The following is a 118,923-nucleotide window of genomic DNA, read 5'->3' as shown; positions in this document are numbered from 1 at the left end:
GCTCCTGACGGGCACCAGCCCCGCAGCAGCCCCACAGACACCACAGAGAGGCCCCGTTTCAGAAACAGGGCTTTATGAACAATTTTCAACATGTTTTTTTTTTTTTTTTTTAAAGTGAGCTGCAAATGACTGCCTTCGTCCGTCTTCTTCTCTACAAGCTGCTGGAGGTGCATGGGGTCTCCTGTCCCATTCTTGCCCCGTCGCCCCATTGCGTGTACTCCTCAGGGTTCAGTCTCCGATGTGTGCCAGGGACACCGCCACACCTCCCAGGCATCTGTCGTGGACGGCATGAGTGGAAACCAAAGGGAAAGCCCGGCTGAAACTCCAGTGAGACACCGCAGTTCCCACATTTGGCACACTGCAGACAGGAGTTCATCACTCAACACCCCCCTCCCAGACCACGGAAACCCCACCAACACATGGGAAACATTCATGTGGGTGAGCCCAAAGGACGTTTTTTCCTGATAAAGCTGACACCAAAGCTCGCTGTTGACCAGAGGATTTTGTCTCCCACTGCTCACGACTATCCCTTTGAGGTGGCCACCACTGTGAGCACAACCAGACCACGCGGGCAATGTAACAGCATCCGCCTTCCCTCACTGCCGCACAGACCAGCCACACAGCAGGGAGGAACTTCTCGGGGCTGGTGTAGCCTTCACCAGGAGAACCTGAGCTCTGGGACAGCCCTGTGCTCCCCACCACAGATCTGTGGCATGACGTGGGGGTTGAGCGTGAAGCCAAGCCGTTTCCCAGCAGCAACAGCCACCTCACCCTCCATACGGCCTGCCCACGGCTGATGACGGTGCCATCCCACCGACACGATGGAGGAAGTCCCCCACCCTGTAGGAAACCCTTGCTGGGGCCAGCTCCATGTCTGCTACCTGTCTGAGGCAACGCAGCGTGATGAAAACAGGAAGGCAAAAGCGGACATTTTCAGAAATAAACAAATGCCGAATTTGGCACGTACGTCAGGCCCTCCCTTTCTCCAAAAGTAACCTGGGAGTGACCCCTCCCTCCCGTCCACGGAGAAAAGGAGGAGTCAGTGCTCAGCAGGGGACTCTGCTGCTAAGGGTAACTCCACCAGGCAGCTTCTGGACACTTGCTGTACTTTGAAAGTGCACGAGTTATCTTTGGGTTGCCGTGACTCTACAGGCGTATCGGTGTGAGTTAGCACACGGAGGTTAAGTGGCTGCTCATCCTCCAGGGAAATCAACACAGGAATTGCTTCTGCTTTGAAGTCACAGCTGCCCCGGCCTGCTCCCCTTTCATTGTGTCATCTCTGCCTTACAGATGAATGCAATCCCTGTACAGAGAGCTGTCTTTCATCCCAAATGACTCCTTGTTTCCCAAATGTCTTCTCAAATTTGGGGATGATGAGGTATTTCATCCCAAAATTAGCCAGCTGTAGTAACCACCACCAGTTTTTGCACTCTTGTTTGCCTTTGGCTGAAAAACGGTCAGGAACAGCAGATTAAGTGCCCTTTCTATCTCTATCACATCTACCACCCTCACATCTCCTATCAAAGGCTTTAGCCCAGCAAAAGGATACACGATGTCCTGATGTTTTGCACAGGTGCTCCTCTGTCCCGAAAGGTGCTCCAGCAAGGTCCGAATGGTCCCTGCCTCCACTGCCTCCATCTGGCAGTGACTGCTCTGAACCTGTGCAGTCGGAAGCAGGAATGATTTCCAGACCAACAGCAAATTATTGTCCTTGTTCTTTCATCCCTCCCAACAGAGCAACCTTCAAACTTCAAACTTTGATCAAGTGGCCCACGACAACGCTGATGACACAGCTTAGGCAGCTGCTGGCATCGCTCACTTCCCCATCTCACTACTCATCTCTCAAGGCAGCAGGCCAAGCTAGCAGCTGCAGGTTTCCTCATCATCTTACTATCACCTCCTCAAAGGAAGCTTATGGCTCCCCATCAAAGGCTGAAGCAATCCCTTAGGGAACTCCCTTCTCATCTTCCTAAACAGCCATTGCTTTCTTACCTGACGAAGGAAGAGGTGAAGTGCCCGTGATGTGGCCTCCGGCAGCTCTGGCAAGTTGGCTTCTGCTGCTTCCCGAAGAATCAGGCTAATTTCTTTTTGAGAAATAACATTGCTGCTCTGGTACCTCACAAACTTGAACAAAGGGAACGAGAGAGGCATTAGTGAGCAACCCATAGGCTCCAACAATGACACGTCACCTGGGAAGACCTCTTCCATGCAAAGGGATGTTGCAGCACCCTAACCACAGGCCTGATTTTTTATACTACTTCTGACAGAACCAGTGCAAATATCCACGTTGGTGGTGGTCTAGCTAGACTTAGTTTAGGTCAAGAAGAAATTGAAATAATCCAGGTAACCTTTTAAAAGTGAAATAAGAATAACGAAGATTCACAGACCCATCATGTATTCGGGGGTGGAAGGTTCACATTAATAACCCCTTTCTCTTATCTACTGCCATGAGGACTTCAGTATCCTCAGTGTTGCTGCTGGGTAGGAGCACACTTTCTCTCTTGCTCATAGGCCCCACATGCAGCAGGGTCACGGACTGGTAATTCCCTGACCTGAAAATTTACGTTTATAAGGACAAAGACTGGGAGAGAAGCTGTGATGCCAAGCAGAGCTCTGCTCTCCAATGAGCCACAGCATGCTCCCAGACTGCCAACGGCAGCCGCACGTTCTCTGTAGGCTTTCCCTCTCCTCCCCAGGGGCTCTAGGTGATCTAAAACAATGCTACAAAAACACCAAAAGCACAGGATGCGCTCAGTTAGAGCAGTTGGTTTCTGCACAGCGTGGAAGGGAAGTTCACTTGAAAGTACAATTATTACAGGACACAAATATAGTGACGGACAAAACCACAGTAGTATCTGAGACCGTGTATGTACAGGAGGCAAGTTGCAGTAAACAACCCAGATGCACTGTACCAACATAGAGGAACAAAACAGAGCACAGCCCACCCCTCCCCTGCTCACCAAAGTCACGAGTCTGAGAATTTCTGGCTGCAGAACGGATTGCTGGCCCCCATTGAGCAGTGTCAAGAGTAGGAATCGGTGCCAGGGCTGTGAAGCAACGTGCAGTGCTGGGAGAGAAGGAGAAGCCACAGACTGCTTTAAAAAATCTGCCAAGTGACAGGCTGGGCCTGCAAAAGGAGTCTTCCAGTTCTGAACCCATGTTTTCTCTTCTAGACCCCAAGCTGTGAAACACCAAGGGGGCATTTTGCTCTGTTCTTACTCGCTTTTAAATCTGTCACTCTTTGGGCAAGAGTTTAGTCATGAGGACAAAAGCTTAATAGTTTTTTTTAAACAGAATACATTTTGTCCAACATTGTGCTTGTGTGGGATGAGAAACCTTCTCCTGGGGTGCATGTCATAAAATACTGAGGGGATATCTTTAGCCCAAGGATTTAAAAATATACCCTCTGGTTTCAATATGAGGACAAGTTTCCTGACCAGAGGTTTTATTTAGCTGCCGAATACTCTTCAGGGAATGAAGAAAGCCCTATAACATAAGCTGCATGAACTGAGCCTGGGTCTGCATCAGAGAGCGTACTACAGGGACCAGCCAGGCTGATGGCAGCAGTGCAAACAACCAGCAGAGAAAATGTTCTTAATTAAAAGCGTGTAAGATAAGCAGAGGTAAGGCTCAAGGTCACTGGCTGTGACAGTGTGAAATCTCTCACGAAAATTAACTTGCACTACCTTGTATTTACTGCTGTTTGAGAACAGGGGATGGACAACTACAACAGGTCAGCAGATAAAACCTGTTACAGCTTGGCCACCAGGTTTGAACCCTTTCAGAAAGGTCCCTTTTCCACTGGCACCTGCATAACCTCCCTATTGCCTCTACAACAATCTTTTCTGTGGTAAAGCAACACCAAAAAAATCATGTAAAGTGTTGGAAGGGGGGGGGGGATGGGATCTTTTCCCTGGAGGAAATGAGAAAGTACCAGTGCTGTGCACTGAGTGTGCTCTGCTCATCTGCAAGAATCTCTGGACCAAGAGAGGGTTTTAGAAAGCCTCAAAGGAGGAAGCTTCTACAGGCAGAGACCAGGCCACAGCCTTTGCAATGTTCTTGCTTCTTTCAGCCAAACATACTAAAAACCCTCATTCCACCTGGGAGACTTGTTAGCACTGCTGTGAGCTTCTGCACCACTGCAAGAATTTGGACAGCCAAAGTGAAGGGTTCAGCTGCTACTGAAACATTTTGTTACCATAATCCCAGATCAGTGGAAGGTCCCCATAACATGCCTTTTAACAGACTCCCTTCAGCTACTGGCTGTCATTCATCGGCAGTATTACATTTTTATTCAACAGCTTCCCCTCTCCCAACAATGTCCCTTTTGTCTGGTGTTCATTCACTCCGTTCCCTTCTCGCTCAGTGTTTACGTGACTGATTTGAACAGGTCAGGGTACAGAAAACTAATTTTCTGTTCTAAGATCAGAGACAACATCTCTACTTTGTAGGCTGACAATGAGCAGAAGGGTCTACGCTTCCCCTGACTGTACGATGCTGTCATATTTTGTTATACAGCTAGCGTGGTATACATTCAGTCTGACACGGACTCCTGAAAGCAAGGTCTGCATTTGCCCCTGGAAGTCTAGAATTTCCAGCTTCCATTTCCTAAGGCTATTTACTACCCTCTTCTCCCTTCCTATCCCTAAGGGCCAAATGTCTCTGTGTGGAAGACAAATCATATTCATAGCTTTCCTCCCTCCCTTCCTACCCCTTCTATCTTTATGATCCAAAGGTTTGCTAAATTGGGGTGGAATTGACAGACTATTCCTATATTACATCGGTCCCTAAATCCTTCATTTTTACCACATTAGGGTGTGGGGTGGTTGTGACCTTTTTTTCTTTTGGAAAACATCTTGATGCTCAGAGCCAAAGTGAAGGCTCACTCCTAAAGGGGAGCAAAGCACCATGATTTCATCCCACAAAGCACGTAAGATTACCCTTGAGCATACGAATAAATTTTCTTATTGGGCATAAGCTCATTAAACATCTGCTCCAGGGCATTATTGGATGGAGATCAAAGAGCCCAAAATCACTGCAGGAGGGAAACCCAGGAGAAGGAAGGGCAGGAAGACTTTACCAACATCCTGGTTCTTCACATACAGGTATTCCAGTAAGGTTTCCAGGCAGGCAACCACAGCTTGAGAAAGCAGCAAGTCTTTCTGGAATCCCAAGGATGGGGGGGGGAGGAACAACAAAGAAGAAAATACAAACAGTCAAAAGCTATTGCAAGAGGAAAATTCATGAAGTGGCAGGCTCTGAAGAACATGCAGCACTGGAAAATAACAGCTTTCATCTCCTTCACAGGATGCAACGCGCTGAAAATTAGCTGTCATGTCAAGGAGCCAGACAAAGGCAGAAGTACTTACTCAGAGATGAAAAAAATTAAGTAACAATCTCCAAAGAATAAAGGCAGGAGCGCAACATTGCTCAAGGGTGTTAAATGTAAACCGATGTACTGTCCCCTGGAGCCCAACATCACTTGTGTGAGTAAATGCAAACTAAGGTACTTTACCCCCAAAGCACCTCGCCAGCTCTGTACGAAATGGGCTGGGATTTGATACATTTTTCCCACCTCACAGTCCCAATGACTGCAGGGTCCCTGCAGAGCAGGAGATAGGGTACAGAGACTGTCATCAGCACATAGAGTTTAAGCTGTCTAGTTCAGCAGCAGGAAGCACCACGTAGCTTGATTTACCTTCTTTCGCACTGCACCATGCTGCACAAACTGCAGCAAGAGCATTTTCCCTCCTCCTCATCACAGGTCTGCAAGGGGTGGAAAATGCAGGCAGAAGCAAAGAAAAGGCAGACCCGTTTCCTTCTGCACCAGGGTGATTTCTCTTCAGGTTAGTTTATGGGCGTTGTCCCAAAGCTGGTGTTTTATATACCTGCAGGTAGACATGCACCAAAAGGTTCTGCAGGCTGACGAGAAGCGAGAAGACCTGCTGCATGGCAAGGGGGTGCAGGGCAGCATCCTCCAGCGGTGATGGCTGCGGCTGTGTAGCACCCTGGGCTGTGTTCTGGATGACAATCACCAGCAGGGAGGAGGAGAAGTTCTGCCGCAGGACAGCTCTCAGGAACTGCATGATGCTCACTAGACAGGGAGCCTCTCGTTAGTATCAGTGTTTTTCTCTCCCCTGCCCTGCGTGTTGGTGCCTGTGCAAACAAAATGCACTCCCAAAGCTTCCAGGTTACCAGCAGCACCTGCACCGCCCCATCCCATAGTCACCAGTTCTCTCTTGCTGCCCGTAACATGGTATTAACCACCACTTCCACTCAAATCCCCACAACATACCTAACAGCAGGACTGGCTTCTTCTTCCTGAAGATGATTGCATTCAGGACTTCTGTTAGGTCCAGAGTGAGTGTCTGGTGAACCTGGAGGAGAATAAAATACAAGAAAAAATGGTTCGACCAGGTAAAAAGCTTCCTTTTGTATTTTCAGTCCTTAGACATTACTCCATGATAACCATTGAAAAAAGGGGAACAGCAACAGGGTTTCAGGAGTCTGATCCAGAAAGGAAAGGCACATCATTGTGACGTCCAAACTGCCTTTCTGAAGAGAGGAACGTTCAATAGGAACGCTAGGAGGACCTTCTGTAACGGGGTGGCACTGGTTGCATGTCTAAGTACTGGCAAGCCAAAGGCTTCAGTAGCCTTCCACCCATGAGCCGTGTTTATCCAATGGCTTCTGCTAAAGCCACCAGCAGGAACGCTAACAGCTATGCCACAAGGCTGGGTGGGCCAGTCAAGCCCTCATTATTAACACCCACCTGAGCTGAATGTGGGTGATTCACGTTTTCCAGAGCCATTGTTGCCCTGTATAAAACTGCAAGCTCAGGGAGACAGCCTGGCATCGCCCCACAGTCACAGAGGCCAAAGGCTCCCTGCTAGGGCCTCCAGGATGCTTTGTGCAGCTTTAGCAGTACTGAGCAGCAGAAAACAGCAGAAGTGACTCTTCCTCCTATCCTCTCTCCTTTCTTCCAGCAGAAGATTAGAAATACTGCAGCTTAGAAATGTTGGAGATTAGAAGGACTGAAGCATCCTTCAACCACTTCCATTTGCCATCTGTATCTGCAATTTCTTTCCACATCTCTGGTGCAAGAAGGATTTTGGATTGCACACCATAGCACATCAAGCCAGTAAGGTACTGATGAGGCCAAATAACAGGTTTATAAGCCACTAAATGATTGCACTTCAAGGATCCATATGAGCTGAGAGAATGGCTTCCAAAAGATGAAACTCGACATCAGCCACTTGAAGCAAGTCCCTTTTGGGACTGGCACAACACTGACCACTCAGACACAGCCCTGAGTTGAAAATTAAGAAGAAAAATTATGCACAGCAGTTAACAGAGCAGGGGCAGGCAGGTTTTCCCATGCATTCACACAGCTGACAGCCCATGCAAGTCCAATGCTGCAAGACTTAACCAGAGGCAGCACATCCATGAAGTAACAGGTACAGACTTGTTCTGGTTTGGTCTCTTGGAAGAAATCTTCCCTCAGTATAGAAAACCAATTTTTGCCTATCTGTGCAGGTGCACCCATGTGCTTGAAGTGGCTTTATCATCCACGAGTAGGTGCACCAAAGAACACACTCTGCTGGGCGTAACTGCAGAAGCAGAGCTCAAAACTCATGGCATGCTGTTTACCTCCATGTTAAGAGAGGGGAGACAGGCCTGGGTAGTTACTTCAAAAGGCAACGTTTTCCCTTGGGTTGGCTTTAGGAAGTGCTCCATTCCCTCTAACCTGTCATTCTAATAGCAGCTGCCAGCTCCAGCTCAGCTCTGTCGTTGGACTGCAAAGCATCAAATACAATGACAGCTGCCCACATCCATACAAGCTTGCTAATATTAAGAATTTATTTGCCAGTAATAGGTTTGGATAGTGACTATTCTACTATTGATTGTTTTAGTACCAAATAAGCAGTTTATAACATGGGAGCTGTGCATCACACCCCCAGGTTTCCCTGAAGATAAGCTGTAAAGTTTATTTTGCGCTGTCTGGAAGAGTAAAGTGATTTGGACCAGGAGAGTTGGGTATGCATTTTTCCCCTCAAGATTTCTGCCCATCTATAACTCTGAAATGATTTGTGTCTCATCCTCCAGCAACATGCTAGCTTCCAGTCCTGCTGGAGAGGTGCAGAAAGGAATAATGTGTAACAGTAAAACAGCCAAGACAAACAGATTCCAGGCCAAAGAAAACCACTTTCCCTGCTAATTAAGTATTTGTGTGGTGGTTTTTTTGTTTTTTTTTTGTTTTTTTAAGGTTTAGCCAGTCCCTGGATCTGAACACTAGAATGGATCTAACCTCAGCGTTGTAACGATGCTGATAAATTAGGAGGGAAGCAGCCAAGAGCCATCCGGAGCACAGCAAGGCATCCTCAGGTGACAGGTAGGCAGGTTCAGAGGGAAAGGACCTCATCCAGGTGCACTCCAACACCTTCTGGAGGAGCTCTAGCAAGGACACGTTGGAGAGCAGCACAGCCACTGCTGTGTAGGAGAGACATCATCAGAGAGGTTGGTGGGATGGCACAGGTTAAGCCAGCCTGACAAGCAGAAGAGAAGTGCAGAGCACACCCCTGCTGCGGTGAGGCAGCCTCAGCTGCCACGGCTCATCAACCTAAGGCTGTCCTGCTACACCCGTATTCATCTCCTGCAGCATGAGCGACCGCTTGGCCAGCTAATAAAATGACCAGCCTTCAGCTGACACAGCTAGGAGGTTGGTTATAGCTGTCTCTATTATTGTTTAATTTTTTGAACCACGGCAATACCAGGATACGTCAGCCAGGCACCGAAGCCCCACCGCTGAGTTTTCTGAATCAGAAAAATACGGCGGTTCTGTCTCCCAGCAGCCGATTCCTGAATTATCAGAAGGCAGCAAAAACAAAACAAAGCCCTCGCCCTGAAAATAAATAAATAAATGGTCCCAAACACAAAGTGCTGTTTGTTAACTGCGATGCTAAAGTGGAAAAATCCACCTCACCTGCTGAGGCAGTTAGTGTACAATCTCTCATGCCCAAGCTACAGCCTCGCAGAGATTCACTTGGCAATCAATACAGTCTTGCCTCACCTCTCTGTTGACTACAAGGTGTTGTCTGATGAAGGCTCCAGTACAGAAAATTCAAGGATGGCTGCAGGAGGTCGGTGTCTCTCGGCCTGCATTTCCCGCAGAGGTTGCTGACTGGAAACAAAAGAAGATGTGTAACACGGGCACCAACACAACACAGCACCTCAGCACAAGAAAGGAGCTGCCAGTGGGGAGGGAATTCATACAAGAGCAACACAATGTGAAACAAAATTAAACAGAGCAGGGTACAGACAAAGCAGAGTGTCTGTTTTAGACCAAGACGATGCAGTGGAGGGTGATAATGGGGAGGGGAGGAAACAACAACAACGAAAGACAACAAAAAGGAGTATATTAAAAGGCTTATACATTGGGCAGTAGTGAATCCAAGTGCTACAGACTCTTAGATATGGTACCTGTTTCCACAGGACCAGTTTGATCCTAATACTGGGTGGACCATAAACAGCCACGTGCCCATTTCACATGGAGACAGACAGCCCGAGCAGGGGATGGCAGGGAGAGCTGTGCTCCTCCACGCTCACAGCCACTGCTCACTCAAGTAATGAATGCACCACGCTTGTTGTAAGCACCAGGCATTTAGGAACAGTGTTTAGCAAGAGTCTGGGAGGGAAATCCAGGACTGCAGGGCTCAGCAGAACTGTCATAGGAGATCTTTTGAAGAGCTCACACTCTGAATAAGTAATTCTCAAAAAACACACATCAGTGTGTCTCCCTACAACCTTCCATCTACGAGCTGGTTTGCAGGCTGCATCAGAGAAGAGTGCCCTCCCCGCACAAACATAGCCTGGGGAGGAAAGCAGGGAATGAAGGGGGTGCTGGGGCAGAGACAGAGTTGTGTTGGGAAAAAAAAAAAAAAAAAAAAAAAAAAAAAAAAGAGCAGAAAGCAAGAGAAAAGGGAGCTTGTGACTTCTGGGAGCAGCTAAGCTGTGCTCTGAAGTCACAGAGGCTAAGAAGGGCTGCTATAAAGATGACATGCTTCTTCCACACCCCCAGTTCCCTCCGCTAATGAGTGTCTGAGAAACGCTGCTTCTTTACAAGGGCAGCACAGACAGCCCTGCAACATGGAACATTTCAAATTGAAAGGGATAGTCCTTCAAAGTCTGCTGTACAAATCAATTTGACAGAGCAGAAAGAGATGAGAGGAAAGAGATGAGAGGACGGATCAGCTGAGTACCCCTCTAGTATCTATTCTTCATTCATGGCCTGCCTTAATCTCCAGTCGCCAAGTAAGAAGGGAGAAGTCATCAGCTAAGGATCAGCAGATGAGCAGGCCAGAGCATGTGCAGTAAACAAACATACCCCTCACTTCTGTGTCTCTGGGGAGGAGTGGGCAAGTCCTGCAGCTGGTTGGGACCAATACAGTCTGGATTCATGCTGCAGGGAAAGTCTGGGTTCCCTGGGCTGCCGGTCCCTGCCGGCTGGTTCACAGGACACCTCTGGGGGCTGAACCCCTCAGTCCTGTGTTAGCAGGTGAGGGCAGGGAAGGGTGATTCAGGAAGCACATCAGCAATGCCATCGTATGCCGAGCCAGAACCACTCACAGACTCTGACATCATGTCATGGCCATGAGAACGCTTTGGCCACCTTGTGGGGTTTTCAAACAACAAATGCGCTGCAAAAGCAAGAAGCAGAAAAAGTGTTTTATTGCCTAAACTGGTAGCCAGGGCTCTTTGCATCACTCTGGCTATGAACATATCTCAAAACAATGGTAAGTGTGATGCAAGGCACAGCTTCTTTCAAAAGATGAAGAGCCAGCCCCTAATCATCTTACGGAACAACCAACCAAGGTCAAATCCTGCTGGAAGAAGAGGGATGCACAGACTCACCTTGGTGAAGCAGCTTGAAGTCTGTGCTGTCCAGCTCCCTCATGCCCTTGCTCCGCAGCTGCACCAGGAATAGCAGGCTCAGCAAAATGGGCAGGTTCCTGTTAGCTAAGAAGGGTACTGGAAGGTTAGCTTGTCAGTGAACTCCAAACTGTTCTACCTTACAGTGTGCCAACAATTGCAGCTTAGGAATGAGGGTGAGTTAGGAGAGGAAGCATTCCCCCTTTCCACACAGACACACAGCTATACCCTCCTGACCTCATTCTCATCTCTACAGCCCCTTTGGACCAGGCAGGTCTGTATGCAAGAAACCTCCTGGAGTTCTTTGCCCCAGACCTCGCAGAGAACTGCCCGTGTGCTAGGAATAAGTCTTGTTGCCAGGGTGCATCTGGTGTTTGGCTCTCTGGAGGATGCTGCCAATACCCTCACTAATGAGTTCAAGATGCGGTATCAAGTGGAGCTGTGAATATCAGATGCAGCAGAAGGGCTCTAATCTTGAAAAGAAAAAAAAGAAAAAAAAAAAAAAAAACTCTAGCCCAGTGTCCTGTCTCCATCACAAGTGGTTTGGAGGAAGAGGTCTGATTCCTGCAGCAGGATATGGACAATCTGTCTCCCCCCAGACCTTGGCACTCCTAGATTAGCAACAAAGGGACACCACAACTCCAGATGTGCACAATTCCAAACACGACAGATCTAGCAGATGACAGCATTGCCTTCTTTATCCATAAACTTGTTTATCTCATGCTCTATCACACTCCTGCCTTCAACAACTCTCTTCTCCAGCCTACCTGACTTTGCTGGAGAGAAGGCAAAACCACTGTCCCTCTCATGCTTCCATCCCAGCTGCTGGCCAGACAAACTTCCAAACAGAGCAAGGCAGAGCAAGAAGCATCAGCGTCCCCCTCAAGAGCTAGCAAAAGCTGTGGCGGACCCCTATCCCAAGGGAGCCAAGGACATCCTAGCACTGCTTCCCCCTTTCAGTTCAGCCTCACGGGCTGCTTTGCACAGCACCTTTTGCGACTGGGTAACAGTCCCCACTCTAGAGCCAGGGTCAGGAAGGAAAAGAGAGATTTCCCCCAGTCACAACCCTGCTATATGTTTGAGATTTAACAGAATTATGAAATCTGGTAATATCAGAGATCCCATGTGGGGATCTATGTCATGAATGATTCAGATGATGTCTGCTCCCAGCCTCTGTGCCCTGGGAACCATCTGCACTCAGGCTCACCCAGCTGTCCAGCACAGAGAGAGGCAAAAGGGATACTTCATCCCAGACTACATAGCTTCAGCCATCTACCCTGCTAGTTGATTGCATAGCAAGACCCAAGTCCAAGAGGGGAGTCACCTTGTAAGGAAGCTGAGCTACTCTCTACCAGTAGCTGCTGCAGAATCTGCAGGAACCGGCTCCGGAGGAGGTCACACACAAGGGCGTCCTCACTTCTTTCCAGGAAGGTCCTCAGAGTCACCAACACCTTCTGAGCCACCTCCACAGGGCTTGAGCAGACCAGGTCCTGGGAGGGAAGCAACACACAGGTTACCATTCTGCCCTGATTAGGCAGAAGTCACTGCTATTTAATACCACTATGCTCATCTGGAGTCATGGGAAACATCCGAATAAAGCGTTGTGCAGACTAAGTACGTCCTGATTAAACGGAGCACTGATAAAGCAGACAGACACTCTTCTGATAGGCATCTCTGAATAATACCCTGTTAAAGAATGCAGTTGGCTATGTAACCCCCATCCAGCACACAGGGATGGGGGAAAGGTATGTTTAAGGTCAAGGCTTTACAAAAACGAGTGCATAAAGCCAGGGCCCTGTTTCCAAGAATGTGGAGCCTCTGGCACTGCCACTGTCCTTGTTGTTTTGAAAAATCAGGCTGCATATTAACATGCTTACTTCAAATCAAGCTTTGAGTCAGTCCATAATTACTCATTTTCAGGAGTCTCAGGCTGGCAGCCTACTATCTGCAGTAGCAACATAACAGCTAAACTGTATGAAACGTACATAAACCAGACAAGCAATCACTCAGTCCCTGAAAATGGAAGAGCATCCAGCCCACAAGCCTTCCTCTGGAATACAGAGCTCTGTCTGGAGTCTCTGAGCTAAATCCCACAGCCAGTAGCCTAAATTTGGGCATACTTTGTTGCTAAGGTGTTTAACAGTAAATTCACCTGCACAGCATGTATAGATGCAGCTCCATAAAGGCAAGGCATGAAACGGCCTGCAGTGCTGACATACTGTGATAGCCTCAACATAAATTACATCAGCGCTACCGTTCCTCTCTTCTCCCAGTAGTCCTGACTACTGCATTGCAAACAGCACAGCAGAAAGAGGTAAACAGGAAAGAAAACTGATCTGAGCAATGTTACCAAGCCCACAGCCTGCCCGGAGCCTCTTCCAGCTCCCTTCCCCTGTCACACGGTAGTCATGCATCCAGGCCAGGATGATGGAGAGGAAAGGGCTTTGGGTCCCTCTGCCTAAGGAAAGCAGTTAAGGTAAGAACAGGCTCTGTGCCAGAAAAAAAAAGAAAAGCAAACAAAAAACCTACACCTCTCCAGCTCTGAACTTAATTCCTGCCTAATTCATGCGTAATCTCATGTCATTCAGCCTGCCTCCATTCCCCGAGAGATCAGCTGAGATATGGAGCATGAAGACAAGTGGGCCAATGTGTGATCACTACCACATTCATTCCCAGGTAAACATACACAGCACCAAACAGTGCTAACCAAGGCCCACAGCCTTCCCAGTCCTGCTATACACATCACTGTGCTGACATTTTCCTTCCTACTCAGGAGCTCAAGGTCTGAGATGAAGCCACCAACCATCTGTTCCATCTAATCCAGGCATTTATTAAAAGCAGATAAGCAAATATATCATCCTTGGAAGGACATTAATTTTTGTTTCACTCCACCATGCAGAGGCTTTTCCATTTTACTAGTGGATTCTCAGGCTGAGGTTGTTCACCTCGTAAGTTTTGTTTATATCTGACAGTATATTTATTTCAGGATATTGCACTGGTTTATTAGGCCATCTAAATTCAGATTGATTATGCCCTTCCCCAGCTGAGAGGTAAACTGTCAAAGCCTGTGATTTATTACGACTCACTTTAAAGAGTAGGACAGAGCTAGATTAATTTATTTCTGCAAGAGTAGGTGGCAGGACAGAAAAGGGGACAGTAGGAATGCTGTACCATTGAGAGGAGGAGTCACCGTTTCCCTTTTGTGCAGTGACAGACCTGCGACCTGTACACTTGCTTTAGGTTGTGGAGTGATAGCTCCAGAACTATTGCCAAAGGTAATAGGGCAGAGGCATTTCCTGGGGCACTTCTGAATTCGTTTGCACTCTGTCAACGCGTCGATCACCTTTACTACTGCTCTGGCAATGGCATCAAACACTTGGATACTGGCAGCTGCTCTGCAATATCGCCCTGACTGTTCAAGAACTGTCCTACACAACGGCCCTCCTGGCAATCAGTTCCATAACCCAGGATATGAAAATGTACTTCATAGCGTCTTAGATCAGAACAAACACCTGCCAGTCTGAAATGCCTCACAGGTGCCCACTCGGCATCAAACCTGGCTTCTTCACTGTTTGCTGATATGGGTTTCTGTTCTCCATGATATGCAGAAACGTGTACAGAAACTACCAAGGTCCTAGTGTAACAGGCTGCAGAAGAAACATCACAGCTGTTAGCTTTTCCCTTAAAGGTAAATATAATGTTCTCGTGTGGAAATACTAACAAGTATTTGCTTATCAGACTGGCTAAAAAATCGTGGGACAAGTGGCCACCGATGGGGAAGGGTGACAGGGCAGGTGGGAGAGGGGGAAGTGAGAGAAGACCTTGAGCAGCCATTGGCACCCAAATTCTCTCATGACTGTATAGATCGACAGAGCTCATTACACAAGCTAATGGCAAAAAACCTGTTCTACCACTGCAAGGCCTCTTTCTCCCCTATACTCATTAATTCTCCCCATTCTAGGTTTTGTATTTTATCTTTTAAGAGCAATACAATGTGCTATTTGCAGTCCTAAAAACTCAGAGTACTGCAAAACAATCTGGCAAGACTCTCCAGTTAAAAACAAAATAAAAAAAGCAAACAGAAACCCATGCCCTTGAGACCTGCTCTCTTCCTGCTTCTTTTTGAAAGCTCTCTGTTCCTCATATCCTTCTCATCTACTAGTAGTACACCGTTGCTCCCAAATTAGCAAAGCAGTTTCTTGAAAGGCTACCACAGAAGGCTCTAGACTCTCCATCTGTGTATCGGGATAGAGAAAGGAAAAAGCCCATGATTTTATTTCATGGAATACATCAGCAGCACCCTTCAGGCTCCTTCCTAGCCAGCTCCCAGAAGTTCCCTTTCCATCACAGTAGATGGATAACCAAAAGAGCTTACACATGTTCACGATCCCATTTTCCATATCGGGCTTGTCTGTGAGTTGGAGGCCTGGGTATGCAGACATGGGCCTCAGAACAGCACTAAGTGCTTTATTAACCAAAAGCCCTACATGCTACCCTAAAATTAAAGCCAGGATGACAGTCTGTCCTTGTGAAAGTCGCATACCAGTAAAATGAGCAAAATGCTGGAATTGCTCTTCAGAATGGGAAGTAAAGGGTTAGCACTGTTCAGCTGATCAGACGTGCCAAAACCAGCTCCTTCAGTCTTGGTTTGATTGCAGTCTTCCCAGGAAAACCAGAGCTGTAGAACCTGGTGTCCAAATCTCCCCATAAGTTCAGGGTAGCGCAGGAAGAATTCAAGCAGGAGAGGACAGTGAACGTAGACCAAGCCCAGATCTGGGAGATTATCCAGAATCCTCCTTATGGTACACAAGGACCTCTGTTAAGCATGTGGGAGGGAAAGGGAGAGGGGGAGAGAGAACAAAATAACCACTGGGTAGTGAATATCCAAAAGCTGAAGCGATGAGAGTTTATTGTTAAAAGCAGTCACACAGCCCTTTTAGTAGACAATCAAATATATCAGTTAAACATCATTTTGTGAAGCCCATTTGCATCACAAAGGCTAAGAAACTTGTAGGCTTTATACAGTGCTCAAAGCTGCGCAGCAGCAAAGAGCCATATGGGAACACTAGAAAGGCTGCTGCAGAGGCTGTGGATGTGTTCAGGAGAGCCGAGCTATGAAATTTGTAATATTCTGTATGTGAATTTACAGCCTATCCAACACATTTACACTTCCCACACAGCCACGAGTTTATTCAATCAAATCCCTATCCCCTAGTGGCTTTTCACAGTTAACTTTCCAGAGTGTAAATGCGTTGCACACTCTCCACTCATTCATTACTCACCACACATACCAAAATACTTTCTGCAGGAGGACTGACAGGAGCAGGGGGGAACCTCAGTTTCAGTAAAATGGGTCCAACAGGTAGGAATGAAATCTTTTACCGAGTCCAGGCCTTTTCCTTTGTCCTGACAAACGGCAAGGAGGTAAAGCACAGCTCTGAGTATGTATGGAGGGGGACAGTCTCCACGGTCCTGTGCTGACAGGAGGAAATTTCTTATGGCTAGAAACAGTTCTGCTTCTGGGACAAACCTGCAGGCAAGGAGATTGGAATGGAAACAATTAAATCAGACATGTTTTACCTATTGATACATAGTCTGTAATGGCCACATAACTACTTGCCTTGCATGCTCGTGGCTCACCTGTCCCCAAGGGTGTAGGCAAAGTACGAGAGGAGTATGAAGCAGTGTTGGTGGCTGCAAAGGGACTGATCCAAGGAGAAAGCCTCTGGGTTTTCAGCCAGGAGGAGAAGGCTTTCAGCAACTGTGTAGTTTAATTGAGGCAAAGCCTTCTGCAGGAGCTCAGACATCTCTTGCTCTAAACATAAAACTAATATGAACAGGCAGGCAATGATGGGGAACGTAATAGCAGAGAGGCATAAGCAGAGAGGAATGGGGCGGGAGGGGGGGGGAAAGGAGCGAGAATCGAAGCACCTGTCTGCCTTTAACTCAATCATATTAAACTGGTGAAGCTCCTGATGTAAGAATTATCAAAGGCAGCTTACTACCCCAGTCTGCATACAGTGCATGAAGCAGCAAGAGCACGTCCATGATTTGGAATGAATGGAGGTGTGAGACCTGATCTAACAGAGCTGGCTTTGAGGATAAAAAGAGACTTCTGTTTGAGGTTCCCAGCTCTTTGCTGATGCTGCCACTACAGTGACCAACCACTGCTAGGGGAAAAAGTGGCTTTTGTGATGTGGAAAATTTCATCTTATTTATTTGGGACTTACCTAACATGGAGAGTTGCAGTATAGGCAGGAAAAATAGAGTACAACAGAGGAAACAAAAGGACCCTTATCACCAGATAAGGGTGACTCTGACAACTAATATCATTGTAATGAAGCCATGCACAGTTGTGCTAATAAATGTCACCATGTAAACCAAAGACACATGAAACACTCATTCAAGTAGAGCCAAACTCTTCAAAAGGCATTCTCTTGCCAGTTATCTCCTCGGTAGACCAGCTTTAAAAAAAGCTAGAAAAATATCTTTAAATAGAGCTTATATGTGCCCCCCCCCTCCTCCTCCTTTCTTTGCCCCCCTTTGCCTAAATAGAGGCTGGCAGGGCCTCAACCTAAATGAAGCAACATGTCTCCTTCGGTGCACTTGCCTTCCTGAGCAGAAATTCTCTCCTTCTCTGTGGCAGAGTAAAGGCTCAGGCACAAGTTGCAGAGGAATCTGGAACAGGCCTGATTCAAGGCAGGATTACTGTGAAGAGCAGAAAGATACAGCAAAGAAGGCTAGAAACATCCTCTTCACGCTTCCACTATCACACACTGCCTGCCAAAACTTCATTTTACTGGCTGGTTATGTTCAAGCACCTGCTGTCATAGCAGGACTCCAGGAACCAACCCAGGCTTCCAGGAGAATCAAGAGCTCCCAAAGAACAGTCAGCTCACAGATGTGGCAGATGCAGCAGTGGTGACAACAGTGAGCAATTCCAGACGCCTTGGGATGATGTGAATACAGTGGGGTACTCTCACAATCATCATATCATGTATTCGCATGAAGTCCTGCAAGGGCAGGACCCTTAACTTTGCAGAAAATGCTGTATGAGGGTGGCTCCCAATATCTAATTTCACTGACAAACACTGGTAAGGAGTTTGCCGGTGTGAAAGATTTTGGCACCATGGTGTTTCCAGGGATGAACCATGAAGAATGTCAATAGAATATCGCCTAAAAGGGTGAGAACAGCTCTATTTCTAACTACTCTCTCCAATTATTTCGTTGCAGAATAGGACATAAACATCTTCGTGCTGTACCATAGCATCCTTGATGCCTCACACTACTGTATTTAGAGACCGAGGTCACTCCCCACACACCACCCACAGGCACAGACATCCCCACTTTAATTTTCACGGTGTTAAGCTGGATGAGGGTGCAGTGTATTTTGTTTACTCTTTTAATGAGATACAGTCACAGGGAAGAGGAGGTAAAACATCTCTGCAGAGCAGAAGGGAGACTCCCCCAGTGTTACTCAACCTAGAAATCGTAGTCTCTGCTACAGAAGACCCTTTGCAAGGCCTCCTGTTGAAGTCTTCCTCCTCCCTCCCACATCTTACGCATTATCACACCCCAGGGAACAAAGGTAGTGGTGATATGTGCCTTGGAAGCCAGAGCTCAGATGGAGCTGATGCTACTGTTACTCCTTTACAAAGCACCCACCAACTCCACTCTTCAAAACTCAGACTGCTTCATCTCTGCACAGCTCACAGTGGAGCACAGACTTCTCGCAGAGCTGTGAAAATTCCCCCTCCCCCTAGCTAACTGCTTCTCCCTTCTCACAGACCCAGCTTTTCCAAAGGCAGTGTTTACAATTTGCTGTAGGATACAACCACTCCTGAGTCTCTTAACCTCCCTTCTTGCTTAAATCGGGTGCATTAGATAAGGCCTGATCTGCTTTGCCCTCCGGAAATTTTTGCCTCACTCACAATTCACATAGCACAATACCTTTGTACAGAGCAAAATCTGGCCTTCAGCTCCAGCGTCAGGCGGATGAAGGAGGAGGATGCTAGACAGAAAGCAAGGCAGAAATGTCAAAGGAGCACAGAATATGTACGATAAAGAAAAATAGTAGCCTGGTGCCATAATTATCTCCATGCAAGCCTGGTGAACAAGGCAGGCCATACCAGTAAGAATACACGTGTTAGGCTGTCTCCCCCACAATAAACTATTCCAAGTTCGGTTTGTAGGAAAGTATCTGAGGGGTTTTTTTGTCTGCTCAGAAGGAAAAGGGAAGATTTGACAGCTCTACGTGTTTAGAAGAGAGGAACTGAATTCTGTGTGTCACTGCTCTGGTGTGCAAAGAGCAAGGAATACAGAGTACATAGGAGGTAGAATCAGCACAGAGAACATGATCCCACGCTACCACCATACCCAGCTTTTTGGAGAACTTAATCCGCATGTTTGGCACCACGGTAAAGAGGGTATTCAGTGCTGAGATGAAAACCTCCATCACTGACGAGCTGACAGCCCTTTCCAGGTAGTTCTGTGGAAGAAATAAAGGTTCAGAGGCACGATATCCAATACACACTGAAAGCAGCAGCTTTCTTCCTGCCTCCTGCCCTCTCAGGAAGTTTCCTAAATCCAAACAGATAGCTTAATATTTCTACCAAAATGCCTGGTGGCACTTTGAAAGCAACTAACATTCCCCTCAGCTGATGTTATGAGCTACGCTGCTAACACTGCAAGGCATTACAGCAAACATGAAACATTTTCCTGGTTCCAGCTGGCAACCAGTCAGGCCCCATTACTGCCCACATTACCCTGCTCTTGCAGGTCCGATGGCCAGTTCTGCAGCACGGCATACACCACGGGACATATACTTAAGTGCAGCTGACTTCAGCAACACTTAATGTAGAGTTTTATTGAGCAGTGGCGAACAGGCATTTGAGTTCTCCACAGAGTCCAGCACTAAAACATTTGGAATAGAACGACTCAGCTCACTCCTGCAGAAGGTCACTGGACAATTTTACCACAGTTCATTAATTTTTACCCGAATCCAATGAGCAAGAAGCAGCACTCTGTCTCCAGCTTTGCCAAACTGGACACGCACTGCACCTTCCCTTTAGGGCTGACAACAGCAGTGCCCCTGCAGCTGCCTACCAGCAGACTGGTTATAAAACCAAAACATCTCCAAGCCCCCACAGCAACTGCAAGGATCCATACCTGAACCTGTGGCAAAGCACTAGTAAAATTTACTCCATGTTTGCAACAGGGCTGCCATGGATTAGATAACATGGCAGGCATGCTATGGGGATTGCACGGTCTGAGGAAAGACACTGCCATCTACATGGAAACTTTAAGAATTTCTCCACCCCCTGAGACTAAATACTCCCATTTTGCACGAACTATGTAATACCACATTTTGCTCTGGAGAGGTGGCAAACGTCACAGCTATTCTGGGTTTACTCTACATGATCTCTTCCCCGTAAGACCTGTACCACCTACTGGTGGTGCTTGAGGGCACCTTTCATAAGGAATAGACCAAGTTTAAAGGAATAGATCAAGTCCAAAAGAGGCCTTACCATGACCATGGGGATGCAGAGACTGTCACAGATCCTCAGCAGGAACTCAGAGAAGTTGCTCAGCGTCTCTTTGCTCTCCGAGCCAGGGGCAGTGAAAGCATTCTCCTGGGCCATGGGGTCAGTCTGGAATTCCACTGCTAACCTACAAACACACAGCGGGTACCAGAGGAGAGAGAAATCCTCCTCACTCTGTAAAGGAAGCCAGGAGACACTGCATTTCCACCAAAACTTTCACCACGAAGGACCCCACAGACACTTGATGGGCAATAACACGGAGCTACCTCTTGAGTGAAGCTATTAAAAGTCAGCAGTGTTGCACAAGATGGCCACACTTTGGGAAAGGAAGACTTAGCTTCTCTGAATAAAATATCTGCTGTGGGAGGCCCTATTACCACAAGAGTGAAGTTATGCAGCCAGGCCGCAGTGCCTAGAGCACAATGCAGCAAGCCTTGTGAAAATCAGACCGAGGGCAACTCAGCTCATCCAAAAACCATGACAACCTTCAGCACCATCCCAAGAGACTGGGTCACCACAGACAGGGACATCTTCTGACTGAATTCTCTCAGCCAAGCCAAACATTAGTGATGCAAGGCAAAATAACCATGGTGACCAGACTTGTCTAACAGCAGATCTGGTTTCATACCCAAACTCATCTATCACCTTTTCCTGTGCAGGTAGGGGTTGAGAGAGAGCTCTCACACAGCAAAACGGGAAAAGTCGGTGACTATAAACCCACTTGCAGTAACAGGCTACAGACATGAGCAAATAACAAGGTCATCATCTGGGGCAGATGATGGCACAGGATTAAGCTGCACACATACCTTCCCACAGTTCTTACATCACCACCAGTTTGGGCTGATTTCCAAGCAGTTCTTTGCTGCCCAAAATATGAAGCTGCTAGGTCTGAGTGAAATTTCTTAGCAGACACATACAGGTGTCACAAAATGTTCACTGTTACTACATATCCCTCCTTCTGTTGTTTCACTGACAAGTGCCATGAATTGAACCCACCTGTGGTATTTCAGTGGTAGGTTTGGTAAAAGAACTCGGTCACACGGACAGATGGACAGACACACATACTACCCACCCGCATTCCTCCCTTGTCCTCACCTGCAAGCACTTCTGAAACTTTCCAGGGTGTTGAGCAAGAGCTGGCCCTGTCTCTGAGAAACTCTGCTAAGGCTCTGAGACACTGGGAACAGGAGATCACCCTGTTAAAGGACAGAATTCTTCAAAATCTTGTGTTCGCTGTCAGACAAAATGGCTTTCTTCCCTGGTACCAGCAGGAGGAGAAGAACGTTTTTCATTTCAATCACTTCTTTTACATAGATGTTTCTTTACTATTGTGATTTCCCTAGGGAGGGCAGAGTTAAGAGATTTACTGTGCTCTTCCAAGGGAAGGCAGAATTACAGGGCTACTAATTCTGCACTACCTCGTCCCTTGGGCAGTATAGCCTGTATTGCCATGGTTTGGTTTAATCTGAGTTTTAAACAGCTCAGCTTCAAATTCTTCTGGGAATACTTGGGTGGTTGTTTTTTTTTTTTTTATTGCATTTCTTCCAATTACTATTGACTCAGTGCTGAGCAGTTTCTCTCCCTCTTCAGAAGTCTTGTAAGTTCTCCACTCTGGCTCAGATTTGTAAGCAACTATGCATGTATTGGCCCTTATTTCCACACAGCATCCGACTGAGTCTAGCCAGAAGCCACCTGCAGGGTCAGAGTTTATCATCTGCCCAAACTGGGAACCATTTGGAGCTCAAAATTTACCTTTACACCATAACCTGTTGCGGTGGTCTGCTCTGAATACTGACAGGGTATGACTTGGCAATGCCTTGGGTCTGGCAGTTCAGAACTCCTTGTCTTTCCTCAATTGATCCTGCAACACCTTATTACAGCTACAAGCATTTCTCCTTTTCCCCCATTAAAGACAGCCTGGATGTCTTTACTATCTGCCTGATTTCCTTCCTGTAAAGCTTTTTATCCTGACACAAAGCTGTGTGTGCAAACAGACTGACCAACACCTACCTATGGGGCAGAAAACTTTTCTGTTTTCTCCAGGCAGATAAGGCAGACATTTGGTACCAAACAACTTGGGCCTAAAGATAGCTCAGCAGCCATTTGGGGTTCTGGCACCCCCACAAGATGCTCTTGCCACGAAAATGCAATCTAAACCTACATGACCCTGAGCCTAGAGCAAGAAGGCTCATCCCTTGCCTTGTCACTAGTCATCAGTGATGGGAGCTCCCCTCACAGGTGCACAGGTCCCAGCAGCACACCACATTAACTGCATATTCCAGGAACATATTCCAGTAACATATTCCAGGAACATATTCCAGGAACAGGAAGGGATTGGCAGTTCAAATAGCGGCTAACAGCTCCCTTGCTAAGGGATCACTGTGCATACAACGTGACTCTCTTGGTCTGAAGGCACAGCGAGAGACATTCATTGCCAAAAAAATAGATTGCGTGATGCAGCCTACAGGCGGGGGCCCAAAGAAGGGGAGGTTCAAATGAACCTAGCAGCACTGAATATATAACGAGAGCAGCACGCTCTCGTCACTTGGTGCCCCACCAATTTTCAGTGATTTAAAAAGAGCACTCACCAGCATCCATCTTCAGCTCCTTCAGAGACAAAGATTGTTAGCTTGTCAAGGCATGAGGATCAAAAAACCACCAGAGACCCCAAAAACCACAGGTAAGGGTATGGAATATATAAACAACATCCCCATGCTGCGCTAGGATGATCATCCCTACCCTGCCTGGTCCTAGCAACAAGCACAACTCTTGACTTACTGCATGCTTCTTGCTGCTCTGTGGTGGGGAAAGGTCAGCACATCTCTTCAGCACCACCTCCAGCAGTTGCTGCAGCTTTTCATACGGGACTGGAGGAGAGCTCAGGTGGTCCTTCCTGAACAAGAAGAAAGACAGACAGCATGCGCGTTCCCTGCTGGGGACACTCCACGTGGGAAGGCGACACCAGCAGAAATAACACCCCTCCAGACAACAGTGTGCTGCTGCCATTTCTCTCCAGCACAGCATATTAAGGTCACAAGGTCTGAATAGTGCCTTCGTGAAGATGTGAGCCCAAACACACCCTCGCTGCATTTAGTGTCTGCTCCCACTACAACCAGGAAGCACACCTGTACGCGGTCTGATCTGTTTGGATAGGCCAGAGCACGACACAGCCACAGCAGCTGCAGTTACAGGCCTGCCTGGGATGCCAGGTCCTTGGTGCAGCATCCTGCTGCCTACCACAGTTCCACTGCCCCAGCAGGTGGGTGGGAAGCTAGCTCTGCTACACCCATCCTGCCTCAGCCAGAATTCCCCCTGCAGCACACGCTCACCCACACAGACACAAGGGAGCCACAGAGACCAACACTTCTTCAGAGCTATCCGAAGAAAAGCCTGCAAATGCTTTCCTGCCTACCTCAGAAAAGCTGCCACAGCTTTCACAGCCTCCACTACCACCTCCAGCACTGGGCAGTCCACTGTCTTCATCAAAACATCAATGGCATCTAGACATACACCTCGGTTTGTGAATAACGTGATTTCCACTGGTTGCCTGCGAAGAGGAAACAGAGTAAGCAAGAAGAATATTGTTGGAGTAAGCAACAGTATCACCCTCTCCTTATTTGACCAAATGGACAGCTGAGCCGTGTGGTTCCAAGCATCCTTTTCAGTGTTCAGAGCCAGCTGCTCCCAAGGATGTAGCCTCAAATATGAGCAGGTTGAGGGTTTGCTACACAGAGTGAACAGGAGGTCTGGAGCCCTACTATGATGAAAAAAACCTGCAGCCTGGATAACTCTGTGAGTGTGGCAGCAAACAGTGACATGAAAAGCACATGAAAAACAGGCTCTGCAAAACACAGAAATCTCTCTACCTAGGACTTAATTCCGAGACCATCTGCTCTGGCATTTGCAGGTTAATCTGGCAATGCATATTTCTGAGTAAACAAGTAAACACTACCGTCCTATGGTCCTAGAACAAGGACAAGGCCATGAGAATAGCTTCCCTAACAGTCCTACAGCAATTCTAATGGCAGATGCTGCCAGCAGGGCTGGAACTTTCAAGAACATAAAAACTAAACAGGATAAAAGAAAAACATAATCCAACAGTTTTGACTTTTTTTCTTGATAGTGATCATTGTGGTCATCTGATCACCTTGTGGCCCAACACCTTTGAGCATTCAACACAAGAGCAGGGAGGGATGGCAAGTCATTAATCCCATTACTGGGCAGAGATGTGCAAAGGGCAGACTGTGCTCATGTGGCTCCTGGCAAGTCAGGTACAATCATGAAAGAAGGGAGAAGACAGGCAGCTACATGTGGAAGAGAGGCACTAATGGCCTGCCAGGGGGCCTCTCCAAAGCAAGGCAAGAAAAGAAGGACAGCATGACAGCATCCAGCCTTGGAAGCCAGAGTATTCCCTGATACTCAGTTTTCACAGACATGCCAGACTAAGGCAAGCCAGGAGCACAAGCTCCCATGCAGAAATGTACGAGAAAAGTAAACTTCAGTAGAAATTAAATTTGCAGCTCAGCTTCAGGGCAAAAAGTGAGCAGAGGCAGAACCACTCTTTAGTTACTCAACGGGATCAAATCCGGTTTGACAGTCACCTCACGTTCTGCTGTGAGAAAAGGCTGAGAGGTGGGCAAGGCAGGGAAAAGGCTGGGGAGCTCAGGCGCCAGGATCAGCCTCTGGCCCGAGCCATTAGTAATGTGCTGAACTTGAAGTTGTTTCTACTTACACTGTAATTCTATTAATCCCTTCTATTTCCTTCCTTTGATCACTGACCCTCTGAAGTAAAACACATCGGGAAAAAAGTCCTCGCTGACTCAGGCAGGGAGGAAGGGATGGAGGAGTGCTGCTGACTCACTCAAGAGGCACAAACCCACTTGCAATATGGTGCGCTAGGATGTCTGCAGGGCCTGGGAAAAATGCATTAAGGACAGCACTCCTGCACCATCCTGCAGCCTCTTGTCTCCAGGCCCCTAACAGTGCCTGCCACTCTGTGCTGGGAGAGGCAAGGAGCACTCCAGGGAGAGCTGCCCCCTATTCCTGACACTTCTAACAGCGCCAACAGAGGCAGCACATCCTGTCTGGGCAACACCAGAGAGTGGTGGTTACTTACAGAGCAAGAGAATCCAGCTGCAAGGCAAAACAAGAAGAGAGGTTCCAGGATGAGACCCTTCTCTCCATACGATATAGTTTTAAATAAAGTGACATTTCAAATGTAAACCTCAGAGAAACAGAATGTGTGCGCTAGAAAATTGGAGTAATTGCACAGAGCGTTCCCTTTGTTTTACAAGCATAAATGCTGTAATTAGTGTTTCCCACATTCTGGTTTCTCTTTCTGACAGATCCCACACTGGCATCCTCACGCTGTTCTAGTGCAGCTGCTTTTTCTTCTCCTTTTTAACCTACCACTTGCTATAAAATTGACTGACATTTCCAAAATTCAGCTCCAGGGCTCTCCTGGGGGAACTAAGTGGCAAAAACAAGACTCTGTCACTACCATGACAGAACAGGAACAAGATCACACAGGCAGGAACAGGAAACACAGAAGATAAACAAGCCAGGGTATGTTATTCCTTAGCAGAAAACAAGGGAAAAACTGACAGAACACATTAATATTTCAGCCTGGAATTTGTTTTTGCTATTTGAATTTAGCTCAGCTGATGACAGAGGACTAGAAGCCATGGAATTTACATGCTCTGTTTTGTCACTCTTAGCAGGAGCCAGCCTGCTCAAATACACCTGGACCTTCCTAGTCTTCCCCTCCTGTTCTGCCTACAGCTGAAAGGAGAATTCACCTCCCAGGTTGCCAAGGAAGCAGGGAGATGCAGATACACTGGTGGTTGTATGCACAAAGAGGACAACATGCTTCAAACACAAAAGCTCTAGCAGTGTAGGTATCTGTCCTTGGACAAAAACCTTAAAAAGCAAAAGCACAACAGCTTCCATTTTGGAGCACCAAATGCTGTCTGTGCAAGCCAGGTAGAGGGCACTTCCTCACCGTTTCAGTATTTCAGTGAAGAGCAGGAGTCCTTGCTTTTGTAACTCCACGTTGTTCAGCTGCAGGACATCTTGGAGACTCCTCACCAGAGATTCAATACCTGCAATGTTCAAGAGAAGGCAGAGGAGGGTTTTTAATACCCCGAATTCCAGGATGGAAGCAAAATGAACTTTTGAAATGAAGGAAGATTTAAACAATCCTTTTTCTGAGCCCTGGCAGAAACAACTGTCTAAAACGCTGTATTCATTCAGCTCACTGATAACAGGCCTTAATCTCCACTGCTGGAGGAAAGTTCAGAAGAATGGGAGGAATTTGGCCTTCCTAAATCCACCCTTGGCATCTCCACAGCAACACCTAGTAGTAGCTCCTGATAACTGGTTACTAGTAACAGTCAGGTTATACTAACAGTCATCATAACTGGTTATTATAACGTATGCATGCTCATCAGAAACTCGTTAGGACAGTGGCACTGTAAATTCAAGCGGCGGCAGACATCACAAATATATCTGGTGAGTACTCATTTTCAGTGCTTTATAAATCCTGACTGGAAGCTGTGATTGTGTGTGAAGTGCTGAAATGCAGCTCGAGGCACAAGCAATGCTGGCAGCATCACTCGCGGTCGCTCTGTCAGAAAGGCTGATGACTCACCATAGACTGTGTGACACTTGGAGAAGAAAAGGCGCTCTTCAGTTAGCAGAAGCAGACAGCAGTACACTGACCAGATGAGAATCTCGCTGTTGCACAAGAGACACTCAAACAGGAATTCTGTGAGCACAAATAAGGGCACCCTGGTAAAAGGCAGTCTGTTCACAGTGTGCACAGCTGCTCCTAGAATGGAGCAGAGGAAGGAGGAGGATAACAGGAGGCATAGCAACAGCCATAGGGAGAACTGTTGTATAATGAAATGGCAGGAACGGAGGATGGAGTGAATTCTTGGAGGTATGCTAGTCTTCAATAGAGAGCAGAGACACACAGGCAGGCCTCTTCCCAGCACAAACTTATCCAGCAGGAGCTGAATTGTGGCTCTAACCCTTGGCACAAATGAAGAGCCACAAAGCAAGCTATAACAGATGAAGTGATCTTTTTTTCCTCAGAACTTTTGTATCTCACAAAGAACTTGCAAAAACAGAGTATTTCTGTGTTTTGGGAGTAGAGTGAACCAATGAACCATCTCTCCCACAGCTGGATTCTAAAGCTAGACCTCCTGGACCAAATTCTGTACACACTTACAATACTTTGTGGGATAAGATGGGAACCCAGCCTATTTAGGCTTTGTATCTATACTGCATGATGGACCTTGACCTCAAGGAATGTCCAAATTCTTGCAGGGGAAACTCCATTCTGCCTGTTGACAGCTGCTGCTATACTTTCAACTGAAAACTCCTTCTTCACTTCTGTTTCTAAAATCACGTTAGACATTTTTACTGATACAAAAAGGTCACTGCATAGATTATGCCATCATGGAGCCAGGCTGATTCCTAAAACAAGCAGACAGAGAGACAAACAATGCAATGTTATCGCACTTCTTTACCTGGGACATCTGCATGGATAAAGGCAGAAGCATATCTGCTGGGAGAGTGAACCAGCACTGCAGCCACACAGTGAGAACTCGCTGCCTGTAACATCTCATCTCTGGTCAACAAGAGCTGATGGGAAGCAAAAGCCAGAAAGAAAATAGGAAGTCAACTGCGCAGATATGAGTAGTGAACAGTTCCCTCTAAATTTTAAAATTTAAAATAACTAAATAAAATCTCTCTCTTTTGGCATGTATTCTGCTGATTAAACTTCGTATGGTAAGACAAAATACTAGGCTAAATGCACTAAAAAATGCAACACAAGAACCACAATAGAGAATACAAGAATATATATATATATATATATATATATATATATATATATATATATATATATATATATATATATATATATATACACTTAGAGAAGTAAGAATAGTTCTGCCCTGGTGCTTAGTCTTACTGGCACTACAAGAGTTTCAAGTGATGGTGAGTAAAGCCAGCTGAGGCCACAATGAAAACTTCTCCCCTGCATGATTCACGAATGAACAATGAGGAGATCCATGGGGGTGTCCCCATTTTCCACTGTGGTCTCTACTGCTAGTCAGCATCGGCAACGCCATTCAAGTTAATCAACTAAAGATTCGAAAAAGGCTAATATATTTTTACTTCAACCAACAATTCATCTCAGAACAAGGGATAATCTGTTAGAAAGTCATAGGCTGCATGCTGTAAGACTACTTCAGCAATCACCTTTTTGAGAACAAGTGGAAGTGGATTTTCCCCTTCTAAGAAGTCAGAGTTTTCAGATTCCTCCTCTGTCCTTGAATTATTCATAAAAATGGATACAAAATGGTCAGACTTCAGTAGCTCCTTTAGCAAACCTGAAAAAGTGGGAGCAAGAGTGAGCATCATACTGCACATGGGAAAGGCTCTTACAGAAATATCTGCATTTAGTTAAAGAACATCCACACATATATAAAAAAGCACCCCCGGTATAAAATTATGGAGCACTGTTACAGGTATTGATGCAAATCATCAGTACACCTCAGTACAAATTCACAAGGGTAATGCCTGAGCTCAGCTTTCAAAAGAATCATCATCCTTTTCTAGTGGCTGAGCAGATGATCTAAGGAGCAATTCAATTCTTACTCACCTCCTACAAGAAAAAGGAATTCCCTGGATGGTTTGCAAACAAGAAGTGCCAGGAAGGCTGAAATTGTGCTCTCCAGCATGTAAATGCAGTTGGAAGCATAAATGCATGAAAACACCACCTCCAAGTTACCTTTTTAACCTGAAGAACATGATGCTCCATACCTGAAGATGATATTTGTCAGACTCCATCCCACTGCTCTACAAAACCCACCTGTTTGTGCATAGCGTTTGCGTTCAGACACTTCTGGGCATTCACTTATACACAGTGTACATATGCACTTCTCAGCAGCAGGTTTGGGTCATTTGATTGCTGTGTGCTAATAGCAAGGATCAACTGCTTCAAACAGAAAAACAGCTCTTCTAGGGACCAACCCACATCAGGCCATCTAAACCAACCAAGGGATTTCTCCTTAGTTGTAAGCCTTCCCTTGCACCTTGCAGTTTCTCTCAGCAATGCCTTACCCAAACAATTAACCTGAAGCTCCTTTGTCTGAGCATGGCCCAAAGTATTTAAGAAGAGACCACACAGCTTTTCTTCAAAGTGTGCTGAGAGCCTTTCTGTGCCAAGAGAAGAGGAGTACAGCTTGCCATACAAGTAGCAGACAGCAGCCTTTACACCTTCGTTTGGGTACATCAAGCCCAACGGTAGATGATCCACTAAATTACCTAGTGTGAGGAACAGAAATTGCAAGCATTCACACTAATGAACTGACTTTGTTACAGCACCCTTGAAACCTGGTGTTGTGGTTTAAACCCAGTAGGCAGCCAAGCACCACACAGCCGCTCACTGTCCCCTCCCAGTCAAAACGACTTGCAGAAGCCCACCAGACAGACTGGTGTGTGCAGATTACTGAATGTCATGATTAGATGATGCACTGCCTCACCACTATCCCTCCCTCTCACCCAGTCAAACATTTAGGAAATCAGGGAATGCTTCTAAGAGTCTCTGAGCAGAGATACAATTAAAAATAGCCAGAGGAGCTCACTGTTCAACACAGGAAGGTCCACCACCCCCAGCTACTTCCACACACAGCTAAGTATGCTTACCAGACCCCCAAGGGCTGGACCTAGGAAAGAAAAACTAAATGCATATTCCTGCAGGGCATACATACAAAGCCCAGTTCAGAGAGGCTGGTTTTGCCAGGCTGGCTAAGAGCACGACATCAAGCCTGCTATTAAGGTATTGACCAGCAACCCAAGAGGTCTGAACGCCACCCTAACTTCTGGGACAAGATTCTTGTGCAGCCTTCATAAACTCACACATCGGGGATGGGGCAGTGCATGCACACTTATGTGTATTAGGGCTGTGACTACAACCCTTCAGTGGAGCATGACAGGTTACTCACTGTGCTTTACCACCAGTATATCAGCAAAGACTGGGATGGTATCTGCCAGCTTGCCCAAGAGAGTGAATATGGGGAGGCTGCCTCTCATGGTAGTTGCTTTGCTCAGCTGTAGAGGAGACAGAAAGAAGGAAAAAGAAAATGTTTCATGGCTAAGAACACAGCCCAAAGGTAGAAATGCACAGAGCAGTGAGCTTTCTTTGATGTATCGTGCTCCAGAACAGGATCATTCCTAAAGTGGGTCCTTTTTACCATTTAGGATAGATCAGAGGAAAACTCTGAACTCACCTATTAAGTCTTCAAAACGCTGCAGTGGTCTTTTAATTAATCCAAGAAATCTCTTGCTTATTGTCCCTTTTCCTCCCTTTCCTCTCCAGCTTCTTTACGAGCAGATGAACCAGCTGAACTTCTCCCCACTTTTGCTATTTCCCAATTTTTTGTATCCCATAGAGCTACCACAAATTTAGGAATAAAGACAGCAAAAGCACAGGCTGGGAAAGCTCTTCATACCACTGTCATGGTAAGGGCGGAAAAAGAAGAATCAGAGGAAGGCACACAGCTTCATGAGAACAGCATGAAGCCGTACAGCTGCAGTGTGCCATGGGGACAATAGAAAACTCCAGAGTAGACACCAACAATGCCAAAATCACAGCAGGGGAGCTGGCAGTAGGATGTCATGCTACAGCAGAAGCTGTATCTGAGTGCAGTACCTGAGTCCTGGGGGGCCTCTCATTCCCCCATCTCTTCAACCCCTGAAAGACTGAAGGGAAGGGCAGGGAATTCACCTTCACTGACCTCTTTTTGGCTTTCATCCAAAATGCAGTGCAAGTACTGCTCGGACTTCAGCTCCGCTACCAGCTGCACCAGAACTAGGCAGAAGAAACAGGATCAGTAACTCACATGGAAGAGCGCTCACAATCCATCCTCCACAGGGCTTTAGCAGGCCAGTGAGCAAAGAGCTTAGACATTAAATGGGCGCGGGGGTGCTGAGAGAGCAGGGGAACACCAGCAGTCCCAGCTCTATTACTCCTGATAGCCCAGCCGGGGCTCTCCGCAGCAATATTACAGCAATCCTGCTCTAGCAGCACCACAAACCATGCGTGGAAATGAGCTGCAAGCGACAAACAGAGCATCAGGACACCAAGTAAACATAAGGAACCAGGAAGGGAAGGAAACAAAGCCCTAGTCAGAAACTATTAAAAAAAAAAAATGGTAATTGAATAGAACAGGCTTCCTGCTGTATGAAAACTGGCCTTTGAAAACATCCTTCCAGAGAAGGCATCGGAGCTGTGACTGTCCTTGGAAGCAGTCTGAGAGCTCCTCCTCCAGCTTCTCCTGCCCCTGAGGCCTACCAGCCATTTGTACCGACTGCAGGTATCCGATGCACCTCTCCAGAAAGCAAGGCCCGGCTCATCTTTGTTCCCCTTAACTGAGACACTGTGCCCAACGTCTCTCCATATGACTTGATCAAGCTGGTTTGTACGTATCTTCTTGTCGTGGCATGACTCACTTGAAGCAGAGCACACTCTACAGTAACACATTCTTTTCATTTGTATTCTAAGAAAGCATCGTACAAAAAATACCAGAGACTTCTAGGTTCACTGTCTCTGGGATTTATCCAGGGCAACACTGCAGGGTTATCTAGGAGACCTACTTTAGCTAAAGAGTTACACCTCTCAGCAGAGGCATATCTTGAGGCAGGTGATATATAGATGGTTTAATGGTCCTTTCTTGCGCAGAACTCTCATAATTCCTAAGAATTTTAAAGAATTAGGTGTCATGAAGTTAAAATTCCTCTGTTTGAGAGCATCTATCTCTCAGCAAAACCATATCATGGCAGAGTGACCTCTCACCTTCATAACACCCTTTCAACCACATGCCTGAAAAGTTATACCCCTCTGAAAGGAGCTGGTCACATCTCCTTTCATCTCTCGTGGCTGGACAGTAGGAAATTGTTGCTCTGCAAATATCACCAGACTCAGCAGAGATACCCAAGGTTAACTGGGCTGCAGAGATCCCTTCTCAGACCTGCAGGCTCTCCCTTTGGATCGGAAATGAAGGACTCCTCACAAAGAGGAATCTGGAGCCTGCACAGCTAAATCCCAAATACTCTTTGTCCTGAGGAGAAAGCAGTAGATCTGAAAGCTCACTGAAGCCAACGGGAAGATTTCCATTTGCTTTAATGAGACTTCAGTCAGGCCCAGAGATGGAGCTTTGTTTACCACTGTTACCAAACTGATGCTAAATTCAAGGTGCATACAGAGCCTGTCAGAGAAATGCTAATATTTAAATCTGCACGCACCTCTTCCCTACCTTCACCCTCCCCCCCAAAATATTGGCACAGCCTGCTTGTCCCTCTTGCAGCTGAAAGAAAACAGATGCTCTCCCCAATTCCAACTGTGCAGAGGCTGAACATCTCACTCACACTGTCAGACAAGACAGATCCTTCTTCACAAACTGCCAGTGGCTGAGACATGACACCTGCCTCTCACCTTCTATGAATTGGTCCTGGGCATCGTTGTCTTCCACAGAATGGCACATCCCTAAAAGATAAATCACAGTCCACTGTGGAACTCGTTCCTGCTTGTGATAAACAATGCTGAAAATGCTTTTTGTAAAAAGAGCTGTAAATTCTTTCAGTACTGTTTTGTTTTCCCCCTGTTTCACATGAGACCAAGCTGACTTTGTCAGAGGAGGGTGGATACTCTCAAGGAGTTCTTTGTAAAAGGGCTCCCTTAACCAGGACAAAGGGACTGTGAGGCACTCAGTTCTCCTGTAATTTTTTACAAGATTGTTTTTCCTCTTGCACTTTATAGTTGAAGTCAGTGGCTCCACCTATGTAGGTAAATATGAAACTGCAAACATTACCACATCTCCCTGCATGTATCCGGCAGTACACATCTGAATTACAACACTTTGGAACGACACAAGTTAGAGCCCAGCTGTGAGATGTCCCTTCCTTCTTCCATTCACACCCATCACTGAGAGCAGTATTCTCGCTCCACGGTACTGAAAATGCTGAGACTACATTTGAACACTAAGTTTAAGGCATGTGAAAACGATTCCAACACTAAATTGAAGCTGTTACTAGACACTGTTTTCCAAGTTATTTGCACAATTAGGCAACAAATGAGTATTCTCTCTCCTGCTTCCTCCACAGCATTGCTTAAACCTTTGGGGTCCCTCTTATACTCTTGCACCAAATGTATCCTTGGTTCATTTAGGTTCAATCCATAATGTACATATTATTCTTTGTACCCCAAGCCTAGACTGGGATTCCAACTTTTCCAGGAGTTACACCAAGTACAGCAAAATCCCACAGCTGTCCCCCCCCCCCCCCCGAAATTTAATTGTATTATCAGAGAGACTGATTATTTAAAATCAGAGAACACTGAAATTCAAGTACAGCTCCCTGTCTCCTGGTGTATTTAGTGTCAGGATTGTGCAGTGTAGGACTGAATTGGCATAAGCACTGCTCCCTCCACATCTGCACAGGACTGTGTGTGCAGACAATAAAAATGTGTGCAACTCGGAAAACTAAACCTGCACAAAGTTCTGTTTGTAATGAAGCTGTTTCCAACATGCGCACAGCAGAGCTTGTGCTGGGAAACCAACTGGGAAAACATTGCTTGAATTATTCAGTGTGTCATGGGAGGGGAAGGGCAAAACAAGAAATATCTGTGATGTGCAACTGAGATTGTGGACTTAAAGAAATCCACTATGTTTGCTCTTTAAAGCTACTTGCATTCATACCTTCCACCTTTCTCTTCCTGTTCCCTCATTTACACCATTATTTTTTCTCTGTCAAGATTTAACACATTTCAAAGACCAACACCACTGCTATGCAAAGAGAAACCTGTCAGAGACGTTCAAGATCTGCGAGGCTGCTATTGGAAAGGCCCCTTCTGACATCTGCATTCTGCTGCGAGGCCAACCCCTCAGAAAGCAGCAGGTATCAGACCTACAGCTACTAACGGGATGGTGTGGAAAAAAAAAAAAAAAAAAAAAAAAAAAAAAAAAAAAAAAAAAAAGCACTATATAGATTACTACTTTGCATATTTGATACTAGATCCTGCAGCACCCTTTTAAGCTCACGCTTTCATTTCTGTGTGAACCTTCGCATATTGCCAAGTTCAGCAAGACGAGGAAGCAGTGAGGCATGAAAGCAGGATGAGGGCAGCCTGAGAAGAGCCATAAGCCAGAGCACTCTCTGTTCTCCAGGAAGACTTCAAAGAAATGTCAGGAAAATTGCGGGAGCTTTAGTAATGTGCCGGTTCAGCTCCTTGGGGAGTGGGGAAATTAATTAACCTCTTCCAAGCAGTTGTCCATGGGGAGCAGCTACACCTAACAGTGGTGGTGGTGGAGGCATGGAGTGGGGTAACTCAAGTCTCGTCTCGCTTTTTTTGAAGGTGTTTGAAATGAGAAGAAACCTCGCATTTTCGCACCTACCCCCCCAAAAGGCACCTGCCTCCTCCCTGGCGTGGCACAAGGGCGCTCTTACCGAAGAGGGTTCCTACCAAAGAGGCACAGACCCTCTCGTCCAGGGCCAACAGCTGGATGACGGGCTGCGCCTGCCAGGCCAGGGCATCGCGCAGGCGGGACAGCGCGTGCTTCTTCCGCACCAGCTGCGGGTGGGAGAGGACAAACCCTTTAGTGTGAGGACAAACCCATTTGTGTGAGGACAACCCGTTAGCGTGAGGGCAACCCGTTAGTGTGAGGGCAACCCGTTAATGCTTTGCCCTGGGCTAATGCTCTTCACCACGCTGGGGCTGCCTGCCCCGAGCCCCCTCAGCCCAGGACCTCAAACCCCAGGCTGTGAGGGGGAAATGAGGGGGAATAAGGGGGACACATGGGGAGGCAGTGGGGTGTGCGCTGCCCACCGAGGCGCCCCCATCGCGCAGGGTGCCCAGGGCGCAGGCGATGCAGAGCGGCGGGCGGAGGGGCAGCGCCCAGCCCGCAGCGTGGCGGCCGCACGGCCCCGCCGCCAGCACACGAGATGGCGGCGCCGCCATGGCGGCCGGGACGGGCTCGGCGGAGCCGCCACCACCGGGGCAGCCGAGGCTGACGCGGCGCTGAGGGCGAGGAAGCAGCAGCGAGAGGCGGCCCCGCGCTGCCCGCCCCTTCCCGCTGCCGCCCCCCCAGTTCCGGCGAGGCGAGGTGAGGCGGGCCGGGCCGCTGCGCCGGGGCTCTGCGCCTCCTCCTCCTCCTCGTCCTCCTCCTCCTCGCTCCCTCACGCACCGGGGCCGCCGCCGCCATGGTGAGCGGGACGGGGTGGGCGCCATGCGGGGCTGAGGCCGGGGGATGGGGGGCGCCCGGCCCCGCTTCCCTGCCCGGGGCCCGGCCGGGAGGCGGCGGGCGGGGAGCACGTGGAGGCCGGGCTGCGGGGCGGGCCGGGCCCGGGGGGCTCTGGAGGGGGAAAAAATAAAAAAATATATATTTAATTATAAATTAAGCACTGGAATGTGAGGTGAGCCCGGCAGCCGGTGGATGTGGCGGACCCCGCACCGGCCCCTGGCGTAACGCGCTGCTCTTTCTCCTCTCCCCAGAGCGAGGCAGAGGTGAATCCCAAAGCCTACCCGCTGGCCGATGCCCAGCTCACCAAAACGCTGCTGGACCTCGTGCAGCAGTCCTGCAACTACAAGCAGCTACGCAAGGGAGCCAACGAAGGTGAGACCGCCCTGGTGCACAGCGTGCTAGAAATGCTGTGTTTATAGCAAGGGTTTGCTGAGAAGCTATGGATAGGGACTGTGTGCTCGCCAGTTGTGAGCCAATAATGTTATATAGATCTGGTTATTAGGAGTATCTTTCTCCTCTCTCCTCCTTAGAGCCTGCTTAAGCAATATTCAGGCTCAGAACAAAGCTTTCCAGCACTTACAGTTCTGGTAGAAGCTCAGACTGTAGCACTGGTGCCTGTACTGGGATCATACATGAGCAGCCCTGTGCTGGCCTCACTGGGTTGTGAATCTCTCCTATGCTTGAGGGCAGAGCTGGGCACAGTACCCCAGGTGTGACCCTGTGAATAATCCCTTCCCTAGGATCTGCTATTCGCACTCCAAAGGCCAGCCTCCATCCTTGCATGAGTGCACTGCTGAGCACACTTCTCTTCAACCTGCACTCGAAGCTGCCTTGGTTCTATTACATGGTCCTGTAGCTGCTGGCTTTCTTTGGCCTGTCCTCTTGCTAGATTTCCTTCTTGCTCACGCTAATTCCAGCACCTCCTAATGTTATTTTTCATTAGATGTGCATTACGGAAGGACCTAGGCTTACTCTTCAGTTTCTTTTATAGCCACGAAAACACTGAACCGAGGAATAGCGGAGTTCATTGTGATGGCTGCCGATGCTGAGCCCTTGGAGATCATCCTGCACCTCCCTCTTCTCTGCGAGGACAAGAACGTGCCTTATGTGTTTGTGCGCTCCAAGCAGGCCCTGGGCAGAGCTTGCGGTGTTTCCCGGCCCGTCATCGCCTGTTCAATCACCATCAAGGAGGGATCACAGCTGAAGCCTCAGATCCAGTCTGTCCAGCAAGCTATAGAGAGACTGTTGGTCTAAATGCCTATGATTTCAAGTGTGTGTGGAATGGGTAAAAGATGAAGTCAGGGGGAATTAATGTCTAGCTTTAGTTGGTGATGATAGAGTTTTTATACCAGTGTTCCATTTCAAAACACCACATTTTTGTTTAATAGCGGCTTAATTCTTAAAGTGTCTCTGCCTCCTCTTCCCCCTCTTTTCTCTTATTCCACTCCAACATGGTCCTTCTCGTTGTAATACTTACTGAAAAGTGGTTGTACAATTGTATTTACTGTTGGATGTTCAAAAGAGAAGAAAAAAACCCTCCCTGTATCTCCATGTCTGCCTGCTCAGGGCTTTTTTAACCTACCTGTTAGTTTCCTTTGTGTTTGAGTATTTCTGCTAAGCTTCAGCCTCTAACAGGTGTGAGTATCTTTGTGCTTCAGAAGGGTTTAGGCTACAGAGGACAAGGACTGGTTCCCCAGTACAATGCAGGTGTTGAGGCTGCTGGAGTTGTTTGAAGTGAAGCAGCACAGACCCTGTGTAAGGCAGTGGCTACTGTGTAGCAGCAGGCGGAGCCCAGGTCAGGACACATAGCACAACCCTCTTCTCGAGACCAGACAAAAGGCTCCTGGAAAAGCTGTATGGGGAGCGGAAATCTTACAGCAGTGCACAAGGGGAAATTTCTTAATTTCACTTATTTTTAAATACTGTCTTTCTAAGAAAATAAAATTGCTGACAAAGCTAAACACAGGAATGTCCATAATTGTCATTCCCTTGGGGAAGCGTTTGCCACCAACTGAAGTGTTCCTACTTGTAAAGCTAAATTGCTCAGAGATTGCCTAAAGGCTACTGCAGTGTGGTAGTTCATCCTCCTTCAGTTTTCTTTGCATGGATTGTATCAATGACCTGCAAAGCTTGGGCTTCCTAGGATTTTTAAGTACAAAATGTAGTAGACAGCAACTTGCTGTGACTGACAAGTACCATACCTCTGGCAAATTATAAAGAGGATCCTGTGCTTTGAGGGATGCTACTACATCATGGTCATCTAGCTAAAAATCAATGCTTTGAAGTCATGGCCAGAACAAGAGAGCAAGTAGTTTTTCAGATCAAACTTGTGGCTCAAGAAGAGAATGATGGGTAACCTCATGATCTGGAAAAGCGTGAAGCACCATCAGCGTTTTGGATTAGCAGTGGTTTTAGAGAGTTAGCTGTAGTTAAATACATGTTGTGTAATAAAACCAATTTCTGGTCTGAGCAGAAGAATAGACCTCCGTGTCGGGGCAGATCGTACTGAACACATTTGCAGCATGCCTGGACTTCTAACAGTGGGAAGTTTACCCCCAGGCTTTTGGCTCCTCACGTGGCTACCCAGCTCAGTTGTGCTTCTCACCTTTCCAAAAAGGAAAGGAAAGCTAGAGTGGAAAGACTGAGAGGTACAACAGAAGGGAAAATAAGTTCTATAACGTTTCCACAGAGGCACCAACTGCATACCTCTATTTGGTACATTCCCCACAGATGAAACTATCTCACAAAAAGACTTAAATCACGTTTGTGTATTTTTATAAATGGCTGGTAAATTAATCTCAGCAAGGACATTACTGTTGAGTCAATACAAAGATTTTGGAGTCCTATCATTTGTATGAATTTCAGAAAGGCTGCTGTTCCCTGATTGTTGAGCTAGTTGTGTTTAAAAGCACAACTCTGCAAAGGACTTGCCCTCTCTGTACCATGCCAAAACAGCTGATGTAAAACAAAGCACATAAGGAGCATAAATAAAGGATTCTTGAGCAAGCCAAACTGTCTAATTTTCTGCTCTGAAGCCTTCTACCACCATCCTTGTTAAAGTTCTGTGTAATGTAATAGCCTGCTTTAAGAAAAAAAATGTAATAACCTAGACAAAATGTGCCATAATCATCTAAGGCCTGGAACATATTGCGCTTGGGGGTTAGCAAGCCAAGACAAAGTTAATAAGGGCAGCCAGGAAAGGAAAATTCACAGAATTAAGGACAGGGCAGTCTCACTATTCCACTGCACTCAATTCAAGTCTTGCTAAGACAAGTATTTACAGTAACTTCTTCACCTAAGCGCAAAAGGAATTTATTGCTTAGACAAATCCTTATTTAAAATATCTACTGTAATGCAGGCTGATTGAGAGACCATCTAGTTCCAATATGGCAGAGCTCGATACATGTTAGCTCCTCTTTTGAGCAGCACTGTGCAAGTGGGCAGCGTGCTGGTACAGCTAGGGTGCTCGCAGCGTCACCAGTGTTTGCAGCTGCCTCCTAATAAGTGTGCCACAGTCGCTGCAGTATGGGTATGACTTTAATGTATGACTTAATTCTTCAGCATGTTGCCCAACTGAGCGTGCCACACAAGAATCTTGGCTGAACGCAAAAAAAAAAAACAACAAAAAAAAAACAACACAGACCAAAATGAGCATCTCACGTATTCCATGTTTGCATCAAGTTACAGTTTAGGAACAATTAGCGTTGTTCCCTACAGCAATGAAAATTTAACTCACCTTGCACTGCAAGACAGGTGGGACATCCTGGGGTGAGTCTGAAAACCAAAATTTACACATCCCCAGATGCAGCCTCCAGGAGTATAATTAAAAAAATAGTGGAAGTAACAAACAAGGGCTACCCGCCACAGCGAGCTATTTTTAAAGCACGGATTTTAGCACCGAAGCCTGTTCAATACTCTGACTCATACTCACTACAGAGGTGGAAAAGCTCTGTGCCATCTTAGTAATTTAATTGTCATCAATGCTTGCAGCCCTCCAGGGAACACGACTTTTTCTTTCCTTTTTTAAAACCTGTTTTTGCAATTGCCATTTAAAAATGGAAAACCTGGCTGAGCAGCTTTACCAAGCGTTGGCATTTTGCCCCAACGACTGGGCACTGATCACCAGCAATGATTTTCTCCTTTGTGATCTGCTGGTAATCTTTATAATGCCGATGGTAGAAAAGAACCCAATTTTGATTACTGGTACTAACGCTGGCAGTTTTGGAGAGTAGCGGAGTAACCCACTACATTTACATCCTGTGTTAGCACACAGGCAGATGAATGCATGTGGTGCCACTAACACGGATCATTCTGCTTTCTTACTCACGTTGAAGTGAGTTTTGCTGTCTTTTTGATGAAAAGATGGTATAGCTGGTGTTACAAAGAAGTCCAAAATAACTTTTATTAAGAAACCAGGAAGGCACAACTGTGTTTGCTTTCAGTGGACAACCTGAATTAGCAGGAAATTTAATTCTTCCTTTGGCTACTGTGAACAGAATCTGAGTTTGCAGAGATTTTTTGTAATGACTAGAAGTTTCTCCACTGCTGGATTCAGCAACAGTTGCCTTCTCTTCCAGAGCAGGACTAAATAGACTCAGCATACACTTAAGACAGTCATCTTTAACCAGATGGAAGTCAACCAGGGCTTTCTGTTCCTGCTTAGTGCTTGTTAAAATATTCAGTTAACGCATCTATGAGCTCCTGCTTCTTCCCCCCACTCCTCAGCCCATAAAACCTGCAGGTGTCCTTCAGAGCAGGTACAGTGAGCTTGCCTAGAGTGCCAGCCTGCACATAACTCCTCAGCGAATCTTCCGAGACTTCTATCTTGGGCCTCTTGTCAGCTTGATCATCATAGGCTAGAAAGACAAATTTTATACCGCCAAGATTAAAAAAGAAAATTAAATAGAAAGACATCAGCATTTTTTAGACACACCACAGTTAGCGGCCATTAGCATGACACCTTAATGGCTATCTACACACTCATTCTACATTTCTTTCTAAAAGTGCCACTCACTACATAAACGATGCAGCATTTCATTGATAGGAGCTCAAACGCAAGAACAAAACTTTGTGTTCACACAGGGAATTCAGCTGGCACTCCTTCTTTATGCAGAGTTTCACAGGTTCCCAAACTATGTATGTACTTGGGCATTACGTAGACACCTAGTCCTAAAGACGCCCATCTTGAGCTTGCAAAACTGTTCCATGAGTAAAAATCTGTTTCCTCACCCAAAACACAGACTAAAAGCATTAACAATTTTACTTCTCTGTTGTAAAACTCAAAGTTATAAAAAAATATGGATATATTATAACAATTTACCCACATTCCTTCTTACACCACTCGGTTTTCACTATGCAGTTTCTCATTACAGCAGCTATCTAGCTGGATACCAAAATATCCTGTGCTAAGAATCACTGAAAACACAGAAGCCTCAACTAAAGAAAAGAAAACAGACACCATGCTGTGTGTCTGCACTGTCATTACTTGCCTTGTTTCCGCTTTGCAGCCTTCCCATCAGGGTTGTAGTCAGGAGGATAAACCAGCTGCTTGAACTCCTCCACCAGGTTGCCCAGCCTGCGGCTCATCTCTTCAGACTTTGGCACTAGGAAAAGAAAAAGATTTGCCCTTTTAAAAACAGAGCAAATACAGGAGTCTAAACAAGCACAACACAAGACACCATCTTGCTTCTGTAAAAACTAGCATGGAAACATCTTGCAAGCATGCAAAGAGCTATGTTATGAAAATCACAAGTGGGAAATTCACAGCTCTTGCTAATATCAAAGATTTGTATTATACATGTGCAGTAGTGTCAGACATATCCCTGAACAGTAAATATAGACACAGAACAAAGTTTACATGTTAGAAGTGATACAGATCTCCTAGCTGGTGCCACCTTTACCTAGGTCTAACCTTGGACAATTACAGCAGTTTACTACCTAAGGTTACAAGCAGTTGGTTGCAGAACAGGTTGTTTCTGTCATATATTTGTACAGTACCTAGCACAGGGACCTAGATTATTTGCTAGGTATCACTTCAGAAGAAACAAATAGCTGCTCTAACACTATTCCTAGCGTACAACATAATTTAAAACAACAAAAGAAACTAACAAAAAAAACATCCCCTTCAAAAGTAGGTTTCTACCCTTTGAGATATTCTTATATATAAATCGTCACAGCCACAAGGTGGCATCACTGCCTCCTAGCAGAATAATTTGGTAAGAAATGCTGCCAATTTATCAGGCCAAGATATTAATTAGATTCTTGAAGACAGAAAGAATTTTTAAAGAAGAATTCTTGAAGACACGTCCAAAACTCTACATCTTGGAACAGCACATGACTAAAACATTCTTCTAGAAGACTTTTGGTTTTGTAGCACCAGATCTCTGACTTCAAAGAGACGACATCAAGAGCCCTTTATCCGACTGCCCATCACATCCATCAGTAATTCTCACTTGTCAAATCCTCAGCTTGCTCTGGTTCCACCATATCCAACGCCAAAGCCTCCAGATTCCTGAAGTGCTGCTGCAAAACCGGGTTCTCAAAGCTGTCGGTCCTGTCAAGAATCCCCCAAAATTTCAGTTCATGCTGCTGAGAAGCCAGATAAGACATGTAAGATCTCCAACCAACCTATTTCAAAGTAAAACCTCCCTCCTTCCTGCACATCAATCCATCTCACTGGAAAAACTGTTCTTCCTCTTCAATTTATCTGCTGAATGACCATCCCTGTCACGTATCCACAATGTTAAAAGCTGTGTGAGAGGAACAGGCAGAAGCATCTTTCATCGACTCCACCTATGCTACTTTCTACAAATAAAAAATTGTCCCCTAAGAGCACTTCATGAATTTTGTCCTAGCTATGATGAAAACGGCCTATTCTCTGACATAAGCTCATCCAGATCTGATTTGTGATAGATTGGCACAACCAGAACAAAATGTGGAACCTCTGCAACCAATTACAACAGCCCAGAGAACCAGAGCAATACTATAAAGAATTCCCAAACATACTACATGCAGCACATAATGCCTGGGCATTTCAGAACGATTAAGAATAAAGTTTGTACAAGGCTTTTGCAAAGGGAAGCAATTTGTTTAGGCAAGTCATCATCTCACTTTTTTTGATGTACACAAGCAAACATTTTACGTTTGGGAAGCAAGGTGCTCCCCAACCCCAAGGTACAGAGTGTGGAATGTTTTACAGCCAGTGTATTTGTAACTACGTCTTTCTAAACTTTTCTAAACTATTTGTAATTATGTCTTTCTAAAACATTTACTGTAGACCTGTTAAAGAATGCCAGAAAGCGCTGGAACAGGCTGCCCAGAGAGGTTGTGGAGTCTCCTTCTCTGGAGATACTCAAAACCCGCCTGGATGCCATCCTGCGCAATGTGCTCTAGGTGATCCTGCTAAGCAGGGGGGGGTTGGAGTCGATGATCTTCAGAGGTCCCTTTTAACCTTGGCGATTCTATGATTTAATTAGTAGGTGTGAAGAAACATCCCAATTATATCTATTTAGTGAACACACGCACCAAAATCTCGTGTGGAAACTGCAGCTGAAAAATACGTACAACAGAGCAAGCGATAGCGTTGTGCGTTCTTCCCTATGTGCACCCCACACACTATTTATCTGCACGTACCTGTATTTGAACCGGAGTTTTTGAATGATTTCTTTCATTTTGTTCACCTGTTCTTGACTGGCTGGCACCTTTTCTGTATAATCAACATTCCTCTTATCATCTGCATACGGTAGGAAAATGACGTGGAAACCTACGCAGAACAAGGACAGTGAGAGAACAATTACGCAGAACAACGTCCTCAAAAACATGCTTTATGGGAAAGACCAAGGTAGTAAATAGGTAGGTCTGATGACTCCCCAGACTTGCTAGCTATTTTGTTTTAAGTAGCAGCAATTCTTCATACCTAATATGACAATCAATCCCAATCTCAATGTAAATACCTATCACCACTATTGGCTTTTTGAGAAAGAATCTCACTAAATGGATAGCTAAAAGCTGAAAAACTCGTGACCTGTTTTTTTAAGTGGAAGATCACAGTAACTTGTCCACCTTCCCCATCTTTCACTAAATATGAGCTTGAAAAAGGCTTGCTTGCAAATTTGGTTAATGACTAGATGTTATTTCTGAAACGCTTTACATCGTACACAAGCAACGTTATTCCCCTGCTTTACATTCTGCCAGTAGAGGATTTTCCAGTTAAAGAAGAGAGAAAATGCAAAAGAGCAAGAATCTGCCTGCGGTCCCTAATCATTCCCCACTCAGCTGATAAGGTGCAAGGTTCTATATGTGAAATATATTAACATTTTACAACATAACCAAGGATGCAATAAAATTCAGGGAAAGACATGTTCATCTAGCTAACAAACAGACAAAAGGGCTTTTATCTTTTAGCTCAGTTACTTAAATCTGCTAAAAAGGGGTAGGAGGCAGGGAAAATACTGTAGCCATGTTACACCCGAGCAAGCAGAGGTGCGACTTAAGCTTTAAAATCAGATGCACCATCAGATGCTTACAATGACAAAACTGAAGAAAAATGATGTCAGAATATTTTCACACAACGCAGGAAGCTATTGTACTGAGTCCATCCCACAGAGTAGGGAAAGAAAGCATCTCTTCCCGTACCTGGAGGAGATATCTGCACTTTCTGTTCATCCAGCTCTTCCTCCTGGGGAAGCAGGGCCACAAAGCGAGGGGGAGTGTTCTGGCGGATGGTGTACCTGCACAGCGCCATCACCTCTCTCTCCAAGCACTTTATCAATAAGGCATTAAACAGAGTTGTACTCCCTGGAAAGCAAAGACTGCATAGGTCAGATTGACAGATTTGCTCCTTTGTTCAGGAACGTAACCCTAGATATTACAGATTGATCATCTGTGACTTCTTTAAAACACCTGCAGTATTTCCAGAGGTAAAAAGCAACTTTTGGAAAGGAGAAACCTCTAAAATGACCTTCATATTGTCCCTCATGAGCAGAGCTGAGAGAGTTCTGAGCAAAGAACTGAAAACACTAACACCCGAGAAATGAAGTAAGGTTGAAAACTGGAAGATGTCTACAAAGCCTACCTCTGGTCAGGTGGGATATAGGAACAGCAGCACATCATAGGACGTTTTGCAGAAGTAACAAATTAAGAATTCACACTGCAATATTCCCCCTCGAGACCTAACCAGGTATGTTTGCTTCGTATTTCACCAGATAAGAGTGGTTACAAAAAAACTGGCATACAAGTAATGTGTTTCATTCGGGAAACTGCTAAGCTGGAGAAGCTACCATAAAGGTTCTTCCTCAGTCAGACAATGCAAGGTTGTAACTCAGCCCTCATTACCCACTGGCACATGGAGGAGCTGGACCTTTTCCTTTACAAATGCAGCTTGGGATGGATTAATTTTGTATTTCTAGATGAATTAACTTCCAAAGATAGATAAATAAAGGAGAAAACACAATCTTAGGCATCCTCTCCTCTCTTCCCAAGCCAATAACGCGTTAATTCAACCACACTTCCCAAGTCTTGTGTTTACACTTGTAGCTGATATGGACTTGAAAACTGCAGTTATCTTCACTTTTTTTGTTTTGCTTTTTTACCACATTTGCCTTCTTGTCATGTCCTAGAATCCTTCACTTCCATGAATGATAAAACCAAGTATTTCGGGGCTATATGTGCTTAGTATAATCAGCTGCTTTGCATGAATGAAACACAAAGCCCAATCAGCTCTTCTGCTACTGAAGAAGAAAATTAACTGCAACTGAGAGAGGCAGTAACAGTTATTTCTATATGGTTCAACATTAACAATTTAAGTTCGATGAAGATTTCACACTCAGTGATCACCACCCAAACAGGCTATGAATCAGCTGATTACCCTAATGCAAGGTGATGGATCTTCTCTTGCCTTCCTTGCTTACCACTTATTAGGGACTCCTCAGGATAGATGAACTGGGCAGGCTTGATATGGTGGTGCTGTTTTAGCATTGAAAGTGGTTTGAAGCCAATGAGAAACAAGCCTGGAGAACCGAATCGTTTTAGTTCTTCTGTTTCCTCTTTCTCCAGCACAATCTGGCGGTTTCCATACACCTAAATTAGAGAGAGCCACAGAAGAACATGTAGAAATGATGACAGCAGAAGAAAACTTGAAGGAGAGAGGTGAAGAAGAAGATGCAATTGCTGTCTTCCACTACTGAAAAGGGGGTTTTAGACAATACAGAGCAAATTCTCCTGATTAGTGCACGCTGAAATGGCATGTCACAGTCCACAACCATTGTCCCAATGGAAATTCAGACTTGTCATTAGCAAAACGCACTTTCCCAAGCCACTGGTTAAAACCTGGACCAGAAAGGCTGTCACATCTCAGCCCTGCAGTTACTCAGAGCAGGCCCAAACAAGCCCAGAATGACCTGATGCAGTTTCCCAAGTTTTGTTCTGGGATGGACCAGACACTTCCAGAGATCCTCTCGGATCCCTGGCTCCAAACTTGCTTCAGCAGATGCACGTCAGCTACCCCTGGCAGAACCAACGTTTTTGAAGCATCATTCATATTCCACGAAAATTAAAATGCATTGTAGTGCACCTGCATAAGGTAGACATGTAAAGGCTTGATGCTTGGCTTTTTGCTTATCTTCTGTATTTTATTTCAAGACATTTGTGTCCAATATAAATAAAACTAATAATTAAACAACTTCATGAGCTTTTGGAATGGAAAGAAACACAAAGTGCACTTGTGACAATTCCCCTAGCAACTGGCTACCCCACTTTGAAGTAAGGCTGTGCCTGAGCAGAACGTGACAATCATTCAGTCCACATCAGCCAAGCTATCAAGCAGGAAGACGAAGCAAAGCACAAATTAATAAATAGATAGATAAACTAAGCTAATATGCTTTTTTTTTTTTTCTTTGGAGGAGAGTTCTAAAAACCCTCTGTGATCCACACTCATATGTTTAATGAAGTAGTCAAAATAAGTTCCTAATGAATCAAACGCTATCACCAGCAGTGACAGCACAAGGCCACGCAAGGTCAGATGCTGCCAACCCAGCTCTGCCTTACAGAAGGAAATGAGCTGTGTTCCCGGGCGCACTGCTAGCAGCAGCTATGCTCTCCCTCGAGAGTCGTGCCAGAGAAACAGCCCACTCTCTCTCTGCATAACTTACAAAGTGACCACACCATCCCCAGGGGCATACAGATGTAAATATTTCTGCATCTCATCTTGAAAGTGAAATACAAAAAAAAGCAGCAAAGGCTTAACATTTTCCCCCACCTCTCCATCCAGCAATCACAGTGACAGGAAGAAGCAGACACGTAATACATTACCTGAGCCCTTTTTGTATCACTAGGCAGAAGCAAGCTGCCTGTTTTTCCATTAAACACCCTCGTTTTTGTTTTAACGGGTTCGTTAGTTTCCCGATACAGCTTCACTGGATATGGCTTGTAAGCTTTTTGAATAAGATTGTAAACACCAACAGAAAGAGACAGATCTTTGTTCAAATAGAGATTTAACCTGTGTAGAAAAGCAGATACAGGCTTGAGACTTCTGAACCATCATTTCTGAAAACAAACAAATAAACAAACACCAGTAATTTCCCAGATAATTTTCCCCGACCTCCTCTCCCCACCCTAAGTCACACGTCTAACTGGAAGCATATTATTACTTTCTCCCTAATTTCACTTGCGTAAAAACATTCTTGCAACGCTGTCACTTCTGGTAATAAAAATTATTTAAACACAGTTCAACTACCAAATTTCTTCCACCTTTTATCACTCGGAAGGGCAGCTACCCTCAGGTAGAGCACAGGACAAGTTCATGGCTGGGCAAATTCACTTGCGCTTAATGCAATATGACCTCTGAATTCACACAACCGTTCAAGCAGAAAGCAAAACTCCCCCAAAGAAATCCATCAAGACAACCAATACCATGATTTAAAATATATATAAAGCTAAGAGAAAAACTCAGAGGGAAAAGTTTAAAATTGAAGGTAATCTTGAAGTTCTAAGCGCAGGACAGTGAATTACTGTGAACATTACTTGCTCTCCTCTCAAAAATATCATTGGTACAGGATTCTTCCTTTTTGGATATTAGAAAACTTGAGTCTCACTCCCAGAAAAGAAAAACAAAGTTGCATGCAGGAGCAAGAATGCTGGTAACAACAGCTCAAGTGGGGATTTTTTTTTTAATATATTTAAAAAAAACATGAGGCTGTAGAGTTCATTCACTTATTGTGCACCCACCCCACATCATTCTGCCATCAATTTACTCAATAAAATCAACTGTTATGAAGGAGGTGGTTCCAAAAATACTTTCCATCTGCTTTGTCAAGTTCCCTTTAGTCTCTTTGTAAGCATCTCTAACCTTTCAGTAGATCAGGAATATCAAGGCTGTGTGAATCCATACCAAGTGCCTAGACACACTGGCCACACGTAACTAATTACTGACCAAAATACCTATCAGTCACATTGAGATTAATTTTTTCTAAGTTAACACGGATAAGCAAAGCCTCATTTCTATCAGATTGCACTATAAACTGAACATTTTAGACCACAAGTTGACGATTTTTGGGTAGGTATCTTACTTAGGCAATGATGTCATTTTTTCAGCATGATACTTTCTGGCCAACCTTAATACAGGAGACATCACTTGGTGGAAAAGAGGAGGCCTAGATTCACTCTTCACTCTTATCCACCAAGGACAAATACCCTTGGAAGCCAAGAAAGAAACACCAATCTCAGGCTTAGGAATTAAGACTGAGGAATCAAAGTAGCGATGCTTTTAGAGACCAATCTTTCCAGAAGAGGTAGGTGAGATGCAGTCTGAAAATAAAATCCAGTTGCTTCCACTGAATGACACACCATAACAAGACACGCACCTGACTAAAGCCCTTTTCCTTGTCTCCTTTGCTCGTACTTTCTTCATGAGATCTTCCAATTTCCCTGACTCGTCAGGCTGGATCCCAAGGTCCTCATCGTCTGCTACGTTTATAATGTCCCTGTAGAACAAAGAGATATCGAACCCTCCTGGCTTCTTCAAGTGCAGCAAGTCCAGGATAATACCTAGAAGGAAAGTAAAAGACAGGAGGATCACTGAAACTGCTTTGCTCTTACACTGGCCTGTTCCACAACTCTCAGATTTCTCTGTCATTGACAGAGAAAGATCCGAATTGCCCCACCTGCACCAGATGTGCAAGTTGCTAGAGAGAAAGGCAAAACACCTTCTTCATCTTCAGTCAAAGCAAGGTCGCACGCAAAAGGTTCCTTCCTTAATTGAGAATTGCATCAACATGGTGCATGGAACAGCTCTGCTAAGCTCCTTTAAAACCTAATCTTCCTTCAGGCATAGAGGGAAGCAATCAGTTCAGAAATTCCCCCTTCCCAGTTATAAGAGCTGATGGATTAAGGTTGCCTCAGAGCTTCTAGATCTAGCATGTATGCTGAACTCCAAAAACAATGCTTATCTGAGCTGCATAGTTGAACTAACGAAGCACCTGCTCTCCAGTCTCTGAGCCCAGGTTGTTTTTCTGCTAATTGAGAATGCAATCATTAATCTTCCTTTTGTGTTGGCTTAGTGCCATTTCTCCCTTGCTAGTGTTATTGTTCCCTTCCTGGAAAAAGAGGCAGAACAATGAAGTAAAATAGTTTGATTTCCATGGCCCTCTCTAATTCTGATTTATGGTATGAGGGTAGATAGAGAGACCCTAGGAAGAAGTGTTTGTTGTCGGATACCAGGTTGGATAATGGATTTTCTAATTTAGATTGGATATCAAACTTTCTAATTTAGAAAGCACCAGAAAGATTCCTTTTTCCATCAGGAACCTGCAATGCATTTAACATCTGCTGCAAGGAGCCATCACGTCACTTTTATCGCCTCAAATTCCAGGCCTACGCCGAAGGGGAGCACACTGACCCGTGTCTCTCAGATCACCAGCTCTGGTCCTGGCCAGCTTGGCTTTGGCACTGTCGTTGGCGTGAGGGTTATCCTCATTGGTGAAAAGCATGATCCGTTTGTGGCTCAGCCGGACTCGGACATCGCTGAACAGATTGGAGCAGGCCCAGAGCGCTTCGCCCAGTGAGTAGTCAGCGTTGTGGCCGAAGGTCTTGCGGAAAAGCGCCTGCCCTTCTTCTCCCCTGTACTGGTCCAGCTCTAGGACACGCTTCGCCCCTAAGGGAAATGAGTGTTTGCATGTATTAGAAATACTGAAACAAGTACCACAAACTCTTCCAAATAAGCGCTGACGGTTCCCTGCAGCTGACACGTGAGTAACGCCCCCAACAGCTCTGTAGTGATGTCCTTCCAACCCCTACCTGAGAAAACTGTTTGAGATAGCCCAACTTTTTCAATAATGTAAGCTGGTTATCAGCTGAAAGAACCTGCAAGAGGAGGCAAAGTGCCCTGGCACCAACGTGGGGCACCTTCTGTTGGGGGAAACACGCAGCGATCAAAGCATTACACACCCTGAACTGAAAGGACAAGTTCTCAGCAGAAAATGCACCAATTGTACCCACTTCAGAGGAACGGCAGACTTCAATGCCACCAGCGAACGGAGAAGAGACTGAAATGCAACCTGTCTCCACAGCACTTTGGGAAGGTTAAGAACGCCTCCTGCTGCTTTGCCCCACATGCCCGATAGCATCAGCCTAGAGGTGAGATTCAGCACGCAGATCACCACATGGAGCAGAGCACCAGTCCAGTCAGGTACCGATGGGCTTTTTAAAGACCTGGGGATTACTCTGGCCCAAGTATGACTCCTTTCTCCAGCCATCTAAAAGAAGTTCCTCTGTCTTCTCCCACAACTCTACAAAGGGAGACAAGCTTCCATTTTCTACCTACTGCATTCTGCAGAGCTTCTTCCTTTGTCCTTCACTCAAATTCCATAGCACTCTTGAAATCTCATCTGAAAACATCCTTTTTTTTCCCCCATTTTCATCCTCAGCTTTCATTTAATTGATACCATAAGTTTTCATAACAACTACATAATAACTAATAATAGCATGTCTTTTCCATGTGGCTCTCCAGTGGCAGTAAATGTACGGTTTTCTCCCTTTTTTAGCAACGTCCACCTTTCATCCGCACTCTTTATCGGCATCATGAAGCTACTGCCCCTAACGAAGGCAAAAAGGGCAAGCAGGGAAGGAGGAGGAAAAAGGATGAGCTTGAATTGTAAGGCACTTTCTTCCAAAGAAAGGAGAAGAACCTTGGGCAGTCCTGTCAGGTCCCACTTGCAATTAATTCTGAAAGTAGGACAAGGCACAGTTCTTACAGGAAAACCCATGCGTTATTAAAGCAGGACAGCAAAAGCACTAAACTGCACCTCCCAGTTAAGAAAATGAAATAAAACCTCCCCGGAGATAATGACAGTTATTAAAAGCTAGTAGACAGAGTTCCCCTACAACACTCTCAGCTGTCTGATAACCTGTAGCCCCAAGCAGGCACTCATCGCACTGCTTCTAGGTTTTCCAATTCAACAACTGGCACTCTTGTTAACAAGTGCATGCAAGGTAATCCGAACAAAACGGAAGCGCTAAAATTGAGAACTGCAAAACTTCCTACGAAAATTAGAGACAACACACCCTAAGCAGGTAACAAATCGGACAACCTGTTCTAGCTGACCCTATCTGAGCAGGCAGACTGGGCAAGATTACCTCCAGAAGTCCCTTCCAGCCTCAGCCATTCTGTGATATTCTCCACCAGCTGTAACTTGCAGCTCCTTATAATGTCCACATATTATTCTGAAGTGTGGCCAGCACATGACGGGCTCTCAAGAGTTCTTTTGAGATCCTCTTAGCTTTAACAGAGGCAAACGAATGACCACAGTAAAATAGAAAAAAAAAAAGACACAGAAAGGAGATCTGAACAAACTAAAACAGAAAAGGCTAAGCTCCCGTTACGTTTCTAAGCTTCCACTAAATTTCTAAATCCACCCTCCCGAAACGCATCTCACTACCAAGAACCTTTCTGTTCACCTGACAGCTCTGTGTTCAGAGAGGCCAGTTACTGACAGTACTACACAAATTTATTTTTTTTAATCTCTGCCCTCTACATGAACGTTCCTATCTCTCTGTTGCCTTTACCTGGATTGTCCAGATCCTGGAGCACGTAGACGTGCTTGAAGTCGGCGGAGTTCTTGTTCGTCTGGGTGCCGTAGAACACGACGCTCAGCAGGTCCCTGTCGCTGCTAATAATTTTGCTGGTGTACACGTTCCGGATGCACTGGAAAGAACGCACAGGGGCCAAAACGTGAACATTTGTCACAGTGTTGGTGGAAATGCTTTTTGTCTTTGGCGGTTAGCAGTTCCTATGAGTTGTGGAGGACAGAAGAACCACAATGAATGCTTTAAGCTACGTTTTGCCAGGAGAAAGAGTTCAAGGTGTTGCTTTTCGACATGTTTTGTGTTTTTTTGGGGGGAAAGCGTTATTATTTTTCATTACCGTTCTCTTTTAACAGGGATATGAAGGAAATACACCTTTTTTTATGCCATATATCGCTCGGAGCCCTCCAAGCGCGGGGCAGCCGCCCGGCCTCACCTGCATGGTCATGTCGAAGGGCGTCGCGGCCTCCTGGTCGTGGCAGGGCTGGAACATGGCCCGGGAGGCATCGACCAGGAAGATGAGGCTGTCCCGGCCCGAGAACCCGGAGCCCCCTGCGGGAAAAGGGGAGGGAAACGCGTGGCAGAAGGGCTCCCCGCCGCCCCCCCGGGGGCAGAGCGAGACCCCGGCCGGCGGGGAGCCTCACCGGGCGGCTCCGGGCCCTCCTCATGGCCGTCGCCTTCCTCCCGCTCCTCGTCGTCGTCGCCGTGCGGCTGTGCGCGGTAGTAGGCCCCCCACTGCGACATGGCGGCCGCGCCCTGAGGAGGGGGCAAGATGGAGGCGGCGCCCGCTCCGCCGGCCCCAGCTGCCACTCACCGCGCCTCCGCCCAATGAGGAGAGAGGATGCCCCTCTACGCCCCGCCCACCCGCCCGCCGGCCGCGCATGCGCACCGCGCAGCGCCCCGCCGCCTGACGAGACCCCGCCGCCGCCGCCGCCGCCGGTTCGCGCCCGGCCCCCCCCCCCGGTCCCGGTCCCGGTCCCGGTCCCGGCCCCGGTCCCGGCCCCATGGCGGAGCCGGCGGCGCTGCACCCGGTGCAGCTCTACGTCTACGACCTGTCCAAGGGCATGGCCCGCCGCCTCAGCCCCGTCATGCTCGGTGAGGCTCCGGGACCGCGGGGGGGGGGGTGTGAGGCCGGCCCGGTCAGCGTGACGGGGCAGCGCGTAACGGTAACGGTAACGGGGACGGTAACGGGGCCTGGTGGGGAGAAACCGCTGCGATGTGGAGAGCGGGGGGCGCGGGGAGACCGCACAGCGGGACAGCTGGGGAGGGACTGGCAGGGGGAGCAGGGGCAGGGCACGGGGAATGGGGTTAAACTGGAGGAGAGTGGGTTTGGGGTAGGGGTGAGGAGGAAATCCTTCGTTATAAGGGCGGGGAGGCCCTGGCACGGGCTGCCCGGAGAGGCTGGGGGTGCCCCATCCCTGGGGGTGCTCGAGGCCAGGCTGGATGGGGCTTTGGGCAGCCTGGGCTGGGGGGAGGTGTCCCTGCCCATGGCACCAGTGATCTGTGAGGTCCCTCCCAGCCCAAACCAGTTTATGACCCTCGGATAACCCAGCCCTCTGTCACACAGGGGTGAGCTCCTCCTCACAGGGCTGGCTGCTGTGAGAGCATCACCGCACCATGCCTTTAGCCATGCTAATAGGATCCAGAGGCATTATGTATTATGTCCGTGCGGCGTTCAAGGATCAGCTTAGCCTGCCTGGTTCGAGATCAGGGCTCTCCGTTGTGGCTGAGTGATGAACCTGAACAGCAGAGCCACGCAGCGTTGTTCCTTCCTTCCAGGTGTTGTGGTGACTTAGTCATGCCCCTTGGGCACATCTTCACCTCTCTTGGCAAGTCTCTTCATTTTTCCCCAGGTGTTTTTGTTCTTGTTACTTTCTGTGAGTTTCCTGTAACTTTTCGGTGAATATTTCTGTTCTAAAGTATAAGCGACCAGACAGTGAAGTTCAGTTGGCTTTGATATCAGGCGTGGCGTGTTTAACATCTGTGTGCTGTTGCTCTACCTTCTCTGCAGGTACTGTCTGCTCTCCCTCATTCAGTCTGTTCAGACTACGTTTGTCTGTCCAGCTACGTGATCTAATAATAATAAATGCTAACCAGAAGGAAATGAGATCTCAGTTTGCACCTGATTCTGTGTAAGGAGGGTAACAGGGAGGATAACAGCACTGTGGGCTGAATTGTTCTGATTTGGAAGATGATACTGAGAGAAATCTTTAAGGAAGATTAAAATCCCATTGCATCGTGGGCTTGAAGAAAAACATCTTGCAGCTCTTTAAGTTCCCCTGTCCTGTAAGTGAGGTTGTTGCCCACGTGACTCGCAGAATGGGCAGGACCTTGGTTTGCTGCAGCAGCCCTGGCTCACTGCGGTCGAGTCGGCCGGCAGCGTGTGTCAGGTGGAACTCTTGAGCAGGGCGTTCAGCTGTAAGCACCTAGCAGCCCAGAAAGAGTTGGAGCAAAAGCTAACTGTCCAAAGAAAGTACCTTCTGCTTTGTTCCTTGCTCCTAGCCCCAGCACACGATGCTGCCTCACCTCCACGCTTTCCAAAAAACATCAAACTGCTCTGCTGTGAGACCCCAGCAGCTTTGCTCCAAAACACTTGCTCGGGATCTTGTGAAAATCAAGTATAATTACCTCCCCCAGTCTTCCCTGCTTGGTCTCTCCAGGCACCACAAGAAGGGAAATGAAGCACCCTCCTCCCTCTCTTAGTCTTTTCCTTCAGTTGAATACCCTGGATATCACGTAGGAGAAAGTGTTTGACTAATTAGGATAATTTTCCATTTTTAAAAGTTGCTCTTGATGAACAACAAGCTCTAAATGGGCTAAACATCTGTCTCCTTACACAATTCCTTCAAGTCTCAGCTCTTCTGCCCTTCAGCCTAATAGTTTGGATTAATATGCAAACTCTGTTTTCACTTGGTACTTAAAACGCACAGGAATAAACGACATCACGTGCGCCACGAGATTAACAAATCGACTCTGCCCGTAAGATAGACTGGCAAGCATCTAATCTGCCTTTTGCTTGGCCTTCCAGATAAACCTCAGCATGGAAGTAATCTGATTTGGTTGTTACTCTAAAATTATTCGGGTTTGTTTTCTTTCAAAATGCCCTCATGCTCGTGATGGCAGTCTCCTGAATCAGCACAACAAACAAATCCATTCTGTTCTCCTTGTTCCTGTAGCTAAGCTGAGGTTCCTGCGATTTTTTAACACGTTTGACTGTTGTGTTTTTCTCATATTTTTCTGGTACGTACTTGAGCAAGAAAGCTATTTGCGCTATGAACGTTATAAACAAAGATAATAGCCAACAGCCACAAAAAGCAGATGAAACTTGGCCTCATTCAGCAATTTAAATCTTTGAGAGACTGAAGTGCACAGATCTATGCATAATTGACATCCCTTCCTGAGTTCTGCTGAGTATCTTCAGGAAATATCCATATGAGCACCTCAGCAAGTAGAAAAGAAGGCTTAAGAGGTTGGGCATTGATCGGGTTTCCAAAGCTTAAGGAGCTGCCATCCTAGAATCTCACGGCTCTGACAGGGTGACTTCCATGCCCACGTTCTTCATCCGTGACAAACAGCAATCTGCCTTGCATCAGCTTGTAATGGCAGCAGCTGAAATTAAACTGAGTTACCCCACGTTTACTGCAGGCTGAGCTTCCTCACAGGTAATTACAGTGGGATAGCTGATACCTGGTAACTTGGCTATCTGCACTAATTGTTGTTTGATTAAGTGCCTTCAGCTAAATTTGCAATACCTTTTCCTCCTCAACAGGAAGGCCCACTGGAATATTTAAACTCCCTGTGTACCTCATTGTTGTTACCTTGTTTTACCTGGATGAACAGCAGATGCCCAACAAATACCATCCCATGTGGATGTTCCTGTTCTAGGATTATTTGGGGTGGCTCCCCGACAAGCCTGACCTTTTACTTATAAAGCTGGGCAGTGCTGCCAGCAGCAGCTTTATTGGAAGTGTCGCTGCCAGGCCTGGATGCAACTTGCCTTGGGCTGTGGGAACAGCAGTGCAGACCCTTGCTTGGCCGTACGGGCAGGGCTGGCATGTGTGTTGTACCTTCAGAGGCTGTGAGCAGTGTGTTTTGTGCCTGCTGCTGGACACTGTTTGGGAGGAGTTAAAAAGAAACAGTGGCTCGGTTCAGAGCAGCGCCTGGCAGCAGCTGGCCGCAGACAGCCCTGCCTTGTGGGGCTGTGCTAGCCCGGAGCTGCCCTGCTGTTGTTGCCTGTGGGTTTGGGGTGTAGCAGCCAGGGAGGAGCCCCCACCGGCAGGAGTACAGGGTAACGTGAAGTTCCTTTCCTGAATTCTCTGCTTTTTTTGCCTTCGTGCAATCAGGGAACCACGCGGGTGGAAAGGGATCCCTGGAGGTCCTGTTCAAGGTAGATCCGGTGAGAACAGATTCCTTGTGCTGCTTTTGCAACAGTTTCCTCCTGGAAAACGGTGATTTATTGTGAATAGAAACGTGCGTTAATTTATGAAGATAAAGAGAACGTGAACTGCGCAACGCCAAGGAGGTAGGCCAGCTGCTGCAGGCCGTGCCCTGTGCCCTCCCCAGCTGCTGGTGCTGATGGGCTGTGCTATCACCGCTTTTTGGCAGCTCCGGGATGCGGGGCGAGAGCTCCGATGGGCAAGGTGCGGGACAAGGGCCAGAGGATCCAGCTCGGTGGGGTGGGACGTGCTCAAGAGGCAGCAGATCCTGCTGAGATGTTGCGACACGCTGCTCCACTCCCCTCATCGCTGCTGCTATCTTTTGGCCTCCCTCCTGCTCCGTGCCCACGTTTCTGTGCAACAGGATGGCAGAGAATATGTTTGCTGCCTGGCTGCGGGCCACGGCAGTGACAGATCAGTCCACCTACAATAAAACTGTGTATGCTCACTTGGTTGGGGCACTGCAGGCATCAGACAGACTTCTCCTTGCCTCCACACGTGTGGGACCCTCATCTGAAGCAGGTTCCCATTTCTGTGCCTATTTTGTGTCAAACTGAAGTGAGGAAATTGCAGTGGTGGCTGTGCATTCCTTACCTGGGCACGTAGGCATCCCTTTCTGGGAAGGCCTGAGGGATTATCCTCCTGGGAGGATTGGCAAGGCGGTGGCTCTTAAGATAGCCAAGAAAAGTTTTATTGTCACAAGCATTTGAATAGAACTGTTTTTAATTATTATTTCTTTATTTTAAAAAGAGCAGAGCTCTGAAGCTTCACTGAGAGGAGAAAAATGGAAAGGAAGAGAACAATATCTGGACGCGATGGCCTAGAATTCAGGAATTGAGGTCTGCAGCAGGCTTTGGGAGGCCTGATGCCCATCTGATGCAAACAGATGGTGTCCAAACCAGAGCAAAGGCTGTTGGCCCGAAGGTAGCCCAGCAGCACTTCCTTAACAAATTCTTCCTGGCACAATGCCTCTCGTGTTCAGCTGGCTTTTTTTTTTTTTGTCATCTGTCTACGGTGCTCTTGGTCTAGTTCTAGGAAACCTGCAGGTGCTCAAATCACATTCTGGCACCTAAAAGCGAGGCTGTGACAACAGAAGTTCTCGGGAGAGGTGCTGCCTGGATGTAGAGGACAGCTGAGCGTGAGGTGGTGTGCTGAGGACACTTGAAAAAGATGCAGCAGGGAACTGGAAAAGAATTTCAGAAGGGGCTCTCTGTAAGACAACCATGCTATCAGTCTAGCTGTGCCTGAAGCATAGTGTTGCTGCTGCTGCGTTCTACAAAACACACAGTTTGATTTTATGACTTGTATAAATTACAACACTAATTCCCACACATTCATTTAGGCTCTTAGTTTGTAAGAGGCGGGGAAGCCAGGGAACAGCTGATTGTAGAGACCATCACCACAGATAGTTGGCTCAAGTCAGATCAGTCACTGGAAAAGGAAAGTGAGTGCTCCGTGCTGGCAGACCGCTTGTGATTGTGAAAGCAGTGCAAAACTCAACTGTTCTGGTCGTGACTGAGGACTCTGTAACTGTAGGATAAGGTTTCTTTCCTTTGTCTGTAGGCAAAAGCCCAAGGAAGGTAAGCACTGGCAGGGTAGGGTGGCATTGCCAGCTCTGCATGCAGGAGGAAAAATGTGAGGCACTGGTGTGGACAGAGTAGTTCAGGTGGGGAAAAAAGGCATGCTGCTTCTTTAGAACTGCCTCTGGGATGAAAGCTGCGTCTTTGGGGATGCTGTCGTGGTGAAATAACAGGCAAGGTTCCTTTGTGATTGACAGAAGGTAGGCTGAAATCTGGAGAATACATTGCTAATAATGATCTTCTTTTTTCTGCATACAGGGAAACAGCTGGAAGGCATCTGGTAAGTGACTGCATTTAACTTGCATAATGTGTTAACTCCTGTGGCGTAGGAAGTATTATCCATAGATCATATCTGCTGCAGGTCTTAAGAACACTTTAGCACGGAGAAGAGACCGAGGCACCTTCTGTTCCTGAATACAGACTGACAGTAAAATCACATACAGTCAGGATCTCATGGTTTTAGTCATTGTTTTGGTTTAGTGCTCTCTTGTACCCATTTTCCAGGGTTCAGGATGTTGTCCTTGTCTTCTAATTGCAGGACTAGACATGAGAGTAAAAGAGTAGGTGGGGAGAAGGTATTAGAGAATCTAGCCTCCTGGTATGTAAGAACCATGGCTACGTTCAGTTACAAATCATTTCCTAGTTTGCTGTAGGTCATGCTCAGAAAGTTTAAAAATAAATAACTAAATAAATAACCCACCTTCTGCGTCTCTCTCAAGCCCTCTCTAGTGATTGCCCAACCATATCCTCAGTGGGTTGCTATCAGTCAGATGCTTCTGCCAGCAGAGAGACAGAGCTAGCTCTGCGACTATCTCGGCAACTTCACCCTCAACCCGTTAGTGGAAGGAGGCTGCTGGAGATCTTGTGCTGCTGTGGAAGTCCCAATCTTCCTTTGTTCATGCTTAGGCACCTAGCTGAGCCCTTCTTCCCAACCTCCCACAGTGTTACGTTAGGGTTGATAACCATTTCCATTTGTTTTTTGTCCCAGCAGATACTGTTCCTAGTCACAGAAACGCATTGACTTTTTCCTTCAGCTGTTAACTTGGTGATGACCTTGACCACATATCTTTACTGGTGATTAATGTACTAGGTTAAATATTTCCTTTGTTTCACCTGTTTTTATTCTCTGGCAGGCACACCTCCATAATAGTCCATAAGGATGAGTTCTTCTTTGACAGTGGGGGAATCTCCAGCTGTGCACCTGTAAGTTAACCTTAGTTTTCTGAGGAGATAATTTTGTCATAGGCTTACAGATCAGATTTGCTTGTGTCCTTTAGAAAAGCAGCAAGTGAAGAGAACTCTGAATTCAGCCAGATGTGGCTGCTTGCCATGGTTGCTCTGGGCATCCGAGGAAAAGAACATGGAGGGAAGTTTAAAAAAAAAAAAAAAAACAAAACACGATGCTTTGACAGACCTTTCTGCCACTGGAGTGGTGAAACTGATGGGCAATTCTTCTAAAGCAGAATTTTTCTGTATTTTAGAGATTTTTGGCACATAACCTCTCATTCTCTGGGTGGAGAATGGGGAAGGCCAGTAGGGCTCCTTGCTTGATAAACTAAAAGTTCCTCCTCCTGTGCCTGGAGAAACCACAGCTCAATTCAGTGGACCCCAAAATAATTCAGTCTGTTGATTTTTAATATTTCTGGATGTTAATTGTTATAGGGAGGAACGCTGCTTGGCCCCCCAGACTTGGTTGTTGACCTGGGAAACACTGAAGTCACAGAAGAACTTTTTCTGGAATATTTGTCGTCTTTGGGGGAATCTATGTTCCGGTAAGTAGCAGCTTTTGCTATAAAATCTGTGCGCCAAAAAAAAAAAAAAAAATGCTTTTAGGGAAAGAGGGAGAAAGGTCTTATGAAACCCATCCCATTCACAGAACTTTGCCTAGTGTATTAGTTAGTACTCTCCAGATAAGAGACTGGAACTGATATGTACAACTAGGCAACCCTCTCGTGTGCCAGCCCTGAGCTAGGCTGGGAAGACATTCTACCAGGAAATCTTTCACGTTTGTTTTGTTGTTGGATTTTTGTGCTTGTTTTTGTTGTTGTTTTCAAAATGGAATAACACCTAAAATGCTTTAGAGGGGATCACCAGGGAAAACGAAGGCACTGTATGAAATATTTCAGTAAATAGTGCTTTGCCCCATGAGTTATGGGTGAAGCTTTGTAGTAAAGCTGCCAACTTTCAGGTAAGTAAAAGCAAGGTCTTGGTTGTTAAAGAGTCTTGTCAGCTTCTCAAGAGGATAGGAAATGGTGGCATTAGTGTTCTGGCTAAATTTCAATGTCAATAATTCCTGTGATTTTTTTTTCCTTACTCCTTCTGTGGTTTTACTCAAAGAAACCTGACCTCACTTATCCTTCAAAAAACATTGTATAGAGTCAGTGATGCAGAGAGATGTCGTTTTCCACCCTGATTCAATTGAATTTGAAGGTGAATTGATGTCTGTATTTTACGTACTTGACTTAGCACCCTTTGTTGGGAAGGGGAGAAAAGTGCTGATGTAAGGAGATGTTCCTCATTAGTGGTCTAAGTTTTTCTTGTTAGATTTATTGCTGGGTCTCGCTTTTCATGTTTCAATTCCTTTCCTGTGGCGCAGAAGTGAGTCTTATAACATCTTTGAACATAACTGCAACACCTTCAGTAATGAAGTGGCACAGTTCCTGACAGGAAGAAAAATCCCTTCCTACATCACTGACCTTCCATCTGAAGTTCTTGCCACGTGAGTATGCATTCTACTTCTCCCTGTAGTCTATTGCTTCATGCTAATGCTTAAACATTTGACAGAGGCAGCAGTACCAGTTTCTGCCGGCTCTGTGAGAACCAGCATGAGATTAAGGAGAGGATGCTATTTGCTTTCCTTTAATGCTTACAACACTGTCCGACAGGTGCTAACTGGCACTGGCATTACTCAGAAGGTGTGAAAGAAGGTCGTTCTTCTGTCTTTAACTTAAATTAGCTATTTTGTGAGGGCCTCTCTTTTGTGACCAGACACGTAAAGGGACTTTCTGGAAGTGATGCAAGTGTGTCTTTTCTTTGGTAGCTGTTTGGTTTTGTCTTTTTTTTTGTCTTGGGAAACCAGTATATCTCAAAGGTCACGTCTCATACTCAAAGCACCAGTGAAGAAGTCAGTTTTGCTTGTGAAGAGGCAGGGGAGATGTAATTTTAAAATTACTGCTGCAGCTTTAAAGCTAGAACTGAGTGGAAAAAGAATATGAAAGAGGAAATGAAGGCAGGTCAGCTTGACCTCTTCTGTTGTACTCTGAACTGGTGAGGATCCCAGCAGGGTGATTTAGCTCCATTGTTTAGGTCTTATTTCTCGTAGCAGTGGTATACCACGTCATCTGAGAGACACATCTTCTGCCTTGGGCTCTTATTTCCTCAGATCCCTCAGCCAGGCTGTAACAGAGTGAGTCACACCAAAAGACAAACTTGGTGCTACAGATTGCAACAGACGTGATTCTCTGTGTTGAATCATTGTCTTATAAGGGGACTAGGGGCTATTCTAGTCTTTAATATTGATGCGGTGCTTAATGAAGAACTGCAGTTGCATAACAGGGATTTCATTCGCATGCTTAAGTAGAATGAATTACTGAAAGCCAGTTTCAGACACACTAATACCACATTAGCGGCGTGGGTGTGTTAGGACTTGGAATTAACTTTGTATAAAATCTGCTTTAAGATCCTTAGCTATTGAACAGTAAATTCTGCATGATAAGTTAAATCTAGTTTGTTTGTAGTGAAAAGTGAAAGTCTCTTCATCAACTTTACTTCTGTTATGGTGATTTGATTCCAGTCTAGGAAGTGAGCCCATTTCTGTAGTAAATGGGAAAAATTGTTCAAGTAAGTTATTTGATATGTTTATTTCTTTGCCTTCTCAGACCTTTTGGACAAGCTTTAAGGCCCCTCCTGGACACCATCCAGATCCAGACACCTGGAGGAAATGCCTTCAGCAGACATAATGGACAGAGCTAACAGGAATGACCCATTGTGCCCAGCCTCACCATGCCTCTTCCTTTTTAAACACGAATCTACCAGATTTCTATTTTATAATTTCCCATCAGAATTAACTCTATGGAAATTACAGGACCAGTTTTAAAATTTCCTAGGGAGAGGGTTATCAGGGTGCATGTAAGACAATGCTACCAAAAAGATTGCCATAATTTCTAATAGTATTGTACTAATTTATAAAGGCTGTCCTGCCTGAGTTAGGCTGACACTTTCGAAGTAACTCCCGTGCTGGTAAGTGGGAATTCATTCCGTGAACATTCAAGCACCCGTTACACATTTTGGTGTAAAGGGGATGTCCTAGCCATCCCTGGCAGGCTCACATCTTTCTCTTGTCACTGCGTGTATTCTGGGGGTATTTACTGACGTCTGTAGCAAGAAGACAAAGGAAGTGTTTGTAGCCTAGGAAGTGAAGGTGTCCCTGTACTAGTCTTACACATATTTCATTAACGTTGTGTTATTTGCTCAGGGGACAAGCTCAACTCATCTGATCAGAGTATTTGCAATGGCACAGCTGAGTGGAAAGGGTGGCCTCGCTGTGCTAGTCAGCATCACTTTCAAAGCTGAAACTTTCAATGGGATCAGCTGTGTGTGGGTGGGAGGCTGCAACTGAAAATTACCAGGAGCCTCGTAAGGCGAGATCCAAGTGTTAAAGGAGAGAACCAGCTGAAAGAACAGAACCTCATGAGCAAATTTTAGGTGAAAGTAAGCTTCCTTTTCTCCAAGCAGGTTTGTCAGCAGATGGATAGAATCCTGTTAACTTTTACCTTTGCTCAGGAGCTATTTTTTCTCACTAAGCCAGAGTTACAGTACAGTGAGGCAGGAAAAACATGGCAGCTGCACAATAATGAGAGCGCTCTGCTTAAGTGAGAGAAATAAGTGCTAGGTCTCCCCAAATTTACAGAAAATAAGGAATAGTGAAGTTAAGCTTTTCTGTGGAATGGTTGAGTTGATTGGGATGCATGGAGAAGCAGTCCTATCCTTAGATGGATGTTAGATTGTATCAATACTACATCTTCTAATTTAAGGTTCTTACAGCTTTGCAATTATTTGCAGTGGGGAAAAAAAATCAGGGGAAGGAAAGATGAGGCACACTGATTTCTTTTCATGCATGTATATACACTGATTTGCTGAACAATTCTGTAGCAAGTATACTTCAGAAGGAACACGAGAAAGATACCGGGCAAACCCCCAAAACATTGCTGGTGTTTCATAAATGGGGATTGCACATCCCAGATGCCACTGAAGAAAGCATCTATGCAAAGTATAGCCCTTGGTTCCAGTGCTTTGTTGTGCAAACAATTGCTGCAAGCTCAGTCCTGCATCTCTCCGTATACCTAAAGGAGATGTCTTTCCTCTGCTGGGCTATCTTTCTCCCAGAGTAATACAGATTAATATGTTTCTCACGCTGTTATTTTTGTGGGGATGAAGTGGAAGAAACCCACAGTTCAGTTACTCTGTTGCCCTGCACCTTGTGGAGTCACTACACGAGTGGAAGTCGGGGACTGTCAGTCCCTTTGCAGTTGTGTGTAGCTGCTCTGAGTGCAGGTGGCCCTTGTAGCCCAGAATGTTTTTTTGTTGTCAGTGGTGAATTTTTCCTTCTGTCATTCTCTGCTCGTTCCATGAACTTCTTAAGTGTTCATTTGACAGACTGGACTAGGAGACAACTCCAGCAGTTAGTACAGATGCAAAAGCTTAATGCAAAAGTTTTCAGTCTTTCACCATCAAAACGTACTGTTTGCAGAAAGCATTCTGTAGTAAATTATTTACCATACAGCACCTCTTGGTGCTTCTGGAGAAGGAATTGGTAAGTGTTTGTTTTCTGGTAAGCCACAGCATAGTTTTCCTGTTGTCTGTGTAATCCCCTCCAGACTCTTTCCATGCCTATTTTGTGAAGAGTAACGGTCTCTGATCTGAGTACAGACATGACTATACCACAAAACACAACAGCACGTTAGAGATCTTGGCGCTTCCTCCGTCGAACAGGTATACAGAAGCTGATACAACGCAGCACAACATCTGGGTATGCTAGTTTGGTACCCACAAGGAGCACAGCTGTGGTTGTTTCTTTCGGCAAACTATCACTTCAGGTACAGCCATCTGCTGGTACAGCTGTCCAGAAGGCAAGCACAGGCACCACGGTCTCTAGTACCACGGTCTCTGCCCCATGCTTCATTGCATGACAAATGTGTCCGCTTCAGAGGTCCTGAGCCCGGTTTCTGCTTCAGGGCCTTTTCCTTTCCTGCCTCCTGGCAGGATGTAAGAGGTTCACCCCAGGCATTTTGCAATCAGCCTTTTCCCCTCCTGAGCAGCCCTGTTGCGGAGAGAATGCTGCTACTTGAGTATCAGTGGGTAAAATTTCACTCAGACACATTCTGGTTGCAGTAACTGTGGTAGTCTCAAAAGGAGCCCCAGAGGGTCTCCATGTCTCTGGACCTACTCTGTGTATTGTGGCGAAGGAACTACAGGAGGAGATCCTGTTTGTTTGATCTTACTGGGTAATGAGACCCTTGCACCCCGTAGGCCTCTTAGGAAACCCATTTTCTCCAAAGATGGTTGCGTGTAAATTGCAGGTCTGTGCAGCCAACATTCCTCCCAGCCATACCTACTCATAGGTGCACAAACTAGAATGAGCAGTGTATGTAAGTGTACAGAGGTGGCAAACTTCAGCCAGCTGATTGACAAAGGGGAGCAGGGAAGCTGAACTCCTGGAGGGGAGCAGGACCCTTTTTCCCACACTTACTGTTCTGTCAAGTATTGCTGGGGTTCCACCATGCCATTTTTAAAATGTTAATAACATCTTTAGACAGAAAGTGATGTTTTGATTTTTTTTTTTTTTCTATTACAATAAAAAAGTACAGCAATTTCCTGTTTGGTTGTATGTGTCCACGCAGCTACCCAGCAAAGGCAGCTCACCAGAAATCTGCTTCACGCTGTTCCCTGCTGGAAATTGTAGATTGAGAAACCATCCCAGCAGTTTGTGCTGTGTACCGCTAGTAGAAGTGACAGTGGCTACTGCTCTTTGCTAGAACTGGTCATGGGCAATATTTTTATTTAAATTTGGGGACATTTTACTTCTGCAATCACTGTGGTATGTTAAAATTCCTCTTCTGAGGGCTGGCACAGCTTGGATGAGCTGAATAAAGGTCAGACAGTAGGCGGTTTGTCAGCACAGATCGTGTACAGCCATCGTTCATTTAAGTGTTCAAGAATGAAATACCCAATGTGTACTGTTGGAGAAGAGGCCCAAAAGAGCTTAAACATAACAAAAGGCTCTATTTTTTTTTCTCTCCCGCTTGTCTCAGTGCTACTACTTTAAAAAGGAAGGAAGAAGCTGTAAGAAGTGGGCTTCATTCCTGGGTTCTTCTGGAGCTGCAGAGGGCATACGGGTGAGGGTTATGTAGCAGCGTCCATCGTACCTCTGCTGGTAGGCTGCTAAAAATTAGAGGAAAGATGCGGCTTTGGGTGATTAATTATTTCAGGATGGGCTTCTGGACACTTAGTGATGGCATCCATGTGCTGGGCCACACAGCTTGCTGTTTGTACAGCAATCTGTATGGATATAGTAGGGTAAGGGGCTTTAACTAAGGTTCATGGTTGTGGTTATTTTGGTCTTTTCTTCAGATGGGGGGCTGGTTTACTTTCAAGTATTAGCCCCAGGTAAAATACCTGGGAGTGAGTACAATGGGGAGATGATGACCATAATAGCAGCCCTAGTCGTAATGTACAGTGCTCACAGACACCGTCAAAACTTGGACCAAAATACCTGCTTTCATCCACAACTGCTGCTGTCCAAGTCGCAAGTAAGGGAATGCATCAAGGGAGGAGCTAAGCAGCTCTCTGAAGTACTAAATAACTGGAACAGCCGCAGTGGCTTGTTCTCAGAGCTAACCCAGGTGATTTTTGTGCTCTCAGGGAAACCACAGTGGCACAGGGCCTCCCCAGCTGATGGTGAATGGCCATAAAGGTGCTGAGGGAGGTGATTTGGCATGCTGTAGCCTTGAAAAGACTTCGTAAAGCAGCACGACGGAAAAAATAAGCTGGAGAAAGCACAGCAGGTAGGTCAGATTTTGGAAAGCTCTACCGCTGGCTTAAAGCCAGCGTTTTCTGTAGGCGTGCAGAAAACGAAGCTGAGCGGTGGCCCTCCTGATGCCGGCAAGTGCCACCGGGTGGCAGTGCTGGGGCGTTGTGCAGCACGGAGCTGCTCCTGCTCCCCGGGAGTTAAAGGGGTCAGGTCCCACGGAGGGGCCTTTTTGGTGGCTGTCTCCTGCCCCGTGTGGAAAGACGAGCCTCAGCTGGGTGCCCGAGGGGAAAGCTGCCCATACATGCGGCCTCTGCAGCAGAAGCCTGCGCTGGCCTCAGACGCTGAGTAACACAAAGATCCCAGTGGAGACCACGTCCTTTTTATTAAATCCAGACCCAGATGTGGTCGAGAGCCTGCCCTCTTCCTCCTGCTGTGCTATAAAGTGTAGACATGGATGTGCAGGGGGATGGTTTTAGTCCAACTGGGTGAAGGGCTGAGCACCCAGCTTGTGCAAGCACAAGGTCAGCCAAGAGACTGCAGAGCGATGGTGTCCTGGAGTCCTCACGGGAAGCAGGTTGGCCTGAAATAACTGTGAGGCTGGGCACAACGTTTGGGATGCCCTAAGGGAGCAGCTGGGAGGACAGACCAGAGGGGTAGTGTGGGCTATGGCGAGAACCGAAGTGCTGCCACATCTTTGGGGCCGTGAGGGGAGCGAGCTGGCAGTTGTTCCCAGCACCATGTCTCCTCCAGTCAGACAGGGGACGTATTGTCTTTGTACCGTGCTGTGCCTTACAAACAAGAAATGGCTTGTGTTTATGGGCACTGGGAGTTCGCTGTGCGTCTGACTGCACGGCTGTCTCTTGAGGCAGACAGTGCATGGCTGCGCCGCACAGAAGAGAGAGATATGTGTGATTGCACGTAGACAAGCCCTACAAAGGACCATAATCCTAAAACCAACCCCAAAACCCCCTTGGACCAGCTGCCCGCGGCCTGCCAGCCCTCCTCAGCCCCCCTCAGCCGCCACAAGATGGCGCCGCGGCGCGGTCCCGCCCCCGGGCCGCCCCCGGGCCGCCGGGCGGGCTGGCAGCGGGCGGCAGCGGGGATGGCGGCGGCTCGGGGCCGGGTGCTCTGCCTCTTCGACGTGGACGGGACCCTGACACCGGCCCGGCAGGTGAGGGGGAGCCGCCGGGAGGGAGGTGAGGGGGGAGGGCGGGCGCTGCCCCGCCGCCATTTCGGCCCCGGGGGCTGACCCCGGGCATCCTGCTCCCGCAGAAGATCGAGCCCGAGGTGGACCGGTTCCTGCAGGAGCTGCGCGGCAGGGTGCAGATCGGCGTGGTGGGCGGCTCCGACTACTCCAAGATCGCCGAGCAGCTGGGCGAGGGCGACGAAGGTGAGAAGCCCGCGAGCCCACCCGCTCCGCTGGCCCTGAAGCCGGGGGTGCCGCTCAGGTTCGGGGGCTCACGCGTGCCCCAAATGAGCAGTGGGATCCCGCACCTGCCCTTAGGGTCGCTGGACGTGCCCTAGGAGCCGCCGCTCGAAGGCTGGCTCCCAGTGCCATGGGATGGGAGCAGAGGCTGCCCGAGCCGCTTGGCAGCGCACCCGCAGCATCGCCAGCCCGGGCAGGGCGCGAGGCAGAGGATGGAGCAGCAGGCAGGGCAGGCAGGGCAGGCAGCCTTGTTTGTCCGCCCTCCGCCTTGTTTGCCATCGCCGAGCTCGATGGCGAGCACGCAGCCCGGTCCTAAGGTCTCTCTTCTGCCTCATTAGCAGCGATGGGCTGCGTGGCTCGGGGGAGCGCGGCGCCGGTGGCTGAGTCAGCAGCAATCTGTTTACTGCTGCCAGGAGGGCCCGGCGTTAGATAACCAACAACTGCATCACCGGAGCGCCCCGGCAGCGCACGTGGCTGGAAGCCTGACATCTCGGAGCTCTTATCTTCCGTCTGCCACTGATTCAGTCTGTGACCCCAGTCAGGTCGCTTCCCCCCGCCTGCGTCAGCTGCCCCCCTGCCCGCTGCAGATAGCGGCTGCTCCCGCATCCTGGGAGCTCTGAGGGTCGCTGCCTGTGTGCTGGGAGACGTGTGCTGTGAAGGCTCCTGGCAGAAAACATGCTGAGTCCTGGATCCAGCCAGCACTTCTCTCTCTGTCTGGCCCCTTTTCCTAGCTGAGGGCTGAAGCAGCATCCTTTTTTTCCTCTTTCTTCTCCTCCCTTTCAGTCATCAGTAAGTTTGACTACGTCTTCGCAGAGAATGGCACCGTGCAGTACAAGAACGGGCAGCTGGTCTCCAAGCAGGTAGGCCGGCTCCTCGTGCAAACACAGCTCTGCCTCCTCCGCCCGCGTTGCTGAGCGCCACGGAGAGCAGGGTGGCTGCATGCAGGAGGGCAGCCCCGTCTTCCCTCCCCAGCAGCCAGATTTGGATGTCCCACTCCTCCTGTTCATGTTTTTGGGTTGGAACAAGGGCCAGAGCCTGCGCTCCCCCACCTGTCACGTGGCCGCTGGGTTAATGGTTGTCCAAGGGCCACCGCAGCCGTGGCAGCTGCTTAGCGCCAGGAGAGGTTCAGTGGTTTGTGCTCCTGTGGGGCAGAAGAGCCAAGCAACAAACAGGAAAAACTGACCCACTCCTGCTGTCTGAGGGTCCCCTCACTGCATGCCATCCACATTTGGTAGAAAGGCCTAGTCCAAAAAAGCCTTGCCATTTTCCTGTGGTCCTTTCTTCTTGACAGAATAGCAGGAACCTCAGCTTTGTGTGTGCTCTTGCTTCTCCCTCACTCCCCTTCTCCTCCCGCAGGCCATCCAGGACCACCTGGGAGAGGAGCTGCTGCAGGATCTCATCAACTTCTGTCTCAACTACATGGCGCTGCTGAAACTGCCCAAGAAACGGTAAAGGACTGGCCCTGTGCAAATGTCTGTTGTATCACTGATTTCTAGGGAGCTGTGGACCCCAAAGCTGTTGTAAGAACAGCTGAGCTACTGAGCTTGTCTTTGCTCCAGGTCTAACAGGTTTTACCGTAGTATTTAGGGACCCTGTATAGGATCGCTGCACCCTTGAGCTGGGCACTGTAGGCAAATAATCTAGGAGGGCCTTTCTTCTGGAGAGTCTGCCCTGGTTTTTGGCATAATGCCTGTGCTTTCCCCCTCAGGTTTTCTTCCCTCAGAAGCAGGGTACAGCTACTGCATGCACCTGATTTAAGGCAGTGGTAACAGCTAGATGCTGGTCAGGGCATCAGGCATTATCACTGGTCCTATGAGGTTCCAAGCAGACAAACAACAGGTCTTAAGATGGGAGGTGCAGAGTCTAAGCACACAGTCTCATGCTCTGTCTAACCTAAAGTCACTGGAAGCCTCTAGTAACAGGGCTGGCCATGCTCTGCAGTCAACCACGTGTTCCTGCTTGCTTCCTCATCATGAGATCCCACTGTTACAGGGTGAGTTGGGTTGGTACATCTGGTCTGTAGGAAAACCAGTCTACTGCGAGGAAAGAAAAGGGTAGTTTTCCATTGGATCAGCTCGTTATCATGTCATTGCTGGATCCAGCAGAATAAAAAAAAGAGAGAAAAAAAAATGACATGGAAGGGGAGAGCAGAAGGGCGTCTTTCAGAGACAGCCTGCAGCTGAACCAGTCTGGGTGTAATGTCAAACCACCCCTCAGAGCGCGGTTTCACAAACACTCGAAGCCAGCACTGCCCAGCAGCTCTGCTCTCCCCTCGCCTCTGGCTGTTTTGTTCCTGCTCTCCCCCTGGTGTCAGCACCAGTGTTTGTGTGGTGAACCCGAGGCGAGCGATCTGCTTGAAATTAAGTTGCTGAAAGAAAAGTTGCTAAACTGTGATCCAGATGGGTTTCCTGATGTGAGTCACCGCGTGGCAGCGTGAGCCCTGGTGAGAGGGGCCAGCGTGGCTCCTTGCGACAGGAGCGCTGGCTAAACATGTCCCCGAAACCGTGGGCTGGGACCCAGATCCCTCAGGGCTGTTTGGTTGCTTCACGGCTGCCTGGTTGCTCAACCCAGTGAGGTTTCAGCTCCCAAGTGCCTCTGTGGATTTAGGCTTGTGGGATTTCTAACAAAGCAAGGACTTTAACCCACGTCTCCCGAGTCCTGGCCCTGGGCATGGAGCCATAAACCCTCGGTGCTGCAGGGATGCTGTCCGCAGGCTTCAGGCACGGCTGCCTACGTGCCCTTTCCACAGGCACTTCTGCTCTGTGCTACGAGACAGGAGGGGGAGAGTTTCTCCCCCGGGGTAAGCGCTTTATCACAGAGGAACAGCAGACGGCTGGGAGGGACGTTAGAGCCTTAGGGAGCTCAGGGCTCCTCGGCCGGACAAGGAAGGGGATCTTCCTGCTCCGGGTAGGTTCCCTCAAGAGTTTTGATCTATTTTCGAATCAGCAGTGCTGCCGATTGGCTTCTGTTTTGCTCTGCGTTGTTCCTGCCCCTCCTGTGCACCGGTGCTGGTACTTGTCTGAACCCTCGGTGCGCTCTTCTGAGGTGATAAGCCATCAAAAAAGGAGAAAAGAATGGGAATCGATGATTTTTTGCCAGCTTAGTGCTTTGGAGCAGCCCACCAAGGAACTGGCAGAGCAGTAGTGTCAGTGCGAGGCGAGGGTGTCAGGCGGGGAGCTGGGCCCTGTTTGTGCAAGCTGTGATAGCAATCACAGCCCAAGGTGCGGGTGGCAGAGGGGGGATGTGAAGGCCCTGCAGGGGCCTGCCTGATCCTGCTGCCCAGCATCAGCAACACGTTACGCTGACCTGCTCCTTCCCACGGCCCCAAGCTCCTGCCAGCTTCACACAGACCAACGCAGGGAACTTTTCCGAAAGGCCTCCAGGGGTGGAGATGCCACAGTCTGGCCAGGCGGTTGATCCAGCCCAGGCGACAGCTGTCCTTGCAGCTATTGCAACGTCACAAAATGTCTCCTGTTATCTCACCTAAGCCCATTGCTTCCAGCCCGTTTCCAGAGCACAATAACTGTTTGTTCCCCTTCTCTTGCAGTCTTTTTATTAAACTATCCCTTGGAGGCCTTCAGTAGCTGTTGAAGCCTGGTCTCTGCCTGCTGAAACGGGGCTCTTGGGCAACCTTAGAAGCTCGTGCACAGCTGAAGCGCGAGCACCCATGAGTGGGCATGGCTCCTCTCCTCCTGCATGTCCCTGCGGACGCTGCATGCCTCGCTGAGCAGCCGTTTCCCTGGAAAAGCCTTTTTATTTCTCTCCCAGCCCCTGTAAATCCCGCCAGTAACCTCGTGCTCTTGCCCACACACAGAGGAACCTTCATTGAGTTTCGCAACGGGATGCTGAACATCTCCCCCATCGGACGGAGCTGCACGCCGGAGGAGCGAATCGAGTTCTCCGAGCTGGACAAGGTACGGGCTGCGTTCGGGCTCACCCTCCCTTTTGGTGGTTTTGTGCTGTTCACAGATCTCAGGTCTCCTGGGTGGCCCAGCAGCTGTCGTCTTTTTCCCTCTCTCCCATGCATAGGAGAGCTGGAACTAAGGGGCTTTTTAGACCGGCAGAGCCATGGCAAATATGCTGGGCAGATCTGCTGCTCCCCGTAGCCTGCTGGAGCTGCCCTGAGCTGGTGTCTGTAGGCAGGCATCACGCAGGACTGGTGAAAGCTGGTTAAAGGGTGTTGAAGCGGCCAGGAGGAGAGGGTCAGGCAGGAGGGAACTGATGGCAGTCAGAGCACAACGCCCATTCAGGACCCCGAAGAGCACGGGGAGTTCCCTTGTTCCAGGGACTCAGAAATGCTGGGAGAGTGAGCAGAGCAGAGCGATGAGCCAGAGTTGCCCGGGAGACAGCTTACGGTGTATTTCGGTAGTGTCAGCATCTGATTACTCAAACCTTTCTCCTTCCTCTTCTCCTCTGCAGAAGGAGCGGATCCGGGAGAAGTTTGTGGCAGCCTTGCAGAGGGAGTTTGCTGGCAAGGGCCTGCGTTTCTCCCGAGGTGAGTAGGGGCGGCTTCCCTGGCTGTGCTTTGGCCTCTTTATCGTGCTTGCCTTAAAATCGTGGAAAGGGGAGCAGGAATCCAGGCTGTTCCCTTCAGGGGCCCCGCTGGGTGAGGGCTGGAGCCGTGCTCCCCAGGGAGCCCCCGGTGAGAGCTCAGCAAGCTTCTATTCCTGGAGAGCCGCTGCGAGGGCGTCACATTCGCATTTGCAGCAGGTCGATGGCAGAGAATAAACCGTGCTGTAGATTTTCCTCTCTGGGAACCATCCAGACCAACTGAGTTCTGTCCCGTGACGCTATCTGTGCCTGACTGCAGTTAGCCGTGCTGAGCCCAGCCCTGCGCAGGCAGGAGGTCTGTTCTGGCTCAAGCAGCAGCAGCCGGGCTGCCAGCAGAGCTCCAGGCACATTCAGTCCTCCGCACAGGCTCCTCGAGGAATGCAGGGGTGTAAGAGAGGAAGGGATCTCGTGTTTCTCAGCGCTGGGGTTTTGTTTGGGAGGCTGGCTACTAGGGAAACGTCTTTCTCCTTGGCAGAAGAGCTGCCAAAAGGCAGGGAGTTTGTCACCCTGTGCCTTTTGCAGGGCCGTGCCTCGGGGTGGAGGCGCGCTTTTACAGCCAGCTTACCAAAGGCAAGGAGCTGAAGGAGCTTGGGGCTTGAGCAGCCCTGGGAATCTGCTCGGGAGGGGTTGGAAAATGAAATGAGGGTAGCTGAGGGGTGGGGCTGAGGCCAGAAGGAGACCCTCCACAGAACAGGTAGGTGGGTGTAATGTAAGGAGGTGCCACGTGGAGATCCAGCCAAAGGGCAGGGAGGTGACAGGGCTGGGACATGGCATGTGGCACTCCGCTCCTGCACCCTGTGCTGCCTGCAGCATTGCCACAGCCCAAGGTGACGGCAGATCCTGCTGCAGCTCCCCAGGCCCATGCTCTGCCTAGGCGAGGTGCTTGGTGTCCCCACACCAGCCCTCTCTCCCCTCCAATTTCCTTACCCATTCCAGCTGGCATCAGGAGCCCTCCGTGCTGCCCAGCTCTTTCTGGAAGGACAGCACACAACAAAATGCAGCATTCTTCCTAGGTAAATGGCTTTGGATACAAAAAAAAAACAAAAAAGGGAAGACTTTTAATGAGGACACTGTTCTGTTCTGGGAAATGGGCAACCAAGTTCAGTTCCTGCTCCTTTGTAGGAGGGCACTTGGTCTCACAGGGCTCTTGCTCCCTTGAGTACTGCAGAGCCTTGCCCGGGGCACCCTGTCCTGCAGAGGCTCCTTCTGCCTGCGGGGCCAGCATCGGGGAAGGGCCCCAAAGCAGCAGGGACATCTCAGCCTGCCGGGGAGGAGAGGAGCACGGCATCGTACGTGTGCTCCTGAGCAGCCTGGGGGATCGGCACCTCTCCTCCAGCAGGGATCTTCCCCCGTGGGTAGCTGCCAGCTCACCCCCCTCCCATTTGGGGCAGGATTATTATTGGTGAAGAAAGAGAGTGGGAGAGTTTCCGATAAGGTGCTTTGCCCCCCGTGGGGACGCAGGACACGCCGATGCTCTCTGTGGGGTGCAACCCCAAATCTCCTCCAGCCGGTGCCTCTCTTACAGCCCCTGCAGCCCCCCGGTGCCTGCGTGTCACCGTGCTGGTGTCCCTCGGGCTGCTGTCAGGGGAACAGCACCCGCCACCCTCCCAGCTCCGTGCCAGAGCCCAGGGCACAGCTGGTGGGGAGGGCTCGTAGGGAGGGCTCCCCGCTCGCACCCAGCGCTGTCCCGGGGCGGGGGACCTCCCACCCTGTCCCCACCACGTCACCGACGCCCCCCTCCCGCTGGCAGGCGGCATGATCAGCTTTGACGTCTTCCCGGAAGGCTGGGACAAGCGCTACTGCCTCAACGTGCTGGACGACGAGAGGTTCGACACCATCCACTTCTTCGGGAACGAGACCACCCCGGTGAGTGCACCCCACACACCCCATGGACGGCTGCTTCCCCTCCCCGGGCCTGCCTGCCCGCAGCACGGAGGCCGACACAGACCTCTAGTGGTGCACGAGGGGGAGATGCTCTCACGTGGGTCGTGCAGAAATTCATCTCTGCTGCACTGCGCCGCGAGCGGGTCCAGCACCTTCCCCATCCTTTCCCTGCTCGCTCCTCCCGTGGCACGGAAGAGGTGCTAACGCTGCCCCTGCTCTCTGTCCCCCTGCAGGGAGGGAACGATTACGAGATCTACGACGACCCCCGGACGGTGGGGCACAGCGTCCAGTCCCCCCAGGACACGGTGCAGCGGTGCCGCGAGATCTTCTTCCCAGAGCGAGCTAACGAGTACTGACTGCCAGGGCACGGCCGCCCAATCCCCCTCTTCCTCCCCCTTCCCCCCCGAGGAAAAGCACCTTCATTTGAGGAATCTGCTCAGGGTTGGACTGAAAAACACTTCACAGAGCTGGTCGGGAGTTGGCCAGCGGGTGGGCGCGCGGAAGGGGGCCGCTGCTGGTCAGCCCTGCGGCGCGCCCTGCTCCTGGCTGTGGTTTGTGGGACCGGGCAGTCCGTCCGCCAGCAACGCTGCTCTCCGGCCAGCTTGGGCCCCGGGGGGCAGCAGCACCTGCCTGCGGGACCGGGGCGCGTGGCAAGGGGCCATTCATAGCCGTGTGTGTGTCTGTCCGTCCGTCCGTCCGTCCCCTTCCTCCTTCTTTCTCTTTTTCGCTGTTTCTCTCCACGCTCCTGCACGAGGGAAGGAGCATCTCCCGTGCCTCCCCCCTTGCGCAGCCTGGCGAGGGACGGGGAGCTCCCCCTTCTGAAGGCCTCCAGCGAGGAGGCTCCGCAACCTCTCTGGGCCACCCGTGGTGCTGCCTTCCCATCCGCGTGTCCGTGCGGACCGGGGCACACCAAATCGAACGGAGATCGACACCAACACAAACCCAAACCTCAGCCTTTGTTCCCAGCCCTTAGGAGCCCCTCGCCACTCCCTGCCGGTGTGTCACGGCCACTGACGCCAGCCTGTGGCTGCCCCATGCTCCTCTTTTCTCGTTTTTTCACCCCCTTTCCTTGCACCCCGCACCCATCCACGCAGCCCCGTTGCTCTTTGCCTCCCACCCGGGGTCTGGAGCGCAGAGGTTTCCCAGCTGCTGCCACCCAACCAGGGGACCAAGCTGCTCAGGAGAGGCACCTGGTGCTCCCACGTCGCCCCGGGCACAGCCCCGAGCGGATTTGGTGCTGTAGTGGTACGAGCAGGGTGCTGTGAGCCCTGCACAGCCGGGGTGCCCTCTTACATTCAGCACGTCGGGTCTGTGGTGCACCAGATTTGCAGGAGTGCAGCGGTCTGCCTGGCGTCCAGAAATCCCCAACAAATGCACAAATTCCTCTCTCTGCACAGACGAAATCTGTGTGGGAGAAGGGGACCTTGTTGGAGAAGCCTGAATGTAGGGGACCCTCTTCACAGGCCGCTCTCTTGGCCCTTCCCCTGCAACCTTCGTGGAGGAATCATCTTCTGTGGTTCCGCTTTCGCTGAGGACCAGGTTATGTGCGGGTGTTTGTTTTTGGTTGTTTGGGTTTGGTTTCTTTTCCTTGTAAATCTATTCCAAGTCAGCAGGTCTCTGCTGACTTGGAATACGCCACACGCCTGTCCCATAGCGTGACCCCGTGGGGTTTCTCCCACCTGTGTGTGTGTGAGTGGATGTGGTGGGTCCCGTGGCGGGGGCTGTGCTGCCGTACGGTTCTGTGTCTGCGTGAGGAGGGTGGCTCCTGTCTGACTGGTACCAACTGTTAAATGAGGAATAATTTAATTAAATACATAGAGATATATATATAAATCAATCCTATTAAAGCCACAACGTGCAGCTGTCGGAGCGTGTGCTTTGCATGGACTCTGCTGTGCCCTCGCGCTGTGTGCGGGTGCAGGTGAGGTGCAGGAAGGGGATTTGGGGTGAGACGCGGGGTGGGGGTGTGGTGAGCCTGCTGGGGAAAGCCCCGCGCGCCCCAGGTCCCCCGCCCCGCACACACACACACCAAGAGGCAGGACCAGCAGGGCTCAAGGGAAAGTCACTTTTAATGGTTTATTGCCAATGTTACAAAGGTTGACACAAGGTCAGACAGGCGGGAACCACACCAGAGTTGTAAAAACACCAACGAGTCTAGGGTTGTCGTTTATTTTGGAGGAAAAAAAAAAAGAATAATAATAAAAATAATCAAAGAGTTTGTTGTGGCCAGCGCAGCCGGGTCCTGCAGCCCCCGGTGCCTGTTCCCCCCGGGCCGCAGCAGCCCACCTGGCCAGGGACCGCAAGGGGTTTGTGCTTTATGTACCAGACCCTGTCTACACCGAGGCGCTGGCGCAGGGCGTGCCCGGAGGAAGGCGCGCCCGTGTTCGCCCCGTGGCCACCTAAAAACCCTTCAGCCCCACGGCAAGCTACGGACGCGCACACACACACACACACACACAGGCACACAACGGGGGTCCCCGCGGGGCTGGGGTGACACGGGGAGGGGGAGGAGGAGGAAGCCGTCTCCCCAGAGCCAGCTCCGGCCCAAGGGCAGTGCGCCGCCGGCCCCTCCGTGGCACACAGAAAAGACAGCGCTGAGCACCACGGGGCCCTGCCAGCGGGCGTTTGTCCCTTAAAACTCCTTTTTTCTTCCTTTAAGCCACCCTTTTTTCTTTTAAACTATAGTATTGACGTGGCTTGACTGAACAAAGGTTTAACTCTGGGGAGGGGGGGCTCAGCCGGGACCCACCGTTTTGGGGCAGCACGGTGCTGCCCGGTGATGCTCCGATGCTCTCCTTGACTGCATCCCACTGGCCCTGCACACCCGGCCCCCAAACCCCGAGGCACCAGGGAGGGGAAAGGAAAGGAAACCAAACCAGTGCTCGCCCCCAGGCCCCGTGTTGGGGCAGAGCCCGCTTCTCCCGACGCCCCCTTCTCCACGGCCCGAGCTGGCAGTGACAGAAACACACACCGGAAAACTGAGGTGGGATCGGGTGGCCCTTCTCCCGAAGGAGCCGCATGGCTGAAGCCCAGTGAAGGGAACGGGGTCAAGAAGGGGCTCGGCCGCCCCTTCCCGGCACAGTGACACGCTGTAAGGACGGGGACGTGGGGCTTGGGGCTGCCCCCAGAGCTGGGGGGGGCTGCAGGGAGGGCTCTGCTTTCCCCGTCCCCCTCGAAAGACAGCTACAAACACACAAAGAGAAAGGAAACCCTAACCTTAGAAAAGACACCGAACGCAGACGCCTGCGTGCTGGAGGGCGGCCCCGGCCCCGCCGCCGGCTCGGCTCCCCCCGCGCCCCCTGCAAGCGGCGGTGGGGCCCCCCGGGCGCCTAGGAGCCGATGATCTGGCCGGACCACGTCTCGTGCTTCGTGTGGGGCGCCAGGTTGGTGAGCACCACCTCCACCGCCTGGAACTTCTGGTTCTTGGGAGGGATGGGGCACACCTTGTACGTCACCTCGTCGCCCTCCACCGGGACGTACTCCCCCTCGATGCTGCGGGAGAGGAGAGGGGAGGCGGTGGGACCGGGGCTGCGAGCCGGACCCCGTCCCCGGACCCCACAGCACCGAGGAGGGCACCCAACCCGCGAGCTGCACCGGGGGGGAAAAACCCCCAGGCACCCCCAGGGTGACCCAGCGCCGCGCGGACTCACTCAGACACGTGGACGAAGATGTCCTCTGTGCCGTTCTCCGGCGTGATGAACCCGTGGCCCTGGGAGCGCGAGAACTGCTTGCAGACGCCCTTGAAGACGGGCCCAGCGGAGGCTCGCGCCGTGCTGCGGGAGGGAAGGGACGGAGGCGCCTCGGTGCTGGCTCCCGGCCGTGGGTCGGCGCGGGATCGGCTTCCCCGGGGGGAGCAGGCGGCCGCGCACCCGGTACTTACGCGGAGTAGGTCCTGGTCCTCTTGGTGGGCAGCGGGCTGGGCAGGTCCCGCAGCAGGAGGTTGCCCCGCTCCCAGACGCGGCTGCCCTCGCGCTGGAAGGGGAAGGTGGGCCACACCGGGGACTTGGGCGAGTGCAGGGGCGGCACCGCCGGCGGGGCGCCGGGCTCCGACGACATGGTGGGAGCGGGGGGCTCCTCCGTCCTGGGGGCGGGCGGCGGCGGGGACGGGGCTGCTGCCTGCGGCCTGGGGGGCGAGGGGGGGGCGGTTACAGGCGGCTGCTGAAAGGGTGAAGGGGACCCAAAGCCGGGTGCCTCTGCCCCGGGGCTCACCCGTGTCCCTCGCCCCGAGCCGGGCACCCCGGCACCCCACGGGTGACCCCCGTCCCCATCACCCCTCCAGCCCCACCGGGGTGTATTTGGGACTACGCCTGCGGGCACTTCACGCGCCGGGGAAGCCGGTGAGGTTTCGCTCTGCTTTCTGAGACGCAGCAGCCTCGGGGGGCCGTGCGGAAGGGGGTCACCTCCGCTCCAAAATAAGCAGGTGGCAAGGACACGGGAGAAGGTTTGTGGAGCAGCTGCCGTGCTGGGGAGGGAGCGGGCGGCCCCCGTTCCCCTCGCCCCGTTTGCTTTCCCTGCCCCTGGGAGCCCTGCAGAGCCCCACTGTGGGGCAGCCTTCACGCCGCGGTCCCACTCGGAGGCAGGAGCCCCCGTGGCAGCGGGGCCGCCTCCTGCTGCGCGTTATCGCTGGCGGGGCCTCGCGGCTTCCCCGGCAGCTGAGGGACAATGGCGGGTCCTTAACCCGCACCCCGTGCCCTGAGCCAGCTGGCAGCACGCGCGGGGGCTGCCTCCCACCCCATCCGAATCCCTGCAGCAAACAAAGGGACGGAGGAAACCAAATGCACGGCAAAAAGCGCAGTGGGGACACGGGCACGGCCTCCCCACGCCTGCCCCACACAGGGAGGAAATGGGGGCACCCCAGGAGGCCAGACCCCAGGCCACGTATGGCAGCCAGGCAGGAGACGCACCGGCTTTTATCTGCAGACCCAAGGGCCCCCTTCTCACCGTCTCCCTCCCTCCCGTGACCCCGTTTAACTCCGCACCCACCCCGCAGCCGGGCAGGAGCCCTTTGAAGAGGCCCCGGCCTCGCCACTCCCCGTTCATTAGCAGCAGCAAAGAACCCCCCTCCCCGCCTCACCCCCGATACAGATTTAATTGCTTTAATCACCCTCAGCCCGTCGGCCCTCCCACACGGCTCCTCTTTGTGCTCCTTCTCCTCACCGGGACCCGCGGGACAGACGGACGGGCTCCGGGACGTGATGCCTCTGCCCCCCGGCTGGGCCGCTGCGTGTCCCTCTGCCATCGCCTGGCCCCTGTCCCCCTGCCATCCCCACTCCCCGCCCATGTGGGTCATTTTCTCCCCCGTATGCCCCAGCGACACCTCACGCTGGCTGTTCCCTGCCTCTCCCTACCACGTTTTCCCCATCCCCGGGGACTGCTGATGCCTCTGGTTCAGCACCCGCTGAGTTTGTAGGTCCATCTCCCCCGTCAAGAGCAAAAACCCACATTTCTGAAAGAAAGCCCGGCCCCGCAGCTGGCTGCTGGCAGCCACCTCCCCGCTCCTGCCAGGGCACCCGGTGGCCGACGTGATTTTCTGGCCCGCCACCACGCCGGGGGAGCTGCCTCCCAGGTGCTCCACCAACACAAAATGCCAGGTTTTCGCTTTGGGGCTTAATTCATGCGCTGGAGAACATCAAGGACCCGGCAAGGGCTTCTCCCGGGGGCTGCAGTGAGGGGCAGGAGCCAGCAGGCTGCCTACGGACAGAGGTGAGCGCTCCGGTTAGCCATCCTCCCGTCCTCAGAGCAGGATGGCAGCCCCGGCGTCTCGCAGGTTTTTATAAACGCCGTCTCTGCCCGATGCTAATGAAAGCCTCGCTGCCCCCTCCCTTCTTTTTTGGTTACCGGATCGTGCCATTACGAGCGACATTACAAGGCAAGCCATCTCCTCCACGTCCCCTGCACGCTGAAATCCCCTCCGCTGAGATGGTTTGCTACAGGAAAAAGAGCCCAGGCATTTTCTGGGGATACACATGGAAAGCTTCCCCTCCCCATCTAAGCCAATCACACTCCCAACTCCGGGGATCTTTGCTGAGATAAGTCTCGCCTACGATACAGCCTGGTTAGCGCTAAAATATGAATGTCACCTTTCCGGATTGCTTATAAAAAGCTCCCTCAGTCAGTGCTCTGCAGCCGGGTTCTTGGGGAGGCCACGGGGAGAGCAAGGCGGCTGCTGGAAGCCAAGGGGAAGCCAGAGGAGAAGCCATCATGGAGGCTTGAGTTACCTTTGAGGCGTACATGCATAATCATCGCTCCCAAAGACCACATTTGGGGGATTTGGTCGTTTGGGGCTTGGCCGATTTTCAGATGAGAGCAGGGTCTGTTCAAAGACCTCATGCAAATGTCCTCATCCGCGTCCTTCCTCCCTCCTTTGTGGCTCTAACTTGCTGTCTGCAGGAATGAATAGTGCAGCCAGCCCCACAGAAGCACCCATTCAAGCCCCCACCGGCAGCAGCCCGCTTTAATAAGACAGCTTTTCGCCCGCCGCTTCCCCCCGCACTCTCCCAAAGGGAGAGCTGCCCCCAGCTGCCCCCAGCCCTGCGTGGCAAAGCCCCGGCTCTCTGCCCCCGGCAGCAGCGGCCACGCAGCGCTGCCACCCCCGGCGGAGTTATTGTCTCGGAGGCTGGTGGGGAATAAACAACGCGGAGCAGGGAGGGAAGCGGCACTTCACCCTCGCACCTTTATCCGCCACCTAAGGAGAGAAAGCAGAGAGCGACACGAAACGAAACAAAGCAGCCCGCAAAGCAAACGCCGTGCGGGAAGTTCAGCCACCGGCTCCAACAGCCTGGGCGAGCCGGGCGGCCGTCGTGCCTGCCCTTACCTCCTCAGCAATGCGGGGCTCCCTGCAGCCGGGGCGTGCAGCGCATCAGCGCTCGGCGGGGACGAGCGAGCGCTCCTCGGCTGCCCGGCGATGAGCAGCGCTCTCGCATGAAGCCCGGCTCCGGGGGCTTTTCTCTCGCCGGCTGGCTGCCTGCCGGCCGCCTCCCGACGTCTCCGCGGTGCCTGATGTGCGGATGATGTGCAGCCCGCACACACGCATCCGCACGCCTTCCCTGACGTCAGGGCCAGGCCAGGGGGAGCGGGCAGGTGGGAGGGATCAGGCCGGGCAGCCCCGCGCCAGGCTCGGCTGAGAGGCCGCAGGGGGGCCGGAGGGGCCGGGGGTCAGCGTGGAGGGCCAGCAGCACGCTGCCTGTGCCACCTGACATGTGCCCACGGCAGTGGCACGGCCCCACACGGCCACGGGGCAGCCCCACAGGCTGTAGGGACAAGGCGATGGGGGACAGGAGGCCCCAGAGAGGGGTCGAGCTTCTCCCCACATCTCCCCGAGTCGTGCTGCGGGCGTTTCTGCCTTTAAAGCATCGCATCCCTAGTGTCACCGGGCAGCGAGCCCCCTGGACCGAAAGATCCTTTCCTTCCCTTCTGCCCTGTACCCACAGGGCTGTGCCTCAGAGGGTTCCCTCTGCAGGCAGAGGAGGCGAAACGAATCGGCCCGAGACTTTCTCCCCTGGGGGCACGGCGCGGTGCGGCCGCTGGCTGCAGCGGGGACGGGAATCAATTGTTCGCTGTGTCCGCTGGGGATAGGGCAGGGGGTAATGGGGCTTAAATCACAAGGAGCAAGATTGATGCTAGGCATTAGGAAACGCTTGCTAACGGAGCAGACAGTTAATTACTCAGATAGATTGCCTGGGGAAGCACTGGAGTCTCCATCGCTAGAGATTTTTCAACCCAGGTTGGGCAGGCGTCCGTTGGGGATTTGGGGTGCTATCGGCCTCGTTTTGAAGCAGGAAGGCGGCGTCTGTGGGTTCCACCACTGCCCATCACACTCTGGCTGGGGCTTTTCAGGCAGCTTTCCATGACAAAACACGAGTCCCATTCACCGCCTACGGATGCCACAAGGCTCGCCTGCCCTCAAAACCCTGCAAAAGAAGTGGAGGAGAAACACAGCCACCTGCTTCAGCCTCCGCTCTGGGTTCCTCCAGAGCTCCTCTCCTGGGGCAGCTCTACCTCCCAGACGCAACCAGCCCCAGAGGGCGTGGAGCTGGAAGCAGCTGGAGGAGTGCTGGGGATGTGCACATGGGCTTGCCCTCTTCCTCCCCTGGTGTTTCTTTCGTATTTGCACAGCGAGTATCATAAATGCCTCGTCTTCCCCGCCCTCTTTGTACACCGGGGCTAGCTGTGTGCCCAGCTGCGTGCGTCAGCCTGCCCCCCCCGGGGAGTCCCCAGGGGCTCCTGCAGGAGCTGGAGGTGCGCTGGGCTGGCAGGTGGCTCTGGGCATGCGCCGCGGCGGCGGAGGCAGGAAGTCTCGAGCATGTCACAGTGATAAAAGGAGACGAGGGGAAGCTTTGATCACGGAGTGGGGGTGCTGGAGACGCCTGCGGAGACAGAAGCAAAGGCAGGAGTGCTGAGGTCTTTGTACGTGAGAGGATGCGTAATTCCTTTGGAGTCAATCAAAGCCGGGCCGAAACAGCCTCGATGCAAATTGCTGCTCACCCCCTCCAGCGTCCCTGAGCCAGTTTTCCCCCAAAGCCCTGGGAATGTGGAGGCAGAGGAGAGCGTAAGCAAAATAATCTGGGGGTTCCTTGCGCTTTCCTCCCAGTTTCTGAGCCTTCAGGTAACTTAAGATTGTGTTTTCAAGTCTTCCTCTACAGTGGTGAGGATAAGAAATGCCTAGGGTTTTCCCTAAGCAGCAGAAAGATCCTTCTGTGATCTCTCGATTCAAGCAGCTGAGGCTTCAAAAACCAGGCACTGGGATCCCTGCCCCCAGATGTTGGAAAAGCCCCAGCACAGGGGCTCGGCCCCGCTGAGAGGCTCTGGAGAACTTCACAGCTCTGTACAGAAACGTGTGAGCGGGCCCTGTGGGGTCGTGGCCATTTCTCGTGTCAGTGCTACTCGGACAGAAAGAAACCCCTCAGCAGGACGGGGCTGTTCACACCACCTCCAACACCAGGGCACCTCAGCTGCAGCGTGAGATACAGCGTGCTGCTGAGCGCTATCTGCCACGGAGTTGAGACAACACCGATGTGTTATGGGGAAAATTTGGCCTTGGTTTGTATTTTTACATCAGAGACAGGGCTTATGACAAGGGCTGCTGGAAATACAGAATTCCTCTGAGGAGAAAACCTAGCTGGTAGCAGCCCAACATCCGTCACGTCAGCGAAGCCCTGGGCGTGCACTGGCGTGGGGTCAGAGAGGTTACCTGCGGAGCCGAAGGCATTTCCTGCGGTGTTTGACTTTGCTGGTGGAGGCTGAGAAATCGCCAAAAAGGCTCAGCTCTGGTGGTGTTGTAGCCTGGTGTCCTAGGGCAATGCAGCTCCTCTGACTGCTGCCGTCAGCTTTCTCTCCACACGTTTGTTTCCCCAGGGCATTATCAAAAATAATACCTGCAGTATCGAAAATAACACCTAATCACCAAAATACGTAATGGTGTAGAGAGGGATCCTGTTGTCCTTGCGGAGGAACAGCCTGCAGAGCCTAGCCCTTGTTTGCAATCAGAGAGCTGATACAGGAGGGATCGTGCTCATCCCAGCCCTAGAAGGGGTGTCTCACTTGAGGAGACGCCAAGGAGCTAAGCACGAGACACGCACCAGCAGGAAGGGAGGCCGCATGGACCTACAGCTCTCACAGCTTGGATTCGGGGCTGTGGATCAGGCTGAAGGGAAACGCATTTGCTTCGTATCGGGCACTCATCAGACCCTGACAGGGCATGGCTGATGGAGACATGAAAAACGTTAGCTGAAGGGTGGGTTAGAAATGCAGGTAGGATATGGCTTTGTCCTAATCCAGCTCATTCAGTCTCCCATGTTCTCCCAGGAATTTACCCTGCTATTCCCCTGAAACCTTGCCCCTATTTAACCTTATAGCTCTTACATAGAAAATCATCCAGAGGGATCACCTTGCCAATACCAACACATTATCTAACTTCTGCCTCCTGCTGTGATCCCAAGACTATTTCTTACCCTGCTGTCAGTTGAGGGGCACGCTCAGGACCTGATCTCTGTTCTGAAAAAGTAGCTGCAGACACTTGCAAAAACTGCATTTCGGCCAAAGGTCAAACCTAGCACCGACTGCCCTGCGTGGGGCCAGCACGGAACAGCAAGGGATGCGGCACGTGTGCCAGAGAAACTGTGCCGTGCTCAGCTGCCACCACAGCACAGGAGAAAGGAGCCTTTGTGCAGCTCCTGAAGGAGGCCGAGCAGCGTGAGGCACCACAGATCTGGGCTGAGGTGTGCTGACACCCTGTACGCAGACCGGCCATTTAACAATAAAACCTTTAACGTCCTTGTGAGGCAGGAATAACTGCAGAGAGATCAGAAACTCCTCAGCTGAGACAGGCGTCTCGTTAATAAGGTCTAGATGCAACATTGCACCCTCATTTTCCCCTTCTCGCTCATATTATTTCACGAGGATCTTCTCCCCAGCGCTCATTACTGCCCCGCTCCGCGCTGCTGGGGGGCGCGGGGGCTGACACGCGTCGTGGCGCCATCAAAGCCGGCGTGCTGACAGGGCACTTCTCCCTTGTCAAGCGCAAATAAATACATAAATAAATAAATAAAGCTTCGAGCAGCCTCCTGTCATGTCTCAGAGGCGGGCACTGCCCCTCATGTTCCACAGCCGCCCTCCCCCGGCTGCAGGGCGTGCGGCTGCCCAGAGGCGGAGGGCTCCGTGTGGTACCTGCCGGGGGCCACCGCCGCGACGCCCGTTAACGGCGCCCAACGGCCGCTAACGGCCGCCCTGAGGGGGGCACAAAATGGCCGCCGCTCCAGGCGGGCCGGGGGCGGGGCTCCCCGCTCCTTGCCGCGCGATTGGCTCTCCCCCGCGTCAATCAGAGCTCGGTGAGCGTTGATTGGCTCCGGCAGGGGAATCGCCTCAGAGGCGCTGCGCCGGGCGGCTGTGAGGCGGAGCGGGGCTGCTCCCCGTGGTCGCTGTGCGGCCGCCTCCGTCCCCTCCTTCGTCCCCTCCTTCCCTTCCTTCTCCCCCCCGAGCTCCTGAGGTGCCGCCCCTGTTCCCCGCGTGGTCCCGGCGAGGCCGGGCTCTCGCCCCGTGTCCCCTCAGGGGCGCTGCCCGCCGGCCACCATGTTTGTGCTGGTGGAGATGACTGACACGGTGAGGATCCCCCCCTGGCAGTTTGAAAGGCAGCTGAACGAGTCCATTGCTGAAGAGCTAAACAAGAAATTGGCCAACAAGGTAATCTGCAGCGTGGTGTAGGCTTCGTGGCAGCCCTCTAACAACTGAGCTTTTTTTCTTTTTTTCTGTATTTTTATTTCTACATGTGCACTATCATAAAAGCTTCGGGATGAAGGCCGTCCCCACAGACTGAAATAAAATAGACTGGGACCAGAGACAGCCAGGTATCGCCTCAAAGGGGGCTGCTGCTCTAAGGCCTCGTGCTGGAAGGGGAAGATACCGAGGTGCCAGACGGGCCAGAGCATCACAGAGAAGTCTTGTGTGTAGGGTAACAGTATGAAGCACGGCCTGAAAAACAAACACAAACCCATCTTGGGGCAATTAAGAAAGCCAGTGTAAATACATTTAGAACATTAATACTGGAAGAGAAACGACTGTATGTGACATGCTCGGTGCTCAGCACGGAGTGGAGGCAGGATCTTGGCGTTTGGCGCAGGCTGTAAGAAGCGTTGTGTCATGGGCCAGGAGCTTGCCCTTTCCCCGTGTGGCCTGTGGGACTGTGGTTAGCGTGCAGCTTTCAGCACGAGGCAGGTGCAGATGTCAAAATGCAGCTTGTCAGTGTGCAGGGAGCGCCAAAGAGCAGCCCCAAGCGATCTAGGGTTGAGGGTGGCAGATCAGAGGGACAGGTTATGAAATAACTCTTTCATCTGCTGATGACTAGTAGGTGCCCCAGATGTTGTAGGCTATGAAGCCGTGTTAGAAGTGGCAGAGAAACCAGGAGCTCTCATTTCTCCCCAGAGCCATTATAATTTAAGACAAAGGGAAGTCTAGAGGCCTTTGAGAACACAACCCTAGAGAGAAGCGTGTTTGGCCTTTGGACAAGCGCTGGGGCTGCTGAATGATGTCTTTTCTTTCCTGTGGGCAATTGTTTACTCTCATGGCAGGTCAAGTTTTTTAACCACTGAAAAAAAAACACTGAAAAATGCCAAGGATTTCTGTTTGTAGCAGTGCTTTTTCCAGTGCCGATAAAAACACACGCTCTTATAACACTCAAAGGAGATAGGGGATCCTCTGAAATGCAGCGTGGTTTGGGCTGGGGCTTTTGAAGGATTGTACTAAACCAGCCTCCCTCCCACCTTGCCACCCTTTGCTGCCTTCTTTTGAAGAGATGAATGCAGTGTATAAGCTTGAAGGGAGTTAACCTGGTAACTGATTTATTGCTTTTTTAATATATTTTTTTTCTTTGAACAGGTTGTATACAATGTTGGTCTTTGCATCTGTTTGTACGATATTACAAAACTGGAAGATTCATACATATTCCCTGGAGATGGGGCATCACACACCAAAGGTATGCTCTTGTCCCGAGCGTAAACTAAGTTCCCGTGTTAGATAAATTTGGTTTAAAGGAGCTTGCTGAAGTTCAGTCTTAACTCTGTTCCTACTAGGAGGGCAAGAGGAACATGGCAGAAGTCTCTTTGCCTTTCTTTGGTTACAAATACAAATTTCAAGAGCCAGTCCTGCCTGCCTTCTCCTGCAGTCCATGTCAGCTCTGCAATTAGAGCCATAGGTGTTGGATAAGGAAGGGGTTAATTTAATTTTAAGTGATTGGAGATCTCCAAATAGAAAATAATTTATATTAACTGCTCTACTTTTGTCAAATATTTTGTCTTTTTGAAGCTTATTTTGCCAGTCTGGAATTTTGAAACGTGTTTCTAATTTTAGCATTCACACAACAGTTGATGCTGTTTTTCTAGCTGGAAGTTTTGCTGCTTTTTTGTTTGAGACTTAGACAGATCTGGTTCAGCATACATTTTAGGTGACTTTTTTTTTTTGGCGATAATAAATGATTCATCTTTTTACTTTTGTCTTTTGGCAAATCTGAATGGAAAATGGAAGCAAATGCATAAAAAAAAATATTAAAGTTTTTAAAGTTTGTTTCTTTAAATAAAATAGAAAGATGCATTTTTCTAGATCTAATTTTCGGTGTGGAAGTATTGCTTGAGTAAATGAAGTGTTTCCTTTTAGAAGGGAACTGGACTGATTGTGTGTGGCTCCCCTCATGTAAATTTAATGCCAGCAGAACTGACTCCCTGCAAATAAAAGCTTCTCGAACACTGAGGAGGATGGCAGACTCTCCTGCTTGCTTTAATCTCCATTCACTTTCTTAACTTTGAAATACTCCTTGAACTGAAACAGGATAATATGTTCTCTGCAAGTTTGCAAAGAAGTCTCCTGCTTTCAGAAGCTGAGATAGCATTTATTATTCCCAGGCAGCAGGATTTATTACCCTTTTTCTACTTTTATGTAGAAGAGCAGCACTGAGCGTGGACAGCTAAAATGATGTTAAATAGCTCTTAAGTTTTCTTCTTTGTCTTAGTATAGCTTCCTTATAATTATAAATACTTGGTTAGAACCATAACTGGATTTTTCACTGAGGTTAAATAAGATTGTTAGAGGATCTGATTGACTTTGATAATATTGTGTACCACATAATTTAATTGGAAGAAGATGTATCTTTGCTGACAAAGATAAATGGAGCAGAGGTAGTACAAGAAGTATCATTTCAGCTGATATTCTTGGCCTCCTAAGAACGTTAACATCATAAGTAAAGCAGAGGCCTGCTCCACATCCATAATTTTTTGGTTTTATTCTGTGAAATTGAATTCTTGCAAGCTTGAAAAGCGGAGAACAGGATACCGATGATCAGCTGCTGTCATAATTTGTACAAATCAGAGCTCTGATTCCTGTTTTCCTGAACAAACCGGTACCTGTAAGGAAGGTGTAAAAGATGCTCGATGCAGCGTTTTAGAGGGCACATAGGATGTGGGATTTTGCTCTAATGGCTGCCACCCTGTGGAAGGAGAACGGTTCGCTCGCGTGGTCGTAACATTACCGATCTGTTTTCTTTCAAGTGCATTTCCGCTACGTGGTCTTCCATCCCTTCCTGGATGAGATCCTGATCGGGGAGATTAAAAGCTGCAGTCAGGATGGCGTTCACGGTGAGCTGCAACTCGGAACGTTAGGGACGGAAGAGCTGCAGAGCACCTGGAGCTGCGACGATGTCAGGCAGCGTAGCGCTCTGTGGAGGCTGGCTGGAGACATGAGCAGCCTCTGGTGCTGCTCCCGTCGGAGGGTGCTTGGTAGGCTGAGCCTGGCAGCTTCCCCTGCGCCTGATGGTTCTGCCTGCAGCTCCCCTTCCCTTTTGTCACTCGTGTGCGTGCCCAAGAATAGGCAGGCCCATCTGGAGCTAGACTGGATTTATTTTCTCGCTTCAATTAACACAACTTTTTTTTTAAGGTGGTAGTATCAGATCGTGTTGGTCTGAAATGCCTTCCATATAGTTCCGTGAAAACTGATGAGTATTTCCTGTATCTGGAAACACAGCAGGGAAACATCTTTCTAAGACAGATGATCAACTGGGTACTGTATGAAGTGCTCAGTTGATGAGTTGCCTTCTGTTATTGTAGGAGTTTTCCATGCAAGCTCCTCTGTGCTCATTTGTTAAATCAGGACAAATTGATTATCGTGGGTATGTTTATTGCTGAATTTAGGCAGATCCGGCCTCTAATAAGCCTCAATATCATGAAATCTAACAGGGGAGGTGGAATTGATCTGACTTTCCTTTGGTCTTCATCTGACGTGTTACTTCTCTGATTTTTGAGCTCTTTTCTTTCAGGGACCTCTGTAGCATCTGACTCATTTCTTGGAACCCTGACACTTCCAGCCCTGCTCCAGGCAGCCTTTTTCTTTCCCAGCGGGCAGAAGACCGTGCCCTCTGTTGCTGCATGTGCTTCAGCTGGGCGGGTGCTTCGCTGCCAACTGAAATGGAGCGTTGTGACTCGAAGAATAATTCCTGCATAATCTCAGCTGTCCTTCCCAGGAGAGAATAAGTCTAGAAATGCATTGTAGGAATTGCTGCGGTACTGCATCGTTGCGAAGAGTCATTTCAGTCTTAATCAGATTCTTTTCCCCACAGTTTCTATTGGGTTCTTTGATGATATTGTCATCCCCCCGGAATCCCTGCAGCAGCCAGCTAAGTTGTATCCTTTGATCACCCGGCTAACTTCACTGCTTCGTCTGCAAACATTGTGCAGCGCTGGCCCAGCAGCCATTCACTGCCGCAACAATGCAGGTGCTCGGTGGCAGAGGCTGGGCTGCTGTGTCGGGCAAGTCCCGCAGGCTGTTATCACAGCCGGACAGGCCTCACTCGCGCCTATTAGGGTCTGTGGGATCACTCTGCCAGCTGATAGGAACGAACAGCAGCGTCCCACAAACAGCCGCGCTGTAATCCCTGCCTCGGCTCTTGGCTGCTGCTGAAGACAGGGCGCAGGTTTTCCCACGTGGTGCAGTGTCTAGGTACGTGGCGTGTCTGATGGCCTTGCCCGTGGTAGGCAGTGTCTTCCTGGGGTTTGTTTGTTTGTTTTGGGGGCGGGGAGAAAAACCCCAGCTGTGTGCGGGAAAATCGGAGGTGAGGCCCTAGAATGTGCAGGGGGTGACCTAGGACAGCGCACTGCAGCTCAAGAAGGGATTGTGGAAAGGCTTTGAATCGAGGGGATTCTCAGAACTGTAAGGAGGTGTTCTGCCAGGGGAAATCGTTCCCATCCTTAACCCTTGGCGTGGCCAGCGACGAGGCAGAGCAGGTGTGGGTGTGGGAATATGAGACAGAAGAAGGGGCCCACGACCTTTACATGGACATCGGGGAGGAGATCCGCTTCCGAGTTGTGGATGAGACGTTCGTCGATACATCTCCCACGGGCCCGAGCTCTGCAGAGGCTTCCACCTCAAGCGCCACAGAAGAAGTGCAGAAGAAGGAGGCACCCTACACTCTTGTGGTAACCATGTGCATAATTCGTAGAGCCGTGGAAACAGTGTGGTTTGTTCTGGGGCTAAAATAGCATCCCTTTCCCAAGGAACTGATGGTGTTAAGCTGACCACGAAGCCAAGAAAGTCACAAAATCAAAGGAGTGGGAAAGGGGAGGAAGGAGATCGTTCTTGCGGTCGCTCCGTGCTTGCAGCGAGCTTTCACTGAACCGCTGTGCTTGGTGGTGGAGCTCCCGTTGGGGAGGCTGAGTTAGGACGGAGTGGGATGCCAGCCCTGCAGGTAGGGCTGAGCACGCAGGGACCCAGGGCTGGGAAAACCACACCAAGGTTTGCACAGCAGCTGAGCGGCCTTTCCCAGGCTGTGCTCTGGTGTCAGTGGAGAGGTGGGTGGGGACCAGTGCGAGCTGTGTTTGCTCACGGTTGGGGTATGTTGGGAAGTGCTTGATTCTGCAGGTGCTGCAGGTTTGGTGTAGCATTGATGAGGATTAAAGAAATTTGGGCATTTGCAGGGCTGGGCTCTGACAGCGAGAAGGGGAATACCTCTTCTGTAGCTCACGGGGGAGACATTTTATATTTTTATGCATTTTTCCTGTATTCCCTGTGCAGTTTACAATTGCTCACTCTCTTCTGCTCTGTGTGACCAGGGGTCCATCAGCGAGCCAGGCCTGGGCCTCCTGTCGTGGTGGACGAACAGCTAGCTGCAGCCAGCCTGCTCCGCAGCGAGGCTTCCCGCTGGGGATTTGGGGGTTACGGGATCCTGCTGCTGCTCCTGGGAAGCTGAACGAGAAACCAGAGCTGCCATCCTCTGCTTCCCCGTCAGCTTCCAGCCTGCCAGAACAAGACAGTCGCTTTCAAGAAACGCCTTCACTGATGGGGAGAAATGAATTTGCAGGGACAAAAAGGCCTGAGCCCAGCTGGGGCTTTGGTCTCCTGCCCTAGAGGGAAAACTGGGGAGGTCTTTACTCGCCTGAGCTACGAAGGGAGTGGGACGTCAGTGAGTGAAAGCGGGAGAGAATGCTTGTCTAGAAGCATCGCTTCCTCGGGCTGACAGCTTGATCCCAGAGGGGCAGAATCCTGCCCTTTTCACAGGAGCTGGAGGAGAAACCCCAAAAGACTGGCGCTGAGAGGTGTGCTGCTGTGGAGGCTGGAAAGTGCTGCTGCTGGGTTAGAGGGGAAGCTGCGGTAATGTTCTGCTGAGTGGGAACTCAATGCATGGGTGAAGTCCGCCAAAGAGAACTGGAACGAGATCAGCTTACCCCAAAGCAACTCAGGCTTTATCAAGAGGACCACCGCAGAAAGCTGCAGGCTGCTTGTGGTGAAGGGAAATACTGTACCAGGAGGGCTGTATTTGTGTAGGAGGGGCTCAACCATGCTGGAGTTTGAAAATGCGTAATTATGAACTGAAATGGACCAGTGTTACTTGAAGCAAGTTAAATGTGTTTGTGGGAGTGGGTTAATACCAGAAATGGAATAAATAGTAAAAACCCCACAGCCTGCCTTCCTCTACAATTCCTGGAGAAACTGTTCGCTTCCTGCCTAGCAGGAAGGGAAAGAAGCTGCCTCCTGCAGTCCAGCTACTTGGATTTCAAGGCAGACCGCGTTGAGTGTCAGGACTAATGCTTTGCTCCGCTCTAACAGCCAGTAACAAACAATTGCCATCAGCCTCTCTGACAGCAATGAAAGGAAAGAGGGGAACAAAACAGGGAGTAAAATCTATGCAGGGCCCGGTGCCAAGCGGGTGATGGTGCACATAATTACAAAGCCAGCCACGTTTGGCAGGAAGGGGCTGTAATTCCCTGGGATAGCGGCTCTGCTAACCTCCAACTGCGAAAACAAAGCCTGAGTCACCAGCGCCCTCCCAGCAGCGCAGTTACAACCCCTTAATTCGGAACTGTTATTCCTGGTGCACTGCTCTAATTAAAAGGGAGCCTAGGATTCTTTAGGCTCACATAGTAACTGAGGTCCAGCTGCGGGGACAATGAGCTTACTGAGTGCTGGCTGCGCAGCAGTGCTCAGACACGCAGTCAGCTAGACGTGCTAGAAACAAACTTGGCAAAAAATCCCCACCCATTTGTAGGTAGAAATTTGGGTGAAGCAGGTTAGCGCCTCAACAGCCAGAGGCTCCCATGCAGATGTTTTTTTTCCCTTTAACCATGAAGTCTTTGCATAACAATACAAAGTGGGCAGGTAGCATTGAACCTTCAAGTTCTTTCCCACCCTCTCAGCCACAGCGAGGGGGAAAGCAGGAGCTGAAGAACCGGATTATGAAGACAATCACACGAGGCAGAAGAGATGGTCACAGTCTTTATTTCCATTTTAAATCTTTAGCCATCAGTAAAGTGAATGGGCAGAAAACAACCAACCGAGCAGACAAACCCACTTTAGCTGGTTATTTCCAAGTATAAATAACTGTGGGACAACTGAAATTGAGCCAAAATAGAAAAAGGGAGCTGGGGAATTTAAAAGACAAAAGTAAGCCTGGTTGCACTCCCTTTTCATAGTGTCAGTGAAGAGGAAGTACCATAACAAAAAGGAAGCTATGGTTACATTTGATCAGACATTTATTCCAACAGTAGGCATGGAATTGCACTTTCATGAAAAATGCCAAAGCTGAATCGAGTCCAGTGCACTGGGGGCATTGTGCGCACTTAGCTTGATTTCTGCTGCAGCTCCTTCATTCTGTTCAGGGCACTGCCAGCTTGAAACCACTCGATCTGTGACTCGTTGAAGGTGTGGTTCAACATGATTGTTTCTTGGCTCCCGTTGGGGTGCTTGATGATGCATTTCAGAGGCTAAGGGAAGAAGACAGCTTTTATTTTCCCCCTTCTTTTTCAAGGGAGCAAGTTAACCGAAACTTCTCACAGGAAAATCCCCACATGTTTTTAAAGGGCTGAAAACAAACTGGTAGCTCAGGGGTGGTCTTAAGAGAGAAGTGTGGTTGCAGTTCCTTCTAGGGAGCGCTCCTGCCTTAGGTAGCAAGCCCAAGGATTCAGAATATTGTACGAGGACTTCCCCAAACAGAACAACATGATCTGGTTCTGACCCCAGGCCACTGTATGGAGCATCTCCTCTGGCTTCCAGGCCACGCAACCCATCAGTGCCGGTGCTGCTCCAGGCCCTCACACACAGCCACGCTGCTCCCAGCCATGGGCACATCCCTGACCCCGAGAGCCGTGACAAGAGGTGCAGGCACTGACCTTTCCAGGAGCAAAGTCTGCCAGCCCCACGATGCTCAGCTTGTCCACAGGATGAATCTTGTTGTAGTCCGCCGGATCCGCGAAAGTGAGAGGCAGCAGGCCTTGCTTCTTCAGGTTGGTTTCTGCAGAGAACAAACCATCAGGTGTGCTCGTAACAACTCGCTGCAGGGATGAGGATTACCTCCCAGCTGCTCAGTGCTCCTTCGAGCAGTATTCCAACAGTAATTATAACCTTTGTAACAAAATCAGCGTTTCCGCTGTTTGTGGCATATCTAAGTGGGTATCTAACAGGATTCCTGACAAGAGCGACCACGCGATCTGTCAGCAGGTAGTTCCTTCCCGTAGGCGTTGAGCCCCGGGGCAAGGTGAACATCCCTGCCGCCCCGCCAAACACGTCCTGTTTATGCACACCGCGGGGGAAGCGCAGCTCACCGTGGATCCTGGCAAAGCTCTTGGTGATGATGACCCTGCCCCCCAAGTGACGAGGCTCCAACGCTGCGTGCTCCCGGCTTGATCCCTCACCGTAGTTTTCATCTCCAATAACCGCCCATTTGACACCCATTTTCTGTGACAAAAGAAGAAGATTGAGACTTCTGCAGCCACTCAGGTGAGGAATTAATGAACACAACCCCGACACATCAAAGGACAGAACTGGAGGAACTAAGTGCTTCAGAGCAGCTCGGTAGTGCTGTTCTGGCTAACACGGGCTGAAAAGGATCGCTCTTGGGCTCCAGAGCAAATCCTTGCTGCCACCTTTCCTTCTGTGGTCTTGTGCCGGGTCAGCATTCACACCGCCACGATCCCTGCTCTACTTCTGGAAGTCAGAGAGGAAGCTCTAACTTCTGTCTACCAGAAGAACCAATCTGAGACCGCTGCCAAGCTGTTCTGAGAGTGAAAGGACATTTCTTGGTGTTCCAGCCCAAGCTTTAAAGAACAAAGGGGACAAGAATAGAATCTAGACTAGCAGTAGGTGAATTCTTTAGCTTCACACAGTAACTGAGGTCTGTCTGCTCAGATAAAGAGATTTAGTTGTAGCCTGGTGACGCCAGTGCCCTGCAAGTTGTGCAGTGTCTAGAGGTGTTCTGCTCCCTTCACCTAGGGTTTCTGGTCCCCTTTGGTCACAAGATCCTCTGCCCCGCGGCAGGCAGGGACAGAATCCCCTATAAACTGCCACAAAGTACATCCCAAGGAAAAGGCTCAGTGCTGAATGAATTCACAGCTGCTGTTACTTGAGCAGGAGGGTGAGATCCTCGGTCTTGGCACAGAGCACCAAGTGCAAACACCCTCCCAAAATAGATGCTCCAGGAGACAGCCTCACCTTGTAGTAACGGGCTGTGTCCGGGACCGGCCCAAACTCCTGGGTTAAGGCGTTCCGCACGGAGTTGGCTTTGCCATTTTCAATGTTGATGGCGCCAATGAGCAGGTTGTTGGAGATGTTGTCCAGGTGGCCACGGAATTTCAGCCACGGCCCAGCAGCAGAAATATGGTCAGTGGTGCACTTCCCTTTTACCTAAGGGGTAGTAGAAGAGATCAGTCTCTTAGGATGAATCAATGATTTGACCAGTCCTCAGCACTTTTTATTCTGAAGGACCTTCACATCTCTTTTTTAAAAGCACAAACCCAGGACAGCTGCGTCTGTCATAGAATCAAGACACTAAGGCAGAACACAATGGTCTAAGGCAGAAAGTAAAGGCAAAAAGAATGGTCTTTCTGCATGCTCTGGGCAGAAAGAAGATCCCTGTTCCAAAGGGCAGAGGTACAGAAGCAAGGCAAGCTATGACACCTTCTGCCATGTCCGCACTGCCCTCAGCAGCAGGTTTTGCAGGTACCAACAGCCATTAAGTTCTTCCTGGTACAGCTCAACCCCTCTGTTGGAGGAGCTCAGCAAGACACCAAGAGTGTTCCTTCAGAGTTCCCAGTCTGCATGGAAGCCCCCTCAACCTGTAGGAGCAGAATTCCCAGCCAGAGAGAACAAGCAGCCTTCCAGCTGGCTCCCAGTGTTTCCAAAGGAGTTGTGCGTGTCAAACAAGCACAGCTCAGTATGGAAGCGCAGCCCTTGGGAATACCTGCGGCTCTCTGCTGCTGAGAATCAACAATTCTCCTGAAGGACAATTCCTAAGGGACTGCATCTCAGCACCTATCACTCTGTTAGCTGAAGCTTTCGTCCTGTTAAGTCACCATGGAGAGTGAAACGAAACATGTCTTCATTAGGAGACCGAAATATAAAGTTTAACTACTGTGAAGTAACAATTTCTTTCTGTAAAATGGGAAGACGACACAAATACTGGTGGATGAGAAGATCCTAACGACCTCACTTCAGACAAGATGCATCTTAGAACAGTCAGATATTAGAGATGCTGATTAGTGGCTATAGCTGGGACAAATTCTCCAAACTGTGTGGTATGGGTGGGATCATATTACAGGGTGTGACAAACTTCATTTTTCATGGTATTAGCTAACAACTAGCCCCAAATACAAAAGTCTCTTAGTCATAATATGTAAAGTATCAGAAGGAAACACCACCACAAGGGAAGCAAGACCCTTGCTTCACTTCCCACAGCAAGGCAGCTGTAGGGGAAGGAATCTGTCAGCTCAAGGCACACCCAAAGCTTCTATCAAAGCTTCAGTCCACGTGCAAATCCCTGTTTGCCCAGCCCTGTCACGGTTGGTGCCCCCCCGCCTTGCTGCTGACCTTGATGAGGATCAGCATGTCTTCGAGATCCTTGCCATCCCACTTATCGAAGGGCTCGAGGAGCTGGAGGCGCTGGCTGGTGGGGCTCACATCCACGTGCTGCCCGCTGCCATCCTTGGGAGGGTACTGATAGGTGTCCTGGCCTGGGTCAAATTCCTTCAAAAGGATAAAAGAGGAAAGGAAAATCATCAGTCTCAGCCATCCCCAACAGCATGTGAAGAGAACAAGCCCATTTTAACATTAAAGGCAGTGCATGGGAGTTCCCCTGCAACATGTGAAACACTGACAGTGACAGGCCTCCCCTCCCTCCATCTCCAGGGCGAGCAGTTACCAGCTTGGGCAGCTCATCTGCATCAGGTGCTTCAAGTTTAAACTTCTTCCCATCTGTTCCTGTCAGGTAATCTGTCTCAGGGTTAAATTTCAGAGTGCCAGCAATGGACAGGGCTGTGACAATCTGAAAGAAAAACAATGATTTAAAGGCTTAGTCTTCCTCCCATCTCTTCATTTGAAAGTCCTGTGCCTAACAAAGCAGCCAGAAGGCTCTCGAAGTTACACACCTGAACTACTCCCCACGCCCCCTCCGGCTGTCTCTTACCTCTGGGGAGGTCACAAACGCATGAGTCTCTGGGTTGGCATCATTGCGACCTGTGAAATTCCGGTTGTACGACGTAACTATTGTGTTCTTCTCTCCTTTCTTTATGTCCTTCCTGTGAAAGAAGGAAACGCTCGTCAAATCCAGAGGGAATATTGCTTCTAGATAACTGGCTGCCAAAATCTCCAGGCTTGGTTGTGGCAGCAAGCACTATCTTTGGAAACATGAATCAGCGCACACGTTTTCCTCCCCTAAGCACAGCCTCAAAACCAAGGACAGTGCAATGCCAAGTCAGACTCTGATTCCTGGAGTAGTTTTTGTAGCCCATGCTGTGCACTGCCGAACTGTCTGAACAATAATCAAGTACCTGCCCTTGGACACTCCACCATCAGTAATGACAGAGCCAAATGAGCATGTGTCTCCCATGTCTCTCATCTCTTTTATCAGGATTTTCCTCACAGCCACTCCAGTGATTGAAGGCAGACCAATCACTCTTCCTATTTTAGAAGGCCCACACAAACTCCAGCCCATCCTCTCAGAGACAACCGATCTCTTTCCCAATTTTTCCCCATCAAAAACCTATCGATGTGGCCATTCTTCAACTTCACTCATCCAAAGGCTCAGCATAAATTTGCAGTGTATTTCTCCTCCTCCAGTGCGTATCAGGCAGCTACAACCAATGGCTGGCGTGTTTAATTCCCCGTGTGTGGTATTTACTACCAGATTTGGCTTCGCAGAGCGCTTTAGGCGCTGAGACACAAAGCTAGCCACAGGTCTGTCTTTCACTTTACCTGTCCCACTGGCCAATGCAGGGCCCACAGGCGTTGGCAAGAACCAGCCCTCCAACATCTCGCAGGATTTGTGCCTGGGGACAGACAACAATTTCATTACTAGTAGAAGGGAAGCCTGGAATACATCTCTGATGTTGTTCTTTCAGAGAAAGAGGACGCTCATCTTCTAACAGAAAGCACCAAGCCTGAGAAAATTCCTCTTCTTGTTTCACTCGCACATTTTAAGTAATTTTCATAAATACGGGGGGTTGATGCCAGGAGAGCTGTAAGTTAACGCTGGGGAACAGCACAGGAAGATTTACCATAAAGTTCCTGTTCTCTGCCTACTTTGAATTGAGCAAAAAAAACAGCTCCTCAGAGACGTTTCACTGAAGCTGGTCTAATTAATTTTCAACACATTTCCTGGCAGTGTAAGGAATGATTTGGTAAAAGTGCAGGCAAACATGCGCCTGCTCAGTCCATTCAGCAAAAGATCCAATCAAGAGGGCAACTGCTGGTGAAAAGTACAACTGCAGACAGAAATAAAAAGCTGACTTGTGGACACACCTGCACATAAAGGCTCATGTAGTTGATCCCCAAGCTGTGACAGCATCCAACACTTAATAAATAGTAGAACCAATTAACACATCGTTATATTCTGCTCCCCACAGAAAAGGGGAGAAGACACATGGTGGTTCCTCTAGGGAAACACTGAAGTTTTACCTTATATTTAGTCTAAACTGGGACCTACTTCCCACATACACAGGTTTGCTCACATCCCAAACTGTTCTATAAGGAGACGAGTGGATAAACATCACAGGTCAGAACATTGCCTGGGTAGCTGCAGGAGCCAGGGGCACAGTAACACAAGGCTGGTTGCTATATCAGTCACTGCACCTCGAGCAATACGTGAGGACAAATTTAAGAGGTTTCCATTAGTCACTCCCAGACTCCCGAGCACCCTCTGGAAAAGTTTAACCTTTACTGTTAGGACCTGTGAAGAGCAGCCATACTCACGTAACCGTCTCTTTCAATGGTGGCTCGGATCTGCTCTGAGCCTGGAGTGATTGTGAACTTGGATTTGCACTTCAGCCCATGCGCTAGCGCCTGCTTTGCCACTGCTGCAGAGCGCCCCATGTCCTCGTAGCTGGAGTTGGTGCAGCTGCCAATCAGGCCTGTGGTGTTTGACAGAGACAGGGAGGTGGTTAGTGCAGCCCTGCTTGCCTCTCCCTGCGGAGACCATCTCTCAGCAGCAAAAACAAGAGACAAGCTCCTTTTCCACTGACACGGAGCCTGAAACAGTTTCAGGTGCAAGCACTGCCAAGCCTCCCAGCAAGATGTTGAGGTCACAGGCAGGCAGTCCCTCAGGCTCTGGAGGCTGTAAGCCAGAACACGTTACCTGCTCACTAGGCTGGTTATTGTTTCACAAGGTCAGAGTGCCACCTACGTGCACTTTGGTTAGGCAAATTACCACAAAGAGATATTCTTTTAGGGAGAGAGAAAAGGCTACAAATCAAGATGAGAAGAAATTGAGGAAATGAGTAAAAGAGGAGGTGGGTGCCTCGCCACGCATATTGAATTTTAAATTTCCCAGCCCTTTCAACTTCCACCTCAGAGCCCACTGGTCTTTCTTCACCTCACTTATCTTGGGCTAGACCCAATGCACCGTTTAGTTTTGGTGTAGGCATTCTGTAGTCCTTGGGTAAAACATCCTTTGTTACAGCACGAAGATGGCACAAGGACATAGCGATGCAGACAGCACTCTGATGCTAACCAGCAAAGAATAAATAAAACTCAGCTTTCAGCTACTGCTGCTCTTGATCCTATTGGTAACACTACTGAATAACTTGTTTCTATAGTGGCCTTTACAATGCACTTCCATTCTTTTCATTCCCACCCTGAGCAATTCCAGAGAAGACAGGAAGTGTAGCAGCATCCACACCTTCCCTTTAGGACAGCCAGCATCAACTTTACTACAGCCTGAGAGCTCAACAGCCTGCTTGGGGAACACACAGCTGTGCACCTCACAGATCTCTGTTGAAAGCCTGTTTGTGGATTTGACCAAATGTGTAACAGGTAACTTTCCTGGCAACCCAATCTTTTAAAAATTTCCCGCAAGGGGAACAATTTGCCTCGCTCCTGAGATCAAAATCCCTCCAGCTATCCCAGATCTAGGCCACATGTGAGAGGCTACTCACACCTTAGAAAAAAAACAGACTCCTCTTCCCAGCAAATTCATATGCCTGTGTAGAAACAACACCGCAACAAAGTCAAAGGGCACAGAGCAGTAATTAAAGGCTTAGATCCCAAGCTGTATGACCAGCTGCTTATCCCAAGACAGCAACATTTACAGCACAAAGATGAAGGCAGAGGAAAGAGCAAATGCTACCCACCAACTCTGATATCAACAGGCCAGCCCTCCTTTTCTGCCACAGCACCAATATCTGACACAGGGTGTGCCAGGTCTGGAGTGAAAGGTCCATTGATATGTGGTTTCAGCTTTAAGAAACAACGACAGAGTCAGAAATTACAGTAGCCAGGAAAAAAAAAAAAAAACAGTTATGAAAGGAATTGATTTGCTATCTGGAAGCTGTTTAAATAGGACTCGGCTGCCTGAGCAGAAGCTGTTAGTGGAACAGATCTCAGTGTTTGTTACACGTTTTAGCACAACCAGGGGAGCTGCATCCAACTCCCAGCTCAGTCCTCATTCACACGAGGCAGTCTCATCACGACAGCCGAGATGGCAAGCAGCAGGGAAGCCTTACCTCACTGAGGTTGATTTCTATCACCTGGTCGTATTGACAACCAGAATCCGGCACCAGGTGTTGCTTGAATTCATCCGCCAGCGCAGCTATGTCTGGAGTAAGAAAGAAGGGAGACCTGAAAAACTGCAGCCAGTATGATGGAAAAGAGAAAGACCAGAACAACTGAACACAGGGTCCACCAGTACTTCCCCAGGCACTTCAGCTACAGACTCCCTGCTTGTACACGCAAGGACAGAAGTCACATCAGACACTGCTGCAGGAGGATGCTGCTCCCAGAGAACACCTTCATTCAAACCCACCCTTCTACCCGCGTCAACCCCCAAGCCCTCTTACCAGCTCGCCCAGTCTTGCCCAGGTATTTCTTCATCCGTTCGTTGTAAGGGAAGATGGATGTGGTAGCTCCAATTTCAGCCCCCATGTTACAGATCGTTGCCATCCCTAGTGAAGGAGTGGGAGGAAAGACCACAGGGTCAACAAAGTCCGAGGCCACCCAATTCCTCAGAAGTCAGCTTATGGAAAAGACGGCGAAGCCAAGAGAGATCAAGTGCATTAGGCACAAGCCTAACTCCATGGCAGACAGGATTCCAGACAAAGATTCCAATGACAGAAAACAGTAAAAAAAAAAAAAAAGATAAAAAAAATCACTTGTGGCACTGGGATCACCCACGCCTTTCAAGGACACAGTGACAAAGCTGTATGAGTTGCTGTTTTATGTTTAAGGAGTTAGAAGCAGCTATCACAGGTCAATGCTCTCTGATTCAAGAGAATACAAATCCTAAATTGCTCTCAGATGGTAAAAGCCAAGTATTCCAAGTAGCCAAGCATTATGAATGGAGAGAATCCCAGCTTAAAAGCTACTTTTCAAGCCAAAGGAAGGAACACCTCTCTCAGTTTGGTCCTGACTAGTATTGTTAGAGACAACTGCAATATCTGCTGGTTCAAATTCAGCACCTGAGACCCACAGTTTCTTACCACAAGTCTCCAAGTTAAACTGCTGCTTTCTAGTCCCCCCTCTGCTCTGCTTTTCTGAAGCTTTTTCTTTAGCAGCTGTCACACATTTTCCCCCTGCCCCAACCTATTTCTCTCCTCTACTCACACCCTATTTTAGGCTGAAATGAAAATGTCATCCTTTACTACCCCCCCAACATCTCCATCCTCTAAGCATATGTTGAAATACCTCCATCCCTACTCTCATCCTGACAGCACCCTCCTTCCAGGATTCCTCACAATTAACCACTCAGCGTTCTCACAGTCACAAGAAGATTTAACAGCAGTCCAGAGAGGCTTTTCACCTGTTACACCGCTCTCACCCCACCAGCTTGCAGAGAAACAGGCTCCCAGTTTGCTGTGTACTGGTCACCCAGCCAGGCTGAGGGAACATTTAACACTTCTTGCCCGATTCCCTTCCCCTCACACCTACCTCCAACAACAACCCACTCCAGATAAGATTCCTGGTGCCTTACCAGTGCAGGAGATTGAATCCACACCAGGCCCGTGGTATTCGATGATGGCGCCTGTTCCACCCTTGACCGTGAGGATGCCAGCCACCTTCAGGATCACATCTTTAGGAGAACTCCAGCCAGAGAGCTTGCCAGTCAGTTTTACACCAATAACCTTAATAAAATGAATTAAAACAACAATAAAAAATGTGTACTGGTATCATTTCCCTCCAGCAGTCAAGACAATTCCTCAGGCTTCTTTCTCAGAATCTGGGTGGTCACCAAAACACAAAGGAGGAAATCCTGAAATACCACAGCACACGCACAGGGGCTAAACCTCTGGTCAAGGCCAACTGAAGACAGATCACCATTTACCTACCTCTCTCAATCCCCAAATTAAAAAGGCTGGAAACAAATTTCCAAGATGCCAGCAAACCATAGACGAGCTGTTTGAGCCAGCGTGATTACAAACCAGACTGTTAATGGCAGGTAGTGCCTTACATATGTTTCTTCCCCATTTTACATCTCACGCCCCACATAGAGGATTAGTGTTCCTTTTGCTCCTACCTTTGGGCACTTAAGCTCCCAAGGGATTCCTGCCATGACATCCACGGCATCAGCTCCACCCACACCGATGCAGATTCCTCCCAAGCCACCTCCGTTGGGGGTGTGTGAATCTGTGCCGATCAGCATAACCCCGGGATAGGAGTAGTTCTCCAGAATGATCTGAAAAGAAAAATTGATTGCTTGCTCGTTTGTTTGGAAAGTAGGGGGAAGACTGTAAGAAAGCCAACAAGAATATAGACTAGTTTTTATGTGCAGGTTTCAGTAGCAAGAAATTTAATTTCTTTTGGACTGTAAGTTCAGTTGTATTTCAACCCCCTTTTGGGGGTTGCAATGACTGAATGAGGTACCGAGTCTTGGCCCTTGCTCATCCCAGGACAGTATGAAAACTTAAACAACGATCTTCCCTTTTTCACTGGAACACCTCTTCCTTTCAGGAACCTTTGTTAGGGCTCAGGAAGCTGTTCCTTAGTCTCCAAACCCTTGATCAGCTGCTGAGCCAGCCAGTTCACCTGTCCAGTGCTAACAAGGCCTTTTGCAGACTTTCATTATTAGCAAAACCACAGTCTTTTACTGAAAAACGATGACTTTCCTATAGTAGTAAGCCAGTTAAGAATTCAAGCTAATGAAATTCTTACTGTTGGTATGTGCCATACCAACATTATGTACAGCCCTTCTGGGAAGCACAGAACTCACAGCACATCATACAGAACAGCCTGGGCAGAATTACAGCAGCCCTTTAAGGTAAAAGTGAAGATTTTTGCCTGTAGTACTTCCACCTTCACATACACATGCAAGAAAGGTCAATTCCAAGAGCAGACTCTGAAGCTATACAGTATGTCCAATTTTCTCCAGCTTTTTTCCCTCAGAAAGTGACCCACAAGAAAGCTAGTAACAACAATAGGGAGCTATGTTGCCACATGACAAGTGTTGTGTGTGGTTTCAGGGCAGAAGTAACCTGAGGTGCTCCCACAACCTTTTGGGGAGTTCACCTGTTCCATCTCCTTTCTCCATTGCGTCACACCAAGCTAAAGTAACCTTGTAACTCATTCCATAGCTAAGAAAAGACAGCAGAGAGCTCTTGACTGCAGCTGGTCACAAGTTCCCTGCTGACAGGATGTTTAACAGTCATCTGTTCTCCCCTCCGCTCCTTTTGCTTGTGCTGCACTTCAACTTTTCCTTCCTGCAACTCAGGAACAATGGAAAATGTCTCCTGGACATCCACAGCAAATCAACCAAAATCAAGGTAGGGAAGTCCTGCTAGAGGTGTTGGGTTTAAAAAACAAAAAGCCTCATCACGTGCTAAGTTCTCTTGGGATGGTCATATTCTTTTGAGGTGCAAGTGGTACAGCAAGCGAATTTCAGACCTGAAAACCCATTGAAAACTCTTTTGCATTTTATTCAAATCAGATAGCAACTAGTTATGTGTTGCTGTTCTTGAGTTCTTAAAGCTGCTCTCTCCTGTTTTTGTTTCTTTAAATGGAACCAAACACATACAAAAGAGCCTTAGAAAAGGTGTATTCCAAAAGCTTCCTTCCCTGCTCCCGAAAGGAGCCCACGTTAGCCCTAGGTAGCTATTTTCACGCCATCACTTCACTCTCCCAGGCGTACCAAGATGAGCCAGCTCACAAACAGTTACGATCTTTTGATTCACGTGGCCTGCTGCTGGCGCTAACTAATCACGCATCAGGTTACACTTTGACAAAAATAACCTTTCAGTAAAAACATTGCTGTCAAGATAACTGAAAGGGAGCAATGAGAAAGTTCACCTGCCTCAGAGAAAGCGAGTGGTTCCTCTGACCTGGTGAAATTCTCTACGGGTTTGTACTTGAGCTCTCCCCCTACCATACGGGGGAAGAGCCACTGGATGTTCAAAGGCTACAAACACACACTTTACCTGGTGAATGATTCCTGACCCGGGTTTCCAGAATCCCACTCCATACTTGGCACCAGCTGTTGCTAGAAAGTTGTACACCTCCTGGTTTATATCCTAGTCACACAGGAAAACACATGGTGTTAGTAACACATTTCGTTCTTTGGCAGATCATGAGCTCAAACACGCTCCCATCTTCCCAAGCCTGTTCATAGTTTGCTCCACAGCTTTGCAGCAGCTAGAGGGAGGTGCACATCACTCCCAAAATCGAAAGAGATCAAGGCTCTTTGCCAGTCAGTTGTAGCAGGCCACTTGATTTCATCCAACTTGTAGCTCTACTACTGCATCTTTTTTAGTTTCCAATGTCAAATCACACAATTCAAGGCAAACCCTGCCAATGAGGCATTGGAGAATGCCCTGCTCGTTTCTTCTACTCTCAGAGGGTATTGTAACCTGTTTTTCTCTCTTCTTCTTACCCCTCCCTTCCTTTTCTACCAGCTGTTTCTTTTGTTTTATGCATGCTTTGCAGACATTTCAAACCTCCTGATAAGCATTTCAGCTTTATTTTTTACGGATGAAGAAATGGAATTGGAAGTTGCTCGCTGCCAGGGGAGCTGGTGGGTGTCGTTTCTCATTCTGCTGAGTCCCCTGCTCAAGGCTCACACAATGCTGCCTTTCTTGCTGCGCCACCACTGTTATTCGTGGAGGTCACACCATGAAAATCGCTTGTGAGAATACCCACGGTTGCCAGGGAAGTATGACAGTATTGTGTCCTGATAGTTCTTGGCAGAGGAGCGGCAGAAGAGATAAGATAAGCGCCAGGAGGAGGGAGTTCCTTAAAGACTGTTCTCAGGCAGCTCCGCTTCAGAATAAAGAGAAAGGGGAACCGGAGATAAAGGCAGAATTGTCTCAGCACACATTTGCTGAAGTTTCCCATGAGGCAGCAGCAGTTCTTTAAGCCTCGTTTTCCACTGGGAGTCAGGTCACTTCACTCTGTTTGTGCATCCCTCCCCCAGTAAGGCACGCTGATGTGCCAGGAGTAGATCCAAGCCACCCTGTGGCCTGCCAGCATTCATTACGTGCCAACTGGCAGCTTCAGAGGCAGAACCCAGTCAGAAGAAGGCAGGACCTTTACTGGGGCTGCTCAGAGCGGGTGGCAGACAAGGAACGCTGCTCAGCTCCGGGCTGCAGCCAAACACCATTGCACTGCAGAGAACAAATGCGGGAATAGGGGAAAGACAGGAGGTGAGGGAAGAAAATCAAGTCTTATTTAGTAAGGTCCCAAATTCGTAATCTCACAACTTGGGCCCGAGACAAACTGTAGAATAAAAACTCCCCAAATTTACTCGAGTGGTTTACATTGCTTTAGTCTAACCTGGAGGAAAAAGCCAGAAGTACTCTGATACCAGGAATTTCTTAGAATAGATACAGACTAAAATCTTAAAATGCAGCTGAGCACCCACAATGTGTTTAGAACAGATTCTTCAGTTTCAGTATCAGGGTCCAAGTCAGAAGCCTCCTGGCTTTGATAATGGATTTATGCTATGCCCACTTGGAAAAAAAAAAAAAAGGCTCCCCACACATCCCTGCTATGCTAACAGGATATTCTTCCCTGGCAGATTTGTGGTGCTATGTGGGACAGAGGTGAATGTGTTTACATTTGACAGAACCCCCTTAGGAGGAGTAAGCAGTAAAACTGTGGGGGAAATGTTTAAAAACAAACAAAACCCATTGAACCAGAAGTTGGACAAACAACATTGGAATTCCCACATAAAACCCTTCCTGCCTGTATGTACATTTATTACCCATCCTCGCTGGTCTTGAAAGCTGCAAATGCTTCAGGAAGCACGAATCACTTGCAAGTGGTTTGGGAAACAGAAGGAGTTAGTTGCTCCCCCTTCGCAGGATAAAGCAGTGCACTGCAGACACGCTCAGGAAGCTTTTCACACTGCCATACACAGCACAACTCCCTAGAGTAACCCATCTTCCTTTCCTACCCTTTGAAATAGATTTTTCTTTACCTGAAACATCTTCTCACTCTATGGAACACACGTATGACTTGTGATTCCATCATTAGCAGATTAAGAGCTAGTGCTTCCTGTTCTCATGGTCCTTTAAATCATGTCGTAGATGAATCTCTGGTGAAAACCCCCCGCAGCCCTGCTTCCGCTGTTTCTTTACTGCATCTGACCTATCTACCGAGCTAACCACCGCAGGTAACCTGCTATCATGCCTGACTTTGTGGCTGTCCTGGAAAAAAATAAATAAAATAAAAAAAATCCCTTCCCTAGGCTGGAAAGAAGCTTTCAAACAGCCTGAATTTACGTCTCTGCAACAGTCACCTTGGCCCTTCGAAGATCCTTTTCACCACCTGACTGAGCTTCTATGAGGTGATCGCAGTGGATGGTGGAAGGCACGGCCACTTTGGGCAGCCCGCTGCTGATGAACTGCAGCATTGCCATCTGAGCAGTGGCATCCTGCATGGCCACGCGATCCGGCCGCAGGCGCAGGTAGGTCTTGCCTCGCTCGATCTCCTGCTTCGCGGGGTCATCCAGGTGGCCATATACAATCTTCTCGGACAAGGTGAGGGGACGGTCAAGCCTGGGGAGACAAGAGAAGAATTTTACACCCGCACGTTGTGTGCTTCAACATTTGCCCCTTTAAGCATGTAACAGAGCAAAGATACCCTCTGCTTCCCTTTACCACTCTAAAACATACGAACACACAGCAACCTGCACGGTTATCTTACGGATCTAAAATATCAACTGGTAGCTGGCTGAAACAGGTGCTTGGTCCAGAAAGTTCAAAAGGATACAGACCGAGGGCACTTTGTGCTTTCTTTTACAATCTCCCTACACAGCAAAGGAAACTTTGACTCTGCTCATTTCTCAAGGTCATACTTCAGGACAGCAAATGGGGAGGTAAGAGAGAGGTCAGACTCAATTCACAAGTACCAGATCCCACAGCAAGGAAGGACAACTAAGCGGAGTTTCGTGAACACAGACCTGTTGTCCTGCAGGCTTCTGACTGGCTGTCTCAGCTGAGGAGCCTATTTATGTCAGTGGTGAGATCTTCTGAGAGGTAACTAAGTAGACACAACGACTTGAAACGAGAGTTACCACATCTAACAAAGGACGCAGAGACCGAAGGACATGTCTGACAAGGTAAGTGGAGCAGGAATGACAACTCAGCAAGCCTCTATCAGCAGATTAAGGTCACCATGTTTACACAGACTACGAATTCCTAGCCCTCCTTTTTGTGCCTAACGCCTACAGCGGCACACGGGAGAACGCTCACCGTCAAAACAAGGTGCAAAGGAGCATTAGCCTGCAGTGCCCGCTGCCCACACGCTGCTTCCCCAGACAGGCACAAGCGCCAATACGAAGGCGGGCATTAAAAAAAGAGGACAGAGCCCTTGCTAGCGCCTCCTCTGCACTGACCTGGTTCTCTACGTGTCACAGTGCCTCATCCTAACCTCCAACCCTCCCCAGTGCCCCACACCACTGCATGAGACTCCACAACTCGTGTGTCACTACACTGGAGACTGCTATGGCTCCGAGCTGCTCTCCCCGGGAAACATTCCCTTTGCCAGAGCCCTGTGATTTTTTTTTATTTCCCTCCTCTCCCATCACTGCAGAGCTAAATTCTGTGCATTGACCCAACCCCTCCCCTTCTCCTTCCTCCCCCCTTACCTCTTACGGACGATGTTGATGTTCTTCTCCAGCTTTTCATAATTTATGTATTCATTAGGCTCAAAGTGGCTCATGGCCACCTTGGCGCGCTGGGACAGGACGGGTGCGACATGGTAGCGCCGTATCCCACCATTCAAGGCATGCTGCAAAGAGGAGAGCGTTAGTGCTGCAACCCTGCAGAGGGAATCCCTCTGGCATCAATAAAATACCCGCTTTTCAGTTGTTATTCCTGGGATTTTACAGGAACAGAAAGTTTGCAGAGCTTTTTTTTTTTTTTTTAAAGACACAGGGAACATTGGATCACACAGTGCTACATGTTGAGTTAACCAGTGAGACATCAGGTTAGCCAGCTAGCATTTACTAAATTATTTTGTATTCCCATCTGAAGCACAAGACGCCTTCTGTTTTTGTACGAAATCTTCTTTCAGGCAATTCTGAGATATTCCCTAAGTGAACAACAGCTGGATGTACTCCTGAGGTATTACAGCTATAGTGGAGAAGAACACATACAGCTTCCAAATCTGTATTTACTCGCTGGTACTGAGTTTATACGGAAGGATGGGCAGACAAAACTGTACAGGACTGAGAAAACACCCTTTTTGCTCCAGCATTACATACCAAGCTCCCCGTGCAGGGTCTCTGCACCCTGCCACAAGCACATCATTACACGCTGCATAAGGCGAGCTGCATTTCAGCGCTAGCCAGAGTGACTCCTGTGCACGTGCTCGGTCTCCAACACAACACAGAGCAGGAGAGGCAAGCTGTGGACCAAACACTTTTGCTTCACCCATCTGGCTGTGGGGACATCCTCACCTTGCCCCACAGGTGAGCTAACAGCAGGATGGATGAGCTACACCACAGGTTGAGCAGGAAATGCAACCAAAAAAAAAAAAGCCCAAACGTCCCTTGGCCGCCTCCAGAGTGAACCAGTCCCCTGGCACATGGGAGGAGGGCAGGCTACACCAGGTACCTGTCCAGCACCTGACCTAGAGGGAGCAGGTCAGTGCCAGGGTCAAAAGGCTCTCCAGCAGCTGTGAAAACTGAGTCAGAGGGCAGCCTCCACAAAAACTCCCAAGGATTTGGCACATGCATTTCTTACATCCTTTGGAAGTCTCTGTCACCGTTGTTTTCTGTCTGTTTCCAGACTTCCAGCAAGAGTCCAGACTTCCTCCTCCCCCAGCGTTACAATTTAATCTGACTCCTGTGTTTTCTACGCCCCATCCCTGGTGCTCAAGGCCAGGCTGGATGGGGCTTTGGGCAGCCTGGGCTGCTGGGAGGTGTCCCTGCCATGGCAGGGGGTTGGAGCTGGGTGGGCTTTGAGGTCCCTTCCAGCCCAAACCAGTCTCTGATTCTCTGATCTACTTTACACTGACAGGACTTTGTATGTATGATCACAGCACCAGACCCTGGTTTTGCATTACCAAAGATGCTAATCAAATCTTTAGCTGTGTATTTTTTCATTTTTCTCTGTGAATATTTTCCCCCAGTTTTCTTTCTACCAGCATTTCAAAAACTGCCTAAACCAGCCATGACCAATGAGATGATAGCACCAGCTTTTAATCCAAATCTTGTTCTATTGTCTTTTTGATAACGTTTACCAATGTCTTCCATAATAAAAAGTTCAGGAGATCTAGGGGAGATCCTAACAGCTAGCACACTACCAACAAGGGCGTGGTTTGTTTTCTTACCAAACAATCCTAACCTCTTACATATCCACCTTTCTGTAGGAACAATACAGGTCTGTGGTATTTTAGCAGCCGTGCGTGGTTTTTGTTAAAGGAAATCCGAGGTGAACACGGCACTACAGGAGAGCGTTGCTCTCCCAGAAGCGCAAGAGAAAGCGGTCATCAGATTTCACTCGGCTGCACTTCAAGCTCAGAACTTCCAGAACATATCACACGTGTCAGCAGGGAGCCTTCTTCTCCCACTGGAGGAAAAAACAACCAACAGCTTCATTCCTCCTGTTGCTTTTTATCTAGCAGCCACACAGTTTGTCTTTGCTTAGTTCTGTTTATCTGTATGTTCTTTATTTTTTAAATAAACTTCAGCATTTACCCAGAAAGAAATAATGCTGTGGACAAGACCTTTACCTCATAAGACATCCTTCCTATTTTGGAAGCCTCCAGCTGCTGGAGTGGCTGGAAGACACTGAGGGATTTCACCAACATTCATGGAAAAATCATCCCTTCCCCAGACCAGGAAAGGCATTTTGTTTTAATGCAGTGATTCCTTCTTTCTCCCACAAACTAACCCAACTGGCATAAATGATCAGCCGAGTTCCTCCACGTCACCCCATAAACGGAAAGCTACGTTTCACCAAAATTCAGAGCACAGAAGGAGAGCAGATTTGCAAGTTAAAGTAATGGTGGAGGCTTGGCAGCGTTCTAGTCTTGCCTGGGACCAGAGCTGATGATGATCAAAATCTGAAGCAGGGCTCCCCACAGATCTGAAGAGAGGTGCAGAGATTTCATTTCAGATAAAATTCAGATAAAACCTTTTCAGTTTGAGTACACATGTCTATACACCTTTGCACTTCACGAAATGGCTATGTGAAGTTTAGTATTAATCAGAATGCTATATAGTCAAATTGTAATCACAGAAATAGAAATTCAAGGTAGTTGACTTCTGTTTAATCCCCACCACAGCTTCAGAGCACCAGACATGGAAGGGGAGAGAAATGAGCCCGCTTGAGAAGGATCCCAGCTGGACAGGGAAGTCTGGAAAGCTGAGGGTCTGCACCTCTCCTTTTTTCCCCGTATACTCTGAAACGGGGTGGCAGAACTACAAGATGAAGTCACCAGACCAACAGCTTCCAGCTTCACCCCCCCTCCACGAAAGAGGTGGTGGTTTTGGGGGCTTTGGTTTTGGTGAGTAGTGACAGGTGCCTTGAGACCACTAGCCAAGGGAAGCAGGCAGGCAGCGCTGTTAAGCTCTGGACTGAGCACCCAGCAGGCAGCCGCCCAGTGATCTCTTCTCATCTGGCGTTGAATTTGTTTTCCCTGCACCAGTGTCCTGTATCCACATTTCAGTCAAGGAAACCACTGCAGGCCTCCTAAGGCCATCGGTATTTTGGTAGGCAAAAAGCTTCCTCGAAAGACACAGAAAAGCCAGCCTATTACATGGGTCATTCATTTGAAAGCCTAAAGAAGCCAACTCTTATCCATATAGATTTGACAAGCTCATCTGAGAGCTAGCTGCCTTGTGTTTAGCTCACTGCAGCGAGTGGCCCAGATGCAAGACTGAATTTCTGAAACTCACATTTTGGCACCAGATTAAGTCCAGTAAGTCAAAGTTTGTGGTCAAAAGAGTAAAACTATGCTATGAGCACTCCTATCCCAGAGAGCCCTCCTAGAAATCCTAGCCGAAACCCAAAATACCATCTTTCCTTATCCCCCCTAGTCTAAGAACACCAGCCAAGTTTCCAACACTGACCATGGTACAGCCTAAAAAACTGGTACAGTATAATCAAAATCTAAATGCAGTCTGGTTTCCCAGACCCACTGCCAAAAGGCGACCAAAATTAGCGGCCTGAAGATCAGTCCAACTCTAACCAATGTTTTTTTGTTTTTTTTTTTCCTTGCCAACACACACAAAGCTCACCAAATGCAGTTTCAGTACTCACATACAAGACCTTCAGTGAAACCCCAACCACTTCAGAGTTTTGTACTTCTCTCAGTCAATCCCCAGCCAACGTGGCTCAAGAAATGGAACGCTGCTAAAAGCATCTTTCAGGCAGGCATGAAAAAGCCCTCGACCCTTTGAGGCTATTAGAAGAATTGTGCTATAAATAGGGCAGTCGGCCTGAACCAGGCTAATTCCAATTTATTTCTCCGAGATAAGCTTCCTACAGAGTTCCAAAAGCTGTTTTAGGAGAGGCGATGAGCAGAACCAGCGTTAACAGCACGTGCCACGCTCAGTGCTGACATTATCACAGCGACTGGCACCATCATCTACTTATGCATTAAATCTCTAAGGCTGCTAAACACGGGGAAAAAAAAAGAAAAAAAATTATTTGCCTACTACAGTGATCAGACAGACAGATGTTTGATTACAGCCAGCTGATTTTGTCCTTTAAAAGGATACACAACTGATAACCCAGGACAGCCTAAATGCTGAATTCCACAGGGTCTCTGCGCTAGCACAGCCCTGGTTCTGTGTCACGCAGCATCCACCTTACCAGCTGCCTGCCTGCTCTCACCTGACGATGCACCAAAAACGAGAACCAACTCATTATCCTAATAAAAGCCTGGCCTTCATTTTATAACTAGCCATTTCTGTCCAAAGTGCAAATTAACAGCTAATTAAGGACCAACGATGAATGCACCGAGTTGACCAAAACAGTGCCGTTCTCTAACTTTCACTTAAATGAAAAAGCAACTCTTTTGTAAAACTCCTACCTCTAAAGCAGCGAGGTATTAGAAAATAGGAGTTAAGCTTTTAAAATGCGTTCAGAAGGCTGGAGCCGAGCTATCCCTTCAGCCCCCCCAGCCCCGGGAGCACGCTCGCCAAGGTCACAAGAGGCGAGGCGAGGCGTTGAAGCGCCCCGCGCCCTCCTGAGGGGCGCACGGGCCCCCTCACCGCGGTTAGCAGCCCTAAATCGAGAGAATTTCACCCCGACGTTTGGGGCCGCGATCATTTCGGGCCATTTATCCGAGGGGGCCCCGCGCCGGGGAGCCGTGAGGCGCGGCGCGAGGCGCGGCCCGGCGGCCGTTAGAGGTCACGGTGGGCTGGGCGGGAAGAGCCGTTACGGGCGGCGGTTGGGGCTACTGGGGGAAAAAACAACGCTTTTGGGGCTGCTTATAGGGCTGTTATATACATATACGTATATAGATAATATATATTATATTATTATTTTTTTTTCGCGGTCACCTTGCGCTCACCTTGAGGAGCCGCCGGGCCGGCCCCGAGCCCCCCCCTCTCCCCCAGAGCCCCCTCCCCGCCTCCCCCCCCGGCCCTCCCCTCGCCGCCCGCCGCCCGGCCGCGCCGCCGCCCCCCGCGCCCACGCACCCGCAGGCTGGCGGCCAGCAGGCAGTACGGCGCCATCTTGTGCGCTCCGCCGGGCCGCCGCGCCCCGGGATGGCGTCACCCGCCGCGACCGGGGGGGAGGGAACGAGGGAAAGGGAGGAGCCGCGCAGGTCCTGGCAGGGCGCTGCGGGTGCCTCGGCGCGGCCCGCCGGGAAGAGCCGCCCGCGGTCCCCCCGCGGGGAGGGAGAGGAGGGAACGGGGAGGGAGCGGAGGGGCTGCGGGGGGCGGCGCGGCTCTGAGGAGGCGCTCCGGGAGCGCGGGGAGGCGGCGGCGAGCTCAGCGCGGCCAGGACCCGGGCAGCGCGGCTGAGCGGCGCGGGGAGGCGGCGGCGCCATGGCCAAGCACCACCCGGACCTCATCTTCTGCCGCAAGCAGGCGGGCGTCGGTGAGCGGCCGTTAGTGACCGTTAGCGACCGTTACTGGCCGTTAGTGACCGTTACTGGCCGTTAGTGACCGTTAGTGGCCGCTGGGAGCCCCCCGTCCCGCCCCGTGGGCGCCTCACGGGCGGGGCAGCCGCGGCCCGCGTGTGAGGGGAGCCCCTCCCGACCCCCCCCTCACGGAGCTTGAAATATTAATTTTAATTTAAGCTGATATCGGTTGTGGTTAAAGGGGGATAACGAGCGACAATTGCCTCACCGTCAGCGGCTGCCGTTGGCCCCTCGCGGCGCATCCGAGCTTTGGTCTTCGGCGCTGGGCCTAGGAGGGCGCGCGTTATTTATCACAAACGTTGTGGTGTTATCTCCAAACTGTGTTCTCCTTTAAAAAAAGGCTGCCCGAGATAATCAATTTCTATTCAAACCCATATTCATATTCTTCTGTGCCTTAACTAAAGCTCATATTTATATTCTTCTGCTTCTACCCTAACTAATACTTTTTTACTCTTTTTCTTCCTACAGCGATTGGAAGACTTTGCGAAAAATGTAAGTGTATCTCCCGCATATAAACAGCTGAGAAGCCAGTGCTGTGGTTAGAGCACTCAGCTGGGTTTGAGGATTGCACTCTTTTCTTGCTGTGCCGCTAACGTGGTGCTACAAACAAAAAGCTGGTGGACAAACCGCTCCTTGGGGTGGGAAGAGCTGCCTGTGTGTTCATCCAAGTGTAAGCGTGTAACTCAGTGAGTGCTTACAAAGACAGCGCTCAGACAGGTTGTCACAGATGTGTGCTGCTCTAGAGTATGTGCTGCCAGCGTTTTCAGTGGCTGCAGCTACAGTGACTTCGTGATTGAGTCCTTGTAATCTGGAATGCAAAACAATCAGCCTGATGGCTACCAAGGAGGAAAAAAAGAACACGTTTTTGGAATCTGACTTCACGCTTTGAGAATGAGAAATGGATGGAGAAAAGTGTCTAGAGATAAATACATAGAGTCAAGTGTCAGTGCTCAGCTGGAGAAGGGAAGAAAGAATATGAGCAATCATTAGATCCTTGCAGTGGCAGAGTAAAAGATGACTAGTTCCGAACTCCAAATTAGCGTGAAAACACGCAAAGTGAGGAGAAACAGTCCAAAGTAACAAAATTGTTCTCAGAAACGTGCAGGAGTTAAACAGATTCCCGGTGGTAGTAGCTGAGGGCTGTCAGGATGGAGATTTATGAGCAGGTTAGATGAGCTGTTTGTGGGAGGAAGGATTAGATGCCTTGGGAACCGGTAATAAGATACGAAGCCTTTCATCTCTAGGTCAGTGTTTTGGATTGGGTCCAGCACAGCAGACTGTCAATGGCATCTGATGGCTCTTTGCCTGGATGATAAGAGTGCTTGAATTTCACTCTGTTCCTTGTGAGAAAGCAAGAGCAACTCTGTGAAGTGGCTGTTTATGCCAGTTTGCCCTTTCTTTGGCCTTCTCACAGATGAAGGATTAAAAGGACCACAAGTACAATCTCTTATCCCATCTCTCTGAGGATGGTAACTCCAGACTTTTGTTGATGTGGCTCTGTGGGAGAAGATTACACTGCTGCAGCATAGGTAAGGACACCAGGCCTGTCAGTCCGGCATTTTTCCACAAGTGAAAAAACAAAGAAAAATTGTAGAGTAAAAGTAAGGGTATGAGCTAAGCAGGTGCTGACTAATCACAAAAGACGTGTCCTTAGGTTTCTTGTCTGGATGTGTATATGCAAAATTAAAAAAAAAAAACCACTCAGATATTGCAGGCCTTTGTTCCTCTGAAGTCCATGCGCAAATCTAACGTGGCACCCTGTGCCTGTAAAATAAATTTCTATAGTCCAATTATATTGTCTTTGAGTATAGGCAAGTTTAGGAATCTTTTTTTCTGCGTGGGGGTGCAGAAAATGATGTTCTGTAACCAAAGACTGTTTTACTTTCAGGTGATGGGAAGTGTGTGATCTGTGACTCGTACGTGCGGCCCTGCACACTCGTGCGCATATGCGATGAGTGCAACTACGGCTCCTACCAAGGGCGCTGCGTGATCTGCGGGGGTCCAGGAGTGTCCGATGCCTACTACTGCAAGGAGTGCACCATCCAGGAAAAAGATGTACGTTGTCATCCAGCCCTCGGCTGAATGGGTTATGGTATTTCTTTAATAGCCACGCTTATCTTTAAAGGGACTTCGAGCTAGGGAGATTAGTGTTGGGACGTTGGACACTTGGCTTCCACTCCCAGAATCAGCGCTGCTTTTCATTACCTTGTACTTTTCTTCCCCTGTTGTTAGTTCCCAGTGATTGTAAAGGATTTTGAGATAGCAAGCAGTGCCCTGACTCTCTGCAACCCAAAGAGTTCACTTCCTCCACGCGCTGCTTGTTACCCTGTTCAGGTGTTATCTTACTGGATCCCTCAGCCTGGGTTTTATTAGGGTCAGAAGTATTTCAGACACTGCAAAGGCAGGGGCAGCAGCAGCTCCTCACGAAGAGTCTGTCAGCTACAGACCAAGTCATGTACGGTACTGTTATGCAGCTGAAATCACCACCCTGTTTTCCTTTGGATTACAAGTAAGGAGAGATCTTAGTGCCCCTGTCCTTGCTCCACTAATTGTCTTCTGCAAGTTACATTTTCTTGTGTAACTTCAGTGGGATATGACTTTTTTTTTTTTTCTTGTCTGCAGTGTCTGCATTGTAATCATCTCTTTTTCTGCCAACACTTTGTGGTGTAACAATCCCTTATTTCTATAATCAGTGCTGTTTAATCCTCTTGTCCTGCAAGATAGCCGCTGTGCGCGTGGAATGAGGCAGCTGTTCACCCCCGTAGGTATTTGTTAATATCCATCTATCCATCTCAGGGAGTGCAGGTCACAAAGAACTGCAAATGAGGTAGGGAGAAGCCCGAACAGGATGCCTACAGTTGCAGTATGCCAGAATATGGACCTGATAGAGATTATCTCCTGAGGGTTGTTTGGTTTATGGGTTGGGTCCTCTGCAAACACAGTCTCCAGCACACCCTAATGTTGACAGAGAACACGCTGAGAATGGTTCTGATTGATTTAGAGAAACACGCTCAGCTGACTGAGTCGCTGCTTTCATTTTCTGCAGCACCCACCTATTTTCTCTAAAGGTCTGCAGCTCAAGTCAGGACAGGGGCAAGCCCTCATCTGAATTTAGGCATCAGATCTGAGGAGACCGTAATCTTTCTTAGTATCTAAATGTTGCATGTGGGTAGAAATGCTGCTGCTGCCTCCCGCATTTAGAAATGCTGTAAGAGCTCTTGGTTTTGTTGACTTACCTGTGCAACCAAAACACCTAGCTTGATAAGTCAGCAGTAAAATAGTTTTTTTGTTTTTGTTTTTGTTTTTTTTGTATTTTTACCAATTCGTATTGATTTCTAATGGGTATTTTTCATAACCTTAGGCTTACCTGTATGTTATCATGACTGGTTCAGGTCTGAAACAGCTCTGCAGGGGAGGGTTATAGAAATACAGAGCTGGAGGAGCAGAGTGGCAAGTCAGAACTGAGGTGTTCTGGTAACCGAATGAAGGCTGCTGGGGGTGCTGCATGTCACAACGACAGCAGCTGCACAGGAAAAGCAGGTGGACAAGAGCTCTGTACCTGAAGCTCTGCTGGTCCAGGATTTCACGTAGAGCACTCGATCTTCCTTCATCTTTACAAGAGAGTCTGAACACGAAAATGAAGCAAGAAAGCAGACACTAAAATGGAGGAGGCAGAATGCTCTTGGGCACAGCGCAGAGGGTTTGCTTAGTCGTGGTTTGTTCTGACAGAGGGAGGAGTGAGGTTTTGTTTCATCTCGGTTCTATCTGTGGGTAAGGGCCAAGATCCCGCCTTGTCATTCAGGGCAGCTGCGAGTTGCAAAATACAATCCTTTCTGGGGGGACAGGAGCCTGCTCATCTGCTGCCTCCGTATGAGGAGGTGGAAGAACGAACAGAGCCCTGCAATAATGCTGTCAAGTTTGTCACAGGCTCCCTGCGTTGTGGGAGGCAAGGCTTGGAAGAGTCCCGCTACTGAGGTTCAAAGTCAAATAACGAGGCAGTAGCTAGAGACAAATCGTGGCGGGTGATTTCTCCCCCCTCTCTTGTTACTTCTGCCACGTAGCCCCTCCCCGCCAGGTTGCCTCTCCTGCGCAGGAGCCGGTGTTGGTGGCACAGCTTGGGTGCAATTTCTGCAGTGGCTGACATCTGCCCAGAGGCTTTCTAAATCTAATCCACTCGGGCTTACACAACAGCCAAGGACACGTGTTCCTCTGCCTGCTGGGCCCCTCAGCTGCTCCTGCCAGCCACAACATTTTGCCCTCAAGAGTTACGCAGATGCTGGGCTCAGGTGGCCCGCTGACAAATGTCCCCTGCTATACAGAGACGTGCGTGCCTCTGCCTTGTGTTTGCAGCCGTGCCCCTGAGGGTCTCAAGCAACAAGATTATTTGTGGCTAAGGAGGGGAAAGGTTATTCCTCTGGGCCCTATAAACCCTCTGTATCCTAATTTAGGAAGAATCCAGTCCTGAGGCACTAAGCATCCTTTTCATTAAACTGCTGATGGTATACGAGCTGTTTTCCTTCTTCACCCTAAGAGAGGGAGTGTCCTAGAGTAGTGTTAAAAAGACATTCATCCTCTTCTTTGTTGGGCTCTCTTGCTGGTGATAACCAGAGTTGTAGGGCAGTTTGCTTACAGGGGTCTAAGAAATGTTTGTTGAGGACAGTGTGGGGAGGGACGGAACTGGGAACGTGCTAGAACTGTGTATGTGGGGATGAGGTTGTGTTTGCCCAACTCCTACCTTACATCCTCTTCTCTTCCAGAGAGATGGTTGCCCCAAGATTGTCAACCTGGGCAGCTCCAAGACGGATCTCTTCTACGAAAGGAAAAAGTACGGATTCAAGAAGAGGTGATCCTATCTGCTTGCAGCTGCACCTCCTGCCGGGTTGGCGAGAGGGCCTTGGAAACCCCTGGACTTTACTTTTATTGAGAACCAGCTGATTACGTTTATAAATTCGGTCATATGCTTGGAGGTGGAGAAGTCACAGACTCAGTGGGGACCAAAACCTAATCAGGACTATCGGAAAGAGCAAACGCGGATTGTCTCTTGTCTTCTCAGAAGCTAAAAAAAAAAAAAGCCCTGGTGAGCAAGTATTTACACATGGAGGAGACCAGCTCGGTAAAACGCGAGTGCCCTTTCTGGTGTGGGGAAACACCCTGTGTCTGTTCTTACCACCCCTCCTCTCGGTCGTTAGAAATCGCTCCGCACACCAGGACTGGAGCACAGCCCCGTGTGCCCGCTCCCCACCCTTCTTCCTCCAGTCCCTTTCCAGGCTGCCCTGTTCTGTAGGGAACCTGGTGGTGCTTTCTGAGGGAGAACACAGCATTTCCCTGTTTCCTTTGTCAGATTCATCCAAGGCCCTTTCTGTAACCGTTCTTGTAGGATGCAAACCAATAAAGCTTCTCTTTTTTTTACTGTAACAGAAGGATTTCTCTCAGGTTCGCTCTGTGTCTAGCCTCTCCGGAGCTTTCTGGGGGCGTGTGGGCTTAGCCCAGCTGGCACTGCCCAGTGGGTTATTTGGGTTCGGGCAGCGGCTGCTTGCTGCCCATGACCTTGCTGCAAGGAGCCTCGGGGAACGGCTGTCGCTTTCGTGTGCGTGTGATCCCAGGCGCTGAGCGTTTTGTCCCGCAGCGCGCGGATCGCTGAGCTGGTAACCCTGATCCCGGCTGATAGGGCCGGGGATGTTGTTTCACCGCGCAAACATCCAATCCCTTTCTAAAACCTACTAAGCTCCGTGACTCGCCGTCCAGTTCTTGTGAATAAGTTAAAGCCTTCCCCGCTGTAACGGGAAACCAACTATTGTGTTCTGGGCCGCGAGCCCCATGCCTGCTGAAAATCAGAGGCTGCTTGGTTGTCAAATACCAGCGCAGGCTCAAAGCAGTCTGTTTGCTCAGCAGAGAGCTGGGAACGGCTGCCTTTATGCAGAGGCATAACCGAGTTCCCTGCTACCGAGTGCGTGCCCCAGGTGGTTAAATTAGGGGCCTACCTCAGTGTGTCCCGTGCTCGTTGAGGGCTTCATAGTCAGAGCAGAGCATGTCCTATGCTGAGGGGATTCTCTTCACCCAGTCTCAGGCTGTAGAGCCTGCATAAGGCACCTTCTGGGCCTTCAGTTATTCCCCCAAGGCTAGAACTGATTCTTCCAACTCATCTGTGTCTTAAGTGCCTCTTCTGCCTGCTACAGCTGTTCAGGTGT

The 118,923-nt window shown here is 49.2% G+C and overlaps 9 protein-coding genes across 10 annotated transcripts; 5 read left to right on the top strand and 4 right to left on the bottom strand.

Moving 5' to 3' along the window:
* Window positions 1–1,383: 1,383 nt before the first annotated feature.
* MEI1 (meiotic double-stranded break formation protein 1) lies at window positions 1,384–35,496 on the bottom strand. Its single transcript, XM_032207573.1, is given in 31 exon segments — window positions 1,384–1,659; window positions 1,993–2,124; window positions 5,085–5,162; window positions 5,889–6,094; window positions 6,296–6,377; window positions 8,309–8,490; window positions 9,071–9,181; window positions 10,912–11,016; window positions 12,254–12,419; window positions 15,473–15,745; window positions 16,312–16,459; window positions 16,570–16,744; window positions 17,540–17,637; window positions 18,880–18,940; window positions 19,306–19,417; window positions 20,457–20,598; window positions 21,567–21,667; window positions 23,250–23,364; window positions 23,884–24,018; window positions 25,333–25,392; window positions 25,394–25,447; window positions 26,431–26,572; window positions 27,121–27,237; window positions 28,004–28,118; window positions 28,740–28,870; window positions 29,604–29,807; window positions 30,488–30,593; window positions 31,280–31,353; window positions 32,977–33,027; window positions 34,986–35,109; window positions 35,365–35,496. Coding segments are annotated over 31 exon segments (4,008 nt in total).
* Window positions 35,497–35,623: 127 nt separating this feature from the next.
* On the top strand, window positions 35,624–38,791 carry SNU13 (small nuclear ribonucleoprotein 13). Its single transcript, XM_032205709.1, has 3 exons — window positions 35,624–35,741; window positions 36,031–36,151; window positions 36,771–38,791. The coding sequence occupies exons 1-3, from the start codon at window positions 35,739–35,741 to the stop codon at window positions 37,031–37,033; spliced, it is 387 nt and encodes a 128-aa protein (XP_032061600.1). The 5' UTR covers window positions 35,624–35,738; the 3' UTR covers window positions 37,034–38,791.
* Window positions 38,792–40,156: 1,365 nt separating this feature from the next.
* XRCC6 (X-ray repair cross complementing 6) lies at window positions 40,157–52,606 on the bottom strand. The gene is made up of 12 exons (XM_032204939.1): window positions 52,498–52,606; window positions 52,290–52,405; window positions 51,836–51,974; window positions 49,671–49,925; window positions 48,637–48,820; window positions 47,087–47,273; window positions 45,688–45,856; window positions 44,414–44,575; window positions 43,412–43,541; window positions 42,232–42,332; window positions 41,269–41,382; window positions 40,157–40,635 (listed from the first exon to the last, which is right to left on the bottom strand). The coding sequence occupies exons 1-12, from the start codon at window positions 52,595–52,597 to the stop codon at window positions 40,439–40,441; spliced, it is 1,854 nt and encodes a 617-aa protein (XP_032060830.1). The 5' UTR covers window positions 52,598–52,606; the 3' UTR covers window positions 40,157–40,438.
* Window positions 52,607–52,836: 230 nt separating this feature from the next.
* DESI1 (desumoylating isopeptidase 1) lies at window positions 52,837–62,555 on the top strand. Its single transcript, XM_032189636.1, has 6 exons — window positions 52,837–52,948; window positions 58,128–58,149; window positions 59,003–59,072; window positions 59,532–59,641; window positions 60,466–60,588; window positions 61,748–62,555. Exons 1-6 carry the CDS (start codon window positions 52,858–52,860, stop codon window positions 61,839–61,841), a joined length of 510 nt encoding a protein of 169 aa, XP_032045527.1. The 5' UTR covers window positions 52,837–52,857; the 3' UTR covers window positions 61,842–62,555.
* A 4,370-nt stretch (window positions 62,556–66,925) lies between these two features.
* On the top strand, window positions 66,926–75,625 carry PMM1 (phosphomannomutase 1). The gene is made up of 8 exons (XM_032208025.1): window positions 66,926–67,069; window positions 67,171–67,288; window positions 68,108–68,184; window positions 68,681–68,772; window positions 71,139–71,238; window positions 71,744–71,819; window positions 73,626–73,741; window positions 73,993–75,625. The coding sequence occupies exons 1-8, from the start codon at window positions 66,926–66,928 to the stop codon at window positions 74,113–74,115; spliced, it is 846 nt and encodes a 281-aa protein (XP_032063916.1). The 3' UTR covers window positions 74,116–75,625.
* A 185-nt stretch (window positions 75,626–75,810) lies between these two features.
* On the bottom strand, window positions 75,811–80,780 carry CSDC2 (cold shock domain containing C2). Its single transcript, XM_032208036.1, has 4 exons — window positions 80,574–80,780; window positions 77,640–77,882; window positions 77,410–77,532; window positions 75,811–77,251 (listed from the first exon to the last, which is right to left on the bottom strand). Exons 2-4 carry the CDS (start codon window positions 77,813–77,815, stop codon window positions 77,089–77,091), a joined length of 462 nt encoding a protein of 153 aa, XP_032063927.1. The 5' UTR covers window positions 77,816–77,882; window positions 80,574–80,780; the 3' UTR covers window positions 75,811–77,088.
* Window positions 80,781–84,756: 3,976 nt separating this feature from the next.
* POLR3H (RNA polymerase III subunit H) lies at window positions 84,757–91,160 on the top strand. Its single transcript, XM_032195888.1, has 6 exons — window positions 84,757–84,937; window positions 86,129–86,225; window positions 87,790–87,876; window positions 88,854–88,917; window positions 89,502–89,709; window positions 90,343–91,160. Exons 1-6 carry the CDS (start codon window positions 84,827–84,829, stop codon window positions 90,394–90,396), a joined length of 621 nt encoding a protein of 206 aa, XP_032051779.1. The 5' UTR covers window positions 84,757–84,826; the 3' UTR covers window positions 90,397–91,160.
* Window positions 91,161–91,989: 829 nt separating this feature from the next.
* ACO2 (aconitase 2) lies at window positions 91,990–112,371 on the bottom strand. Its single transcript, XM_032189792.1, has 18 exons — window positions 112,290–112,371; window positions 107,283–107,425; window positions 105,933–106,191; window positions 103,615–103,707; window positions 101,721–101,879; window positions 101,178–101,328; window positions 100,048–100,152; window positions 99,715–99,806; window positions 99,343–99,448; window positions 97,967–98,124; window positions 96,971–97,044; window positions 96,183–96,294; window positions 95,919–96,041; window positions 95,588–95,743; window positions 94,214–94,405; window positions 93,328–93,460; window positions 92,896–93,017; window positions 91,990–92,490 (listed from the first exon to the last, which is right to left on the bottom strand). The coding sequence occupies exons 1-18, from the start codon at window positions 112,323–112,325 to the stop codon at window positions 92,347–92,349; spliced, it is 2,358 nt and encodes a 785-aa protein (XP_032045683.1). The 5' UTR covers window positions 112,326–112,371; the 3' UTR covers window positions 91,990–92,346.
* Window positions 112,372–112,599: 228 nt separating this feature from the next.
* On the top strand, window positions 112,600–118,152 carry PHF5A (PHD finger protein 5A). 2 transcript variants are annotated; one of them, XM_032208070.1, is made up of 5 exons: window positions 112,655–112,692; window positions 113,204–113,227; window positions 114,150–114,264; window positions 114,624–114,790; window positions 117,493–118,152. In XM_032208070.1, exons 3-5 carry the CDS (start codon window positions 114,225–114,227, stop codon window positions 117,580–117,582), a joined length of 297 nt encoding a protein of 98 aa, XP_032063961.1. In that variant the 5' UTR covers window positions 112,655–112,692; window positions 113,204–113,227; window positions 114,150–114,224; the 3' UTR covers window positions 117,583–118,152. The 2 variants fall into 2 exon arrangements, with proteins under 2 accessions (XP_032063960.1, XP_032063961.1); XM_032208069.1 differs by lacking the exon at window positions 114,150–114,264 and having other exon boundaries at window positions 112,600–112,692.
* The last annotated feature ends 771 nt before the right edge of the window (window positions 118,153–118,923 follow it).

Source organism: Aythya fuligula, chromosome 1 (genome assembly GCF_009819795.1).
Source record: "Aythya fuligula isolate bAytFul2 chromosome 1, bAytFul2.pri, whole genome shotgun sequence".
NCBI lineage: Eukaryota > Metazoa > Chordata > Aves > Anseriformes > Anatidae > Aythya > Aythya fuligula.
This window is presented reverse-complemented; position numbering and strand designations above follow the sequence as displayed.

What these genes read in the sequence shown, in the direction of transcription:
- CSDC2 (XM_032208036.1), bottom strand. Translation starts at nt 77,815, where the DNA reads ATGTCGTCGGAGCCCGGCGCCCCGCCGGCGGTGCCGCCCCTGCACTCG. An exon ending in AGGACCAGGACCTACTCCGC is followed by an intron (nt 77,533 to 77,639) that starts GTAAGTACCGGG and finishes TCCCTCCCGCAG; the next exon opens with CACGGCGCGAGCCTCCGCTG. An exon ending in ATCTTCGTCCACGTGTCTGA is followed by an intron (nt 77,252 to 77,409) that starts GTGAGTCCGCGC and finishes CCTCTCCCGCAG; the next exon opens with CATCGAGGGGGAGTACGTCC.
- XRCC6 (XM_032204939.1), bottom strand. Translation starts at nt 52,597, where the DNA reads ATGTCGCAGTGGGGGGCCTACTACCGCGCACAGCCGCACGGCGACGAC. An exon ending in GGAGGGCCCGGAGCCGCCCG is followed by an intron (nt 52,406 to 52,497) that starts GTGAGGCTCCCC and finishes CTTTTCCCGCAG; the next exon opens with GGGGCTCCGGGTTCTCGGGC. An exon ending in GTGATACAAAAAGGGCTCAG is followed by an intron (nt 45,857 to 47,086) that starts GTAATGTATTAC and finishes TCTCTAATTTAG; the next exon opens with GTGTATGGAAACCGCCAGAT.
- PHF5A (XM_032208069.1), top strand. Translation starts at nt 112,641, where the DNA reads ATGGCCAAGCACCACCCGGACCTCATCTTCTGCCGCAAGCAGGCGGGC. An exon ending in TGGAAGACTTTGCGAAAAAT is followed by an intron (nt 113,228 to 114,623) that starts GTAAGTGTATCT and finishes TTTTACTTTCAG; the next exon opens with GTGATGGGAAGTGTGTGATC. An exon ending in GCACCATCCAGGAAAAAGAT is followed by an intron (nt 114,791 to 117,492) that starts GTACGTTGTCAT and finishes CTTCTCTTCCAG; the next exon opens with AGAGATGGTTGCCCCAAGAT.
- SNU13 (XM_032205709.1), top strand. An exon ending in ACGCAAGGGAGCCAACGAAG is followed by an intron (nt 36,152 to 36,770) that starts GTGAGACCGCCC and finishes TTTCTTTTATAG; the next exon opens with CCACGAAAACACTGAACCGA.
- POLR3H (XM_032195888.1), top strand. Translation starts at nt 84,827, where the DNA reads ATGTTTGTGCTGGTGGAGATGACTGACACGGTGAGGATCCCCCCCTGG. An exon ending in ACAAGAAATTGGCCAACAAG is followed by an intron (nt 84,938 to 86,128) that starts GTAATCTGCAGC and finishes TTCTTTGAACAG; the next exon opens with GTTGTATACAATGTTGGTCT. An exon ending in CTGCAGCAGCCAGCTAAGTT is followed by an intron (nt 88,918 to 89,501) that starts GTATCCTTTGAT and finishes TGGCGTGGCCAG; the next exon opens with CGACGAGGCAGAGCAGGTGT.
- DESI1 (XM_032189636.1), top strand. Translation starts at nt 52,858, where the DNA reads ATGGCGGAGCCGGCGGCGCTGCACCCGGTGCAGCTCTACGTCTACGAC. An exon ending in AAACAGCTGGAAGGCATCTG is followed by an intron (nt 58,150 to 59,002) that starts GTAAGTGACTGC and finishes ATTCTCTGGCAG; the next exon opens with GCACACCTCCATAATAGTCC. An exon ending in CCATCTGAAGTTCTTGCCAC is followed by an intron (nt 60,589 to 61,747) that starts GTGAGTATGCAT and finishes TTGCCTTCTCAG; the next exon opens with ACCTTTTGGACAAGCTTTAA.
- ACO2 (XM_032189792.1), bottom strand. Translation starts at nt 112,325, where the DNA reads ATGGCGCCGTACTGCCTGCTGGCCGCCAGCCTGCGG. An exon ending in GGTCAGGAATCATTCACCAG is followed by an intron (nt 101,880 to 103,614) that starts GTAAAGTGTGTG and finishes TTTTCTTTTCAG; the next exon opens with ATCATTCTGGAGAACTACTC. An exon ending in ACACAGCCCGTTACTACAAG is followed by an intron (nt 93,461 to 94,213) that starts GTGAGGCTGTCT and finishes CTTTTGTCACAG; the next exon opens with AAAATGGGTGTCAAATGGGC.
- PMM1 (XM_032208025.1), top strand. Translation starts at nt 66,926, where the DNA reads ATGGCGCCGCGGCGCGGTCCCGCCCCCGGGCCGCCCCCGGGCCGCCGG. An exon ending in AGTTCTCCGAGCTGGACAAG is followed by an intron (nt 71,239 to 71,743) that starts GTACGGGCTGCG and finishes TCTCCTCTGCAG; the next exon opens with AAGGAGCGGATCCGGGAGAA. An exon ending in TCGGGAACGAGACCACCCCG is followed by an intron (nt 73,742 to 73,992) that starts GTGAGTGCACCC and finishes GTCCCCCTGCAG; the next exon opens with GGAGGGAACGATTACGAGAT.